This window comes from Quercus lobata, chromosome 1 (assembly GCF_001633185.2).
Source record: "Quercus lobata isolate SW786 chromosome 1, ValleyOak3.0 Primary Assembly, whole genome shotgun sequence".
Taxonomy (NCBI): domain Eukaryota; kingdom Viridiplantae; phylum Streptophyta; class Magnoliopsida; order Fagales; family Fagaceae; genus Quercus; species Quercus lobata.
Genome location: NC_044904.1, coordinates 27,216,249 through 27,360,427, shown reverse-complemented (window position 1 = coordinate 27,360,427; position 144,179 = coordinate 27,216,249). Strand labels below are relative to the sequence as shown.

The 144,179-nt window shown below is 38.0% G+C and overlaps 7 protein-coding genes and 1 long non-coding RNA gene across 11 annotated transcripts in view; 3 read left to right on the top strand and 5 right to left on the bottom strand.

Annotated features, from left to right (window-relative positions):
* The window catches only part of LOC115985410 (zinc finger CCCH domain-containing protein 49-like), a 5,169-nt gene extending 2,364 nt beyond the window's left edge, over positions 1–2,805 (top strand). Inside the window, exons 3-4 of the mRNA XM_031108353.1 lie at positions 486–709; positions 1,611–2,805. Coding sequence (XP_030964213.1) covers positions 486–709; positions 1,611–2,547 — 1,161 coding nt within the window. The 3' untranslated portion in view covers positions 2,548–2,805. The remainder of the gene's footprint in view (positions 1–485; positions 710–1,610) is intronic.
* Positions 2,806–8,753: 5,948 nt separating this feature from the next.
* On the top strand, positions 8,754–16,504 carry LOC115985406. Its single transcript, XR_004090572.1, has 4 exons — positions 8,754–9,056; positions 9,372–9,401; positions 15,742–15,833; positions 15,937–16,504. It is a non-coding gene; the product is annotated as an uncharacterized LOC115985406 (long non-coding RNA).
* Positions 16,505–36,135: 19,631 nt separating this feature from the next.
* On the top strand, positions 36,136–40,207 carry LOC115985395 (serine/arginine-rich splicing factor SR45a). Of its 3 annotated transcripts, none has more exons than XR_004090571.1 (7): positions 36,136–36,235; positions 38,004–38,026; positions 38,128–38,211; positions 38,343–38,460; positions 38,581–38,730; positions 38,905–39,242; positions 39,347–39,600. XR_004090571.1 is itself a non-coding variant. In XM_031108340.1 (7 exons), the coding sequence occupies exons 1-7, from the start codon at positions 36,233–36,235 to the stop codon at positions 40,039–40,041; spliced, it is 1,137 nt and encodes a 378-aa protein (XP_030964200.1). In that variant the 5' UTR covers positions 36,137–36,232; the 3' UTR covers positions 40,042–40,207. The 3 variants fall into 3 exon arrangements, 2 of the variants coding, with proteins under 2 accessions (XP_030964201.1, XP_030964200.1); XM_031108340.1 differs by having other exon boundaries at positions 36,137–36,235; positions 39,179–39,242; positions 39,347–40,207; XM_031108341.1 differs by lacking the exon at positions 39,347–39,600 and having other exon boundaries at positions 38,890–38,951.
* A 20,787-nt stretch (positions 40,208–60,994) lies between these two features.
* On the bottom strand, positions 60,995–66,854 carry LOC115951768 (alpha-glucan phosphorylase, H isozyme-like). The gene is made up of 8 exons (XM_031068918.1): positions 66,747–66,854; positions 66,148–66,326; positions 65,886–66,009; positions 65,687–65,815; positions 65,202–65,420; positions 64,773–64,976; positions 64,513–64,671; positions 60,995–61,332 (listed from the first exon to the last, which is right to left on the bottom strand). The coding sequence occupies exons 1-8, from the start codon at positions 66,852–66,854 to the stop codon at positions 61,138–61,140; spliced, it is 1,317 nt and encodes a 438-aa protein (XP_030924778.1). The 3' UTR covers positions 60,995–61,137.
* A 21,474-nt stretch (positions 66,855–88,328) lies between these two features.
* Positions 88,329–92,822, bottom strand: LOC115985386 (auxin efflux carrier component 2-like). Its single transcript, XM_031108330.1, has 6 exons — positions 91,790–92,822; positions 91,170–91,323; positions 90,126–90,211; positions 89,847–90,004; positions 88,585–88,661; positions 88,329–88,422 (listed from the first exon to the last, which is right to left on the bottom strand). Exons 1-6 carry the CDS (start codon positions 92,820–92,822, stop codon positions 88,356–88,358), a joined length of 1,575 nt encoding a protein of 524 aa, XP_030964190.1. The 3' UTR covers positions 88,329–88,355.
* Positions 92,823–101,700: 8,878 nt separating this feature from the next.
* Positions 101,701–110,201, bottom strand: LOC115985375 (alpha-glucan phosphorylase, H isozyme). The gene is made up of 16 exons (XM_031108320.1): positions 109,953–110,201; positions 109,559–109,799; positions 108,527–108,706; positions 107,844–108,020; positions 107,681–107,766; positions 107,158–107,347; positions 106,687–106,779; positions 106,020–106,204; positions 105,764–105,881; positions 105,521–105,649; positions 104,931–105,149; positions 104,566–104,769; positions 104,304–104,462; positions 103,198–103,461; positions 102,608–102,798; positions 101,701–101,839 (listed from the first exon to the last, which is right to left on the bottom strand). Exons 2-16 carry the CDS (start codon positions 109,766–109,768, stop codon positions 101,713–101,715), a joined length of 2,532 nt encoding a protein of 843 aa, XP_030964180.1. The 5' UTR covers positions 109,769–109,799; positions 109,953–110,201; the 3' UTR covers positions 101,701–101,712.
* A 1,357-nt stretch (positions 110,202–111,558) lies between these two features.
* LOC115985366 (calmodulin-binding receptor-like cytoplasmic kinase 1) lies at positions 111,559–118,310 on the bottom strand. The gene is made up of 6 exons (XM_031108312.1): positions 117,947–118,310; positions 117,175–117,404; positions 116,806–116,974; positions 116,148–116,237; positions 115,505–115,803; positions 111,559–112,002 (listed from the first exon to the last, which is right to left on the bottom strand). The coding sequence occupies exons 1-6, from the start codon at positions 118,203–118,205 to the stop codon at positions 111,685–111,687; spliced, it is 1,365 nt and encodes a 454-aa protein (XP_030964172.1). The 5' UTR covers positions 118,206–118,310; the 3' UTR covers positions 111,559–111,684.
* Positions 118,311–121,013: 2,703 nt separating this feature from the next.
* Positions 121,014–126,476, bottom strand: LOC115985356 (probable anion transporter 4, chloroplastic). 2 transcript variants are annotated; one of them, XM_031108307.1, is made up of 9 exons: positions 125,922–126,476; positions 124,936–125,162; positions 124,387–124,753; positions 123,906–123,950; positions 123,661–123,807; positions 122,878–123,015; positions 122,753–122,786; positions 121,778–121,957; positions 121,014–121,392 (listed from the first exon to the last, which is right to left on the bottom strand). In XM_031108307.1, the coding sequence occupies exons 1-9, from the start codon at positions 126,366–126,368 to the stop codon at positions 121,385–121,387; spliced, it is 1,593 nt and encodes a 530-aa protein (XP_030964167.1). In that variant the 5' UTR covers positions 126,369–126,476; the 3' UTR covers positions 121,014–121,384. The 2 variants fall into 2 exon arrangements, with proteins under 2 accessions (XP_030964167.1, XP_030964163.1); XM_031108303.1 differs by lacking the exon at positions 121,014–121,392 and having other exon boundaries at positions 121,521–121,957.
* Positions 126,477–144,179: the final 17,703 nt, after the last annotated feature.

Sequence of the window (144,179 nt, the reverse complement as noted above, 5' to 3'; positions counted from 1 at the left end):
TTCCAGTATTCTTCTCACAGCTCTTTGGTCCCTGAATTCTGATTTATCTGCCTCTGGCTCATTATTTCCTCTACGGCAGTCATGAAAAAAACCTCTCTTCAGCAATCATTAATATATAACTAATCTGGTAAGAAATCATAAGTAACTGCTGAAAGAAAATTTAGGTTTGAAAAACATTATACCTGTTGTAGGACTGCAATATTCTGGAGTTGAATAATTGTTTATTATAAAAAAGTTAAGGTTTAGCCTTTTGTTTCTTTTGACAAGGCCCAAGACTAAGTGTAAGGTTACTACTCTCTCTCCTCTTTGCGTTTTTGATTGAATGCAAGAGCTTTGGTAAATTCTAGTTCTCATGAGAGATGCATAAGTGATGGTTTAGTTTTGCTGTTTAATTTGCATTTTTTAGTTTTTGGCTTAGATGGCAAGGTTACATCTTCTCCATTCTGTCATTCTTTTGTGCTTATTTAAGTCTTTACTTTATGCAGGCTAGAGCTGGTTTAGATTATGAATCATCATATGGAAAGGTTCGCGCAAATGACACCATTATGAAGCTTCAAAGAACAACACCGTATTACAAAAGAAATAGAGCGCATGTCTGCAGTTTCTACATAAGGGGTGAATGCACAAGAGGTGCTGAGTGCCCTTACAGACATGAGATGCCCATAACTGGGGAGTTGTCACAGCAGAATATTAAAGATCGTTACTACGGGTATGTCCAGTGGTTGATGATTTCTTCATTTTTGAGTAAAATGAGGCATATTTAAGCTGATATCTCTCCCTCTGGCTTGCTTGCTCTGTATGGTTTGATTTTAAAATGTCATGGGTGTGAATGCTAAGCTTTTATTAAATGTAATGGAGATTAGCAGTTATGCCCATTCATTTTGGGATCATGTGGGTAAACTCATACACTTGCATTAGTTGGTCAATTGTCATTATTCTAATATTCTTTGCATGGAAGTTCTAGATAATGGCATAGTCATGTATCCATGACATATATTGTTTGCAGTTTGTCTCTCCTACCATAGGCTAGGAGTTTATTTGCTGAAAACTCTACCTTCTGTCAGTTAGAATGAAAGAGCTTGGTCTTACTTGATTTTGCCATGTCCCGCTAAGGGGGCTGGATGGTGTTACTACTAGACCAAAGGCCATTCTTGACTTAAAGAGATAGCTCATATTGGGATTGGTAGGGGTGACTAGTTGCTTAGTTTCTTTGAATTAGAGGGTTAAAATAGTCTTTACAAGGCAATGTTAAAAGTCTCCCCCTGCCCCTTCTCTTGTGTGTGTGTGTTTGTATTTTGCCAAGTGTGTTTGATCATCCATGTTTTTGTTTGGTAATAGTCTTTACATCTCTGAGCATGTTTTGATTTTCAATGACTCAAATCAACCTTTGTGCTTTGTACTCTATTCCCTGTTCTTCCCATTGCCAAAAACCTGCAACAAATCACTTGCATGGTTGCACAAATGCCTGCACTTGCATGCTTACAGATATGTGCATCTGTGCACCTGAGCATGTGATGCATAACTTTAAGAGATTTTGATATTTGCCTTTGATTTAATATTCTAAAATATATGCATTCTAACTTAAATAAATAAAATTCTAAAATATGCAGAGTGAACGATCCGGTTGCAATGAAGCTACTCAACAAGGCAGGAGAGATGCCTTCTCTGGAACCTCCTGAGGATGAGAGCATCAGAACCCTCTACGTTGGTGGGCTTAATGAAAGGGTCACAGAGCAGGACCTGAGGGATAACTTCTATGCCCATGGTGAAATTGAATCCATAAGGATGGTGCCCCTACGAGCTTGTGCTTTTGTAACCTACACAACCAGAGAAGGTGCAGAGAAGGCTGCAGAAGAGCTCTCCAACAAACTGGTCATAAAGGGTCTGAGGCTGAAGCTGATGTGGGGTAGACCTCAAGCACCAAAACCAGAGTCAGAGGGCTCAGATGAAGCAAGGCAGCAACCTGCAGTGGCTCATAGCGGGATGTTGCCTCGGGCAGTTATATCCCAGCAGCAGAGCCAATTACAGCCACCTGGCACTCTGGACCAAAACCAACCTATGCATTATTTCAATATTCCACCTCCTCCTCAGCAGGAGAGAGCTTTTTATCCGTCAATGGATCCTCAAAGAATGGGTGCTGTTATTCCATCACATGAGGGGGCTTCCACTGGGCCCACAGGGTCAGGTGAGAACAAATCTGGTCCTGAGAAGCAGCAACAAGGCCATCATTATCCCTATCAAGGTATGCCACCACCACATGGGCAATATCATCAGCAGTTCTATCCTCCATATGGATATATGCCGCCAATGCCACCTTATCAGCAATACCCTCCACCATATCATTCAGCAATACCCACTCCACAGCCTCCACCAATGAACCAGCCTTATCAGCATTCTGCACCACCAGGGTCTGGTACACACCCAGGATCTGCACCATCAGGATCTGCTACTCACCCAGGGTCTACATCAGGATCTGCACCTCCAGTGTCCAACCAAGCAGGGTCTGGACCATCAGGATCCTCAACTCCCGGGTCATCTCAGCAGTGAAACATTTTTCCCCTTGTATTTTCTTTTTAACTTTTGGTTATAAGTAATGCACTTCTCATGAAGTTGACTAAACTGGCTCGCATCTTGGATTCAAAGATGCTTCTACTTTCAAGTATTCTAGAGTTGTATTTTATATCTCATGATATGTGCATTATAACTATTGGCTCCTTTTTGGGCTTTTTTTTTGCCTTAAATCTTGTTTAGGATATATGGTGTCCTAGTGACCTTGATCCAAAGCAGTTAGATTTCATTTATTTATTTTTCATCCAATTACAATTTTGGTCTCTTGTTTGGTTTGTTCTTATCAAACTTCTGTACGAGTATGTTTGTGGCAATTGATATTTTTACTTTTTGAGTACATGTTAACCACCAAACTCTTCACTAAAATTAAGTAATTAATTCATTTATACTTCAATAATATAACAAATTTTAAAATAATAAATGTACATGTAATTCATTTTGATAAAATGGGTGAGGTAAAGTTTAGCTACAAAATTAGTTGTTGTCCTACAACTTCACTTAATGTGCGTTTGGATAATGCTTATTGTTCACCAAAAAGTTATTGTTCATATGTCTGATTGCATTGTTCTGTGACATGAACAGTGCAGCAGACATTGGACTTAAAAAAAAGAAAAAAAAAAAAGCCCAGAAAGGAGCCAATAGTTATAATGCACATATCATGAGATATAACAGACGCAGATGCATTACCCAAACAAACTCTTAATATCTTTTTATTAAAAGTGAATTTTGACAAATTCACTATTAAATTACATAATCTTCTTATATTATTAATACTTGCAAAATTTATAGAAGATCAAAGATTAAGATGGTACTCCAACCCCCCGACTCCCCTTGCTCTGAGGAAGTCTAGTGGATGGTATCTCTGAACATGGCTCTCACTCTCAACGAAATTTGCTTTTTAAGGAACCAGGGATTCCACTTGGACAACCAGATTGACATCCTTGACTCGGTAAGGCATATCTATCTAAAGCTAGCTGAATTCTTTGCCATATTTGACCTCGAGAAGCCTCGTGCACCTCCACCACCACAGCTCACCTAGTCACCTCCACCCTCTGATTGGATCAAGATAAACTCGGATGCAGCCATCTCAGAAACTACCCTTGCATTTTTAGCTCGTGATCACAAAGGCGATGTCCTCAAAAAGCAGAAGTTGATGCTATCCTTTGGGCTGTTCAACTCGCTTTATCTGAAGGTTGGGACATAATCATCTTTGGGGGAGACTCTCAAATTTTCTTTGACCTGCCTATCATCCCTTGGCTCCCTCTCCGCCTGGTCCATTAGTAGTATTATTACAAATATTTTATGTATAGTAGAATCCTTTAGTAGCTGCTCTTTCCAATGGGCTAAGAGAGATTGTAAGTTGTAACCACGCTTCTCACATAGCTGCGAAACTCTCTCTAACATCTCGTACTCCTCCATGTTTCAATGATCATAGTTTGCCTGTGCTTTAGTTAATGTTTGTAAGGTAGACTGTTGTTCTTAGTCTCTCTTGAATAAAATTGAAGTTTTATAAAATAAAAAAAAAAATAAAAAAAATGTCATCAATCAATTGTTTAAAATGCAAGTTTTTGTAGTCTAAAATTTAGTATAAAAAATAAGTTTATGGGTCATATACTAAATAGCATTCAATTTACACAAAATTTGACATATATGTTTTAAGAGTATAAAGAACATGCAATTTAATTTAATGGCCCTTAGATAAAAGAAAGGTAGGCTTAATGCCTCTAGACAAGACAAAAGTGGGCTTGTCTCTAGAGAAAACAAGGATGGGCCTAAGGCCGAATACAAGACAAGAATGAGTCTAGGCTCAAAATAAAACAAGGATGGGCCTAAGGCTCAAGACGACACAAGGAAGGGCTTAATGCCCCTAGGCAAGACAAAAGTGGGCTTAATGCTCCTAGACAAAACAAGGATGGGCCTAAGGTCCAAGACAAGACAAAGAGAAGACAAGATGTGGATGGGTCTATGCGCAAGACACAACAAAGGAAAGACTCAAAAAATGCGTTGTTATATTTTCAAAGTATGTAGAAACATTAATTTTTTCAAAAATTAATTTGTAACTTTAGGCTACAACCAAGTTTGTAGACGAACTTTGTCTAAGTGAGAGAAAGGGATTGGAATTTACACTGTTTGAAAGTTTGGAGGGAGATGAGAGTAGAGGTCTAGAGGGTAAGGAGGGGAAAAAGAGGAGAGTAAATGAGAATGGTTACCCATTCACTTTGTATGAATGTTCTAAAATCTAATAGGAAAAAGGGGATTAGATATCCTCCCATTTGTTTGTAAATTTTAAAAATCAAGTAGAGAGGAGAGGTGAGGGAAGGTGAATTTCATATAAATTGAAAATTATGATATTTAAAAAAGAAAAGAAAAAGTAAGATGAAACATTTCATAAACACAACATTTATAATAATAAGCTATTATTAGTCCTCTTTATTTTTCAAGAACAAAGTTTGGCTTAAAACATGTTTGAAGTTATCTTGCTCCAACCCGTGATGTGACGATTAGACTTTTTTTAAATAATACAGATAAATGTTCTTATAAATTGCCACGTCAAAAAAGATAATTTTAAACATATTTAGTAAGAAAATTCGCTATTTTGAAATGGACAATGTGATTGAACATTTTGCTAGTTGATATATTCATAATATTTTTACAGCAAATCTTAGTGGCATATTGTTACTAATTCTAGTATGAGTCTTTTCCAATCATTAACGAGTAAGTTTTATAATTTCTCTATTGCTAAAAAAGTAGGGTTTCCTCTTCTCTTAGACAGTAGAATTATTTGTCCCTTTTGTTAAAGGGGATTTTGTTCTCTTAAAGCAACAGGATTGCCTTTCGAGCTTGTGGATTTTTTCTTTCGGGGTTGGGGAAACAGTTTTTTATTCTTTCTCTTTTATTCTTCACGATACTATGGAGGATTTAGCAAACATCTAGAGTAATCTTTCTCTTACTGAGAAGGAAAACACTGGTTTCAAATTATAACAAGACTAGTGATCAAGAGAGTTCATCATTGTAGCAAAGTTCCTAACAACCCGTTTTTTGAACATGGAAGCTATGGCAAGGACTTTCAAACAACTTTGGCGTTCAACAAATGGGTTTGAGATCCATAACCAAGGTGACCATCAAGTCCTTTTTGTCTTTGACCATTCCAATGTCATAGATAGAATTCTTCAAAACCAGCCATGAAGTTCTGACAAACATTTGGTAGTGCTGTAAAGGTATGAGAATGATCATCCAATATGCAGTTTAGTTTTTAATAAAACTCCCTATTGAGTACAAGTCCATGCTATTCCTATTAGATATATAAGTAGGAAGGTGGTTGAGGAGATATATGATGTAATATGAGAAAGTGCACAAGTTGACTGGTGCAATCTGGAATGCACGGACGCGGCTCTAGAAGAGCCGCACCTGCGTCCGACTCGGCGGGACGCGATGACGTGGGAGGGACGCCGCTGACCACGCATCCGTGCAGCGTCGGGCTGTGTCCTGCCACATGGATTCCCCGACTTGCGTCGACGTGGCTCAAATCCGGCCGACTCGGGCCGTATTGGCCGAATATCGGTGTGTTTCGACCGGAAAAAGGAAATCGGCCTGTAAGAAGAAAAAAAAAAATTTAAAACCGAAAACACCGGTGGATTTGATACGTCGACTTCACCGGCTTAACCCCTTTCTTCTTCTTCTTCTTCTTCTTCTTTTTTGCTTCTTCGTCTTCTTCTTCCTTTTTTTTCGCAGCGTTACCGTTCTGTTTTGTTGCCGATTCAGGCCGAAATTTAAAGACTTCTCCAGGCCGTATCGGTCTGTAACTCACTGTTCTTCATCTTCTTCTTCTTTGCTTCTTTGTCTTCTTCTTCACCAGCCTTAACCCCTTTCTTCTTCTTCTTCTTCTTCTTTGCTTCATAACTCATTGTTCTGTTTCTTTTTTTCTTTTCTTTTTTGAAGAGCTCTGTTTCTTATGACTGTCCTAGGAGATAAAAAAGCTTTATTTTTTCTTTGTGGCTCTCACGCCTCTCTGACCAAACATGTGAGAGCCAGATCTACCCCCTTTTTTATTTCTTTTTTAATAGGGAGCTACACCTATTTTAATACTTACTACATATATCATTTATTTTATTTTTGAGTTAAGTCACATCTTTTTATTTATTTATTATTTATGAGAAGTTTCATCTATTTTAATACCTCTGCCAATAATTCAAGTGTCAAAAACTTTATTATTATTATTATATAAAAAAGTATGCTTAGTAATATATTAAAAATATAAATAAAAATATTTTTAATAGTTGAGTCCCGCCACACCCGCACCCACCTTTTTCAAAAATTGCTGAGTCCTACACCCGCACCCGAGTCCCGAAATGCACCCGTGCTTCATACGGTCCAATGGATGAAGAGGGTGGAAATTTTATCAAGGTAAGAGTTACAGTCAATATTTCATTACTACTATATCGAGGTAAAGTTATAATGATGGAGAATGGAGGAAAGAATTGGGTTTCTTTTAGATAAGAGAGGTTGCTTAATCTTTGTTATTGGTGTGGCCGATTGAAACACGATGACAAAAATTGCATGATATGGATTGAAAGTGAGGGGACTATGTCAACTGAGAAACAACAATTTGGTTCTTACTTGAGGGCTTCCCCTTACTCCTCAACTGGTAAGAATGTTATTTTTGTCCTTGGATACTACGAGAATTTTCGGTTTTGTTTCAAGGAGAGAGCAGTGGATACGGCAGCTCCTCCAGGGTAGGTGATGGTTAGAACTAAAGGCATCCAAGTAGGTATTTTTCAGCCAAATATGGAAATTGAGGTTTTTGGGGGATAAATTGAAATTGAAGAATTTTCAAATTCTTAAAATCCTGCTGCTACTTCTGATGAGGAGACAATCATGGACATACCTTTAAAAGCATCCAAGTCAACTTTGAATTCTCCCCCATTTATTTATGGTAAGGCTTTTAATGATGAATTATTCCTTTCCAAACTATCCGATATTGACCAAGATATCAAGAAATTTGATAAGGAACCTTACGTGAAATAAGGGATATCCATAGGACCATAGCGTTACAATCCACCGATCCAGCTGTGGATTCTAATCCGGACTTATCGAACCTAGCAAGTCGGATTTTGAAAATCCCCCACATGTTGAAGAGGATGCAGGTATCCTCAGTTACGTAACAAATTAGAAGTTTAGAACTGCTCCATCTCCCCTACAAGGGAATTAGAAGCACTGCGTAAGGAAAGAAAACATGGAAAATAAGGGAGTGATTGCAATCTCACTAAGCTCAAGCAAGAGAGCAAAATAACACTACAAAACATGGGGGCCTTGGGCCGCATTTTTTTAGGCCGCGGCTATAAAAAATGCGGCCCAAGATAGACTAAAGCTGCGTTTTATAAAAACATGGCTTAAAGAAAAACTTAAAGTCGCGTTTTAAACGCGGGGCCATAGAAGGGTTTTGAAGTTGCATTTTTTTGAGCTATAGCCGCATTTTTGGGGCTGTGGCCGTGTTTAAAGAACAAGGCCTAAGGACCTCCGTATTTAATTTTTTTGGCAAACTCTTTTTTTTTTTTTTCCTTAACTGTAGCCGCATTTTTAAAATGTGGCTATAGCCTACCTAAAGCCGCGTTTTATAGACACGGCTTTAAATTTGGTCTGAAGCGACGTGTTTAAAATGCGGATTCAAATTTGGTCTAAAGTCGCATTTTAAACACGCGACTTTAGTTTTGGATGGGTCGCATTTCTTAAAAGTGACCTCAGATTTTGCCTATAGCCGTATGTTAAAAACGCGGCTTTAGGCTTTGTTTATATACTATTGCTTCAGATAGTTTCAACCCAGGCCTCTCAAGAGCCCGATCTCAATCCTCACTCTCCAAGCCTCGATCTCCGATCTCAAGCCTCACCCTTACCCTCCATCTCTCCGATCTCAACCCTTACCCTCCATCTTTGATCTCACCCTCACCCTCCATCTCTTCGATCTTAAGCCCTTACCCTCCATCTTCGATCTCACCCTCACCCTCCATCTCCGAACTCAAGCCCTCACCCTCACCCTCACCCTCCATCTCCGATCTCAACCATCACCCTCCATCTCTCCAATCTCAAGCCCTCACCCTCACCCTCCATCTTCGAACTTAAGCCCTCACCCTCACCCTCACCCTCCATCTCAGATCTCAACCCTCACCCTCCATCTCTCCGATCTTAAGCCCTCACCCTCACCCTCCATCTCCGATCTCAAGCCCTCACACCCCGCCGTCATCGCACAGACAAAGTCCGTGTCTCGTGTCTCTCTCTCTCTGTGAAATCAGAAAAAGCTGAGAGAGACTCAAATCTGATTCTACAAGGTACGATCTTCTATGGCTTTTCATTTTGATAGCATTTTTTTCCTATAATATACCCATGGCTGAGCTCATCTCCCTTGCTTGCATGTGGGTCTCTTATGATGTGAATCTCTTGGGTCACAAGGATCGCTAAGGATTGACTTTGAGTTTTGGAAGACTTTGTTCCCGGTGAGTTTGAAAAAAGTTTAAAATTGGGTCTCTGATTTTGATTAAGTTTTGGAAGACTTACAACATGCAACAAAAAAATTTGCAATTAAATATGAATCTATTTAATGAATAAATAAATAAATAAGTAAATCTATTATACTTAGCTATGAACAATTTATACTTGCTATTGATTATTGATCAAAAAGACAATGTTTAAAATCAAGATTAGCAAAGATGTAGCAAAGATGCAGTAAACTTTAAAATTTCTCTTCTTTTCCTCTCTTATTTTTTATTTTTTATTTTTTTTTATACTCAACCAGTATATTGTTTATGTAGGTGTTCTCTCGTCAACTATTAATTTTTCCTGTAAGTTCTCTTTTCTTATGCAGTTGTCATCCTTCATATTTCTTTAAATGATTTTGCATGATTAACGTTTAGAGAATATTTATCTATTAGTTAGCTTGAGCAAGGACTAATGAAATCTAATATTGCTTATAGTTATATTCCAGAAATTTAGATCATAAATTATAAGCTACAAAATTTAAGTTCTCTGTTTTTTCTCTCTAAAAATCAATAAACTTTTCCCTATTGAACATTTAAAATATAGCTAATAAAATCCATAATTTTAGATTTTAAAATATTTCTTCATGTGAATAGAGCTTCAAATTTTGGTAACCAATGTGGACTGAGTTTATTGTTAATTTTTAGTTGTTCTTTCTCATTTTCATTTCGATATGCATGCATAAACGTTTTGGTGACTTCCAATTGATTTTCCCAAAAAATTGCTTATTAATCATGACCACATACCTTAGTTGCCGTAAGCTCTCCTAAATTTTTCATATTGTCGATGGATGATGTGTTTTGTATTTTTCCTTAAACTTAAAACCATTCAGAGCCATTGCTGTTGTAGTATAAGGCCTTGGTACGTTAATTAAGTAGTGCTAAACATCTTTTTAGTTGTTTTGAAATTTAAATAAGTCATTATTGATCTTGAATGTCTTTGCTAATATATTCATTGTCATTAAGTTATAAATTGTTCGTTAAAATATAAGTCCCTCCGTATTTAATGAATGACTTTCAGTGCTAGTATTATTGATTAGTTCGTGATGAACAATTTATACTTGCTATTAATGACATATTTTTTGGTTTTGATGTTGTGCTTGGAAATGTTGGATGCTGCAACAATTTAGGAACAAAAGTTTTGACTCATTTTGAAAGTTTGGTTTTTGAGGTTGATGTGTTTTTGGGTTTTACGTTTTGTGGATAGGATTTTGGAGGGTATTAATGTTGCTTTTGGGCTTTGATCTGTTTTTGGGTTTTGCTTTTTATGATGCATTTTGCTGGGGATTCAGTATTGTGCTTGGAAGTTTTAACTACTGCTTCTATCAAAGACCAAAACTTTGACTTGCAGTGATGTTTTGGTTTTTGGGGTTGATCTGTTTTAGGGGTTTTCTTTCTGTGATTCGGGTTTGTACTGGTTCAAACAGAAATAAAGTTGAGCTACAAGGATCCTTGAATGACAAGAAACCGTTTGTCTGGTTGCTGAGTTTCTGAGAACATTGACTGTAAGAAAATGGAAACCAAGTGTTGATTTTGCTTTATTTTCTCTTGGTTGTTGAAACTAGATCAACTGAGGTTATTAGTGTATTAATGCTTAGTTGAGTGGCAGCTTGTTTAATTGGTTCTAGTCTATGAGCAATGGAAAAATTGGCTAATGCAATCTGTTTAAAATGATTATTTGGTGGCAGCATTTTTTTTTTTTTTTTTGGCATGAGACACCAAAAAAGCCAAGCAAACTCATGGAAAATGGGGTCCACTTTAGGTGACAGATATAGTTCAAAGTTTGACTGTCATTTTCTATTTTAACTGTTATTATTTTTGTAATATTGTTGTGCGTAGTTAATTAATTTTAGCTTAAATTATCAGATCATTTTCATTTTTATTTATTATTATTTTATACAGTTTTAATTTACATGCATATTTCTCATATAAAATAACAGTTGCACACATATATGATCAATTTTAGACATATACCATATTATCTTACATCCAACCCACTTTTAATGCTATAAAGTTTTTTTTTTTTTGGATCATACCCCAAAAAGAGATTCTACATTTAACTGCATCTTATATATTTGTAATAAACATTTGTAATCTGAATGGAAAATTCTTTTCTTTTACTTCTTTATAATCTGTATATATTAAGATGATTCAAAATGTTAGTTATTGCTTTTTTTCCTATCAAAAATACTCCTAAATTAATTAACCAACAACTTAAAAATGAGGTTAAAATAGTAAATTGGTAGAAGAAAGTTATTTATTACTTTTTTTACTGTCAAAAATACCCCTACAAGATTTAGGTAATCCTTTTGTTAAATACTTATTGCATTTGTCCACTTATTTAGATAGATTCACTAGTTTACCAAAAAAAAAAAAAAAAAAAAGATAGATTCACTAACCGTTGCATCCAACGTAAGATTACAAAACCGTTTCTAAATTAACATTGGTGCCTTTACATGTTGTTGGCTATAAAGAATTGTAGTATTCAAGTTTAGCAAATTATAAGATAGCTGAAATTTTGCATGATATAGGATTTTTTTTTTTTTTTTTTTTTTAAGAAATAAATTTTAGATAAGTTAAAATCTAAGATTTTTAAGTTCTTACTTATCTAAAATTTTAAAAGGAGTAACTGAGTAAGAACCATGGATTCCGGGTGACTTTCTAATTTTTTTTTTTTTTAAAAAAAAAGTGATAACTGATTATCCTAACCAACTTTTATTAAGCCTTCAACGAGTAGGTGTAAGGATTTTTTTTTTTTTTTTTTTTCTAATATGTGTTTATGAACCGTTAAAACTCTTAAATTTTAGATAAGTTTTATTATTATTATTATTATTATTATTATTTTTTTTTTTTTAAGAAAGAAATTTTATATAAGCTAAAACTTAAGATTTTTAAGTTGTTACTTATCTAAAATTTTAAAATTAAGTTAAGGAGTAACCGAGTAAGAGAAATTTCTAAACAATTTTAAAAGTTTTATTTTATTAAAAAACTTAAAAAATAAAAATAAAAGATAAGATAAGGATTAGAAGTTAAGACTAAGAGTACATCTTGAATTGCCTGATTCAAATGGGAGAACGTGTGTATGGTGGTGGAAGTTTGTATTTGTGTAGAAGTTGAGTGTAGGGGCACAATTTTTATGGTCCAATCCCTGTTGATCAAGTCTTGCCCCAAGAAGCCCCACACAATGAATTTCTTGTAGAGAATGGGTTAAAGAACTTAGTTTCAGTGAACTTAGACGGTTTGCTGCATGGACAATAGAATTACAGAAACAAGAACATAGAAATGGACATGAAGATAAACTTTATTCCTGGGCATAGATGCGTACAGCAGGATTTTGCTCCTTGTTGAGGTCTAAAAAAGGGTCATAATAAAATAAGCCCAAAACAGAAGAACAAGTCAAGCCCAAAAGGAAAATTCAGGCTAAGCCCAAAGCAATAGATACGGAAGACCCATGGGGGAATAAAAGAAAGGTTCAGAGGATCCTGAAACCCAGAAAAGAAAGAAGCATCCAAAAAAGAGACCACGGCAAAGTATAAAGAAGCAAGGATCCTCAGGAACAATCAATAGGCATGGATCCCTTCAGGCACAAAGAAAAAGGAAGACTGGGACAGATCGATAGAAAGAAGACAGAAGAAGAAAACAAGAAATAAAAGCAAAAAACGCGAGCGACCTCTCATGGCACAGACAGAAAAGGCCTCGGGGAACCAGGACAGGGAAGAAGAATGATAACAAACGACTTTCAAAAATGGCAGAACAGGATTCCGCCCAAATAGGAAAGAAAGGGAAAAGAGGAAGAACGCCAGAAATGGGGATGCCGAGAAGGGCATACCTAAGCACGTCCCGAAGAGGATGGCTAACCAGAAACTTTCGAAAGAATCAGAACCAAGAGAAGGAAAGAATGAGAGAAAACGGAAAAGGGACTTACCGAGACGATGGGGACAGGATATGCTCTGTTTGCAAAAGAACAAAACAGGGGAACCAACGATTCCCCGGGAAGCCCAGAAAACTCCATTATAAAAGGGGGGGATGGGTTGTGAAGAAGGCAGCGAGAAAAAAAGAAAGAAACACAAGAAAGAAGAAATTCTCTAGGAAAAACTATCAGAAAAATCTGTGCAGAAAGAAAAATACTAAGGGAAAAACAAATATTGCTTCCCGGTATCCTGTAAAGGCCACTATTGCACATACTCGGATTCAACGAGAATCAAACTTTGCAAGTTTTGAAGGCTGAAATAGCCATTCAAGACTGCAATTTTTGAGCTTGATTGGACCTTGTATCACGTCCTAGTGAGTTTTCTGTAATCAAACAGATAATATATTAATGAAACACTGTTTCATAATTCCCAGGATCCCCACAACACTATTTCTCTTTATCGTTTTGCTAGTCTTGCTTTCTTTCCTTCTGAACTTACGTTGTTAATTTTTGGCACTCTTCGATATCCTTGTTTGTCATTTTTCTTTATATTGTCAGGAGTATTCTCTGCATTCACTTGATTCTTAAACAGCTCGTTAGCTGCGGTGAGTCAAGGCCCGGTCCACCAAATCCTTCCTTTTTCATTCAGGCCCGGGATCCTTGGGCCTGAGTGTCACGAAAAAGGCACTTTCACACTCCTGTATTCCTTCTTTTCTATTTTTCCGTCCTCTTCTCTTGGGGGACTCTTCTATGTTATATAGGCCTTCTCCTATCATCTGGACTTTATACTTGTTGATCATTCAGACCCCTATTTGAGCACCTGTCCTATCAGACACCCTTATCATTTCTTTGTGAGTTGTAGTAGCCAAGGTAGCACTGTTCAGAGGTCTTTTCCTCATTAATGCGGTTAGGAGAGTAGTTGTGATACATTTAATGTGGTGGTGGCGGCAGCCTTTTATGAGATATTTCAGGTTCCCTTCTTTTTTACGTGTTTGGAGGATGAATTGTAGTGGCTGGGGCGCGCCTTTGATCCAGATTTCGCAATGTCCGAGGAGGAATTACTCCTCGGACACATTTTCTTTGCCCCATTGGGCCTAAATAAAGATTGTTTGGGCCACGATTTCTCCTCGGACGGGCCCAGGGCCCAGCCAGCCTATTATTTTGGGCCGGTCCCCACATTGAGTATTTTAAATTTTAAATAGTTAATGGATGTCTTTCCTTTGTGCAAAATAAAAAACAAACTAAATTTCATGTTTATCTTAATCTATAAAAAAAAAAAAAAAAAAAAAATTAAAACTTAGTGTTTGCTATTTATTCATAGAATATTTAAAGTCCATCTATTACTTCTTCTTTTTTTTCAAATTGTTGCAAATCCATATAATATGTCACTTTTGTTGTCTTTTAATTCACTAATGGGAAGCATTGATTTTAATTTTTAATCAAATTTGTATTAACTAGATATGAGTTCTGGAAATAATTTTTCATCACACCCCTAGGTTTTTTATTTTATTTTATTTTATTTTTATTGAAAAATATAGTAATCCCAAATTATAATAAATGTTCTAAATTAACCCTTATCCAAAAAATAGAAGAGCCTTGAGCACGCGCTATGTCTAGTATAAATTATTGTGTTTGGTGATTGGAAAACGATCTTCTAGAATATAGAAAAAGTAACTAGTGTTTCCGTTGTGGTCACCTAGCTACCTAGGATAGAAAAATAAAAAGTATTCTAAATTTTGTACTGCATGTAACGGAAACAGTACTAGATATCACCGCCCTAAGATGTCCCATGCAACATGTTGTGCTACTTATTTGCTCCTACACGTCACTAATTAAGTCTTACACCATTAATCAACTAATAATTCTTTATCGTTAATTTATTATTATTGTGCATTTCCTGCACATTGTCCTTTTCCTTGTCCTTGTTTTTATATTTTATTCTAAAGATAGATATTGTTACATGCTAGTGTACATTTATCTAGCAACTTACAATAGTCAAGTTTTATTTAGTTTAACTGGTAAAGATTTTTGTAGTCAAATAAATAATCTAACGTGTAAACTTTCCTAATGCTAAAAATTAATTAGTATATTAGTGTGATAATAAATATTAATTATCATAGAGTGGACACGAGTTAAAATTGTATTATATCTATAATAATTAATAATAATAGATTTAAAAAAAAAAAACGCATATTACTAGGGTCAATTTATGCCCTTTGTTTGAGATATGAGTGATCATATCTAGTTTAGAAAATCTATGATCTTTGCCCATTATGGATCTTTCTCTCCCTCCACCAATTTTGCCTTTCGGTCTTCCCAAAATCACTAGAGCTTCTCTCAACTATATTGTTTTCTATTTTTTAGTTGAATTAAAATCTGTTGCTTTTTAGCTGCAAAGTAAACCCCACTCAACAAAGTCTTGGCATATTGTTATAACAATTGAATTATTATAATAAAAATATTCTTACCATGACATCTATTATTTTCAAAGTTCATCTTTTGGTTAAGAGCTTAAGATACAACAGAATAGTTATCCTTGCCCACATTCTCTTTCCAAAATTTGTGCCATGTATTAAATTACTTTGAGTGTGGTCATAAGGATAAGTTGTTGCTGCAAAGGCATTCTTGCAATCCAAGATAGAAAATTTCTTATCTAATTTCTATTCAAAGATCAATATTTGGTTTAGTGGGGAAATAATCCCAACAAGACACTAATGTCTTTCTTCATTTATGTAGGTGTCTGCCAACATGATAATATAACTGAACGAGATAAGCCAATTATCAAGCAAACCCTCTTTTCTTGATACAACACCTTGTTGGCTCCAAAGGTAAAAGCTGCAAACAGTAGTTATGTCTCATTTCTTTTACTCTTTAAAACTATATACATTGAATTATGTCGCAATTCCTTAACTACCAATTATTTTATACCAGACTTGTAGCTCTCAGCCACACATTTGAATCTTATTCAAGCACACGAAGTTTCTCATCAATTGCCTTAGCCCTGTGGGAAAAGCTCAGGAATAGTGATGCAGTTGGGACTATAAAAAGGGATGTCATAGAGAGGAACATGCATTAGGGTGAAATTAAGCTGTGTGAAGATCTAAAGAAAAAAAAAACAGTGCTTTGTTAAGAGTGGAGATCTTGTTGCGATCTTGGCTTCACTGGGTTTCTAGAGAGGTATTATTGGATTTTTCAAATTAATTGTGAACTTCAGTTTTGGACATAAACTTACGCATTGCATTCTCTATTTAGAGGGTTTTCAATTGTGCATGATTAATTTTCTTGCTGCTATTGTGGGGTTTTTTTGAGCCAATATATGGTGCTGTATGTTGTTACTCATATGAAAATGTTGATAAGGATAGGATTGCATGATTACTGACAACTTCGTTGGCTGTTTAAGTTGTAGCTTTTTAGACCACGTCTTCCAAGTGTTAGATTATTGTGTAAATAGGTACATTAGCACAGTTAAGAGGATCAAGCACTAACTTTTGCAAAATAATTATTGTATTGTGCTTACTTAAAGGGACAATATGATTAATGTGTTGTGTTTATTTACGCTCTGTTTGTTTCAATGTAAAATATTTTTAAATGTAAAATATTTTACTTTAAAAATATTTTCTGTAAAATATTTTTATTTTACGGTGTTTTGTAGCCTACATGAAAATGTTCAGGAAATCACTTTGTAAAAATTTTCCAATCTCACAACCCACCAGATCACTGCAAAGTCTAACTAGATCAGAGCAAATCCAACCAAATCAAAGCAAAATTTTGTCTAGTTGGAGCCATTGAAGCATCACCGGTAAATCCAAAGTCACAACTCAGGAAAAACATAGCAACGATCGTCAGATCCACCCCACCAAGCTACACATGAAACCCATCAAACAATCCAAGTCATCTGTGAATCCACCGTCAACCCACCACCATGAGAAACAAAACCCATACCTGAAATCCATCAAATGCGCACGCTGTCCACCAAGCCACCATCACCTCGCCTCTGCCACCGTCGACAAATGCAAACCATACCCAAAATCCATCAACACAAAAATCATCCACTCACCATATCCACAGCAATCCGACCCACCAAAAGCAGCTCCGCCACAATCTGACCTCCAGAAACTCAACTTGAAAATCTTAGAGCAAGTGGAGATTGGAGAACTATTTGATGAATGATTCTAATCTCTTCAATCTTGGTCTTGAAGGGTGATTTCAAAGCTGAAGAACCATATCAGATTTGGCAGGGAGTGTCGCGCCACCGGTGGTCAGTTGCTGGTGGGTGTTGTCTCTAGAGGGTGTTGTTGCTGGTCTCACCAGTTTGGCTTGGTAGAGTTTGAGAGAGGGAGAGAAGAAGTGTGAGAGAGGGAGAGAGGAACTAAAAAGAAAAGGGAGAAAGCGTCGGGAGAGAGGGAGTGAGAATTTTGTAAAATGTTTTACCGTTGATTTTTTGGTAAAATATTTTACAAGTTTCGAGGCACAAACTTTGGTCAAATTGAAAAATTTTTTATTGCTTTGACTATATTTTACATCCAAACAAACACTTGAAAATAAGAAAATATTTTACGAAAAATATTTTACTTCGAAACAAACGGAGCTTTAGATACACTACTTTGATTAATCTCTCTTTGTGAAAGCTGGTAAATAAATTCGCAATTTAAAACAACACATGCCTCATACAAAGAAAATAGTAGAGCTCCCCACTTTAAGGAACCCACCAAAGGAATATAGAGAATTAGAAGAAAAAAAAAACTCAACATCTATCCTAATCCATTTAAATATAGGAGTTAAACAACACATGCCTCATTTTTAAAGCCAAATGCTAATTTAAATTTAAAATATACTATCAATTCATACAAAAGTAGGGTTATATTTCCACTTTATATAGAGAAAATGGTAGAACTGCTCACTACTCCTAGTAAACTATCAAAAGATGCAAAAGCAAGAGGCTTACCACGATGAAATTTCTTCGAAGGATAAAAGTTAAACAGTAAATCTGTAAAGGTCTCCTTTTAATAGACCAAATGCTTATTCAAATTCAAAATAACAATTCATACATAACCTAGGACTTCAATAGGATCAATTTGAAACAAAACTCCAAGTAATAATTACTTACTTTCTCAAGAAAAAAAAAATCAAATCAAATACTTGACCAAATATTTAAAAAACAATGACCAAGACCCATGCAAGACTTAGGAACTGGGAAAGAGACTTTAAAAATCAAATAAGCATAATTAGAAGAAGAGAATTCATAATCTGTTAATTTTTTAAATGCTTTCTACCGGTCCAGGAAGTTTGTAGTAAAATTACCATAACTATTTGTAAAAAAAGCCCAAATTGCTAGTTTTTTTATGCATTAGAAACTAGAGACACAGAGCTATTCAATGATTTTTTGCTCAGAGGCTAATTATTTTAGAATTAACCCATATTTGATTTTGACTCTACCCAAAAATTTGGTTGAAATTCTGTAAGGATTTCACCAGATTAATGTTTGAATTTTGCAATGTTATTTCATTTTTCAAGGGACACTTTGGTATCTCTCTTTCCTAAGCAAAGACCAGTTTTTGAGTTGGGAATGCAGTCTTATTTCATAAGGGACCATCTGTTACTTGAATTCCACAATTAGTTGGACAAAGAATTCTACATTACCTACATCAATTAGTTGGGATCATGATAAGTTGAATTTACTTGAATTCCACAATTAATGTAAGACTTTGGTTCACTATTTCCAGGAATCATGACATTTGTGGCTCTATACTATAAGCAGGAGTACAACTCACCAGTATGGGATAAGAATAATAATCAATGACTCTTTAAAGTGGTCCAAGACCGACCACAATTGAAAATTTGAACCTGAGTCATGTTGTTGGCTCAAAAGATGGGAAATATATTTAAAATCGGAGCATATTGACTATAAAGAGTAGTTGTTGGTATCAGCAGAAAATCCAATTTCATATCCAAGACAGGGATCATTAAGTTTCATAAAAATATAATAGCATGCAACAGTTGTCCAATGTGTAAATCTGTCTGTTTCCTTAAGAAGTTGCTTCTTTTATGCACCGCACATGCATAGCCATATATAATTTACACTAGCACATTCGCCCAAATCCTTCCTTTCAAACAAAATAAATATTTGTGGAAGTGGTACGGGTTTTCTAAATGACAATGGCAATTGCAGGTTTGGTAGGTCAACATATTGTAAATTTTATATATATGATTGGAATATAATTTTTTCTTTTGGTTAAATTTTCTATACTCCAAAAATATTCCTAACATGGTATATCAAGGGTAGCTTTGGGACACAAAATTTTGAGACTAAAGAAGGATCACATAGTGTATTTATCCATGAAAAACCTTTTCTATTAAACCATTTAGAGTGTTGTAAATTTATCAAATATATTATATAACTAACCCTATTGTTCAGTAGTCTCACCAAGACTTGTCTAGCTGTCATAAAGAGTACGTAAGACAGTATTTAAGCAAGTCGAACTTATTCTTTAGGCAAGGCAATATACAGAAGGTTCTATTCTAATTCAATAATTAATGACTTTAACTCTCTAAAAGAGTGTAGGTTACAATTTTGAATAAAAATACTTAACTTTTATATTATTGTTTGTTTTTTAGTATAGATACCAAATATTTTTGTCAGTCTTGTCTCATGATCATTTGCATTTCATAAATACACCTTTTGTACTACATATTGAGTTATAAAATACTTAACTTGTATATTTCTTTTGAGAAGAACTTAACTTGTATATTGAATTGTGTTGAATTTACAATGCTAATTTACAATATTGTACATAGCATGGATATAATTAATAGACAGAGGAAAAAAATATAATTATCTCATATCTTTTATTCACCCTCCCAATAGATAAATTTATGACTCTACCACTCCTCACACTTGTCAAGTGCATAGGATGTTGATCAAATGTAAACCTATTACATGCTAGCCCATAAGAGGTTCACTGAGGCTGGAGATAACATGCCAAGCCTCTTTCATCAATCTTGAACTGCTAGAGCTTACTAAAGATTGATAAGCTTAGCTTACAAATTTGTGGTTTTGTTATGCTTTTTCTTTGGAAAAGTCATGTGCAGATGAGAGAAATAGCAAGTTTTAGGTTCTTCTGGAGTTTCAGCCAGAGCTCCTCCAAGCTTTAGTCAAAACTCTAATACAAATAGGGCTGCTTTTTTGCTTTCACAATGTGTTGAAAAGTTATGGTAAAAAAAAAAAAAAAAAAAAAAAAAAAAAACCAAAACAAAACAGCAAGAGACTTCTTCCATGAAGTAGCAGCTAGAGACTTGTTAGTGAAAAATCGGTTATTTATATCCTTTTTTTAATCCTATAGTGTAACGGATTTTAATTTTAATCTTTTATTGCTGAATAAAAAAAATGGTCTCTGGCGTGGATTCATCAACTCCACGCCATGTCATAGTAAGGGTAATACTAAGTCTATCACCAGAGCTTTGATAAGTTATTGTTTGTTTGGTTAGCTTTTATAGTCTGGTTGGTTGGAATCGCTGGATGACTGGAAAAATGGGAGAATAGAAAATGGAGAGAGAATAGAAAAGTGTCAGGATAAAAAAGATTTAGTTTTTCTCATATGTGTTTGGTTGGTTAGGAGGGTAGAACAGTGGAAGGATGAAAATCTCTTTTGTTTGATTGAAAAAAAAAATTGTTAGGATAGAAAATAGAGTTTGTATAAATTAACCATTATTAAAAAAGAAAAGACGAGTATGCTTAGTTACATATTTTGATCGTAGCATAATATTCGAAATAGCTGACTGCTGCATTTGTATTTTTGCAGTGTCTTATGGACATAAACTGTGGTCTACCTGTAAATCAAGGGTACAAAACCGATGCCCCACTTAGGCCACATTTTAAATGTGGTTCAAGGTTCTGGTCTTAGGCCGCGTTTTAAATGTGGCCTAAGGTTAAAGCTATAGCCGCGTTCAAAATGCGGCCTAAGACCAGAACTTTAGGCCGTGTTTTAAACGTGGCTACAACTTTCACCTTAGGCCACGTTTTAAGCGAGGCTATAGGTCTTGGTCTTGGGCCATGTTTGAAAAAGTGCGGCCATAGGCCCATCAATCCTATAGTCATAGGTTTTAGGCCACATTAAAAAACGTGGCCTAAAAAAATTGCGACTATAAGCCAAATCGTGCTATAGTCACGTTTTTCTGACCTATAGCCATGTTTTAAAAACGTGGCCATAGAACTTTTTTTTTATAGTGTAAAGTTATGTGATCTCACCTGCGTTACCTAAGAAAAAGAGTAAGGTTTCAAAGGGGGATGGATCATATGCAAATACATTGGCGGATGTTGGTTCCCTACCATACCAAGCAAAATGAGTATCCTAGTGTGGAACTGTTGTAGGCTTGGGAACCTACGTACAAAGAGAGAGCTTAGATTTGTCTTGTTTATACTTGAGACCTGGACAAATGAAGCAAGGCTAGATCATACTCTTAGCAACATAAATTTTGATCACAAATGGGAAGTACCAAGAGTAAGTCGAGGTGGGGGGTTTGGTTCTCTTTTGGAAAGCTTCAGTCAATCTTTTGGTTGAGGATTCACACAGGTATTTTATTGATGCTTCAATTAATAAAAATACAGAAGCGGAGTGGAGGTTCACAGGATTTTATGGGGAGCTCGATACCTCTAAGAGGTAGGATGCTTGGCAACAGTTAAGAATTTTGAACAATTGTCCCAATATTTCATGGCTATGTGCTGTGGACTTCAATGAGATCACGAAGCAAGGGGAAAAAGTGGGAGGGGCTCAAGGAGTCATGTACAATGCAACTCTTCAAAGATGTAATTGACGAATGTAGATTCATGGATTTGGATATGTAGACGACAAATTTACTTGGAGTAAACAATTTGAAATTGGGTATTCAATATGGGAAAGATTGGATAGGGGCTTAGCCACTAGCAGCTAGTTCCTAAAGTTCCCAGGTACAAGGGTAATACATCTATCTTGCACTTCTTCCGACCATGTACCTTTGCTGTTTAATCTTTCAGGTCTTGAAAATCGTCCCCGCAAGAAAGTGTTTAGGTTTGAAGAGATGTGGTTGTCTGACAACTGACGTGGAGAAACTGTGGAAGCATCGTGGTTAGCAGGAGGAATTTCGGGTTCAAGCAATGATGTACTGATGAAGGTGGACAAGTGTAGCAAGGAATTAACATGGTGGACTAAAAATTGTTTTGAAAATGTTTGAAAAGGTTGGAAGAGAAGCTCACTCTCAAGATAGTTGAACATGAAGCCATGAGGATTAGTTGTAATAATCTAGTTAGAGAACTTAAAACCGAGATAAATGTTCTCATTAACAGAGAAACGAGAATGTGGTGCTAAAGATCAAGAGTAGTGTGGTTAAAGCATGGTGACAGTAACTCCACTTATTTCCATAGTAAAGCCACTAAGTGACACAGGAGAAACTCCATCAGGGGGATTGGAGATAGTTTGGCATAGTGGCAGGTGCAACTCGAGGAAGTGGAGAAGGTGCTGATAGAGTTTTATTTAAAATTGTACACTAGCTCCAAGTCGGGTAGTTATCTAGAGACCTCAGCTCTTGTGGCATACTCGGTTACAGTAGAGATGAATGAAAGTTTGGTGGGAGAGTTCATGGAATGGGAAGTCAGTGCAGCTTTAAAACAAATGGCACCACTAAAGGCCCCTATTCCAGGTGGAATGCCTCCACTATTTTTTCAACACTTTTGGCAGGTGATTGATCATGATATTACCCAATCAATCTTGACCTGGTTGAATACAGGTACCTTGCCTCACCCGATGAATCATACTTTCATTACTCTTATTCCCAAAACTAAGAATCTTGAATTAGTCTCTGAGTATAGACCTATTAGCCTGTGTAATGTACTATGCAAGATTTTATCTAAGGTATTAGCTAATAGGCTAAAAAAATTCCTTCCCCACCTTATCATTGAGCACCAATTGACATTTGCAAAAAATTGCCTTATCACAGCCAAGATTCTTGTTACTTTTGAAACCTTACACTATATGAAGAAACATGTTTCAGGGAAGAATGAGTTTATGACTATTAAGTTAGATACGAGCAAGACATACGATAGGGTGGAATGGATTTTTCTTGAAAATATTATGAGACAAATGGGGTTCTATAAAAGATGGATTGATTTGATTATGTTATGTGTGAAAACTGTTTCATACTCAATACTTGTTAATGGAGAGCCAAAGGGTTTGATTTATCCTACAAGAGGTATAAGGCAAGGGGGCCTACTCTCCCATTTCCTTTTCCTTCTCTACATTGAAGGACTACATATCTTAATAAAAAGAGCAGCAAATAATGGTGATATCAGAGGTTTTTCCCCGTGCAAATGGGGGCCAAAGTTAATCCACTTGTTTTTTGCAGATGATAGTTTGCTCTTCTGTAGAGCAAATACAAAGGGGTGTGGCAATGTATTAGAACTTCTAGCTCAATATGAAGCATGCTCAGGGCAAAAAATAAATAAAGATAAAACTACATTCTTTTTCAATAAATCAACTCAGGAGGGGAATAGACAAGCTATTAAGAGAATGTTGGGGGTGCAAGAAATCCAACATTATGAAAAGTACCTAGGGCTTCCTTCTTTGGTGGGGCGGGGGAAAAAAGCGAGCTTTAGCTACATAAATGAGAGAATTTGGAAGAAACCACAAGGTTGGGAGGGGAAGCTGCTATCTCAAGTTGGAAGAGAAGTACTAAATAAGGCGGTTATTCAAGCAATCACAACTTTTGCTATGGGATGCTTCAAACTACTCGTGGGTCTTTGCAATGAGATAAAAGCTCTAATTAGAAAATTCTTTTGGGGGCAGAGGGGTGACAAAAGAAAAATACATTAGGTTCCATGGGATGAGTTAACAAAACTTAAAGCAATTGGTGGAATGGGTATTAGGGATCTTGCTCTTTTTAATGAATCTTTGCTGGCAAAGTAGGCTTGAAGATTATTGCATGACACAGATTCTCTTTTCTGTCGAGTGTTCAAGGCTTGTTTTTTTCCACAATGCTCAATCATGGAAGCAAAAGAGTTGGTCTTTGGATCATATGCTTGGAAGAGTATTCTGTGTGGAAGGGATGTGATTCAACGAGGTTCTTGTTGGAGGGTAGGTGATAGGAGGTCAATAAATATTTGGCAGCATCATTGGTTACCAATAAAACACCCAACCAAAATATCCTCCCCAATTGTTGAGACAATGGATGAAGCCACAGTTGATTGCTTGCTAATGCTGAGAAGAGACGTTGGATAGATGAGATAGTTGATGGACTGTTTGTAGAGGAGGAGTCAAGGCTAATTAAAAAAAATTCCATTAGCAAGGGTGACTACTCAAGACTCCCTTTATTGGCCCCTTTCACAAGATGGCCGATACTCTTGCAAAACTAGGTATAGATTTGAAAGAGGAAGTTGATCTAAATTTCCATGAAGACCACGGTGAGCATGACAAGAAACTGTGGAAATGCATTTGTGCACTAAATTCTCCAAATAAGATTAAACACTTCATCTGGAGAGCTTGTAGAAATGGATTGCCAACCAAAGAGAACTTGGTTCGTCGAACAATAATCAATGACCCCATATGTGATTGCTACACAGTAACTTCAGAGACAGTTTTGCATTCATTGTGGTCATGCTTTAATCTAGATATTGTGTGGGAGAATTCAGAATTTAGGGACTTGAGATAGAGTTCACATTTCCTAGACTTCAAGGATCTCATGGCATGGCTGATTACAAATGATCAATCTCTAGATTTTTTAATGATGATAGCATGGTTAATCTGGACATAGAGGAACTAGATCAGATTAAACCAACCCAATAGCAACACTGATCAAATTTACTAGATAGCTAAGTGCAGATTTGAGGAGCATAATGCCATTAGACCTTGACCATGCCCATAACAACAATAACCTCGTATTGCCTGCAGGGGTGGAGGTACATGGGTTGGTCCCCCCCTCCTAAATTTTTTTAGAAACCCTCTAATAGTTGGTAAATTTAGATTTCACCCCATCTATATATATCTAAAAGCTGAAGCGTAGCATTTATTTTTGTTATGCTTTAATTGAGCCACATCATTGCCATGTCACAAAGTTTTTTTTTTCCTTTTTTTTTTTTTTTTTTTAGGTTTCCACTTCACACATTCTCTTTAATCAATCCCATTTTCTCTCTCTCAACTCATCATTTTCCCATCAAACAAATGGCTAAAGTTTATACTATTAATGACTTTCCCATTGAATCCAAATTGCTTTCAATTCAGCAATCAATCATTCTCTCTCTCTCTCTCTCTTTGACTTATCATCTCCTTATCAAAAAAACGACTTTTCTCCCCATCAAAACATTCAATTACCTTCCCTTGGATTTAAAACCCACCGATTTAGTTTTTTATATATAGATTTTGAAAGTCTATTTGAGGTCAGTTTTTCTTTTTCTTTTCTCCTTTGAACTTCTTTGCTTTGCTGCTGCAATTTTTATGGTTTGTAGTTTGTATTGCTTTTTTTTTTTCCTTTTTTTTTTTTTGGGTTTCCACTTCACACATTCTCTTTAATCAATCCCATTTTCTCTCTCTCAACTCATCATCTTCCCATCAAACATACGGCTAAAGTTTATACTATTAATGAGTTTCCCATTGAATCCAAATTTCTTTCAATTCAGCAATCAATCCTTCTCTCTCTCTCTCTCTCTCCTTATAAAAAAAACGGCTTTTCTCCCCATCAAAACATTCAATTGCCTTCCCTTGGATTTAAAACCCACTAATTTAGTTTTTCATATATAGATTTTGAAAGTCTATTTGGGGTCACCAAATTACAACTAGAATTGGAAAGTCTATTTGAGGTCATTTTTTTTTCCCCTTGAACTTCTTTGCTTTTTTGTTGCAATTTTTATGGTTTGTAGTTTTATTGCTTTCTTTTCACCAGTCACCAAATTACAACTAGAATTGGAAGGTCTATTTGAGGTAAGTTTTTCTTTTTCTTCCCTTCAACTTCTTTGCTTTTTAGTTGCAATTTTTATGGTTTGTAGTTTGTATTGGATATTGTATTCTGGGGTTGTAAATACCATACATTTTTTTTTCCTTTTTTCAATTTTCAATTGAAAGTCTATTTCTTTGTATTCATGTTCGCAATTTTTCTTTACATAATCACGTTTTACCCATTAAATTTTTTTTGTATCTAAAGAATTGGAATGCATTTTTTGTTTTTGTTTTAGTACATGACCATTTTCCTCCCATTTGTTTATTTTATTTTCTGAATGGCTTTGTAATTTTTTAAAATTAAATACTACATAAATTCTTTCTAATTTTCTTTTAATCTCATCTAAATTTATGCTAATTTTTAACTTCTTAGAATAACTTGGAAGAGGAAACAAAATATTATGATTGATAGGTATGGACCATATGATCCTCTTTTTCTTTGTATTTTGGATTATAACTTAGCTTTATATGGTTTTTTTCATTATTTTTTTGAAAAATTATGATGTAAAGGTTTGTACTAGATTTTATTTTCCAGGGTTGTAAATATCATGTTTCTTTCTCTCTTTTTTTTTTTTTTGAATTTTCAATTGATAGTCTATTTCTTTGTATTCATGTTTACAATTTTTCTTTACATAATTGTGTTTTACCCATTAAAATTGTTTGTGTCTAAATAATTGGAATGCGTTTTATTGATTTGGTACATGATCATTTGCCTCCCATTTGTTTATTTTATTTTCCAAATGGCTTTGTAATTCTTAAATTAAATACTACATACATTCTTGCTAATGTTCTTTTAATCTCATCTAAATCTATGCTAATTTCTAACTTCTTAGTTCTTAGGATAATTTGGAAGAGGGAACAAAATATTATGATCGATAGGTATGGACCATATGGTGTTCCTCTTTTTCTTTGTATTTGGGATTATAACTTAGTGTAAGGACTCAATTTGTAATGACCCCAAATTGGTTTATTGGGTTTGAACGTTAAGGGCCCAAACAATAGATTTGTAGAGAGTGGGCTAAAAGGCTAGACCTTGGTCACCGGACAGTGGTTAGTCATGGTATTCATGGCGGTCTCACAAAAATGAACTGAGTTTGTTCAAGAAGACTTTCTCTCTGGCACGGCTTGAGTGGATCCGGTCATTGGACCTCGTCCGAGGAGCTTAATGTTCTTATTATTCTTTTTATTTTCAGGTTTCATGGCCCTGGAGACCATCTGCCCCCCCTTTTTTTGGCTGTTTCCTCCTCCTTTTATACTAGCTTTTCCCCTCTCTCATGCGTCCACGTGTAGGTTCTGCTTTTTAGGGTTGATACTTGTCTTTTCAGCCCATACCCAAAGTGGTTGGGGGTGGTTGTAAAAGCTGAAAAGCATGGCCCTGTCAGGCACAGAGTACTTAATTGCAGTATTGACAGCCTTTCACTTGAACCATTCCTACATTGTACTCGCCCTTTCTTCTAGGAGCGCTCTGGGGGCCGCCTTTGATGGCGTGCCATTCTTTCCTTATAAGTTTTGGGATGCTAAGGACAGGATCGTCCTCAGCTACACCTCTAGGCCATTTGGACTTTCGTTGCACGTCCTCGGCAACGTCTCTCCTGGGCTCGGGCCTTGGGCTTTAATGTAAATTGGGTCGAGATCACAAATTCTCTGGCCCCACAATAGCCCCTTAAATTTCTGCTGTCTGGTCCCTCGGACGGAGAGGAGGGTTTTGGTGACATCGGGCCTATGTCATGGCTTGCCAAGTCTTATCCTTCATCAATGCCGAAGCCTCTTCGTTTGGCTGGGACATGCTCCTAGTTATGAGACATTCTTTTAGTTTTACCCATGTAGTGTTCCTGCCGTTTCGATGCACGAGGCGCGTCTTTAATAAGGTCTCTTTACGAGGCGACACAAATCCAACGGCTGAAGACGGCTTTGGAAATTGAGCGGGACCTATCTCGTTTGTAATTTTTCTTGGAGACTTATACAGATTAAATGCCACCAGGCTTGCCCTCCATATAAGAAGCACGGTGGGAGGTTATTTCCTTTACGTACAGACCCCTCAAGCTTTTCAAATCCCTAACCCTCCAGCTGTGCTCAAAGTCCCCATTACCAGTGTGATTAAGTCCTAGGGAGTGATATGGTCACATCCAGGATGAGGGCAAAGGGACCGCACCCTCTCCAGAAGCATTGAATTTCCCCGAGATTCAAGATGGCTCGGTCAGGGCAAGGGAGACAAAGACTCAAGAAACTTCTTCCCCCTTGATAAGGAAAGAAAGGAGCCTTTTCTTCCTTCAGCCAAAATCCGAAGCAGGTGGAGGTCGCATCAGACTTTTGGTGCGACAGCAATAAGGTTTCTCATCGTCAGTACCATTCGCTCTCTCTCAAGCGCTGCTAATATGATACTTGCTCGATTGCAGTCAGAGCTGGTACGGGAATTCGGCATCCCTGCTTCTTCCTCTCTTCCGTCACTGGTGTCATCTAGGTGCCTCTGCTTCTTCTTCTCTTCCATCACTGGTGCCACTTAGGTGACTCCGCTTCTTCTTCTCTTCCATCACTGGTGCCATCCAGACGTGCTCAATGGCTGCTAGAGTAAAATCGAAAGATGTATCTTTCCCATGTTTTTTTATTTTTTATATTTTCCTTTTTGCTTCTGTAATTAGCTTCTAGTGTAGGCTTGTTTAAGCCCTTTATTATACGCTGTACTATTTCTTTGTCTAATAAAAGATGTCTTTATCCCATTTTGCGTGTTTTTTCTTTTCTGCAATAATTATTTTGTGAATGGGTGTGTTGGTGCCCCTTTTCTTTCGAACAATACTTAGGGCCGATGCCGTTGTTAATAAAGTATTATCACTTTAAACTTATTAAAACTGACCGGCACAATAATGCCAACTTCAAGTGGGTTAACTACATGAGATTAATCGGGATAATAACTGGATGTTCTGCATCATATATGGGATGATCGCCCAAGGACGTGTAATCTAAAATGAACTGTCCGAGGGGGTCACCAGGCACTGGGGTACTTTGCCATGTTTCAAACGATATTTATAGTCTTAAGTTGTTTTGGGCATCTGGTCCGAGGACCGAGGTATAATTATACCAAATTTAAACACTTGGTTGCGTTAGTTTCCTTAAAACTGGGGGTCCGAGGACCGTATAGGATTTCCATTCTGTCTAGGATTTAAGCCATTTTTTAGCGGCTAGTTTCCCCATAGGTTTGAGTCCGAGGACCATACAACACCTTGATTCTGTCCAAAAATTAGATTTTCTTTAAGTAGTTAGTTTTTCCATAGGTTTAAGTTCAAGGACCATACAAGACCTTGATTCTGTCCAAAACTTATATTTTTGAAGTAGTTGGTTTCCCCATAGGTTTGAGTCTGAGGACTATACAGGACCTTGGTTCTGTCCAAAACTTAGATTTTTTGAAGTAGTTGGTTTCCCTATAGGTTTGAGTTCGAGGATCATACAAGACCTTAGTTCTGTCAAAAACTTATATTTTTGAAGTAGTTGGTTTCCCCATAGGTTTGAGTTCGGGGACTATACAAGACCTTGGTTTTGTCCAAAACTTAGATTTTTTGAAGTAGTTGGTTTCCCCATAGGTTTGAGTCCGAGGACCATATAAGACCTTGGCTCTGTCCAAAACTTAGATTTTTTAAAGTAGTTGGTTTCCCCATAGGTTTGAATCCGAGGACCATACAAGACCTTGATTTTGTCCAAAACATAGATTTTTTGAAGTAGTTGGTTTCCTCATAGGTTTGAGTCCGAGGACCATAGAAGACCTTGGTTCTGTCCAAAACTTATATTTTTGAAGTAGTTGGTTTCCCCATAAGTTTGAGTCCGAGGACCTTACAAGACCTTGGTTTTGTCCAAAACTTAGATTTTTTGAAGTAGTTGGTTTTCCTATAGGTTTGAGTCTAAGGAGCATATAAGACCTTGGTTCTGTCCAAAACTTATAGGAATTCAGTGAATCGGGCTACTGGACCCGCGAGGATTAGCCCCTTGACAAAGGTGTGTGGGTCATAAACTTGATGTTGGAAGCCCCTAGAGCAACCCGCGCCACTGGCACTTCGAAGTGTAGCCTTGAGTGGGAGCTGAGTTAGGACGACAACCCTGTGCTGCTGGAAATGGAGGAGCTTTCGCAGACTCTTGTTTGACAGGAGCTTGATCCTACGATGACTAACCGCTGCCTGTGCCAATGCACAGGCCTCCCCACAGGCGGCGCCAATTGTAAGGACTCAATTTATAATGACCCCAAATTGGTTTATTGGGTTCAAACGTTAAGGGCCCAAACAATAGATTTGTAGAGAGTGGGCTAAAAGGCTAAGCCTTGGTCACCGGACAGTGGTTAGTCATGGTATTCATGGCGGTCGCACAGAAATGAACTGAGTTTGTCCAAGAAGACTTTCTCTCTGGCACGGCTTGAGTGGATCCGGTCATTGGACCTCGTCCGAGGAGCTTAATGTTCTTGTTATTCTTTTTACTTTCAGGTTTCATGGCCCTGGAAACCATCTGCCCCCCCCTTTTTTTGGCTGTTTCCTCCTCCTCTTATACTAGCTTTTCCCCTCTCTCATGCGTCCATGTGTAGGTTCCGCTTTTTAGGGCTGATACTTGTCTTTTCAGCCCATACCTAAAGTGGTTGGGGGTGGTTGTAAAAGCTGAAGAATATGGCCCTGTTAGACGCAGAGTACTTAATTGCAGTATTAGCAGCCTTTCACTTGAACCACTCCTACACTATACTCGCCATTTCTTCTGGGAGCACTCTGAGGGCCACCTTTGATGGCGTGCCATTCTTTCCTTCTAAGTTTTGGAATGCCGAGGACAGGATCGTCCTCGGCTACAGCTCTAGGCCATTTGGACTTTCGTTGCACGTCCTTGGCAACGTCTCTCCTCGGCTTGGGCCTTGGGCCTTAATGTAAAGTGGGCTGGGATCACAAATTCTCTGGCCCCACACTTAGCTTTATATAGTTATTTTCATATATTTTTTGACAAATTATGATGTAAATTACATTATCATAAGTCAGACATACAAAAGTTTTTTTTAATTATTTTTTTATATAAATAAGATCTAATCTCTAATTCTTACCATTTATCTTTAAAAAAAAAAAAAAAAACTTACAATTTAAAATTTTTAAGGAAACAACTTTTGGACGCTTACAATGTTTAACTATTGCATCCATTTTATGACTGTGGACATGCATACAGTATTAATTTATGTTTTCCATGGTAATACTAATGTTCATTACTTTGGAATTAAAAAATTCTCTCAATTGAAGCATATACCTCAGTGTGATCTCATTCTTAAGAAATCCTGCAACTTAATTCAATCATGCTAACCAATATATATAAACAAATAGAATGATTTTGTACAGTCCAACACGAATTAAATCATATTATACCTTAGTTAGCTTAATTAAACTTATCTAATTCTTGAGAGGGAAAAAAAAAAAAACCTAAACTTATTTCTTATATCTTATTCTGAGTTCAATTTGGCTATGATATGTTGCACTTCAATCTATCATACTCCTTAATTATACATAAATATGATAGAAATAATACTTAGATAAATACAATAGGAAATCAACTAGGAATTTCTTTTGTACTTAAAAAAAAAAAAATTCTTAAATGCATGCATACTATACAAATTCCACTATTATAATAATTCTTAAATAGTATTGTAAGGCCTCAATTTGGGTCCCTAGCCCAAATGGTGGATGAACTTAGGCCTAAAAAGCTCACTACAATAAATTTGTAGAGAGTGGCTTGGAAAATTGGGCTTTAATGAGTTGAACAACAAGTAAAATGGATTCAGATGACAAAAAAAGGAAGATAGACTGATTTGAACTAAACAAAATCGTCCTTGGCAAAGTCTGAGGAGATCAGCTCATATATATCTCTCAAGTTTGATTATAAATTTAGTTTTTGATTGCTACAGTGTTTTTCTTTTAATTTCTCTATTTCCTTCTCTTATTGCCTCCTTCTTCTTTTATACTATCTTCCCCTTTCATCTCTACCCTCCACGTGTAGGTTAGATGGTTGGTGTTGATACTTGTCCTATCAGCACCTTTTTGAAATCTTTGTGTAGTAGCTATAAGGCTGAAAACCACTGTTCAGGTATCACTTCCACATTAATGCGGCTAGAGGGTTAGCTACAGAGCATTCAATGTGATGGTAGCAGCTTTCTCCTTAGATATTTTAGAATTCCCCCATGTCCTATGTTTCTGTAATGCTTATTTGTATCTACAGAATTTCCTAGAACGTTCCCCTGGACGGCAGACCTCCCCTTCGGACCTCGACTTTGGTTAGCCGATGAGGCATTTATCCTTGGGCCACCCTCATGGGCTTTTATGACCAAAACTAACTTTTTCATTTACCAACACAGACTCCCTCGATAATATTTACTCCTTCTTGGATGACTTCACGCCCTCGGATTGGGCCTCAGGCCTAATATATACATAGATAATGAGCTCCTGTGCACAATACCCCTACAAGTATGTACTTAAATATTCACTATTAACTCTCTTAGCTACGTAGTCAATTTCCCCCCCCCCCCCTAAAATGGGTATAATTTTCCTCTTAAATTATTCCTAAGAGGCATATATATAATATAATATATATATATTTTTTTTTTAGTAACTAAAAAGTCTTTTTTTTTTTTTTTTTAAAAAAAAAGGGGAGGGGGGTGGAAGTAACCTAAAAGGCAAGAGTTAAAACAATTAATTTCTATGTACAATTTCCCTTCGGGTATAATTGGGGGAAAAAGTCGTTCCCTACCTATATATTTTTTCTATCTAATTGAAAAAAAAAAACATAAAATTCTCATTTATAATTTTTCATAAACTTATATGGTAGCCCAAAAGTCCTTCATTCAGACTTATTATTATGTTACCACATTGGATTTGATGATATATATATATATATATATATATTTATTTATATATATAAATCATCACATTAACTATGCAATTGACCATTTATAAATACATTTTTCAATTACCAAAACATACAAAGTCTCTTCCACTTCCCTAACCTTCTCCTCCCTCAACACTTATGTATTGTGTATACCTTTTCCCCTTCCCATACATAATTTTTATATTTATATATGTTCTCTTTTAATCTCCCTTAAAACCAATAAGCATAGTATTTGTGATGGAAATTTTTTTAATTTCACTACATGTTTGTTTTTGATATCTACTATCAAAGGTACCTCTCTCTCTCTCATTTCGATTTCTCTATAATCTTGATCTTCTATTTGTTAAAATTTAGAAATTGTGTTTGACTTTATCTTGCTAGGTTCTTTTTCATGATCATTGGTTTATATGTTGTGAGTTAGCCTAAAGCTGAGGACTTGGGAGAAATCAAACAAGATATAGTTGCTACATGAAAATTATAGAAATCAAGACTATTAATATATACGAAAACAAATATGGATATTTATAAACAATTATACCATGAATATGTTTGCTTTCCCCTACCCCTTTTATGTTATTTATTGATTGACTAAGGTCAACTACACATTTAACTTCCTTAGTTTTTCACATTTTTTAAATTGTATGGAAATGAAAAATAGAAATCAGTATATGTTTTGGGGAGAAATTTTTTTGTAATAGTTGATTCTCATATATGAGCTTAGTGATTATGAAAATATAATTTATTATAACTTTTTTTAATAGTTCTTATGTGATAAAATGGAAACAAAGTTTCAATAAATTGTTTATTAACTTCTCAAAAAATGCAAAATAATGTTAGCTTTCATATGAAATCTTCAAGATTCATTTTTATGCTCTAATAAAAATTATACATTTTCTATTTTTAATTGTGTTTTGTTTTGATGCATATCTCACTATATTATAACATATTACAAATATTGTCATAAATAATAATTGAAAGTAAAATGCAACATGTTTTCTTGCCAAAAAAAATATATATTTAAACAAAAAATCAAGATATAAACTTCTTTACTTGCATTAAATATTATATATATATATATATATATTACAATGTAATCACATTATTGTGTGATGAGTTTGGGACTATTACTTATAATTCTCAACTACTATTCTCATTCTTTGCTTGGCAAAAAAGAATATGACGTCAAATTTTCCCGCACATTGCGTGGGTCTGCGACAAGTTTTTTTAATAGTTGGCCCTTACAAGAATAAAGCTCCCCCCCCCCCCCCCCCCTTCAACACATCAACCAAATTTGGATCCCCAAAATCCTAATTTTTCACCATTTGTCTTTTTTCACTCCTTCTCTCAACACCTTAGCCATTTCTCATATACTTTTATTTACTTCTTCTAACTTTTAGTTTTAGTTCCATTTAGAAGATTCATTCAATTTTTTTTTTCCTAAAAAGATAAAACTTACATACGGTATATTAAATTCCCTAATTAAACTCAACTATATTTTTGTTCTCCCCTCTCCCCGCGTGTGTGTGTTAAAAATACTTAGTATTCTCAAAAGAAAAAACAATGGGTTAATCCCACATTAGAAAATGAGTGTGAGTTAAAGAGGTTTAAAGCCTGTGCTGTGTATCCAAGAGTTAAGCCCTTTTGAATATATACCACTATCAGTTTCTTTAAAAAACCTTATTCTCTCTCCCCATGTGTGTGTTAAAAATATTTAGTATTCTTAAATATATATATATATACATATATTAAACACAATTGTTCTTAAAAATGAAAATAATGTTTGTGTTTTATTGGTCATGGTAAATAAGTGGTTGAGTTTCATTAGGAAACATAATGTACTACACTTAAAAATGTACTGTATTTAAGTTTTTCTCTTCTCCCAAAACTCTACAATATGCCTTTCTATTTTTGAGAGATAGTTTCAACTTATGATATTTGCTCTTGATTATTCCTCTTTATCATCAAACCAAAAAACCAATTGGTTTTTGTTGTTGTTGTTGTGTGTGTGTGTGTGTGTGCGAGGATCAAATCTCAGATTTTTTCACTTGGTCGTTTAGCTTGTTCGTATTTTAAGTATTTATAAGAATTACACTAATAAAAAAAATAATGCATGAAGACATATATGTATGTTGTAGTTTGATTTTTCTTGAATTATAAATTAATATGATAGTTTTACCTCCGCTTCCCTAAACATAGATTCTTGATTTCGGCCTTAATTGCTTGGATTCCACCTCCGCAAGACTTGTTCAAGGTAAACTATGGTGGGGCCAACCATTGCACACCCTTGATGCTATGGTCACTTTATAAGTATAAGTGCTTGTGGGATATGGGGGGTAATGGTCAGAGTTCAAGTCTCTAGAGGAAGTTTCACACACATATACACTTAGATTAGGTTAGAGTAGAAAATCTATCTTGTAAAAAAAAAAAAAAAAAAAAAAAAAAACTATGATGGAGCCATATTTGCTGAAGGCAACAAATCTGGTATCAGTGTTGTTATTTGTGACAACAACAACAATGGGCTAGTAATCGCTTCTCTAATTCAGTAGCTACCGTTAGCATATCAAGCAGTGGAGATTGAGGCACTTGCAGCAACTTGGGCCCTTGAATTTGCCCTGGAGGTTGGTGTCAACCATGCTATTATTAAAGGGGATTTAGAGGTAGTGGTAAAGGCCCTGGCTACAGAAGAATTCAGTTTGGCTTCTCATGGTTTGTTACTTAAAGACTCAGTTTATTTTCCTAGTCAGTATTCTAAATTACTCTACTATCATACGAAGAGGGAGGGTAACAAAGTTGCTCACAAATTGGCGAGATTAGCTGCCAATACTGTTAACTGTGCAATGTGAATGAAAGATGTTCCACAATGCATCTACCCTCTAATTTAGGCTGATATACTCGTTGTGTATTAATAAAGCTTCGATGTCCTTTCTCTCCCAAAAAAAAAAAAAAAAATCTAGTATGATCTGGCTTCTAAAATTACATTTTTCACTTTATTATCCCAACACGTGGTGAACGGCTATCGGAATTAGATGCCCACACGTAAAAAAATTAAAATGTGGTTGATAAGTGATAACGTCCCTCTATAAGACGTGTCGCGCGTTGGCTGGTCTCAACATCACGAACCGGATCCGCATAGACCCAAACCGGCTTTGGCTACTATTCTCAAATCTCAGATAACCACGGAACTGGACGCGCCACGTTAAATTTAACTGGAATTAAATCTACTTTGGCGTCCGCTTCTCCAGAACCTTCCACTGGGTCCCTCCCTATATATAAACCAACTTTCCTCGCTTTCGCCCCTTACTCTAATCCAAACACAAATTCCAATTCCCTGTGAGATCAAATTACAATCTCTGCGATTTCTCTCAGTCTCTGTTCCATCTGATCCTATGGTAAGCCCCTCCACATTTCTATGCAGATTTGATTTTCAGAACCTTTGTGTTGCTTTCACTTCTGATATATATATATATATATATATATATATATATATATTTTGAAATTCTCGATATATAGGTTTTTCTTCTTTCAGTTTGTATTTTTTGATTTAGGAGTTTTATTTTGTGTCAGATTAATTAAGAGAACAATTTGTTGATTTTTTGTGTGTGTATAATTTATAGAAGTGTGTGTCCGATAATATTGATTAATAGAGCGATTGTTGAATTTTTGATATTAGATAACGATAAATCATTTCCTTGATTGTTGATTTAGCTCATGTTCTTGATATAAGATTGTTTATATTTGTTTATTTAGAAATTTGTGTTAAGAGATTTAGGCTCGAATATTAGAAGAGCCATTTTCAAACATAATAATGTGTTAATGAGAAAGCTTGTGAGTATGAGGCTCGGTTTAATTATATTTAATTTTATATGTGTATATGTATACGCGTATACAAATATAATAATTATATAGATTTGATATTGGATTGTGTAAGTTTGTAATCAAATCTTTAAAATATCGGATTATTATTTGTAATTTCTTGATTATATAAATGGTTCACTTTTATATGATTTTTAACACTATAAGGTTGGTGAATCTAATTTTTATGTTTTCATAAAATAAATCATTCTATCTAATTAGCTAAAATAATATAATTCTAACTATAATTAGTTTTATTTTTTAGTATAGATTTGTGAGGGGTAAAAATATTTAGTCAAAAAGAATAAGTTAACTTTAACCAAGTAGCTCAACTTTGTTCAAAATAAAATTAATTGAAAAGTTTGGAACTTTTAATACTTGGCTCGTTTACAGCCCTAAATTGATGTCATGAAAAATAGAATTCTTTGAGAAAAAAGTTAAATGATTACTCTTTCTGTAAAATATTTTTTCTTTTTTAGAAAGAGAATGGAATTGATACTCTTCCATTTCAGATTACTCTCTTTTTGAAAAAAAAAAAAAAAAGGGAGAGAAGAGTCTCTCTTTTGCTCAAGAAGATAATGCACTGTAGAAGTTTAAGATTTTTAAGTAATTGTTCTCTTTAAGTCATTGACAATTTGTCATGAAATTTTGAATTCATACGGCTTTGTTTATTTTAAGCTTTTCTATCCCGGATTGACCGCTGCCTTTTGAGTGGCAGATGGATCAATCGGATATCTGGACAGTGGACACCAAAATGGTTTGTTAAAAACCACCGGCTACCATCATCCACCACCATAGAACTGCTCTACCGATAAACCAACACAAATCCACTACAGGACCAAATAACTGTACATCACCACAACACCATCCCAAACACAACCCACATGTCCATTCTTGACAGAGTAGGAGGATAAAAGGAGGCGATAGGATCTTTAATAGTGTAGGGCTTTGGGGATGAAAAATGAGAGTCAGCCTAAGGGGGGAGGGAATTCTGGGTAAAATGAAAAATGTGAGATAGAGAGAGGATAATTATGGATAATTCATTGGGAATGTGTCAACATCAGGTGGAATAACAGGGGAAAAGATATCACTGTAAATATGAGGGGAAAATACTTTTTTTTTTTGGAAACAAACCTTTATAGGAATTATCTGGACTTATTTTTGCTGAATTTGATATTTAGGAGGGTTATATTCATTTGTTTTGGATGCATGTGTTTTTAATTTCTATTCTTTTCTTTGGTAGTATATTTTGTTCATATTGTCCTCTTAGAACTAATCTTTGTGTTCTATTTGATGGTTTCACAGATGTCGTACTCCAGAAGGTCAAGGTATGTTTTGTTCTAACATGTGATTGTGGTTTTATTGATATGGTTGTGTTACTGTCTCGGTTTCTAATTGCTGTGTATTTTACTTGTAACAAAATTTCTAGGTATTCTCGCTCTCCTTCACCATACAGGCGATACAGGTCTGTCTCAAGGTCACTGTCAAGGTCAAGGTCAAGGAGCCGGTCAAGGTAGTGCCATAAGCACCCATTATCTTTGCTTGTGGATCCCATTGTGTTGCTCTTTTATTTTATTTTTTTGGTTATTGTTTCATATGATCTTGATCTAGCTGATGGGACTCCTATTTTATTTTTTGGGCTAGGTATGGCAGGAGTCCTTCAAGGGATGTGGAAAATCCTGGCAACAATCTGTATGTGACAGGATTGTCACCTCGGGTCACAAAGAGAGAACTTGAAAAGCACTTTGCAATTGAGGGAACGGTATGATCGAAGCTAAATCTATTAAGAAATTGTTATGTTTTTGTACCCGGTCCTATTTTGTTGGGTATAGAATGTTGTGAATAATATGTGGGATCTCACTTCTATGAGTGGCTATTTTAGGTTGTGGATGTTCATCTTGTAGTTGATCCCTGGACCAGAGAATCCCGTGGCTTTGGGTTTGTTACAATGGCCACCTTAGAGGAGGCTGATCGCTGCATTAAGCATTTGAACAATTCTGTTATTGAAGGCCGTGTGATTACGGTGGAGAAGGTAATAGTTCTTTACATTTACTTTTGACTGTTGACCACTTGTTGCTTCACTAATTCTTGGTCAAAGTACTCCATTCAACATTGTATGAGATTATTCAATATTAGATGGTTTCTACTGGTTCTTTGAGTTTGAAAGTTGTTTGCTTCTTTCCACTTGAAGTTTTTGTGGCAGCAGGTTAGCTGTGTGTAGCAGCTCTTCACCAAACTCAAACTACAACTAAACAAACAAATCAAACACTTCAACAAGTATCAGACATGGGGTTGTATGCCCTGCATTTCTCTCTTTTCTAGCAATTAAATCTTGCTGTGTTTCAATTTCTTTACTATTTTCTTATATCATCTCTTTCTGTCCACCGCATTTTTTTTTAGATACTATCTTGCTGTGTGCCTATATCTTGATTTGTCTTGTAATTCGCTGATGTAATGCTTTGATTTTTCATTTGTTGCAGGCTAGGAGGCGGAGAGGACGCACTCCTACTCCGGGGAGGTATCTTGGACTCAGAACAATCCGAGGTAAGAATCTTCTTACTCTGAATAAGTTTCTTTATGGATCTTTTTTGTCTTGTTTTGTGGTCTTTCTTGGTCTTATTTTTCTCCTGTGACTTGTCTTGGCATAGTGCGCCGTCGAACACCTAGCTACTCTCCTCGGCGATCTCCCAGTTACTCTCCTTACCGAAGGGGTCGAAGTCGCTCTCCACGTTACTCGTCTGAACGTAGTAGGAGCAGATCATTCTCTCCTTATTATGTCAGGCAGAGGTCGTACTCTCCTTACTACAGCCGGCGGTCATACTCTCCTGACTACAGCAGGCGGTCATACTCAAGGCGCAGAACCAGATCTCCTTACTACAGCCGACGCAGGTCCTACTCTCGGTCTGCCTCTCCTTACAGTCTGTCACCTGTTAGTCAGCGTGATCAGTCTTACTCTCCTTACGATTCAAGGTACCGCTACCGTGATCAGTCTTACTCTCCTTACGATTCAAGGTACCACTACCGTTCTGTCTCTCGAAGCATGTCACCTAGGCCAAGAAGGTCAAGGCGGAGCTACTCACACGGTGTCTCACCCAGGCCTAGGAGGAGCTCTAGGAGGAGCTACTCACGCAGTGTTTCCCCAAAAGGAAGGACTTCCAGGAGTTATTTGAGAAGCGTTTCACCGAAACCAAGGAGCACAAAGAGTCGATCGCATGGTGGTTCGTCCAGGCATGGATATTCTAGAAGCTACTCTAGGAGTCCAAGTGGGAGTGTGAGTCCGAGTTCTAGTTCGATTTCAAGGTCAAGGTCTGCGTCTGCTAGTTCTAGGTCTCCTTCCAGGTGAAGAGTGAAATGTCTTGCATATCTAGCATGCTAGGAGTGACCCAGTGAAATGTTGGCGTGGACAAACTAAGTTACTGTATATTGGGTAGTTTATGGTTTGTCTGTTGACTTACGAGTTAATAGTACTCTTTTTCTAAAAATAATCAGCAGCTTTTAGTTTTGCGAATGATCTTTGTCCAAATGGATGTGAAGTCCAGTGATACAAAACTTAATGCGACACCTTTGTCCAAGGGAAATTCTATAGCTCAGGTGATATAGATTAAATCTCACGATTCCCTTCTCCACTGATACAATTAATAATGTGCAGAGTCCCTCATATGGTGCTTGGGTGTATTATAGGCAGTGGCGGCGCCACGTTTAGGCCAGGGTGTTCCCAGGAACACCCTGACCTGAAAAAAAAAAAAAAAAAAAAATTATATATAATATTTAAAAAAAATTTATTTGTTTACCCTTAAAAAAAATTAGGAATACCCTCAACCAAAATTAGGAACACCCTCAACCAATGTTATTGATTCAGTCCGTTCCAGCCGAGATGTGGATTTTGGCCGGAACTGGTTTTGTATCTGATTATCTCTCCTCTCTCATTTGATCTCTCTCTTCCTCTGCCTTCTTAATCCTTTTATCTTCTCTTAAATCCAACAACAAATCATAAAATTCTTCAAACTTGATCTAAATCAAGATCCCAAATTCATCAAACCCTCTCCTAAAAAAAAAAATCATCAAACCCATATAAATAATCAAACCGAAATTGCAAAAGAACAAGAAGAAAATGCAGAAAAAAGCTTACCCACCAAGAGTTTTCTCTCTTTAGCTTCTTGTTTCAGCATTAGCAAAAGAAGAAGAAAGACGAAGACGCTGAAGAAGAAAAAATGGAGAAGAAGAAAGAAGGAGAAGGAAAAGAAAACAAGAAGAAAGTGAAAAAGAAAAAGAAAGAGATAGAGTTCAGATATGGCTTGTGTGTTAAAGTTGGTGGGGCCAGGGTAGTTGTGAATACTAAAAAAATATGAGAAAAATATTATTTAAATAAAAAAAAAGTGTAGAAGGGAGCAATTAATATAGGTGTTTTGTAAAAATAAATGTGTAAAATAAAAAAGATAAGTTTCTTTTACAAAACAAAAGGAAAATTTGCATTTACACTTATGTGAATGCTCTTAGAAGATATGAATCTTAAAAAAAAAAAAAAATCATAAGATCAATAAATCAGCAAACGTATTACTAAGTCCAGATAGTTTCAAGTTTTACCAAAAAAAAAAAAAAAGTTAATCAAGTTTAATGTATTGGTTTCTAGCTGTACCTAGAGTAGAATGCTAAAGGCTGTTTTTTTATTATTTAAAAAAAAAATAGTGAGTGGTTGATAAGATGTTGGTAACTTAACCATTCTTATCCAAGAGTAATATTTCTACCGTTTCTAGAATTTATATATATATATATATATATATATATATGAAGTAAAAGATTTTTTTTGTACATACAAGAGGTGCTTTGACTTTCATATTTATTGTACATTTGTACTGTTTACAACTATCCAAAATGTGAATTTTATTTATAAAAAAATTATAAATAAATATTTTAATCCAATTTTATTTAAATATTAAATTTAATTCATTATTTTATATAATAGTGTGGGGCCCAATAATCTATGGGCCAGGCCCATTTGCTTGTGAAGAGTTCGAAGGCCCAAGCCGAGGAGAGCTATGGCCCAAGCCCGATAACATAGAGCACAAGACTGTTTTGGAATACAGCCGAGGACAGTTCAGTCCTCGGCAGATCCAAAATCCCACCGGAATAAAGGGGTAAAACTGGTATAGGACTAAACTTGAAAAGAGACCTAAAATATCTTGGGAAAGTTACCCTTATGACCCTTCCCAGATAAAACTCTGCACCTAGCAGAGCCGTATTCTTCAGCCTTATCAATCATCCCCAACAATTCTGGGATTAGACTGATGGGACAAATATCAGTCTTGTAAAGGTTGACCCTACACGTGGACGAAGGACAGTTAACGTAGACGAGTATAAAAGAAGAAAGTAAGTAAATCTAAGGGGAGGCCCCATTCTACCTCCAAAAACAAACTCCATGGGGGAAAATATCAGGAGAACACCTGCACATCACAGAAAAACCCACTGTCGGGTAACCGGGGTAAGACCTTAATGACCCTCAGATCAAGTCCGAGGAGTCCAACCCCATAGGATGCGACCCTGCAGAGCTTAAATATTCAAACCCAACTCCTCTTGCTATATGAATTCCTCTAAAATCAAGACTGGAGTATCGCCCCGTGACCAACGGCTAGTTTTTCAAGTCCACTCTCTACAAATCATATTGTGAGGGATCTTTCATGCGCGAGCCCAATATCCTTATTGGGCCGCCAAAGAATCGTGTCCTTACAATTGGCGCCGTCTATGGGAAGCTTGCGCGTTGGCGCGGGTGGCGTTGGAGTCAACTCTCTAGCAAGCAGAAATTCCTGGGGTTTCCTCCGTCTCCGGCGACATACAGTTACTGCTCCAGCATAAACTTCTCCTAGGGGCTACGCCTTGCAGTGAATAGGGCGTGGGCATCTCTAGGGGCTTCCGGCCTCAAGTCAACTTTCCCCGCCCTGGTATAGGGGCTTATGGTCAAAAAAATAAACCAAGTAAAAAAGAATCTCACAAGTTTTGGACAGAACCAAGACCTTGCATGGTCCTCGGACTCAAGCCTATGGGGAAACCAAGTACAAAAAAGAAAGCTCATAAGTTTTGGACAGAACCAAGACCTTGCATGGTCCTCGGACTCAAGCCTATGGGGAAACCAAGTACAAAAAAGAAAGCTCATAAGTTTTGGACAGAACCAAGGCCTTGCATGGTCCTCGGACTCAAGCCTATGGGGAAACCAAGTACAAAATCATAAGTTTTGGACAGAACCAAGGCCTTGCATGGTCCTCGGACTCAAGCCTATGGGGAAACCAAGTACAAAAAAGAATCTCACAAGTTTTGGACAGAACCAAGGCCTTGCATGGTCCTCGGACTCAAGCCTATGGGGAAACCAAGTACAAAAAAAAAGCTCATAAGTTTTGGACAGAACCAAGGTCTTGCATGGTCCTCGGACTCAAGCCTATGGGGAAACCAAGTACAAAAAAGAAAGCTCATAAGTTTTGGACAGAACCAAGGCCTTGCATGGTCCTCGGACTCAAGCCTATGGGGAAACCAAGTACATAAAAAAATCATAAGTTTTGGACAGAACCAAGGCCTTGCATGGTCCTCGGACTCAAGCCTATGGGGAAACCAAGTACAAAAAAAAAATCTCACAAGTTTTGGACAGAACCAAGGCCTTGCATGGTCCTCGGACTCAAGCCTATGGGGAAACCAAGTAAAAAAGAATCTCACAAGTTTTGGACAGAACCAAGGCCTTGCATGGTCCTCGGACTTAAGCCTATGGGGAAACCAAGTACAAAAAAGAAAGCTCATAAGTTTTGGACAGAACCAAGGCCTTGCATGGTCTTCGGACTCAAGCCTATGGGGAAACCAAGTACATATAAAAAATCATAAGTTCTGGACAGAACCAAGGCGTTGCATGGTCCTCGGACTCAAGCCTATGGGGAAACCAAGTACATAAAAAAAAAAAATCAATCAAATCGCAAGTTTTGGACAGAACCAAGGCCTTGCATGGTCCTCGGACTCAAGCCTTTGGAGAAAACAACTACTTTTCCTAAATAGCGAGGATTCTCAAGTCTGCCTTTGGATCTGCAGCGCCAAAGGGACTGACGCGATACGGTGCAATATATTACCCTAAAGCACAATCAAAGTCCCTCGCTACTCGGCTACCCTCTCGGACATTGGTCTAGCATGCATCGCGCAGCACTCAGCGACTATCCCGGTTAGTTCCAAGAGTTTAATTTATTGAGGATTACCATTGTTATACTTGATAATATTTGTGAGTTTAAACCAGTAGGAATCGGTGTTAAGGCATTTTTCTGCCCGAAATATCATTAAGGGCAAGCTTACATTTAATATTCATGCTCAAAGTAGTTGTTACGGAGAAGAAAAGTATGTATAAAGAAATAGACACATATTTTATTAAGACAAAGGAACAGTACAGTGTACAATGAGAAGCTGAAACAAGCTTACATTGAAGCTAACTACGTAAGTAAAGAAAAATACAAGAGAGTGAAGATAAAGCCGAGGAGGTAGCACAAAGGAGAAGTTGGCTACTGCCACGAGACCTTATTCCTCCTCAATGCTTTTGCACGCCCATAACTCAGGCAGCAAAAGAACCCGACTTAAGCCTCACACCGCTGAGGGAAAGATGCAAGGAGCCGGAAGCTGAGGAGCCTTCACCAAAAATTTTCCTGCGACAAGGTAGAGGCGCTGGGGGCGGAGAATCTTTCTTCTGACACACCAAAATTCTGGCATGAACAGAACCTGCTTCGGATTTTGACTAAAAGAGGGAGAAACACCCTTTCCCCTCTGTCAAACTAGAATATTCTCTTGAATTTATGTCTCCTTTGCCTGTACCTCACTATCTGGAGTCTCAGGAGGACACGGCGCCTTTGTGGCGGAGAGAGTTCCTTTGCCCCAACCCTCGCCTCAAACATGATGTATTAGGAGAGGAGACTGAAGGATTTGTGCGAAAGTAAAGCAACTTTCTCTCCTATTTATTTAAAAGATAAGGTGGTGGCATTTAATTCACGCAGCGTCCCAAGGAACGCTACAGACAAAACGTCTCCGGCTCGATTTCCAATGCCGTCTGCAACCCTGAGATTAAAGGAGTCTCGTGAAGGCGCACCTCGAACACTGGGACGCCAAAAAGTACCGCGTGACCTAAGACTACGGAAATGCCCCCTAATTTGTGGGCCCAGTAAATTCACGGCCCAGGTCCGTTCAGCATAGGGGCCCAAGGACAGAACTAAGGCCTTGCATGGTCCTCGGACTCAAGCCTATGGGGAAACCAAGTACAAAAAATAAAAATTATAAGTTTTGGACAGAACCAAGGCCTTGCATGGTCCTTGGACTCAAGCCTTTGGGGAAACCAAGTACAAAAAATAAATCTTACAAGTTTTGGACAGAACCAAGGCCTTGCATGGTCCTCGGACTCAAGCCTATGGGGAAACCAAGTACAAAAAATAAAAATTATAAGTTTTGGACAGAACCAAGGCCTTGCATGGTCCTCGGACTCAAGCCTATGGGGAAACCAAGTACAAAAAATAAACCTTACAAGTTTTGGACAGAACCAAGGCCTTGCATGGTCCTCGGACTCAAGCCTATGGGGAAACCAAGTACAAAAAATAAACCTTACAAGGGACAGAACCAAAGCCTTGCATGGTCCTCGGACTCAAGCCTATGAGGAAACCAAGTACAAAAAATAAACCTTACAAGTTTTGGACAGAACCAAGGCCTTGCATGGTCTTGGACTCAAGCCTATGAGGAAACCAAGTACAAAAAAAACCTTACAAGTTTTGGACAGAACCAAGGCCTTGCATGGTCCTCGACTCAAGCCTATGGGGGAAACCAAGTAAAAAAAAAAAAAAAAAAAAAAGAGAAAAATTACAAGTGTTGGACAGTACCAAGGCCTTGCATGGTCCTCGGACTCAAGCCTATGGGGAAACCAACTGCTCGGATAGGGAAAGTCCTCGGCCCAAATACTGTAAAATGTTAAGGCCAATAAGAGTGTTAGGATAATGGCGGGACGCTCCGCTATTCGACAGCCTAAGGGGGCTGTTCATTTTTGCGGATGATATGCCTTCGAATAATTACTTCCTACACCACGAAGAACATCCAGTTCTAATCTCGGCTTTGTTTCGAGCAAGTATCGCTATTTACAGGTACACATTGCTATGTCAAACAATTCTATTAAAGTTATGGTGACATCTTTTTATTAGCCAGTATTTTGGCTTTAGTTATTATTGATTCAAATGCTATATTATTGTGCCGAGCAGCGTTTGCAAATTTATAAAAAAAAAAAAAAGCATAGAGACAGAACATGCGAAATAAAATAACAACAATTTTTATTAATACGAAAAATTATTACAACGTACAAAGAGGGGCTCAAACAAGCCTATACAAAATGTGAACTGCCTAAGCAACGATAACATCCGCAGTACGGATAAGTAAACAGTCAGGCGTCTTTTAAATTCGTCTTCAAAGTCTCTCCAATATCTGCCTCAATACTGCTCATATTACGATAAGAACCTTCTTTGGAAAAAGATGAAAGAGAAGGAAATAGTAAGGAAGAAATCAATGAAGAAGAAGGAGGAGAAGAAGAGAGAAGAGATGAAAAGAAAGAAAAGGAGCAAAAGAGGGAGAAGAGAAAGCACCAGAATGGATCTGGTGCTGGGAAGACTAAGAAAGGGAGGCGGAGAGGGCCACCAGTGAACGAAGAGAGGAAGAAGCAGAGACACTTAGTCCCTACCTTGGTCCTGACTCCTAACACGCTGGGGCCATATTAGGTGAGCTCATAAGAGAGCGGTTGGTTATGATGATGGGAGTTCTCGACTCAGTCAATCCGAAAGTTGGACGTGATGAGTCCCTGCTTCGGATTTTGGCTGAAGGGAAGGTGGGACGAATCTTAAGTCTCCGCCACCCTTGCCCTGACCGAGCCATTTCGAGCTTTATTAGAACACGGTGCTTTGAGGAGGGGTATGGTTCCTTCATCACTCGTTATGGTAAACGTATTCTGATTGGGTGTATAACAATTGGGTTAAGTGAACGCTAAGGAAGGATGAGAGTTTCAGATCTCAGAAAGATGGAGGGGTGTCTGCACAAAAGTGATGGCTTCCTACTTGCCTTCTTATAGGAAGGGCAAAACGGAAGGTATTAAATTCATTCAGGTTTCCAAAAGAATCTGAAGAATAAAGATGTGTCCGTTCCACTTCCCCACCTCATCAGATGAGCCGTCGAACGTAAATAAGTCTCGTAAAGGGAATGTCATTAAAGGCGCGTCTTGGACAGCCAAACGGCAGGAGCGAGTCATGAGCAAATTAAAGGGAGCGCCTTGTAAGCCGATATATCTTCTGGGCAGGTGGAGAAACCGTCAGCATTAATGGAGGGCTATATTAAAGGAGCAGTAATAAAGGCTCGGCATTGCCAAAACCCCCCTTTCCAACCGGGAGGTTGGACAGCCGGGTTTTGAGGGGCTATTGTGGGGCCCAATAATCTATGGGCCAGGCCCATTTGCTCGTGGAGAGTCCGAAGGTCCAAGCCGAGGAGAGCTATGGCCCAAGCCGAGGAGAGCTATGGCCTAAGCCCGATAACATAGAGCACAAGACTGTTTTGGAATACAGCCGAGGACAGTTTAGTCCTCGGTAGATCCAAAATCCCACCGGAATAAAGGGGTAAAACTGGTATAGGACTAAACTTGAAAAGAGACCTAAAATATCTTGGGAAAGTTACCCTTATGACCCTTCCCAGATAAGACTCTGCACCTAGCAGAGCCGTATTCTTCAGCCTTATCAATCATCCCCAACAATTCTGGGATTAGACTGATGGGACAAATATCAGTCTTGTAAAGGTTGACCCTACACGTGGACGAAGGACAGTTAACGCAGACGAGTATAAAAGAAGAAAGTAAGTAAATCTAAGGGGAGGCCCCATTCCACCTCCAAAAAACAAAGACTCCATGGGGGAAAACATCAGGAGAACACCTGCACATCACAGAAAAACCCACTGTCGGGTAACCGGGGTAAGACCTTAATGACCCTCAGATCAAGTCCGAGGAGTCCAACCCCATAGGATGCGACCCTGCAGAGCTTAAATATTCAAACCCAACTCCTCTTGCTATATGAATTCCTCTAAAATCAAGACCGGAGCATCGCCCCGTGACCAACGGCTAGTTTTTCAAGTCCACTCTCTACAAATCATATTGTGAGGGATCTTTCATGCGCGAGCCCAACATCCTTATTGGGCCGCCAAAGAATCGTGTCCTTACAATTGTCTTTACAAATAATTTTATAATTAATGAAACAACAATATAACAAATTATAATTTATAAAAGACAAACAAATTAATGAAACAACTAAATAACAATAATTAATATTTGATAGTTTTTTGTATATTTTTTATTGTTTTACTAGAATTGTAGGGGTAAAATTCCCAAAGTCAACAATGGGCCTAGGGCCCCGCACGGAGCCCAACCATGACCCAAAGGGAAAAGGGGGACCAAAAGACTTCTGGCCCAATCCTGTTGAGCCCAGTTTGTTTTAAAAGACGTCCGAGAAGGAATGTCTCCTCGTACACACAAATATGGACCCAATGTGCACCCCCTCCACAGTAAAGAACCATCCCAGACAAACGTGGATAGTAGGATGAGCTTCACACAGCAGGAAAGAGGAAAATGTAAGACATCCAGGGAGAAGCCACAACTGCCGCATTAAAATATTAAATGCAAGGAAACTACTTTTTCAGCCGCATTAATGTGCAGAAGACAGGCGAACAGTGTTACATTGGCCAGTGCAACTCACAGAAAGATAAGGTGGATGTCTGATGAGACAGGCACTCAAGTGAAGGTCCAGATGGTTAATAAGTGTAAGGTCCTTATCAATTTAAGGAGGCTATATAAGAGAAGGAGATCCCCATGAAGAGGGGATCGGGGAATTTAGAGAAAAAGAGAAAGAGGTTAAAGAATTATGTAGTCTTTAACCAGAGCAAGAGGTGCACTTATACGTCTCCTCGGACCGGTATCCTGCAAACTTAAATGGGATATTCTCACGTTCAGACTGATGCATGGCATACAACTAACTAACATTCACTCTGTCCAGCCCTAGTTCTGTAACACCATCTCTACAAATTCATTGTCTAGGGACTTTTAGGCCAGAACCACTTACTTGTTGGGCCTGGGCCCCAAAAACCGCCCCTACAAGAATTATGGACAAATATTTGATAAGAAAACCACATAGAAGGCAATTGTAAACTTTATGTATTTGCATGTTTTTTTTTATCGTTGTTTTTGTTAATATAGAAAATTTTCTTTTTATTAGATTGTGTAATTTATGCTTATTAAGGAACACCCTAAATAAAATTCCTAGAGTCGCCACTGATTATAGGTGCATTTTTAGTTTCAATGACTACACAGGCATGCGATTTCCAGGTAGGGTTCGGGCTTTTGGCTCGGCTCATGCTTAACTCTTGAGCTTTGCTTGATTAGGCTGGTGAGGGGGCTGTCTAAGCATCCTAGTCTGAGCGGTTCACCATTATTTTTACTGTTAAGCAAAATTATTATAAGAAAAAAACCTTTCTGTCATGAAATAATGTGCAATTCCTGTGGTAATTATCTGTTTATGGAACTCAGCCTATTATAAGTTTGGCTTTACCTAACCAATAGTAACGCATTGCTTGAATCTATATCAATTAGGCTTTGGCAAGTCCTTCAGCCAGCATTAGCATCAGAAAATGTTACTCTATCTTATTTTGTTATTTCAAAAAGTTACTTTATCAATTATATTATTCTTGTACGGCACCAAGACCTTAGGCCCATACAGACCCCGGGCCCTGCCCCAATTGTACAGTGCGGTGATCCCAGGCCCATACAGGCCCTGGGCCTTGTCCCGTACTGGTTTTGGCCACAGGCCCAGCCGAAAGGTCCAGTCGTCCTACGCCATTCCCGGGGATTCATAAATAACAAACAGGTGTAGGGTATTAAGTTCCAAGGTGGGCTCGGTCAAACGTTTCCGGCCATGTACATGAGTCATTCCCGGGAAAATGTGGTATGCACGGGAGACGGTGCTGCCGAGCATTATCGGTCCAGATGGAATCAAGTTCCAAGATCATAAATGCAGCACCGCCCTCTCACCTAAACATCCACTTAAATCAAATGATATTGGACCTTCAATGGCACAAACGGTGGCTGTAATCATGATCTTCCCACTAACCTTGGCTATAAATAGAAGAAAGATGGGAGAAGAATGGGATTTTTTTTTGGGGGAGAAAAGAGTGAAAGAAGGAACATCAAACTGGGCGTTGCTTTGAGTCTCTGCCGAGAACGACCCATAGTAGGAAATCTTCAAGCCCACTACAAATAGATTGTGAGCCCATAATAATCCAAGGCCCATAGGCCTCGTACTTGGTTCTCACAATTGGCGCCCACCGTGGGGCCCTCCTACAAAGCTGTAGTTCGACTGGGACTCAAACGACGAGGATGTCTGAGGAGCGTGCACCAAGCGGCTCCATGGGATCTTCTCGGGGGTCAACATGGAGGGAGAGAAGGCAAAAAAGGCGGGAAGATAGGGAGCACTCAAGAAGGGAGGAAGGGTCCGGACAAGGAGAAGGATCGGCTCAGACACACTGGACGGTTTCGGACGTCTCGGCGCATCGGCGGCATGACGAAAGGGACCGAGAGCTGGAACGGTTACGCAGACTGGTAATGGACCTAGAGCTGGAAGCAAGGGTTCGGCGAGATGAAAGGAATCGCAACTCCCAGCAAAGGAGAAACCAGGGTGAGGCCTCCAGCCGGTCTAATACGCATCGGTCCCGAGACCGGTCGCGCTCCCAAGAGTCGCACCGGCAATCACGGGAACCACGCAATCGACGGAACCGCTCACGGTCGCACGGTTATGATCACCAAGGATCAGAATCACCGGAAGAACGTCTACACCACAATGCCTCCATGGACGCAATGAGCCGGGCTCTACGGATGGCTGCCCGGTCACCGTTTTCCGATGAAATTGAACGGGCCCCTATGCCGAGCAGATTCACACGACCACCATTCAATTCGTATGAGGGAAGGACAGACCCTGTGGAGCATGTTAGCCATTACATCCACATGATGTCTTTGCATGCGCACAACGATGCATTAATGTGTAAGGTTTTTCCCTCTAGTCTCGGTTCCACGGCACTAAGATGGTTCAATGGTTTGCGGAAGGGCTCCATACACAGCTTTGCCGAGCTGATTCAGGAATTCGGCAGCAGGTTCGTGACATGTAGCTGGGTGCAACAGCCGGTTGACGCACTACTTTCCATGAAGATGAGGGTTGGGGAAACCCTTCGGAGTTATGCCAGCCGATACTGGGAACTCTATAACGAGATTGGTGGAGGAAATGAGAAAATTGCGGCAAGCACCTTCAGAATGGGGCTCCCTGAGGATTCTGAATTACGGGAGTCACTGACGAGAAGACCCCCCGAGGACATGAGGCAACTGATGAGACGCATAGAGGAGTACAAACGCCTGGAAGATGACCGGTTGCAAAGCAGGGGGAAAGCTCCGTTAGTGGGGAGATCTCGGCAAAACGTTTTGCCGGCAAAACCGAAACGAGACTTCAGAATGCAGGGACCAGAGGGGCAGATCGACGGGGTCAATGTGGTGTTTAAAGAGCCAGTTCACAAGATCCTGGAACGGATCAAAGACGAGCCATTCTTCAGGTGGCCGAACAAAATGGGGGGCGACCCATCTCGGAGGAACCAAAACTTATACTGCACCTATCACAGAGACAAGGGGCACACGACTGAACAGTGCCGGGTATTAAAAGATCATCTCGGACAGCTAGCAAGGGCCGGGTACTTAAAAGAGTTTGTAACAGATTCCGTTAACCGAGAAACCGGGCAGGGATCCCAACAGAAAAGGAATCCCCTTCCACCACCCCTGGGGGTAATCGAAGTCATCCATGCCGCACCAAGAAGGGCAGCAGCGGCTAAAAGGATACTGACAGTAGCCTGCGCGGAAGGAGAATCATCCAAAAAGAAGAAAAAAGGTGGACGGCCGACCATCTCGTTCGGAGAAGATGATTTCGAGGGGACGGTCCAACCCCACGACGATGCTTTGGTGGTGACAGCCCGGATAGGCGGATTCCTGGTAAAGAGGGTGATGATTGATCAAGGAAGCGGAGCCGACGTCATGTACCCGGATCTCTTTGAAGGGCTAGGGTTAAAGACCCAGGATTTGGCGAAGTATGACACGCCGTTGGTCTCGTTTGATGGGAGGGTTGTAATTCCCGAGGGGCAGATCTCTCTCCCAGTGAACATGGAAGGCAAGACAGTTATAGTTACATTTATAGTGGTCCGATCATTCGCACCATACACCGCAATCCTGGGAAGGCCGTGGATTCACGCAATGGGGGCTGTCCCGTCCACCCTTCACGTAAAAGTGAAATTTCCTACCGAGAATGGAGTTGCCGTGGTAAGGGGGAATCAGCAGGTGGCGAGGCAGTGCCTCGTCGCCGCGGTCCGGTGGGAGAACGAACAGCTCGGTCGAACTGAGGAGAACGAGAAAGAAAATTCATAGCAATTACAGAAACCCCAGGGGGAAGCTGGGGCGGACGTGGCCGAGGAGGTGCTGAAGGTAAGGATTCTCCCAGATGCTGACAAGTATTTCCAGATAGGTACAAGCATGAACGACCGGGAAAGGGTAGATATGTTGCTGTTCTTATTGCAAAACGTGGACGTTTTTGCGTGGAGCCCGTATGAAGTGCCCGGCGTAGATCCCGAGTTCATTGTCCACAGACTCAATGTGGATCCGTTATTCCCCCCCAAAGAAGCAGAAACCGAGAAGAGCGTCGAGGGAACACGTCGAGGCAGTAAACCTGGAGGTACAGCGGCTGAAGGATGCCGGAGCCATAAAGGAGATATTCTTCCCGAAGTGGTTGGCAAACACTGTCGTGGTAAAGAAGAAGAACGGGAAATGGAGAGTTTGTGTGGATTTCACAGACTTGAACAAGGCATGTCCCAAGGACCCATTCCCGCTGCCCAAGATTGACCAGCTAGTAGATGCAACGTACGGGCATCCGAGGATGAGCTTCCTGGATGCCTTCCAGGGCTACCACCAAATTGCCTTGGCGCCCGAAGACCGAGAAAAGACTGCATTTATCTCCCCGAATGCGAATTATCACTACGAGGTCATGCCGTTCGGACTAAAGAACGCCGGGGCTACGTATCAGAGAATGATGACGAGAATGTTCCGAGAAAAAATTGGATGCACGGTTGAAGTTTATATCGATGATATGGTGGTGAAAAGCAGAATTGAGTCGCAGCACACCGAAGATCTCCGGGGAGTGTTTGAGATACTACGTCGGTATAAATTGCGCTTGAATGCCGAAAAGTGCACTTTCGGAGTGGGGGCTGGTAAGTTCCTGGGGTATCTGATCTCTACTCGGGGTATAGAAGCCAACCCCGACCAGATAGAAGCCGTGAACCGCCTCAAACCACCAAGCAATCCCAAAGAGGTGCAAGTGCTCACTGGAATGCTAGCGGCCCTGAACAGATTCATCTCCAAGTCTGCCGACCGTTGCCGGCCCTTTTATCAGCTTCTGAAAAAGTGGAAGGGGTTTCTATGGGACGAGAGCTGCGATGAAGCCTTTCGAGAGCTAAAGGAATATTTGGCAAAGGCGCCGAGGTTGACGGCCCCGGATCCCGGAGAGGATCTGTTTATGTATCTCGCTGTCACCGACCATGCGGTAAGTGCTGTGTTGCTAAGGGACCGGGGAGTGCAGATGCCGGTGTATTACGTGAGCAAAACCTTGGTCGATGCCAAGACAAGGTACCTGCCTCTCGAGAAGTTAGTTTTGGCTCTGGTGCACGCCACGAGAAAGTTGCCACATTACTTCCAGGCACACACAGTGTTCGTCCTCACCGAGTATCCATTGCAGTCACTATTGAAGAGATCAGACTTCACAGGGCGGATTGCCAAGTGGGGGACTCGGTTGGGATCGTTTGACATAAGATACCGGCCTAGAAGCTCGGTGAAGGGACAGGTTCTGGCCGACTTCATCGCAGAGTTTACACCCAAGGATGAAGGCAAAATAATCTGTAGTACGGAGATTCGCCCATGGAGGTTATTTGTGGACGGTGCATCGAATGCTATGGGGGCCGGGGCCGGTATTGTCATTGTCACCCCGGAGGGTATACGACTGGAACACTCCCTCAGACTGGGGTTCAAAGCCTCGAACAACGAAGCCGAATACGAAGCCATGTTGGCCGGATTGAGGGCAGTATTACATCTGGGCGCAAAGGACATAGAGATCTACTCTGATTCTCGACTGGTGGTTTATCAGATCACTGGGGACTTCGAAGCTCGGGACCCCAGAATGAAAGCTTATCTCGGCGCGGCAAAGCAGATTATCAGTCAGTTTGGAACGGTAAAGATATCCCAGGTAGCCCGGTCACAAAACAAGCACGCTGACTCTCTTGCCACGTTAGCCTCATCGGCTACCGAGGATACGCCAAGGCTCATCACGGTAGAACTTGTAAAGGAGCCAAGCATCCTGGTGAAGAATGTTCCCAACCAAGCCGGAGTAGAGATTGCGCAGGTGGCAGTAGCTGGTCCAAGTTGGATGAGCCCGATCATAGACTTCCTTGCCGAGGATAAAGTTCCGGAGAATGAGGCCGAGGCCAACAAGATTCGGCGAATGGCTCCCAGATACTGGCTGTCTTCAGACCGAAAATTGTACCGAAGATCCTTTGCAGGCCCTTACCTCTTATGCCTACATCCAGACAGGGTCAAAGAGCTCCTGACCGAGCTGCATGAGGGAGTGTGCGGCGGGCATGCCGGGGGACGATCTTTGGCACACCGAGCAATGACACAGGGGTTTTGGTGGCCACAGATGCAGAAGGATGCCGCCGAATACGTACGAAGTTGAGAACAATGTCAAAAGCACGCCCCAATGATCCATCAACCTGCAGGACAGCTAAATCCTGTCAGCAGCCCGTGGCCATTTGCACAATGGGGGCTTGACATCCTTGGGCCTTTCCCCCGGGCAACGGGGAACCGCCGTTTTGTATTGGTGGCAGTAGATTACTTCACAAAGTGGGCTGAAGCAGAGGCCTTGGCTAATATCCGGGATTCCGACGTGAAAAAATTTGTATGGAAAAACATAGTTACACGGTTTGGGGTGCCGAATTCGCTGGTATCAGACAATGGGCTGCAGTTCGACAGCAATGCTTTCCGGAGCTTTTGTAGTAAGCTTGGCATCAAAAACAAGTATTCAACCCCGGCATACCCACAAAGCAACGGCCAAGCTGAAGCGGTAAACAAGACTATCTTGAACGGGCTCAAAAGAAGGTTGGACGGAGCAAAGGGAAGATGGGCGGAAGAGCTACCCAGTGTATTATGGGCGTACCGCACGACCCCTAGGAGATCCACGGGTGAAACCCCGTTCTCCCTGACATACGGCTCGGAAGCAGTCATACCAACCGAGGTGAGCTTATGCAGTGCACGGGTCGCCGGGTTTGACCCCGTACAGAACGCCGACCTGATGATGGAGCGTTTGGATTGGCTAGAAGAATGCAGGGAGGCTGCGACCATACGTCTTGCCGAGTATCAACAGAAGCTGGCCCAAAGGTACAACCGAAATGTAAAGAGCAGGGAGTTCATTGCCGGGGAACTAGTATTAAGAAGGGTAGTGGGAAACATGCGGGACTTGACTGCAGGGAAGCTCGCTCAGAGTTGGGAAGGACCATACAGAGTCACAGCTATTGCGGGTGCAGGGGCCTACTACTTGGAAGACCTTGACGAGAGGCCACTCCCTCGACCATGGAACGCCAACAACTTGAAGAAGTTCTACGCATAATCATCGGTGTAAGCCATTATTTGTATCCCATTGAAATTAAGAGCATGATGAATCCTTTTGTATAAGCTATTTTTCATTCCTTAGCCGTACGCCGGAAGAATCACCATCAAATCTCAAAGGACAGAAGCCTGACTCTCGGTTCGATCACTATCGCCGAGCAGGCGGAAACCTACAAATAATAATCTAAGGACAGAAACCTGATCCTCGGCTCGATCACTATCGCCGAGCAGGTGGAAACCTACAGATAAGTCTCTAAGGACAGAAGCCTGACCCTCGGTTCGATCACTGTCGCCGAGCAGGCGGAAACCTACAAATAATAATCTAAGGACAGAAACCTGATCCTCGGCTCGGTCACTATCGCCGAGCAGGTGGAAACCTACAGATAAGTCTCTAAGGACAGAAGCCTGACCCTCGGTTCGATCACTATCGCCGAGCAGGCGGAAACCTACAAATAATAATCTAAGGATAGAAACCTGATCCTCGGCTCGATCACTATCGCCGAGCAGGTGGAAACCTACAAATAATTCTCTAAGTACGAAAACCTGACCCTCGGCTCGATTCCCGGTTCAGCCAAAGCCTAACCCGACCCTTTTTCAAATACTAAGTCAAAAAGCGCTCTCAAAATACACTAAGCGCCGCGTAAATGGTTCTCGGGGGTACTATTACATTAAGCCGCCATAGCACTGGCGTGGTTCAAGCAAAACACGAACAGAGATAATTTCATTCGACAAATTCAAACGGAAAAAGAAAACGGACTTCTAATTAAAGTAGAGCAATTGTTCGGTCACCACATCCCGGTGACATAGGCAAATAAAACCAACAAAATAAAACAAATGTTCGGTCACCGCATCCCGGTGACGTGATCAAGTAAAACTAATAAAATGAAAGTGAGCAAGCAAGATAAAAGCAAAATTAGCGGGGAGGTTGGTTCGGTGGTATCACTTCCTGCTGGCCGGCCAAAGAAAAAGGCGGGGCCTCACCGAGAAGCTCCTGCACAGTCGGGATACTGGTGACTTCCATTTCCTCAGGCTCGGCGTGAGCATCGATTTGCTCAACCAGCTCCCTCATACTGGCTGTCTCTTCCTCGTCAATCGCCACCGGGGTACCCTGAGCAGCAGGGGCGGGGCTCGGGAATGGGATTTGGCCGGGGTCTCTCAGATGCGAATCCTCAGGAACGCCCATTGCCTGAAGGGCGGCAAACCACCCGGCCTCAAAGCCCATATTCCTAGCCCGAGCAACCACCGGCTCTACAGAGTTTTCGGCATCAGCAAAGCCGACATCATACCATTTCTGCTCCGCGGCTGCCAAGCCTGCCCTAAGGTCAGCTATCTCCTCGGCATTGGAGGTGTTAAGGCTGATAGCTTGGGCTAGCTTAAGCTCCGTCTCATTCTGCTGGGTTAGGAGCTCCGCACACCTTTTCTCGGCAAGGGACCGGTTCTTCTCGGCAATTGCTGCCTTTTTCTCAGCAGACTCGGCGGCCTTCAGTTTTTCCTTAGCCGTTTTCACCGCCGCCTCGCGCGCCTCCTTCTCGCGCTCGCTCTCCTCAGCAAGCTCCCTTGCCCGAGCAGCCACAATGTGGGCCATTTGAGCAGCCTAGCAAGGACAAAAGTTAGAAAAAAGACAAAAGGAAACCTGTATGAAGAACTAGATAGACAAAAAAATTACCGCAATGGCGTGCCACTCTAACCGGCGCCCTACGGACTCCTCGGATCCATCCTCGAAAGCATGCACATCCTCCGGAAGTTGGAGAGCTTCGGCCAAAGATTGGGCAATACGGCCGCCCTCGCCTTTATCCCACATCCGAATGCAGGCGGTTGACGGCAATGGTTTGCCGTCCAGAAGGATCTTCGGCTCCCACGCAGGAGCCACTTGGGAGGAGGACGCGCCCCCCGTGCCGGCTTCAGTCGGCGGCTCACGGATAACAATACCACCTGTTGGACGGGGAGGAGTCTGGGCAGCGACCTCGCCCGGGCAAGTGGAAGGTTGATCAGTGACCTTTTGCTTCTTCCGGGCACGTCCGGCCTGCGGTGGGGGTGAAGGCTGCGGCACTTGACCCCGGCCCTCTGGAGGAGGGGGCTGATTGGATTGTCGGGCACCGGGCACAAACCGTTCTACCGACAGCACTTTTCTAGATACCATCTTTCCCTTAGGCCGGGCAGCTCTAGCTAAAAGGGCGGCCGCTTCTATCACTTGTTGTTGGTTCACGGCGGCCGGATTCTCGGGGATTGGCTGCTCTTGCGCTTGGCCTTGCTGCACGGCTTCGTGGGCTAACTCCCTGATGCGCCGGGATGCTTTTTCCGCGGATTCGTCTCTCAAAGGGGCTAGCTCGTCTGCGCAAGTAACCCGCCGGCCAAATTCCCTCGCTTCCCCGGTTGTAAGACTCGGCGGTAAAAAGTTCACGTACCGAACGTCTATATACGACAGCAGGGGGCTGTCAACTATCAGGGCCTGCTTGAACGGCTGCCAAGTAGAATAAACCGGCTCCACACCGAGGATCAAATGCGAAGCCCGGAGTTGCCCGTCCCAATGCACGTATATCTCAGAGCGGAGGACGAAGTTTAAGTCTTTGGCGTGGACGACTCTGAGGTCCTGCACAAACACTTTGCCGTCTGCAAAAGATCAAATGACGCATTAGTCTCTAATCATAAAAATTCTTTTTACCGAGAGGAAGAAAAAGAGAGGCGAAAGAAAGCAGTTATATGAAGGGGATGGAACGAACCCACTTCACGCGGCGTAAGGGGGCAAGGAAACTCCCCGGCAAACCAATTGCCGCTCACCCTAACGAACTCATTGGCGGAATTCCTGTTCGAATCAGGTAGGCATGATATCAGCCGTACCCGTGCATCCCTTGTCTTTAGGTAATAACCGGTGGCTTTGCTCCCACAGAGCCTATACATTTGGTTAATGTCATGGTGGTCTAACTGTAAGTTAAAGGTGTGGTTCAACTTACTGACGCAACTAACTACCCGGTAAAAGTTGGGGGGAAGTTGGTCCGGGCACAGCCCGTAGTAAGTGAGTGTGTTTATTAAGAGGGGATCCACGGGGAACCTGACCCCACCTTCTAGAATGGACATCAAAGGAAAGAAGGCTATACCATGCCCTCGGTGGAGTTCAATATCGCTCTCATGGCAGTAGGCCACATCCACGTCATTGGGAATGTTAAATTTACTCCTAAAGGTGGCCAAAGCAGCCGGGGACTCTAGGAGGTAAGAGTAACCCATCTATAACGCCTAAAAATACGAAAGTAAACTCAAAGAAATGAAAGTTGAAAGGAAAAGGAAGGGGAAGAAAAACTTACTTTGGGTTCTAAGGAGGAAAAGAACACTGGGTAAGCAAGCGCACAGAAATGTGGTCGGCAGAGAAAAAGAGCTCTAAAGATTGGCAGAGGAAAAATGGGATGCTGTTCAGAGGGAGGTTATTTATAGAGGAAAGAAAAGTGAATGGAGGAAGAAGAAGCGTCTGAATCAAGCATTAAATGGGCGCGGTCTACGAGCAGTCCAACGAACGCCAAGCATAACCAATCCGCACGTCGCTTCGGTCCTCGAACCGTCAAGCAATAATGACGACTGCGCCTGGCGCCGCGAAACGGCGCGTCTTTTGAGATGAATATTAAATGAGAAATGACGGTCAGAAGTCCCAGGCTAAAAGACTCCCGAGGTCAAAAGGTCCCATGCTGCTCCTTGATTCTTCTCGATGACCGAGTATGAATCAAGGGGGGGCTATTGTACGGCACCGAGACCTTAGGCCCAAACAGACCCCGGGCCCTGCCCCAATTGTACAGTGCGGTGATCCCAGGCCCATACAGGCCCTGGGCCTTGTCTCGTACTGGCTTTGGCCACAGGCCCAGCCGAAAGGTCCAGTCGTCCTACGCCATTCCCGGGGATTCATAAATAACAAACAGGTGTAGGGTATTAAGTTCCAAGGTGGGCTCGGTCAAACGTTCCCGGTCATGTACATGAGTCATTCCCGGGAAAATGTGGTATGCACGGGAGACGGTGCTGCCGAGCATTATCGGTCCAGATGGAATCAAGTTCCAAGATCATAAATGCAGCACCGCCCTCTCACCTAAACATCCACTTAAATCAAATGATATTGGACCTTCAATGGCACAAACGGTGGCTGTAATCATGATCTTCCCACTAACCTTGGCTATAAATAGAAGAAAGATGGGAGAAGAATGGGATTTTTTTTTGGGGGAGAAAAGAGTGAAAGAAGGAACATCAAACTGGGCGTTGCTTTGAGTCTCTGCCGAGAACGACCCATAGTAGGAAATCTTCAAGCCCACTACAAATAGATTGTGAGCCCATAATAATCCAAGGCCCATAGGCCTCGTACTTGGTTCTCACAATTCTATTTTATAACACACCTAACATCTCAAAATTCTATTTTACCATATTGCACGTTAAAATAATATATGTACATAATAAAATATACTTTTTTTTTTTTTTTTTCAATTTTTCTCCTCCACCTTCCCTCAACCTCTATCACCGTGCCTATACTGCCCAGTCACCACCCCCGCGCCTCTACCATGTCCACCACACCACCACTATCTATTGCCCACCAAAATTCCACCGGAACAAAAACCCATAATAATTAAAAAAAAAAAAAACCCATCGAAAAGGCAGAACCTAGAAGAACCAGCCAACCATACAGTGACCCATGGCGATCTCCACCAAATCCATCATCGTGACCCACGCTGATCTTGCCATGACCTTGTCGAACCCAAACATTGGCGATCTCCGACGACCAACAACCCACTTCAGCCACAACCCAACCACAACCTAAACACCGGACCCAACCATGACCAACAACCCAAACACCGAACCCAACCATGACCCATAACCCACTTCAGCCATACCCATCTCTTCCTTTAAGCACTAGTCACAACAAAAAAAAAAAAAAAAAAAAAAAAAAAAAAAAAAAACCACAACCACCATAGTGACCCACGCCAAAGACCAAAACCACCACAGTGACCCACGCTGTCACCCATGCCAAAAAAAAAAAAAAAAAAAAAAAAAAAAAAAAAAAAAAAAAAAAAAACGCAACCACAAAACCCACCAGATTGTAACCTACTAGAAAAAATGAGCCACTGTGATGTGTGATGTTGATGTTGGGAGGGGGATGGTGTTTGGGTCTGAAGAGAGGAGAGAGCATATAAGAAAGAGAGAAGGAAGAGAGAAGAGAACAGAGAAAATGAGAGAGAGGAGAGAGAAAGTTCGCATCAGGTGAGAATTAAAAAAAAAAAAAATATATATATATATATATATATATATATATATTTACAATATTGCTATAGTGCAATTCTACCTTTAGAATTGCATGTAGTAGTATTGCAAAAAAAATTGCAATACTTGAGTTTAGCATTCCCTGATGCAGAGCATTTTGGGGTTTAAAATGTCAAATTCTTCTTACATTTGGCATTAGCATTCCCCAGTGCTGAAGCTACTCTGAAGCACTAATGCCATTTCTCTAATAGGATAAGATATAAAAATTTGTGTGACAACTTGCCTTTTTTAAGATAAAACCCTTTTTTTTTAAACTAAATTTAAAGAAATTGCAAACTTTGTACCCTTTCCATTCTCTCTTTCCTTGCGCAGCCTAGGGACTTCATCTGCTATTTCACCAAAGAGGAAAAAGTTCTACTCCCCATTTTCCTCCCTGATTTCTACATTAGCCCCATCCAGTGTACCTGTAACGAGGCAACCATTGAGTGCAAATTTCATGTTGCTTGTGCCGCTTGCCTCCATGCCTGCAGTGCTAATATGCTGCGACAGCTCACTTCCTGGAATAAGTATTTCTGCTACAGATACATCGCAATTCGGTACAAAAACTACCTGGAAAATGTTGCCAGTTATGAGCAGATTAGTTTAGAATAGACCTTGATAGCAATGTGTATGTATAAATAAACGCCCATACAACATGCAGAACATAATAAGAAAGATTATAATATTAAATTAAGCGACATATGGCATGCCAAAAATTTTGACAGCAACATAGGTCTTAAAATGTCTGATATTGCTTTACAAGGAATGCTCATTTATAGTTCAATTTTCACGTTAATCGACTTTCGCTGAGTTCTAAAATTCCAATGGAGAAGGTATTTGCTAATTTTCCAAAAGGAAAAAAAAGAAGAAGAAAAAAAAAAAAAAAGGTGAGGACGAAGTGTACTGCATGATGCTTCTATGCCAAGGAGAAAGAATATTAAGGGTTGTGAAAATCTGAGAGGATACTTGCTTGCTCACTCCCAAGTGTAGGAGATCGTAGCAATATAATTCTTGAATTACCGAGGTCGAACCACAAGGAGCAGGGTAAATTCAAAGACAATATAATTAAATAACAATTTGGGTGAAGAAGAAAAATACTTTTGTTTGGTGATTATTAACAAGAATAATAATAAAAACTGATTTAAATCAATAATGTAAATACTAGGGAATCGGGATGTTTCTCTATATCGATATGAAATTCTTTGTGATCTAAGAAAATATCTATTTCATAATTGATTGTTCTTATACAATTAAAAACTTATGATTCGGTTAAACTGAGATAATTCAAAAACGCATGATAATCTCGATTAATAATGCGGTTAGAAAAGTTTTCAAAAAAACCCATTCACTTTAAAACCTGATTTCTATTTGAAACTATTAGAAATTCATCTAAACAATAAGAAAAACATGATTAAACTTATTGAAAGCATGAAAGAACTAATACATCAAAAGAAATCTAATTAAACAATTAAATATGTTGTTGATAAAATCCTAGAAAGAATCACATTGAATATTCATACCGTATAGAAGAAACATAACCTCTAGCCCTAGCAAAGAGTTTAGGCTGCCATTAGAGAAAGAAAAATACAAGGTTTTCTCTACCAAAATTCGTTCTACTCAGCCTCCCTTCAAAACCCTAATGTAAAAAGTGTCCAAAGAAAATAAAACTTTTTTTATTTCAATTTTCGTCCAAGTTTACAGCAATAACTTGTGAGTTAATTTCGGCCTTCAAAAATTGAGAATTTCTAAAAACTCAAAACTGGAAATTTGTAGATATTTAAGTTATGGTTCCAACCCATCTGGCCTTGTGTCAATTAGATTTTTGAGGAGAGAGATACACCCAAAATACTAATCAGTGCTCAAATTAGATTTTTCCTTTCTAGATTCTGCCTCTTTGATTTCTTTCTTTATTTGAAACTTCCAATCATGTAGATGATCCAAACACTCCAGCTGCACCTCCTTTGACATTTAAGCATGGTCTTTTAGCTCCACTTTAATTCTAGTTTGGCCTCCATTCTCTCACAAATTCCTGTAAACTCATCTTTCTCACATGATTTCCTGAAAGTAAAAAATTACACACAATGAATAGCATCTTATTCAAGAAATTATGTAAAAATAAATAATAGGGACTAATGCAAATCATGACTTAATTATACAAATTAAGCATAGTAATAAGGAGATAACGTCCACATAAATATATAACAAGTATACATTTTAAGGCGTTATCAATACTACACTTATTCATATTTTGTAGATCCTGTACTCTACTTTCCAAATAAACCATTTGATCAAAAACATTCACAAGTATAAGTGCTTGTGGGGTGTAGTGGGTAAAGACCGGGTTCAAATCTCAAAGAGGGAGCTTCACACACATATACTTTTTATTTTTTATTTTTTTGATAAGCTGCAATTCTATTAAATTAAGATGGAAAAGCAGGACAATCTGCATTACAAGCTAATTATAGGGGAGGGGGCAGATTGTCATAACTGAAACAAAAAGAACAAGAAGAAGATAAAGCTAGCTTAGCAGCAATATGTGCTGGAACGTTACAAAGTCTCTTAACCCAAACAAAGGAACAACTAGGAAAGGATGGTGCGAGATTATGGATATTAACAATGGAAGTGCTGATGGTCCAGTCTAGAGCGATGGCATTGGATAAGGCGTCAAAGCAGCATCTAGCATCACCTTCAACTATGATGTGGGTCCATGCTTCATCCTTAGCTAAATGGACAGCCCAGAGAATGGCTGTAGCTTCTGCTTGTATAGGTGAGCACAGATTGATGATTTTTGCCCGTACTTTGATGGCAATACCTTCATGATTGCGAGCTACAACTGCTATGGATGCTTTTGTGTTGGATATGGCAGCGTCAGCATTGAGTTTTAGGCAGTCAACCGGGGGGGGGGGGGGGGGATTCAACTAGAGAGATGACTTGGAGCTTTGGCGAGGGAGACAGGGGCAGCAAGTCTAGCGAATTCTGCTCTTCTAAAGTGAATTTGTTTTACGGTAGCTAGAATGTCTGCTGGCCCACCATGGAAGAGCACATGATTTCGAAGGTTCTAAATGCAGTCCATAGTGATGATCATATTTAGAGAGACAATCCATGATTCGCTATTTGGGCATTGATGTTCCGGGGGGTTAATTACAAGTTTGATGATGTCTTCAGTAGAGTGGATGATGGCTTCCTCAGCTTTGAAGCCCCAGCAAGCCGAATGCCAGATAGCTCTGGCAACCGGGCATTTGAAGAAGATGTGTAGGGCTGTTTTAATATCAGACCCATAAAGCACACAAGAAGAGTCGGTAATGTTTAGCCTTTTCATCAAATTTTTACACTTTGATTAAGTTAGAGTAGAATTTCTATTTTGTATTAAAAAAAAAAAACACCCTATGCCTTGCATTGATATCAATGATCATCTTGACTGAATAAGAAGCATCATAAGCATACCTTTAAGCAGGTTCATAACAAATCTCACTCTCTCTCTCTCTCTCTCTCACACACACACACACACAAATGGAAACAAGAAAAAAAAAGAAAAAAGCATGGCAGACCATCCCCTTCCAAAACATCTAAGCAGTAAATTCTCTTTCTGGAGCCATAGAAATGCTTATACATAGCAATCCCATCAACAGAAGGATCAAACACTTTTGCCTAGACAATGCTAGGAACGAGTATAATCTGTATATTTTAACCATCCTTGTCAACAGTGCGGGAATGAAGATTTATATGAAAATCAAATTTAAATAAAATTACCTTCAAGTAGCTATTGACCTCAGGATCATTGGTGACAACAGCACCAACATCATTCACCAGCTTGACTATTCTTTTAGCATTTGTATATGTTACAAATGCCTCTCCACCAATCATGATGGTGCGTGAAGTAGTCTTTTTCCGCTCTTCAGGGCTCATCTCCTATCATATTCAGTTTCAAGAAAGTTCTCAAAGATAGTACAAGAATTATGCTAAATTAAGAATGATAAACATTCTATTTAATCATGAGATGTCTTTTATACCTTTGAGTTCTTGTTTATATAAATTGCTCCCAGAATATTCAGCAACTGTCTCTTATATTCATGGATCCTCTTGACTTGTATGTCAAATAGACTATTTGGGTCAATGCTCACCCCTGTGGCCCGTTCTATGTACTCTGCCAAATGCTGCTTATTAGCCATCTTGGCGGAGGCCCATTCAGCTTGGAGTTCCACATTGTCGGCAAACTATTGGAGAAAGCATTAGTAATGAATGTGAAATTTTTGTGATTGGTAAATAGCACCTGCACCAAGGGTTCTTGAACCCAGGACCTCACTCTCTATTGCATTATTGTGGGAGTGGGTAGTGCCATTTGTGCTAGAGCTCATTGGTTATGAAATTTTTACAATACACGAAGCAGGAAGAAAATAAAAATATTTCAAACATTTCTAAAATATATATTTTAAACATACCTGTCGAAGACCTGTGAGGAGGTCAAGGTTGGTAATCCATTCTTCAGTTTTTAACCATTTGGTTATTATGCTACTGAGCTCAGGACTGCAGAATCGAAGACATCGGTGAGGAGTAATGCCATTAGATTTATTTTGGAACTTTGTTGGCCATAGAGAAACATTGTCTGCAAATAACTCAGACTTCAAGATCTCACTACGTAACTGGGCCACACCATTTACCTACAGAGAGATAGACAACAAAAGGTTACTAAGATTCAAATAAATTCAATGCTTAAATAAATAGAAGCAGATGGGGTCTCCACAAAAAAAAAGGGAAAGAAATAGAGAAAATAAAATCAAAAGATAAAGCATCTGAGTAACATTAACCAATAAAAAATATCTCCAAATGTGATCAATACCAACAGTTCTGTAGAAAACTAAAAGAATGCCAAGTAAGCTACATGAGATGCTCTCTATGCAGATTTTCCAAAGAATAGACCTCTTACCGTATGTACAGACACCACACATAAATTTGCCATCCGCACAACTGGCTTTTGGGGATTGTTATCCAAAATGCGCATGCTAGGAAGCTTACTTTCAAGGTCAGGTCGTGCCTTATGTATCCTTGCAATGAACTGCATGACGCATACAATTTCATACTAAAAACTCAAATACTTATACAGTAGAAATGGGTAAGGAATATACTCTCTTGTCTATTTCTTCTATAATCTCCATATGGCGAGGGAGAAGCTTCCACATCACAGCTTGTGACCATTTCTCAAGTGCATCAGGAAGCACTGTGTGATTAGTGTAGGCAACTGTCCTGGTTCAATCATTAACGTATGAATTGAGCTACTAAAAACTGCACAGCTAAAACATGCCGAAAGACCAATAAAGCAAGAATGTTCTGCTGCAACACCCTCAGTGAAAATGCTCTAACAAACATAAAACACAATGCACCTTCTTTGTGATATCCCAAGCTTCATCCCATCCAAGCCCCTCCTCATCCATTAGTAATCGCATCAGCTTTGGGATTGCAAGTGTAGGATGAGTATCATTCATTTGTACTGCAACCTTGCTAGGAAACTCAGACCATTGCCATGATCCCTTCCCTAGTTTCCTCTCCTTAGATCTGAATATAATGTCCTGTAATTTGTCCCATGATAAGAGCCAAAGATGGCAAGAATTGCATAATGGAAAAACAACTGTACATGGCTTTTTATCAGTGAATGAAAGGAAAATTATAATGCAAGACAACTGTACATTATTTTAATAGATCCCCTGGAAGCATAATTTCAGTGTGATGACCTCCATTGGTTCTTATATTTAAGAGAGTTAAGGATACTACATTATGCATCCTCATGCACTGACCTTCATAGGATTGGTTTGCAATTTTCCCTTACATTAAATGGTTTTTTTGTGCTTCCAGATTACATCACTGGAAGAAGTATTCTATGATATATGAGAATGTAGTACCATATGAGCATATTCTAAGTGAGAAAGTCATACTGAAAGAAGGAATGAAAAATAAAGGGCAAAAAGAAAAAAGATAAGGAATTAGACAACCTGAAGTGATGCACTACATAGAAAGAATTGTTGTTTCAGCCGTAAGAGCTTACCATTTTCCTTAGCATCCCCAGGATATAGAACTCCACAAATCTGCAAATGCACCATTTTTTTCAGTTTTTTTCAGGAAGAAATGAACACGAATACGTGAACATATGTAATTGTATAAAAGTAAGTTCACCAGAATATTAACTAGTTAGATATCCAGCAATAGGCATAAATTTAATAAATAGAAAAACAAAATTTTTAGCAAGATGAGAAAGTTAATTATGAAATTTATTTTTCATAAACTGAATGGTGCCTATTCTTTGATTCAAGGGGTAGGACCACAAATGCTTGGCAGACTACTCTTTTCATTAAAAAGAATAACCATTAATCAATTCTCCTGATCACTATAGTATGTTTGTGCAATTACCTCTTTCTTGCTTCAAACCAAAAAGAGAATTGATAATGAATGAAGGATGAAGAGCCCAAAGGTGATGAATACATTGTTGGCCTATGTTTGAGACAAATGGTTGAAAATCTATAAGCACATTCTAATGAAAGCCTATGGGTGTAAGTTGAGAGCATTTTTGTAAATGGACCAAGCCCTATGAAACAAGGGCAAGGCTCATGAGAGGGAAGGAAGTGACTTTGTATTTGGGCCTTCATTAAAATGGACATAAAGATTCTCTAAGAACATCTAAATAAAAGAAGCTTCTAATTTGGGACATGGAATTAACAAATGAGACTTTTTTTCAGGCACCATTGCACCACCGAGACTAAGTAAGCACATCCCTACCTCAACTTGGGTTCGACAAAGTGATGGAAGGCGTTTGACTAAGGTTGATATCATACCTCAAGAAGAGATGACTACTCCAAGTGATGCTGCACTAGCGGAAAATATATACAAGATGATAGAAGATCAAGGCAAGGTACTTGAAAAGATGGGAACTCGTCTCACTAAGTTGGAAGAAAGTAAGTTCAAGAATCCCCTTGTGGTAGATGTGAATAAGGAAGAGGATAAGGAAGAGTGGGATGAGAAGGATAAGACCGATTATGAGAGGAACAAGCAATTTGAGAAGCTTACCGCCGAAAACTTGGCCATGAAAGAGAAAATGGAGAAGATGCAACTAGCCTTTCGCAAGGCTCAAGGGATTGATGGTTGTCTCTACAACATGGGTGGCCTAGGTTCCAAAACTCCTATTCCATTGCTTCCTAAGTTCAAGATTTCTGATGCAGAAAAGTTTGATGGAACTGGGGATACTAAGCAACATGTTAGGAGATATATAAGCATAGTTGAGATGAAGGGCTTGGATGAGAAGCAAAATTTGCATGCATTTCCTTTCTCATTAACGGGAGATGGATTGAGATGGTACTATAGTTTGTATCCAAGTAAGACCAAGGTATGGAATGAGCTAGTGGAGTTGTTCGTAGACCAATTCATTTTCAACACCATGATTGATGTGGCTTTAAGAGACTTGTATACTACCAAGTAAGGTGTTGGAGAGACTTTTTCCAAATACATGAAAAGGTGGAAGGGGAAGGCTTCCAAGATTGTCAATAGGCCAAATGAGAAAGACCAAATCAACATGATCATCAAGAATTTTCTTCTGGCGTACAATATTAGGCTTCTGTCATTGCCTATTAGTTCTTTTGGAGAATTGTGTGATTGCGGAACTAGGATCGAAAATGCCATTAACAATGTACAATTGGAGAAAGGAGAGAGCAAGCCTTTAGTCAAGAAGAAATATGGGGGAGGATCATCTAATACCAAATCACCCAACCCCGTAAATGTGAGTTCCATCATACCCTAACAACCCTTAGCCTACCAAAACTTCAAAAAGAAAGCCCGCCGAGAATTTTCTAACCTAGGAATGACCCTTGCCCAAGCATATGAAAACTTGACCTCCAAAGGATTTCTCAAGCCTTTAGATCCTATAGCTATGCCTAATCCCTTACATCTTGCTTGGAACCTCAATGAGTATTGTCACTTCTATTAGAAATCTGGTCATAAGACTGACAATTGCTTCTGCCTTAAGCATGAGATACAAAACTTGATAGACAATGGAACTCTCCTAAATCCAAATATCATCACCAAGCCTAACATTAGGAAGAAACTCCTACCTGATTATCACCTAGCTCCTCCGCCCATATCAGAATTGTGTCAAGGTCGAAGGGATTGATTGGGATTGTTCTAAGTTGATAAAAGTTGTGGAGATTAACATGGTTGAAATACAAGGAATTTGGGTTGAAGATGATGAAAAGTTGAAAAGTGCCATAGCTGTTTGGGGAATTGCCCCTAAAGGGATGTCTAAATTGAAGAAAAGAATCCAAGAGGATGATGTGGCCAATGTCAATAGGAGTGGAAAACATTACAAGCTATCCTTTTTGGAGAAAGATCACCCTAGTAGAAACTTGGGAGAGGGGTTGAGGCCCGTTGGCATCAATGGGAATGACCAGAAAGAGGAGGCTAGGGTCTAAGCCCAACTAAAGAAGACTCAAGCACATGTGTTCGTATGAGGTTTGCTAATGGCCTCTTATAAGCACCGAAATGCAGTCTTAGAATATGCCTCAAGAGGTTTTGTCCATCATGGGAGTAGAGGTCCTATCTCACCCATTTTCTTACCTTTTCTGATGAAGAACTTCCTCCCGAAGGAGTTACTCATACTAGGCCTTTACAAATCACCATCAAATGCATGGGTGCTAAGGTTTCAATGGACTCGCTTTGAATGTATGCCCATTTGAAATCGCTCTAAAGGTCATTCTAGACTTGGAGACCATCATCCCTTCTCCTTTGACTGTTAGAGCTTACGACAACACCTCTAAGAAAGTTATGAGAACTTTCAAGGCTCCTTGCAAAATTGATCTTTTGACAACTGTGGAATTTCATGTGATGAATATCACCCCTAGCTACAATCTCCTCTTAGGAAGAGCATGACTTCACCCTATTGGAGCTATCCCCTCCACTTTGTACCAAAAGATGAAGATCCCATGGAAGGAAGGAGTTGTCGTGGTACTTGGGGATAGAGAAATCTTGGCTCCCTTTTGTGTACTTGAAGGTGAGGATAACGAGCTTCAAATGAGTGGCTTTGAGTTAATGAACATGACTGATTATGGGTTGAAGGATGAGAAGTATACTACAAATTTGCTTTGTTATTGTAGACACAAGGTGATCGCAATGATGAAGAAAATGGGGTACATGCCCGATATAGATCTTGGAAAGGAAGGAAAAGGGGTTGCTGAATTACCCGATTTCAAGACTTAATTGACTAGGGAAGGTGTAGGATTCTTTGAAGGTTGTGATAGAATCAAGAAAAATCTTGGTACTTTCAATGAGAACTTTGTAAGGGAAGGAGGAGACTTTCCTTTTTGTGGCTTTCCCGAGCTATGGGTAGGCAAGGATGGAAAGTATATCCTAGTTGGGAGATCTTTTTTGAGGAAAAGCTCACCTTCAAGGAGGAACCTACTGTTGTGAGTGAAGAAGTTCAAAAGGAAGTTGACTGGGTGGACTACATGGATGCTGAAGTAACTAGTAAGTTGTCGCGATGCACGGATAATTTTGTAATATTTTATATAAGACGGTTTTGTATAGTGTTGTATATATATTATAAAGAAAAAGTAAACTAAATTAGAGTAAAGAAACATATACATTTTGAGATATTAAAAATTACTTTAGTAGTTTCACTACATATTTATGGCCTTCTCAAGGTAAGATTAATTTTTTTTTTTTAAAGATCATGAAACCAAAAATAAATGCAAAAAAGTAACGGAATCATGAAAATCAACTAATTTGTGTTGTGTTCACATATTTCATAATGTGAAATGAAAGTATGTCTAACTCTCTCACTGTCTTCCTCCTATCGATGGTGCGACATTAAGACATGGTGTGGGCAAATGTATATGCATTTGTCTTATAGATGATTTAAAATCATGGTAGAATATGGCTTTATATTGCGTACCAAATATTTTCTCTACTTCTATACCCAAAACAAAAACTATCCAATCAAATTACCCAAACCTAAATCATATTTAAGCCCCTAATTAAAAAAAAAAAAAAAAAAAACCTGTAGGGGTTTCAACGTATTGATGGTGGTGGGATGCCAATACGAGGGAGGCAACGGCCCCTCAAATTTCTCTTTCTCTCTCTTTCAAATGTTTTGTCAGTTTTAGGTCTTTTATTTTGGTAATATGTAGTGAAATAATGCATTTTATTTAACAATCCAGAATTTATTTGTGTCTCTTTATCTCTCTCTAAGGCCTTATCTGGTTAGTTATTACTATTAGTCCTTAATTATTATTTTATTGCTTTTTAATAATATTAAAATGGCGGGTATGCTAAAAGACATTAAGAAGAGAGAAAGGTGTGGTGTAAGCTTAGGCAATTAATAAGAGACTAATGAGATAACAGTAAAATAAGTCAATGTAAACTTTTGGATAACAGTAAAAAAAAAAAAAAAAAAACTTAATGAAAGAGGTAGAAAAAGGCCAAATGCAAAATTAGAGTGCCACTTGGCAAGACCTCATGCACTCCTACATGAGGTCTCTGCTTATATATATATATATATATATATATTGATCGGAGCAATGTTGAAAGTTGAGGGGGACATGTTTGCCATCACCTTTGAAGAGCCAAGTGATCCTTTTACATTCATCATGCCTACTGATGGGCACCTTAGCATTTGGACTTGGCGGTTTTTCTAAAGTCTTAGGGAAAAATGTCCTATAACGCAAGTTTTGATGTACTTTTCAACATTTCTAATAAGATGAATTCTGATTTGGCTTAATTTGATGCGTCCCATAATATTGAAATTTTGCACTTAAATGATTCCAATGAATTTGAAAACGAAATAATAAACAATTGGAAAAGAAGATTGAACTTATGGAACCAATTCTTGAAACTCTTAATTTGGACAATGATGAGAATCCACGCTTAATTAAAATTGGCTTTACTTTAGATGAACAAGAAAAGAAGGATCTCAAAGAACTTCTCACTAAATTCCAAGAAGTATTTGCATGGTCTTACGAAGATATGTCAGACATTGATCCAGAGATAGCACAACACCATATTGATACTCACTCTCACATAGTGCAAGCAGAAATTAAGGCACATGAGAACTGAATGGCTTCTTAAGATCAAAGAAGAGGTGACCAAATAGTTGAAGGTAGGGTTCATCAAACCTGTCCAATAAGCCAAGTGGATAGCTAATGTTATGCTTGTACCCAAGAAGGATGGAAAGGTAAGAATGGGTGTGGACTTTAGAGACTTGAACAAGGCTTGTCCCAAGGATGATTTCCCTTTACCCCACATAGATATCTTGGTAGAGAACATTGCCAGTAGTGGATTGATGTCTGTTGAGGGCCAAAATTTCAAAAGAAAGCCCATTCCATGAAAAGTAAGGAACGACCATGGGCCTTAACAAAAGAAGGTCCAATTCATGAAGTTAAGAAGGACCATGAAGGCCCAAAGTCCCAAGAAGGAAAAATAAAGAAATAATAAAGAAAAAAAGAAGAGGATCTCGGTCAGAGGACATGCAGTAAGGATCTTGGGCAAGACTAGAGGACATGCAGCAAGGATCTCGGCCAGGCCAAAGGATATGCAGCAAGAAGAATCAACATCAAGGCCCTATGTATGTTCAGATTTCCAGCAAAAAGGCCATTAAAAATCCAGCAAAATCTAGTGAAAGAACTGGGCTGGGATACCCAGAGGCTGCTAGAGGCTCGGAATCCTCGGGATGTGCAGCAAAGCTAAAGTGGAATTGAGATAGCTCAAAAAGGGTACCATGAAATACAAGAAACGAAGAACATACATGTCCTTCTCAAGCATCCAATGGTGCAGCAAAGAACCAGAAAACTTGGAGAGTGACAATTCATGAACAAAAGGCCGGTACCTCGGGGAACTCAAAATGAAGAACTATAAGGGGAAGTGGCTGGGAAAACCTTCAACCCAATAGAAATGGTTTCCGCTCACTTGGGAAAAATGACAGCAAGGAAAGACAACCAAAAGCTGAGTCTAAAAAGTAAGAAACCTTGAAAGAAGAGAGATTGAAGGTTAGCTGCCCAAGGACGCCCCGGAATGGAAAGTCAGCAAGTGACTTTTAGAGAAACAGCACTAAAAGATGAAAACTGATAGGCCATAAACTGAATGACCCCTTGTGATAGAAATTAATTAATTAATTAGCCAAGTTATTAATTAATCAATTTATCATGCAAACACGTGGTAGTACAAACAAATCACCAATAAACTAAATATGCAGTAGAAAATAAATAACACGGTGATTTGTTTACGAATGGGGAAAACCTAATGGCAAAAACTCCACCGGGTGATTTTCAGGTTACCACTCCCGAAACTCCACTATTATCACAACAAGCGGTTACAAGTAAAGGAATCCAAGTACCTTACCAACCTACAGTTGAACCCTTACCCCAATACCCAATTGGACTTGTTCTGTAGTGACAGTTCCCTTTTCAAATGCACGACTCCCAGTATGTGACTAACCAATTGCGTGGATCCTAGTACGTGACTTCAATCACCAATTAAGAAGGTTTTTGGTTGCAAAATTCTTCAGTTCATCCACACGATGAAGATCAAGAAGATGCTTGGTCACAAAACCCTACGGTGCACATACACAGCAACTTCTTCAAGAGAAAGAGATGAACTAGGGCAATAACTTCATCTCCGGTCACAATTTGCTTGAGCAGAGTTTGCTCAAAGCTTATGCAACTTATGAACATTTTGACGGTCCTTAAACTGATCCTTTTATATGTCTAGGTTTAGGAGAAAAGAAGGCCCAAAGACACATTCACGGATCCCAAAAAAATTAGATTGAAATTCTGAAAATCTTAAACCTCGACAGATAGCAGGTGTCGAGTAGCTGTCGATCAGGTATCGAGCACATCGAATGAAGAACAGCTTCCTTAAACTCGATAGATGTAGCTGACGAACCAACTGTTGAGCTTTAATAATTTTGCACTCTGAACTTGTTTTCTTGAACAGACTTGAAAGTTTTAATACTTGATCTTGAAATAAGATTTCTTGAAGTATTTAAAACATCCTAAATCTATCCAAATACAAGTAAAGTGCATTTTGTCAAAGGATAAGTCAATTACATAAAATGATGACATATGTTCTTAACAAGTGAAACACATATGTCCTAACAATCTCCCCCTTTGGCAATCTGTGACAAAATCACAACAAACAAATGAACATATGAGAGAAGTCATAAATCACTCAACTCATATTCACTTGTTGAATACAATAAAATCTATCCTAATACAAACTCTTGAAAATTTTTGCAAGAAGAGAGTTTATGGCAAGTAGACTTTGATAACCTGTATTTCTGAAACACTTTTAAACAAAACTCATCAAGGCATCTTTGTGTGAAACGGAAATAATAGATTGCATACAAGTATAAGAAACATGTGTATAAAGAGAGAAAAGAAACAACACATGAAGGGGTTAGGTGAAAGAAAAACATACATCAATATAAATAAAGAGATAAGTACAATGTATGTCTAGAAATGGTCACAAGACCTCATGTACAAGAGTAATGTATCTAAAAAGAAAGAAAAGAAAAGATACATACTATCCTCACTACATCCCTAAAAAATGTATCAACACTCCCCCTAACAAAATGATCCTATACTAACTCTCCCCTTAAGATAGACTATTCTCATACCAAAACTACTCCCTCTTTTTGTCACGAATGACAAAGGATAAGAGTGTCAAGTAGACATCTCATCGGCAGAGTTAACATCTCCATCATCATCATCATCATCACCATCATCATCATCCTCATCCTCAGAAGCAGAAGTCACGGGAGAAGGTGGTGAAGGAGTAGCCTCAGGAGTAAAGCCACCCATAGACACCAGTCGCCATGCAATACGACCGACACGAACGTTCACCTGATACAACTCCATAGAGAGTGTATCGAGGCGAGCATCCATGCGCTGCAGCTGCGCCATGATATCTCTTAGAGACACATCACCCGAAGAAGAAGGAGGAGCCGATGTGGATGGAGCCGAATAGGATGGAGTGGAATGGGACGAAGGAGCTGCTGAATTCGACTGCCGTGACCGAAGCTGGGCCTCGCTACGTTTAACGGTAGCGTAATCTATGGCACACATGACGGTAAAATGGTCGGATGAGGGAAAAGGAACAGAAAAATGGTGTAGAATCCTTGTGATAGCGGAAGGAAAGATGAGCTTATCACGGGTCGTCGAATCTAGATGAACATCTATAATAGACAGAATGAAATGAGAAGGGAAGTCTATGGTAAGATGCTCAAAAAGAGACAACAAAAACCAAGCATGAGGTTCTGTGATGGAGTTATAGTGAGAGAGGGGATGCAAAACAAAAGTCATCACTATGTTCATGAATCTAGGACCTTTAACAAAAGGTCGACATGGTGTAAAAAGACGCTCACTCCAAGAAGTAGGGCGCTCACAGAAAGCAGACATGAGCTCATCCCTAGACATAGTTCTCAGACGCTCACAATCAGGATAGTCAGGAAACTCTATCCTAGGAACCCAAAGCACATCTGCAACTAACTGCGGTGTGATAGGAATGTGCGTACCCTGAACGCGAGTGAAAAAAAGAGGTACTGACCGATCAATCCTGTGCATGTTGGAGTAGAACTCCTAGATAAGCATGAGAGGACAGGTGACCAGGGCGTCACACATTGACTCCCATCCCCTACTGTGAATGATAGAGGGAAGGTCGGTGTCTGCAAAATCTATCAAGATGACTTGGCATTTCGAATAAATGCCTCATCTAGAAAAGTTCTTCAAAAATGCCTTAAAGGCATCATCATCACGGAACTGGATATGAGATAAAGTAGGATTAGACGAAGAAGAAGCACCGGAATGAAGAGGGTTCCGGGCTGGAGTGGATTTACGCTTAGGTACCATAGACACGACAAACGTAAACAGCAGAGAGGGAGAGAAAGAAAGACAATCAGAAAAGTCCTAAACATTTTCAAATATATCAAATATATTGAAAAGAAGTACGTATGCATGGGAAATACATGAACATGTGACATGCAAAAGAAATTGCGTCATGGGCTTAACTCAATCCAAACCTATCAGCACACAAATATATAGCACACATCTAAATGCATGGCAAGACTATTATAATGCTAATGTGATGCAATGTATGAGGTTTTAAACACATTTAAGTGAAAACCCAATCCAAAATTTCAATGAAATCTCATCAATTTTGAAAAACCCCAAACATTTCCAAAAACCCATACCTAGGTTTTAAAACATGAAATGCATGAATGAGAAAGGATTAGAAGTTTGCCAAGTGAAGAAAAACTTGAAAAACCTTGGAAAATCCTTGAGAACCAAGATAGGAGTAAGATTGGAGTGTTTTTGGGAGAGAAACAGAGAAGTATCGAGAGAGAGATTGATGGAAATGAGATCTAGATCGCGTAGGGGCTTTATATAGGAAAGTCGGTAAATCTCGACAGATGTAGGTATTGACAGGTATTGAGGGATCTGTCGAGGAGGTGTCGAGAAAATACTCTTCGACAGTTGAGGTGTCGAGAAGGTATCGAGGATCGTCACACCAGAATTTAGAACAGAAGCTCGATCGATCCACCAGGTATCGAGAAGTTATCGAGCATACAAACCCAATCTCGATAGATCCACCAGGTATCGAGGTGCAGGCGAGATTGCGATAAGAAAAAGCTTAAGGAAGCTCGACAGATAGCTAGCTATCGAGGAGGTATCGAGGAGGTGTTTTTTTTTTTTTTTTTTTTTTTTTTTTAAGTTTTTCAAGATGTGAAAAACACAAACATGAATGCAATCCAACATGCAACTCAACCAACGATCCAATCAACATATTAAGCTCTTAAAATCATCTCTCAAATGAAAATTTAAGCACATGGATCTTCACAAACACATACACACACACTAAACAAGTCTAACCAATTTTATATTTAAAAAAACAAGTCTAGACAGTTTAGTGAGCATACATTAATACATATAAAACCTTGTGATGGCCAAATCACATTGTAACTGCACATGTATCAAGAATAGCAAAGAATATTGCGTTTTGTGTGTGAAAAATATCGCAAGATTGCATAAGTGTATGCATGTTATGATGATTTGAGATATGAGAAAATCACTTTAACTCACACACAATCATAACTGCTTGATGGGGACTATCACCGTTGAGGTACATCCTATAACTCCCACATCTCCTAGAATACATGCTTGCAATCATTTTTAAAGCATTTTTGATTTTTTTCTTTTGAATTTTCTTTGCATATTTTTCTTTTAAGCATATCATGCATGGGCTTATTAGAGAGAGAAAAGAAATACCCAATGATATTTGACATTCAAATTTTGCTATGCCTAAGCATATATATGTCATTGACACTGCACTTTTGCTATGCCAAAGCATACAGGTGTCTTATTATGATTGACGGGCAACAGTGGTGAGATGGTTATTTATGCCTTTCTCTTAGAATTTTTTAGTCATTCTCGTCAAAAAGAGTAATATGAGTGTTAAGTTTAAAAGACAACTTAATCGTACTCATCACAAACACGAGCCACAAAGCTCACTTGCTTAGTTGTGCATAGAGATTCTCATCTAAACTACAAAAGATACAAAGTTTAGAAGACTTTATTTCAATGGCCATCTAAGGTACACAAGTACCAATATACACAAAACATACACTGTTTTTGTATTTTTTTTTTTTTCTGATTTTTCAATTTTTATTTTTATTTTTATAATGAAAAAAAAAACAAAGCAAAAACTTGAAAAATAACCAAATAAAAACATGTTAAACAAACAAAGCATAAAAACTAGACTGACTCAAAACATGAAATCAAAACACATAAGTAATGCACACACAAAAACAAGAAGAGAGAGAGAAAAGTGACAGAATCACTTGAAGCCATTTTCCTTCCACACCTTGGAAAAACCTTTCCGTCTAGCAAACCCTTGAATCGGCGGTGAAGGGGAAGAATTAAAACCGTTCAAGTTCGAAAGGAACATGAGGGCTTTGAGAAGATCACCAAGGGGAGTAAGAGAGGATTGAAGTTGATTCTGGTTCCCAGGTGCTATCAAGTCGTTGCTCTATTAAGTGGCAAGCCACTTGTAGCAATTTGGTCGAGTGTGACTGGCAGCTCCACAATGATGATAGAGATGCTGCTTCTTTTGTTTAGGCTTTTGAGAGTTAGCCTTCTTAACCCTAGGGTTTTTAACATCTTTCTTCTCAAGTTTAGGGGGTTCTCCTAAGATAGATTTACCCTTATCTAAGTTCTTACTAGCTAATTCAGTTTTAATCTCATTGTTCTCAGTTTTAACATTATTAGCAGGAGGAACAAAAATAGTAGTACTAGAAGAAGCAGTGTTAGAGGAAGAAAGACCATACCCTAAGCCTGTTCGATCTGAAGCAGATTTCTGAATGCTTAGCATCTCATCTAGCTTTGTGCTTGAAGTCCTCTCCAATTGAGCTCTGACTTGAAACAGCTCCGCTTCAAGCTTCTTGGTCTTCTCAGCCAAGAAATTGTTCTTGAATCTCAGTGCTCCAATCGTCTGATTGGCCTCATCAAATTTTGTGGAAAGCTTCTCACGGTCAAGTTCCACATCACTGAGCTTCTTGGTGGTTAGCCTATATAATTTCTCATGCTTCTCAGAAAGCTTATACAGCTTCTCATAGGCTGTATGGATGTCATCTTAATCCATCTTCTCAAACTTAGATTCCACCAGTTCCTCTTTTTCAACCACATCTTCAACAATCCCATCAGTAGGATTGACCGTGATCGTGAAGGCATTTAAGATTCTGTCATCCTCATTGTCGGAATCATCCTCAGGCTCAGTGTCGCTCAAGGTAATAGCAAATGCCTTGCTCTTCCCAATGCTCTTGAGGTATGTAGGACACTCATGCTTCATGTGACCGAACCCTTGACACCCAAAGCACTTAGGTCTAGAGGGAACAGTGTACTAACCACCTTCCTTAACATCCTTCTTCCCTTTGTCTTGGCCTTTAAACTGAGAAGAAATGGATTGCCTGCGGTCCTTGTCGAAACCCTTTCCATTGGCATTCTTCATGAACTTCTTGAACTACCTAGTGATGTAGGACTTCATCTTGGAATCTTCATCATCAGAAGATTCATCTGTTTGACTGCTCTTGGCCTTCAGTGCCATACTCTTGCTTTTACCCGACTTGCCTATTCTTGTCAACCTTAGCTCGTAGGTCTGCAAGTTTCCAACCAGCTCAATCAGAGGAATCTTGTCAATATCCTTTGATTCCTCTATTGCCGTAATCTTGGCATGAAATCTCTCGGGCAGAGATCTAAGCACTTTCCTCATAATCTTGGGTTCAAGAATGGTTTCCCTAAGATTAAAGGCTGAGTTCACTATGTCCTTTAGCTTGTCATAGAACTCATCGAAAGACTCATCCTCCTCCATCTTTATCTCTTCAAAGCTTGTAGTGAGCCTCTGAAGCTTTGAGTCCTTGACAGCCTTTGTACCCTCATAGGTTGTCTGGAGAATGATCCAAGCCTCCTTGGCAGTTTCAGTGGAGGATATTTTCTTGAACTCCTCATTGGTGACAGCACTGAACAATTCATTCAAAGTTCTGCTGTTGAAGTTTGCGGCCTTAATCTTGGCATCATCCCAGTCGGCTGGCGCTTCTGTAGGCTTAGTCCAGCCTATCTCTACAGCTTGTCACACTTTTTCATCTAAAGACTGCAAGAAAGTTCTCATGCGTACTTTCCAGTATGCATAGTTAGTGCCATCAAATAAAGGAGGTATGATTAATGACTGTCCTCTATCCATGACAAATAGGGATCAATGGATCAACACAGCAAAGATTAAACCCTAATCAGAGTGTGTCTGCTCTGATACCACTTGATAGGCTACAAACTGAATGACCCCTTATGATAGAAATTAATTAATTAATTATCCAAATTATTAATTAATCAATTTATCATGCAAATGCGTGGTAGCACAAACAAATCACCAATAAACTAAATATGCAGCGAAAAATAAATAATACGGTGATTTTTTTACGAATGGGGAAAACCTGACGGCAAAAACCCCACCGGGTGATTTTCAGGTCACCACTCCCAAAACTCCACTATTATCACAACAAGCGGTTACAAGTAAAGGAATCCAAGTACCTTACCAACCTACAGTTGAACCCTTACCCCAATACCCAATTGGACTTGTTTTGTAGTGACAGTTCCCTTTTTAGATACACGACTCTCAGTACGTGACTAACCAATTGCGCGGATCTCAGGACGCGACTTCAATCACCAACTAAAAAAGTTGTTGGTTGCAAAGTTCTTTAGTTCATCCACACGATGAAGATTAAGAAGAAACTTGGTCATAAAACCCTACGGTACACATACACAGCAACTTCTTCAAGAGAAAGAGATGAACTAGGGCAAGAATTTCGACTCCGGTCACAATTTTCTTGAGTAGAGTTTGCTCAAAACTTGTGCAACTTGTGAACACTTTGACGGCCCTTAAACTGATCCTTTTATATGTCTAGGTTTAGGAGAAAAGAAGGCCCAAAGACACATTCACGGATCCCAAGAAAATCATATTAAAATTCTGAAAATCTTAAACCTCGACAGATAACAGGTGTCGAGCAGCTGTCGATCAGATGTCGAGCACACTGAATGAAGAACAGCTTCCTTAAGCTCGATAGATGCAGCTGTCGAGCTTTAATGATTTTGCACTCTGAACTTGTTTTCTTGAACAGACTTGAAAGTTTCAATACTTGATTTTGAAACAATGTTTCTTGAAGTATTTAAAACATCCTAAATCTACCCAAATACAAGTAAATTGTGTTTTGTCAAAGGATAAGCCAATTATATAAAATCATGACATATGTTCTTAACAAGCGAAACACATATGTCCTAACGATAACTATGAGAAACAGAGAAAGAACCAGCCATTAAAGTGACTAACATAATAGGGGCTCTGGTACTCAGGGAGCCAAGGGGGGAGAATCAATGGTATCTGAACCCTAGAATGACACTATAAAAGAGGGGAAGCAGCCAATGTTAAGGGGCATGTGAACGGTGCAAAACTGCAAGTGTACAATATCGTAGTTTTATAGTAAAGTGATGAGAAGAGTATCGTCCTCAGGGATTGGTAACTTACTTTTGACAAATACCAAAATTATTCTAATCTTGATTTTATCTAGAAAAGTCACTAAGGTTTTAGTAATTGGAATTCAAAATAAAATCAATTTAAATAAAAGATACGCAGAGGAAAAGAAAGATGTTGTTTGAAAATCAACTTAATGAGAGAGAAACTTCTAGGAAATCGATTTCACCTAATCCCTCACTATGCTTTACTCATCTAGCTAATTGAATTTAATTCTCTCTGTTTGTTAGCAATCTCCAAACTCTTCCAAAAGCCTCTTTCAACAGTCAATTGGAAGCATTCTTGTTCATCAATTTACACAAGAGTATGCAATTTAATAAAGTAAGAAAGTATTAAGACCAACGATTTTAATACTACATAGGTTCATACAAGTCTTTCGATCTTTATATTTACCTATGCTGAAATATTTAAGATCTATCCTATAATTCCCTCTTTCGACAGCAAATCACAAGATTAAAATCATCTAATTAATGACCAGTTAATTAGAAGCAATAAGCTTAGAATAAATCAGACAAACATGAAAAGAAATTGTTCAAATTAACATAGAAAAGCAAGCATAATTCGGAACTAGATTACATCGTTTTCCTAGAATAAAGAAAATTTAGTTCATGCTAAAAATTAAATCCAACACAAACGAGTTCACCATAATTTTTTTTGAGAAGATTGGAAAGAAAATAAATGCTGAAAAATTCTTTGTTCCAGCCCTCTCTTTCTTTCTGCTTCAGCACCTTTCTTCCTTTTTCTGCTTCAGCGGCTGCCTTTCTTTTTTCTCTGTTTCGGCTGCCCTTTTTTTTCTTCAGCGTTCCTTTTTCCTTTTTCTTTTAGCCCTACATTTTTAAAGTCCAGCCCTTTACTTGTTGCAGCCTAACACAGCCCAAAAAGCCCAAACGTTTTTCAGCTTTTCAGCCCAAATGTTTTTGCTTCAGTTCAGCCACTCTTTCTTCTTGTTTTTTTCTGCTTTATTCTTTTCTGGTTCAGCCCAAAAATGTTACATTCAGCCCAAAAATGTTACATTCAGCCCAAAACGTTTTTTTTTTCTTTTCTTTAGGTTGCCCTTTAATTTTCAGCCCAAATGTTCAGCTCAAAACCTTTTTCAGCTGCTTCATGTCTCTTTATTTGAGTAAATCTTCATTTTCTTCAAATCTGAAATAAAATTTAAATAACAATAATGAAGTCTAAAATCAACAAAAAATAAATAAAATTAGACTAAAGTTTAAAGTTGAGAAGTAATAAATTACACTTAATTATACAAGTCATCAGCATGATTTAGTAGGAGGAAATCATAACAGAATCATTGAGAAAACACGGTCTAAAACTCAAAGAAAGTAGAAAACAGCGCCCGGTATCCCAGAACAGCCACTATAGAATGTACTTGGATTCAAAGGGATTCAAACTTTGCAAGTCTTAGAGGCTTAGATAGCCATCTAAGTCTGTAATTTTTGAGCTTATTTAGGCCTTGTAACACATCTTAGTGGGCACATTGTAATTCACAATTAAGAAAAAGAATGAAATATCTCATATTGATTTGAGGATCTCTAACAATTATTTCGCGTATTTCTTTATTACATTGTCTTCCTTTACTGTTTCTTGCTACTCAATACATATATTCTTGCTTGTTAGTTTTCCTTTTACTCAGCCAAAAGCTGAGTCTTTTTACTGAGGTCCTCACTTCAACTTGGGCCTTGGACACACTTAGCCTCTAAAGAAATATATGCCAAAACATGCACACATCAGATATCACTCTCTCCCACAAAAATCCTTCTCACCTAACTATCTTGGAAGGCAATGCCCAAGCAAAGCCACTTGGACTTGAGTTCCAAATCCCACAAGTCTTGTGTAAAAGCACTAAGTCTGTGAGAATTGGGGCTAGGATCCTCGTGATTGAATCATTCTCATGAAATTCATTTACATATATGTATATGTATTAAAATGTATATCCTAATCTAAGAAACTAACAATTATTTGAAGATATGTGTATTGTACAGTGTGTTCTTATGTAAGACCTATAGAGGTAAGGGAAAGAGCAAAACTTCATTGCATAATAAGCATGGAGAAAGATTGTGTAGTTTAGAGAATTAGCATTCTAGGTTTTTACAGGCCTAGTACCCCTGGGAATTATGATAGTACATCTGAGGTACCAAGTGAAGGAACTTTTTTAAATGTTTACACAATAAAAGTTAGGAAGAATTGCATTTTGCCTTGAAGAGCTTTATGTGACTTATGCATAACTTGGTTCGTAATCAGCCCCCATTTGGCTGCCATGAACCAAGCCCAGTCCATCAAAACAACAAGTAAAGGGCCCAAGATCCTTGTTAAAGGGCCTAGGATCCTTGTTTCTACTTGGGACTAGGTATTGTCCAAAAAAGGACCCTCACAATGTCTTTCATGGATGGTTTCTCTAGGTACAACCAAATCAAGATGGCTCTTAAGGACATGACCAAGACCACTTTCACCATAGAATGGGGAATCTATTGCTATACAATGATGCTGTTTGGGCTTAAGAATGTAGGAGCGACTTATCAAAGAATGGCCACAACTTTATTACATGATATGATCCACAGTGAAGTAGAGGTATATTTTGATGACATGATAGTGAAATCCAAAGATAGAGAGGGCCACATAACCAACTTGAGGAAATTCTTCAAAAAAATTAAGGAATACAAGTTTAGGTTGAACCTACAAAAGTACATATTTGGAGTGACTGTCGGAAAATTACTAGGTTTCCTAGTGAATGATAGGGTGATAGAAGTTGACCTATCAAAGATCAAAGCCATCCTGGACATGCCTCCACCCAAGAGTGAAAAAAAGATAAGAGGGTTCCTAGGGTTCCTAGGTCGATTACAATACATTAGCCAATTCATTGCTAAGCTCACCTCCACTTGTGAACCTATCTTCAAATTTCTGAGGAAGAACGAACCCCATACATGGAACGAGGAGTGTCAGAAAGCTTTTGGACTGTTAAGGAGTACCTTCTCAACCTACCTGTCTTGATACCTCCAGAGACTGGAAAACCTTTACTCCTTTACCTTTCAATCATAGAGGATGTCGTAGGAAGTGTGTTGGCTCAAGAGGATGATGATAAGAGTGAGAGAGTCGTGTACTATTTGAGTAAGAGGTTGCATGATTATGAGAAGTATGGAAAGTTGCCAGAATGGATCTTTTGAAGTAATTATTCGAGAAACCCGCTTTAAGTGGAAGATTGTCAAGATGGTTAATCTTATTTGCTGAGTTTGATTTGAAATACATGTCTAGGAAGAGCATTAAAGGGGTGCCATATTAGACTTTTGTGCCGAGAACCCCGTAGAGGTAGAGGGTAGTAAAGAAGATTTTCCCGATGAGAACATATTGAATATAGAACTTGGAGCATGGAAGATGTATTTCGATGGAGTGGTGAACCAATATGGAAATGGGATAGGAGTATTATTGATTACCCTTGACAAATCCCACATACCTATGGCTGCCAAGTTAAACTTTGGTCATAGCATAAGTACAAAAGTTGTGGAAGGTGAAAGAGGAACACCTAAAGTCTTACCAACAATACTTGGAGGAGTTGACAAGGACCTTTGATAGGATTGAATACACTGTCATCCTTAGAGCTCAGAATCAATTTGCAGATGCGTTGGCTACTTTGGCCTCCATGGTTGAGAAACCTGAAAGCGTACGGACACGACATTTGGAGTTTGAACAGAAATACCAAATAGTGCACAAGGAGAAAGAAGGCCATCTTGGCCAAAGAAGAGTAAGGAGTCCTTTGGTATTACAACATCTTAAAGTTCCTAGAGTTGGGAATCTATCCTGATAATGTTGGCAAGAAAGAATACTGTTCAGTGAGGATGATGGCAATGCAATACATTTTGTGTGGAGGTCAGCTCTATAGGAGTTCGTATGGTGGAGTACACCTTCGTTATTTGAAGAAAGAGGAAGCTGAAAGGATCATGGAAGAAGTTCACTAAGGAATTTGTGGCCCTCATATGAATGGAAAGATGCTAGCGAAGAAGATTTTGATGATGAGATACTACTGGACTACAATGGAGACTGATTGCATAAACTTTGTGAAGTGTTGTCATGACTGCCAGACACATACCAATCTAAACCATGTACCGCCTAGTGAGCTACCTTTTTCCATGTGGGTGCATAGATGTGATTGGAAGAATAGCTCCTAAAACCTCGAATGGACGCGAGTACTTTTTGGTTGCCATCATTTGCTTCACTAAATGGGTGGAGGCAACCTCTTATTTTGTGTCGAAAGCCAAGCATGTGGCCCGATTTATAGAGAAAAACATTATTTGTCGATTTGGAGTGCCACAAGAGATCATCTCTAACAATGGGTCTCACTTTGAAGGGGAAGTCCAAAGGATCATGGAATTATACAAGATCGAACATCACAAGTCGTCGCCATACTGACCGCAGACTGATGAAGTTGTAGAAGTAGCCAACAAGAATGTCAAGAATATCCTAGCCAAAATGGTGGTAACATACAAGGATTGGGCCGAAAAGCTCCCATTTGCTTTATGGGGGTACAGGATATCCATTCGAGCATCAACTGGGGCAACCCCCTACTCTTTGGTGTATGGGAATGAGGCAGTACATTCCATTGAAATCAAAATACAATCTTTGAGAGTATTGCTGGAGACTAAAGCCTAAGAAGGGGATTGGATGAGAGAGAGATATGAACAATTATCTTTGATAGATGTTTGCAGAAGTTAAGATGCTTCAAGAGTTCAATGAGTGCAGTAGGTTCCATCTCATTCATCTCAAGCTTGCGATACGATAATGCTTCGGTTGCTACCAATTGAATGGAACGAGGGAGAAAAAAGAGAGCATGAGTGTTGAGTGGAAAAAGAAAAAAAAAAAAAAAAAGGGAAAAAGGAGAGATATATAAAGACGATATAAGGAGCATCGATGGGTTGAAAACTGAAAGGTAATCCATGCAAAAATTAGAGGAATCCCGTTAGGTTAGGAAAACCTAAGCAAAAAATTTGGGATCATACCTGAAGAAGAAGAAGACTCCCCGCAAAGAAAGTTGCTTCCTCCTTATGGATGACATCCAAACCATTAAGAGTTTCAGCCAAGATGATGGCTACTGGGTTTTTGCTTCCCAAGTTTTTAACCACATGAAGAATTCTAGGATCCACGTGAGGTGTCTCATGCACAAAGAAAAACCTTGCAAGAATGCAAAGACAAAAGGCGTTGAGATGATGAGAATGCCCTATTCTAGTCAAAGGAACATCTTTCTTGGAAAATTACTTGAAAACCCATAGAAACATTCAACTTGTTGGACTTACACCACCTCTTGGCCATAGATAGATGGACTCCCAAAAGTTGGTGAGCTAATTTAGAAAGATCCTCCTCAAGAGTAGGAAGGATGATGGCACCAAAATCATACTCACCCATGATTGTACCAAATTCTTCAATAGTAGGGCACAACTCTACGCCATTGAATTGAAAGACATGTTGAGTAGGGACCCAAAACTTAGGCGCAGCACGCAGAAGAGGCTCATCCACTTTGGTTTGATGGACGTGAGAAGTGTAAGAGGGGAATGAGAGCATCCTTGAAATTGAGATTGAGCTTGTTGATCCACAAAGAGACCTCAAAAGGAGTGAATTCTGCCATTGGAAACCTTGTAGAAGGCTTTTGTAGGCTTAAAACACGTTTTATGAAGGTTTAGGAGCTCTTACAGCTGTTTTATAGTGAAAAAAGTCGGCTAGGGATTTCTACTTACGAGTATGCGTGCGCATAGTCGAAGTACGTGTGTGTACAGTCCAAGTATGCATATGCATGGTCACTAGGGTTTTCAAATTCCTTTTCCTTTTTTGAGTGTGTTTCCTGCATCAAGTCTCTTTTTTTAATGTTTCCTATGGTCTAAAGGATTGTCCAAGACAGATTCGGACTCAGAATTTCATCCAAGAGTACAAAGAGAGAAAGAGCAAAAATGAAAGAGAAGAGAAGGGAAACTATAGCATGCATACGTGGCGCATGAACAGCATGTGTGCAAAACAGAGGGTAAGCTAAAGAGCTTCCGATGCTTGTGTACTTTGTGTTTGTGTCTAGATGAGCATATAACAGAGAAAAGGAAACAATCCATTGTAGAGAGTAGAATCACAAAGATTTTTCCAGAGACAGTCAGGTCTTCCTTGTTAGACTGATCCTTATTAGTGTAAGACCAGCCTTGACTTATAAGTAGTGCAGTTTCCGCACAAAATTTGGGGCAACAAAATGCAAAATCACATTCTTTATCCAACAACTCTCACTACAATTGAGATATTAGATAAAGAAGGGGTAATTGTTGATATTGTATTCTGTCTGCCTTCAATTCCTCGGAAATTCCAAAATAATCATTTTGTCACTAGAGAACTGCGGGAATATCTAGATTATCATGGTTTAACCCGTTTGGGCATGGGAGAGTACTCAAAGTGCCATTTTAGGTTAAAAAGACCAAAATGCCCCTAGTCAACCCATAGTTGACCGAATGTCAAAATTGGTCAAAACTCTACCAAAATGAAATTTTCCATGTTTTCACATCAAATCCGAGGCTATCGGAGATTTTTTATCAACTTTGACCAAATTTGACCTAATGTTGATTCCTAGTGACAACCAAAAATGAAATTTTGATCCGATCGTTGAATTGGTATAAAAGCAACACCATTACAAAGAATATTATTAGAATTAGTTTTTGTTGTCTGGAAGTAGTAGTAGTAGTAAGTTGTTTTTGTATGACTTTGTGTGTTATTTCCTGTGTCTACGAGATTATGTGTATAACTATGTGGTCATTGTGTGATAAGTTGTTATGATATATAGCTTTTTGTTATTTGGCAGCTCCAAAACAATTTTTTTTTTTCTTAATTTAAAAAACTAATTATTTTTAGTTAAAATAATATTGAACTTATAATGAAATAATCAATGTCTTTTATTTGATTGGTAGACTATGAGAAAGCCAACTACAATATGTGACTTTTTAAAAAGAAATATACAAAATATTTCAGAAGCCAATACTAGTGATACAGTATTACAAATCTGTAATGGCGATATTCCAATTTTTGAAAATCCTCAAAAAAAATTTCATAAATAACTCTTTGGTTATGAAAGATGATTTTCTATCAGGTTCTTTAATTCATGGAAAGGGAAAGATGGTTGCTAAATTTAGTACATGATAAATCATAAATAAGTTTTACAAGTTAAAAGATTATCAATTTCCATTTTGATAGATGATTTAGTTCAAATGTATTAGAAAAAAATGTTTACTGTTTCCATTTTTTGATTTAGTTCAAATGTTTTGCTAACTAGTTTGGATTCTCATTAAAAAAAAAAAAAAAAAAAAAAAAAATCACTTTTGGCACCCGAAATTTAAATCTGGGTTCTGTCCCTGATGTTGCACATTTGGTCCAAAAGTATTTACTCTTATAAATTTCATTGTTCATCACTCAAAGCCTGACTTTTTTTTAAACAAGTTTGCCTTGCCAGATTCCTTCCTCTCCCTGAAGTTAAAACCTCACAGTCACAGGCCGAGAAGCACATAGTAGAGAATTGCTATGGGCAAGGCAACCACCATTCCAAAGGTAACCCTGAGAAAATTGAAAGATGAGAAATAAATATAAGTTTTTTTTTTTAAATTTTTTTTTTATTTTTAATTATAAAAAATCAATTTCATCTGTCATTTCATAATTTTCTATTTAAATTTTGTGATGATTAATCTTTCTTAAAAGGGAAGAGGCCAATAAACTTACGAAGTGCTAAGTATGTCTGCATGGACATTGTACTCCTTGGCAAATACAAAGGAAACGATTGCTTGTGGAAGGGCAGCCTGCATACAAGAAAATATGAATAAATAATTATAGTGTATAAATGGAAAACTATAAAAGCACAAAGTTAATATATGTTTACCACAAAAAAAAAATTTAAAACTTTTTTTTAAATATTATTCTTCATATAGTTATAATATGCTGCTAATCTTGCCGCTTAAACTTTTTCACCCTAAACCTCCAGACACTTTATACATAGAAAAGTGTCAATTAAATTACAGGTCTCTTGATTAATAAAACTAATATATGTGCTATAAATATTTTTTGTTTGATGGGTATATATGTGCTATAGATTAGCTACCAGTTAACTAGCACCTTTTTAGATTCTTTTATGAACTAATGGCAAAACTTTCAATGATAAAATGTTACTTGAGAAGTAACGCATATTAAGATGCACGAATACAAATCATTTGTCCCATTTTTTATGTACCACTTCATACTTCACTAATTATGGTTTGTTATATATTTCAATTTTTTTTCCATTTTAAATTTTGGTTACTTTATAAGAAAAGTGAAATAAATACTTTTTTTTTTTTTTTGAGAAAGAAGTGAAATAAATACATGACAAATTGTGATTAGTAAAAAATAAAGTGTTACATAAAAAATGGCACATAGGATTTGTATTCCTAATGCACGCTTATATATTGGGGAAAAAAAAATATTTGCATGCAAACCTAACAAGTGCAGAAATTAAAATAAATAAATAAAACTCAAAGGATTTGTTAGTGGTTTTTAAGCCCTTATGATATCCACGAGATCTTGGATTTAAAACTTCTTGCCAACATCTTAGGGCCACTCCCAAAAATTTATTCCTTGTAATAACCTGGTGTGTGGAATGAGAGGACATCATATACTAAATAGAATTGTTAGATATTCGAAGGGTCTAAATACATTCATTTTTAATTTATATATATATATATATATATATATATATATAAATATAAGAAAAACGTTAAAGTTACAACCAATTCTACTATAAAACATTACATATTAACATGACTTGTAATGTGATTGGTATCATATCAATAACATTATAAAAAAAATATTAAATTAATGCACTTAATTTTGTTTTGATACATTTGTTTGCAATGCTTATGTATGTTGTTAAATTTGTATCTCCATTGTTAATCCTAAACAAAATAAATAAAAAAATAAAATCATTTAAGATGAGATTTGGGATGGTCTACCTGAATGATTGCAACTTGCAATAGAACTCCACGAAGACCAACGGCTATAGAGGTTAAAGCAATCACTGCTGGGCCTACCAGGAACCGAACAGCCATTGAGAATACTGCCAAAGATTTCCCACAAGCAATGATCTTTGGCTGTAAAGCCATGAATAAACCTACCAATCATGTACAAAGGTTCCGTAAATTATTAATTAGCTTGCAAGAAATTAGTGTCTCATGTTGTAGAGTACGAATTACATATTGATGATTATATTAGTTTTTGAGAGAAATATATACCTAGAGCAAACATAGACATCCCCAGACCAGTATCAGATATTATCCAAATGGATCCACTAATAATAGACGGCATTTTGATGTGAAACCTAATAGAAAATAAAAGATGAAATATTTGATTAGTCAATAGTAGTGGAATTAGCAACTATTTGAATTATGTGACTATTAATGTACAAAAGAATGAAAAGAAAGTAATGATAGTTTCACAATACTTATTATACACTTTTTGTACACATGGTACAACATATCCAAAGAGAAAACTAAAATTTTATCTGAAATTATATATGGCATTGTCACATAGCCAATTATAAGTGATGATGTAAAATAGAAAGTGTGTAATAAGATTTTCTATGAAAAAGAATTGAAATTTTCTGGACTAGCATGGTAACCGGTAAATTATTTTATTTTTTTTATATAAAAAACATGGCAACAATTGAATTCAGGGACGAAATCAACAAATTAATTTTAGGTAAAAGAATATTCTTCCAAACTAGGTGAGAAGCATACGCTTCTTACCTAGTTTGGAAGAATATTCTTACCTAGTTTTCAAAATCGCTAGAAAAAAACGTTGGTGTACGTCAGACGAGTTTTTTTTTTTTTTTTTTGAGAGTGTCAGACGAGTTTTTTGTAGTGCATTTTAATCATATAATCAATACTTAGACTTCATAGTTTTTTTTTTTTTGATAGACAGACTTTATAGTTAAACATAATAATAATAATAATAATATTCAAACATTATCATGATATGAGGAGTAATTATTGAGTACTTCCAGAGTACTATAAATATGTGCTCCTTCTTCTTACATAACTGTGGGTCTCATTAATTAAATTTATGATGAGATCCACAATTCATGTGAGAGAAAGATTTATGATACTCCCAAAATATTCAATAATTTTCCTGAAATTAAAACATAACAACAAACTTAAAAAGGTAGTAATAATTACAAAAGTAATTTCTTTGGAGACTTTAGTGAGCTTCATTTGAGAAGAAAATTCTTTGAGAAGTGTAAAGGGCACATGCTTATAGAATAGAGACTCTTGGAGTACCTGGGAGATATGAGAGACCATGCAATGCCTAAAACACTTGAATAGGTGTTAGGGTTTCTAATGAGCTTCCTCCAAACCATGATGAATATGAGCTTTGTCATGACACTTGCGGGAGGCATTTGGTGGTTCTTTTCGCCATTTACTTCATCCATACCTTTTTCTCCACATTTAATGATAAATAATTCAGAAATACAAGCAATTACTTAAGAATACCTTACCAAGAGGATCAATGAGAACATTGGTACACATGAACAAATTTCTACTTATTATATTTTTGCAAGGAATAATTAATGTTAGGGACACAACATTTTACATATTTTATGTTTATAACGGTTAACGTGATCTTTTGCCATTGGAGTAACATTATTTTCACTTATGTTTGAAATTGACACTACTTTTGTTTTGCACTAATCATAATAGATCATTTTCATAGTTTTGTAAAAAATGTTATGTAACTAAAATTATTGTTTTACTAAAGACAGTTAAATTGAAGGTAGTATATGTAATTTAACATATAAATACCTTAATCTCGACAGTAAGGTGACTACCTTCAGTTTCAAATGCAAATTAAATTAATTAGTAGAAGACAAATATGGTGAAGGGTTGGACTGTGAATGCACCTATTGAAGGAGTTTTTCCCTGTTCAATTTCAGCCTCTGAGTTCTCGATTATGAACCCAAAGTCTGTGGAGCTGGCAGTTCCGTAGTTGATAGGAGATGATGCAGTTGGGCTCCATGCAAACATGTGAAGCTGATCCTTATAATGCTCTGAACTCTCTCTCCTTATCTTCCCAGTTTTCAACATCTCATCCTCAAAATTCAAAGAAGTTCTTGGTGTGCCTCTTGAAGATGGCAAGGAAAAAATATCATCAAGAGGTCCAACTTGAGAACCATTTGCATATCCACGGGAGGAAAAATCTGCTTGGTTAAAGCTTGGAGCCCTTGTTGATTGTTCTCGGAATGATTGTAGTGAATATATCTCGACACCAGATAGGTTAGAGGCTCTTGGAGGCATAGAAGATGCAGATGATTTCCTCACCACTACATGAAACTTACCATCCTCACGGATCTCAGCATCAGCTTGTAGTGGTTCAAGACCATCTAATGAAACAACATCAGAGTCAACTTGGAAGGAAGCAATGGACCCTGCAGTCTTGGGGAACTTCTCAGTGATGAGAATCTTTGCTCCTCTGTATTCAAACATAACGAGCAAGAGAGTATTCCACACTACACCCTGAAATACTACAATTTGGATCATTAGAGAGGCTGAGAAATCTCCATACATGGCCTTCAGGAGGGGGATGCCCATGACTAGAGTGTTTGGAAGAGTAGAGAGAGAAAAGAGAGTAATCGTCCACTCAAGGCTACTTTTCTTGCTAACGATATTCCACAGAAAGAGGATAACAAGAATTACTACTTTTTGTAGAGAGTCAGCCGCGATGAATTGATAGTGCATTTTGTAAGGGTTATTGGAAGCAATGAGTTTGAAGGAAAGAAATGGAATAGCAAAGACAGCAACAAACCTGTTAATGCCCGCGCACTGTTCCGGTGTGAAGAGTTTCCACCACCTTACAGAGGCGTAGGCTAATGTCATAGCAACATACAATGGCACAAGTGCCGCAAGAACTTCATAAACATCCTTGCCGGTGATCATTGGCACTAGATTAGTTGCTAATGATCAAAGATACAATGTGTGGATGTCTCACTGTGTGTTTGTTAATATCTTAAACTGGAAGAGGAGGAGGCAAAGTTGAAGAGATACTCTTTGTCCTCTGAAAACGAGAACAATGTGACGAGTGCAATGATTTCATTGTCCTCTAACAGATGGGTTCATTGAATTCAATCAACACTGAGAAAATGCTTCATTTAATTTGATAGTTCTTATATCTTGCCACATGTAGTTGGATGCATGAAAACTAATCCTTTCAAAATTTTTAACGTGTCAGTAGAAAGCGTTGATATACAGATATAGTTCACAGTCCTTACCTCATCAATTCAACACCGCTGACCGGTTGACCTCTGATCTGACTTAAATCATATCATAGTCACACAGACTCACACCACTCCCATTGTTACAAAAAACGAAAAAACAATGGCTTTATTTATTTATTTATTTATTTTTTTCTCTTGGGTTATGTTAAAGCCATGGTTTTAAAAATTGATATAATCAAAAAATCAAAAAAAAGACTGGTTATCAATTTTTTAGTTTAATTGGGGTTTGAATTGATGGTTTAATAGGTGATGTCATAAATATTTATTTTATAATTTTAAAAATACTTAAAAATGAATATTAAGTTTATAATTGATAATATCTATTGAAAAATAGCTATTTAAAAAAATATATTAATGTAAAATTGAGCGAAAGAATTAAAGAAAACTAAAGTGTTTTAATTACCTTTATTTTAATTGTATGAAAGTTTTGTTTTCAATAATTAGTTCGCCAGGTTGCAGGAAATATATATATATATATATATATATATATATTTTTTTTTTTACATCAGGAAATACATATATTGGACAAGCTTAAATTGTTATTATTGTTATTACTTTACTCATTAAGCACTTGAACAGTTGAGCTTCACTTAAAAAATAAATAAAAATAAAAAGTTATAATCGGCACTGTTAACCACACCTATCACTCTCTTCTCTTGTCTCACAGAGCCACCGCCTGTTGATTTTATTTTTTAATATAATAGGGATAAATACACTTTACCCACTCGTGGTTTGCCTCTAATTTGATTTGCGTATCCGTGGTTTCATTTTTGACACTTCACCCACCTGTGATTCCCTCCGTTACTTCTCTATTACCCACCTCTGTTAAAAAAGAAGGGTAAATAAGTCTTTTTACATCCATTTTATATCTCTCTCCTCCCAAAACAAGAAAAACCAAAAAAAAAAAAAAAAAAAACAAAAGAAAAACAAGATTAAAATATGATATTAGTTTCTCACTATTCACAAACATGAAGATCATACACAAACATGAAGAACGTACACCTAGAAAACTAATACAAATCAAACCAAGCAATACCATCAAAATAAAAACCACATATCTATCAAAACACAACCCCAAAATATAGCACAACATTTGAACCCACGTTTTATACCAGATTGGCTTCAAAATTAAGCCCACAAAAAAGAGTCACAAATTAATAGCAACACATTGAAAAAAAAAACTTTGAGACACTGATATGTAATTATAAATTTAAGTCACTAATATGAGACACTAATATGATTATAAATTTAAGCAGGCATATATTTGAAACCCCAATTTCAAATCCAGACATATATTTCAAGACTTCTCAAACCCAGAAAAATTAAACTCAAATCAATCACTCCACAAATCTCAATCCCAAGACCCACGGCGAGCTGCTACCCACAGCCCCACGAACTCAGGTCCACCCACAGCATCACAACCCCACGTTGATGTCCATCGTGACAACCCAAAACCTCAGATCAACCACCACCAAAACCCAAATCGTAATCTACATGTCACGCTCCTTAAAACCCAGACCCAAATCAGTCATGCTCCTCCTTCGCAAATCAAAACCCAAACCCATAGATTGGCTTTGCCGGCGATGGATCAGATATGTTGGAGGTGGGTATGGCTTCGCCGGCGTGAGGAATATTTTTGCCTTGGTGGATCAGGTACATGCAGAGCTCGAAGTGGGTGAAGGTGAGAGAAGAGAAGAAAAGGGAGAAAACTCATCGGATTGGCATCGGAGTGTGGGTGGACGTCGGACCTTGGACAAAGTGTGGGGTGGAGTTGCGTCTCTTTGTTGTCAGTGCGTGGGGGTGGAGTTGAGGTGAGCTTAAGGATGAGTTTCGAGGTGTGTGAGGAGTGTGTGAGAGAAATGTGTGAGGAGTGACCAATCCGGAAATCTATTGAAGGTAAAATGGAAAGGGAAATTCATTTACGGCAAGGGAATTAGGAAGCTTATTTTACAGTCAAACTGATTTCTATTTTCAGTTTGACTGTATTTTCAGATTTTAGTTTACATGCGTGTAAAACATTTTATTTTATTTTTCAGTTTGACCAATCGAAGTGTAAAACATTTTCAGATTTTAGTTTACATGTGAAACAAACGCAACTTTAATGATGATTCTTGGACTAATCAATCAAGTGGGTGCCATTGTAGTATCTAAAATCTTAGGTGGGTGAGCAAGCATGGGAGAGGAGTGTTTGATCTGATTTCTTGTGTGATTTTTTTATGAAACTTGTTAGAGTAACGAAAAAATTAAAGGTGGATTACGAAGCAGTAACGGAGGGAATCACAGGTGGGTAAAGTGTAAAAAATAAAACCACGGGTAGGCAAATCAAATTAGAGGCAAACCACAGGTGAGTAAAGTGTAATTATCCCTTAATAATAAATAAAACACAACCCATTGTTTTGACATTTGTGTCATTAATGTTCTTGTCTTACACTCTCACCTACCCCCACTAACTCTCATTACTCCATGTAGGGGTGTCCAAACTAACCTGGACCCGATCAAAACCGATCGGACCGACTGGACCCAGTCAGATATGGGTCAACTCCAAATAAATTTCAGTTGACTATAGGTGTAAACATTTAAATCCAACAAAACTCGGTTCAGATATCGGTTTTGTATAATGGCAACCTGTTATAACCGAACTGACCAACTCTCATGAGATAAGTAACTCTTTCTATATGTATAACACGTGTCTCTACTTGGTTGGCCTTTAAAATTTTACCTCTTTATTTGCATGACTGATACTTACTAAGCCTTATCTCTTTCGTTCCCTTATTCTATGCAAACTTATCTCTTACATTTTAAAACTTATCTTTTATCTTTACCAAACATTACCTCTAATCTGAAGCTATAACTCTTGGGATTTCTCTTTGAAACCAAAAGCTAAAAACCAAATTCATCTCATTTGCAAGCGTGAGTACTGAGTTCCTTTGCCATCGTTCTCTTTGAAATAAAACACAACTCATCCCTTTCTACTTTCACTTACTCTTGCTTATCACTTCTGCAATCTTTTGATATTGTAAGTGCAACAATTGGACATGGGTAATATGAATCTGGTGTAGTGGCTATGGAGGTGGCTATGGTGTGATTTGATGTTGTGCATTGTACTGTGATTTGGGGTTTTTTGTTTGTGGTTGTAGATCTAAAGCCAATCGCTAGCCTGACCGAATTCGACCGTAAACCCGAAGGCAAATAGCGGTCAGACACTTGATGATTGTCAGTCAACGGTAGGTGACATACTTCAACACCCGATGAGATTGGGTCGAGTCAAGGGTTGATCCTCAACCCGAGTCCGACCAACCTGTGGACACCCCTAACTCCATCAGAACATATAGGCTAATTTACGATCACCATTCTTCCACACGTCTCACTCTGCCAAATACCATTCTCTCTCTCTCTCAGAAAATCTATTTGATCTCGCTCTAGCTTCAACACCGTGCAAAGCCTTTAATCTTTTTCTCACTAAAAAATTCTTAATGCAACTAACAAATATGTTGTACTCACCCATTCAACCTAGCAGATCTGGGAAAAAAAAGTAGGGTTTTGCTAAAAACAAAGTACCATTTTTGATCTTTTTCTTTCATTTAGCAAAATTGGTTAAACTGGTCCAATTTCCAGTTAACATGGTTAATTAAAACGGACGGTCCCAGTTAAACTTACTTTTTAAGCTATTTTCTGTTTTTAGGCATAACTGGATCGAATTAGTGTCCAATTCCTGGTTGAACCAGTCAAACAGGCCAATCCGGTCCAACTTTTAAAACCATGGTTAAAGCAATCATAGCATGGTACTCAAAATAACATTTAGCCAAATATATAGCTAAACTCACCAAAAAGTATTGTGCGCCAAGCTTAATATTTTAATGTGTAAACCTAATAAATGAATAGTACATCAATACATTTAGTTTGATATTTGCTAGGTTATAAATAGATTAACCCTTGATAATTATTTCAATTACCCAAGTTGATCAATTATCCAAATTACATGCAATATTGTGGAAGCATGAATAAATCACCAATCTAAACTAGATTGCAGCAGAAATTAAATTGACACAGTAATTTGTTGACTAATGAGGAAAACCTTCACAAGGCAAAAACCCCCCATCAGATGAGTTTTAGGTTGAAAACTCGATATTCTAAATGCTAGAGCTTGTTTAGACCCCCAATTCTTAATTACGACTTGATTAAATTTATGCTTAACACACTTAATGCGGAATATACATGATTAGCAAATTAATCAATCAAAACATTCAACAATTGCATGGATGAACATATAAGTGCAAGGCAAATATGTAAAGGGCAGTAGGGAAAGGAGACTCAAACCTAAGATAACATGACGGTGTGTTATCGAAGAGGAAAACCAAAGAACTAGGCGTAAAAACCTCTCTGCGGCCCTCCAAGCCGAAATGATCCATTAGTGAATAAGTTGGAGTACAAAGATACCAAAAAAACCCTCCAAGCCTAATCTACCCAAAGTACTTGTACCCTCCAAGCTCTAGCTATTAATAGATTTCTCAAAGTCTTGTCTTTATTAGCTTCCTTGATCCTGCAATACTGCCCGATTGCATTATCAAGCCTCACTGGCTTATTTTGGCAAAGACCCAATACTTCCCAAGCTCCAAAACACTCTCTACACTCTGAATAGGTGTGGATTGTGTTTGGGTACAAATCTAAAGATTAAAATCCCCAAAAACATAATCTAAGGCTAATTGTGGATTGTGTTTGCACTTTTCAACCCTCATTTGAGAAAATCCCAACTATGAACACAACAAAAAAACATAATCTAAGGATTAAAATCAATGAAAAGTGTTAAAGATTATCTTAGAGATGTTAATGGAATGTAAAAAAATTGAAATTGGTTGGGTTTTGATGTAGAAGTATTGAAAAAGAGGGTTTGGAGAAGATGGAGTCATAATAGAGTCATATGAGGAGTTTTGGACAAAAAACTCACGTAATACCCATGTAAACACTGATCTAGGCATTTTGCGAGTTGGCAACTTGCGAGTTACTTGCGAAACCTACTGCTTGATGACCAAAAATTGCCAAAAATGCATTTTTCAGCTTAGAGACTCACGGCCAAGTAATGAATGACTCAAGAAAGACTTGGACCCCTATTTTGCAACACTAAAATAAGCTTGAAACAATGAAAAACAAAGAAAGTATAAAAATTAAAAACAATGAGTGATAAAAATCACTTCCAAATACAAATAAAATGATAAAGAATCTTTTTGTTTCAATCATGATAGACTTAAGCATATACACATCATATTCAAACACTTACAATCACACAAATGAAATAGATATTCATTGAACATTAGACTTGTATGTTATGTGTGATTATCAAGTATGAATTAGTCCATAGTCTTGTAGACACAGCATTTTATACCTCTTATGACTCGAGCCCCCGTTCTCCAATGATGTTGAAATTCTAAAGCCTAAGGTTGGTTTAGGGTTCGATCAAACTTAAATTGACTTAAGGAAGTTTTTTTTAATGGAAAGTATAACTCTTTTATAAACAAAATAAAGACCATGAAAACCCTAGGGTATGCGTACGCATACACGCGTATGCATACTTAGCCCTACATACGCATACTAGGGTTCTAGAAGCTATGAAAGGCACAAAAGAGTAAAAGAAGAGTTTGAAAATAAAAAAGAAGGATAAGGTGTAGTAATAGTAGAAAGATTAATTTCTTGGATCCATTGTACTAGAGCGATCCTAGAAGAATGATTAGGATCATATTCTATCCTTTCCTACAAGTCTGAGCGTAGTAGGAGTAGATCATACTCTCCTTATTATGTCAACCAGAGGTCATACTCTCCTTACTACAGCTGGCGGTCATACTTTCCTTACTACAACAGGTGGTCATACTCAAGGCGCAGAACCAGATCTCCTTACTACAGTCGATGCAGGTCCTACTCTCGGTCTGCCTATCCTCATAGTCAATCACCTATTAGCCAGCGTGATCAGTCTTACTCTCCTTATGATTCAAGGTACCACTACAGTTCTATCTCTCGAAGCATGTCACCTAGGCCAAGAAGGTCAAGGGGGAGCTACTCATGCAGTGTCTCACCTAGTCCTAAGAGGAGCTCTGGGAGGAGCTACTAACGCAGTGTTTCCCTAAAAGGAGGGACCTCCAAGAGTTATTCTAGAAGCATTTCACCTAAACCAAGGAGCACAAAGATTTGATCGTAGGGTGGTTCGTCCAGGCATGGATACTCTAGAAGCTACTCTAGGAGTCCAAGTGGGAGTGGGAGTGTGAGTCCAAGTTCTAGATCGATTTCAAGGTCAAGGTCTGCGTCTGCTAGTTCTAAGTCTCCTTCGGAGTGAAGAGTGAAATGTCCTACATATCTAGCATGCTAGGAGTGACCTATTGAAATGTTGGCGTGGACAAACTAAGTTAACTGTATATTGGGTAGTTTATGGTTTCTGTTAACTTATGAGGTATATGACTCATTTTCTAAAAATTATCAGCAGCTTTTAGTTTTGCGAATGATCTATGTCCAAATCATTTGTTTGTGTCAAACGAAGTAACTTTCCATTACTTAGGTAGTGTTGGGTACATATCAAAGGAATATTTAACTGGGTTTTCCAATTATGGAACCAGTTAGATTTAATTTGGGACATCAACCTTCTCAGTGTCATCCATATTCTACGATACCTATCCACACCAGACCAACCGAACCAGCTCATTTAGATCCCCCATCCACACATCAGACCAACCGAACCAGCTTAGACCAACCAAACAAGCTCATTTGGACCCCCCATCACCGAGGAAAATCCATTGTCTGAAGAGGAGTGGAAACACATTTGGAAACTTAAGATACTACATGAGAGGTTCAAAAAGCTCCTTTGGAAAATAGCCTTGGAATTGGATGCCCTTCATAGTAAAAAATGCCCTAAACAAGAGATGGCCTCAAGATATCTTAAGTTCTTAACTGTGCTTTGCACCCAACCCACAGAAACACTTGCTTGAGCATCTTATCATGCAATGCCCGTACTCTATCACTACTATGTCTCTGACGGTTCGGTCTCTCAATGGGCCAATGAATGCTAGTGACATTCTAAAAATCTTGATGAATCCCTCCAAAATTCTTAAAATTCCGGATGATGATGGGTCTCAAATTCACACTTTTTGCCTATCCTTATTGACATATATGGAGGATTCGAAATCTTTTTTTTTTCTTGCAAGCACCAACACACAGCCCAGAATTGCAGCACAGAACATAACAAATCCTATGAAGAGCACCTTGAAGCTTAGTCAGCCCTAGAGTCTCCACTAGCATCCACTTGGCAACCACCCCCTCTAGGATGGATGAAGATAAATTGACATAGCCATTAATTAGGCCAGATTTTTCAATGGCAGCAGCAATTGGTAGAAATTATATTGGTGATGGTAATCTTTGCCCAATCATCTCTACTACCTCTTTTGGCCCTAAAACTAGCGGTGCATCATCAACTTTCTTTCGTTATGTTTGAAGGAGACTCCAAATATGTTACTGAATCTCTTCATCAACCTTCCCCTAGCAATCTTGATTTCCTAATGCCATGTTTTGACTTCTTTAGATACCTTGAGGGTTTGGATTTTTGTGTCCTAAACTAAATATATTAATTTCTTGGCTCACAATATTGAATGCTGGCTAATATATTAATTTCTTGGCTCACAATATTGAATGTTGACTTGCTCATTGCAAGTAGGATGAGCCCCTAAATATCTATTCTCTCCGCAACTAGGTCTCCTCCCTGTGCACAAGAGATGAATCTCGACCCACTCTCTCTCTTTCTTTTTTATTTATAATATAGATTTTACTAACGTGTGCCAAACTTTTGGTACTTTACAGTACACATTCTCATCCACCATCACCCATTAGGTGGGCTTTGGAAAAAAAAAAGCCTAAAAACTTCGTCATCTCCTTTTTTTTACGTCACTTAGCAAAAGAGAGAAAAAAGATCCATATATTCACTTTTGGTTGTATGTCAAATAACATTATGTATTATAACTAGCATGAAAATAACATTCTGTATTACAAACATGAAAGTGATACCACATCAATCACTTAATAACCAAATTGTCATCACAACCCTCAATTTATTTTTTCATTAGTGTTAAAAGAAAAAAAAATGCGATTCCTCTTTAATTAAAATTTTTTTTTTTTAATTCTAAAGCCCGAAAAAAAAAATTATATTATTTACAAAAAACTAACAATCCAACCAAACAGAGCTGACTTTGAAGTCTCTGGGTCTGATAGGGGGGCGGGAGGAGCAGTGGAGAAGGGGAGGAGCAGTGGAGAAGGAAATTATAACTCATCATTCAAAAGAAAATTACTGACCTCTTACCATATTTATTAAATAATAACATGATAAAGCAATTCGTAAAACAAATGTTTTTTTTTTAAAAGTAAAACAACAATATGGTGTATTTAATTGGCAAGCACCGGGTGACTTATGTCTCTTATTGGTTCCTTCCTGTACTTATTTCTTATGCACATCATTACATATTCTTATTCCTTATGCACATTAGATTATATGTGGACAGGAACCAACAGAACTGCTGTTGCAATTATGGTACACGGCATTCCTCTATGTTCCAGATTTCTTTGGCATACTGAGCAATTGTCCGGTCACTGCTGAATTTGCCACTCCCGGCGGTGCTTAGTATAGACATCTTTAGCCATCTTTTCCTATCCCTGCAGGCAAATATGTATTGTAACATATATTATGACCCACCACACTATGGAAGAGCTAACTTTGAAGCTTATCTAGAACCAGAATCAGCTTAATTTGTTAAATAAGGATCAAACTTATAGTTAACGTGATGGATCCACAACACTATGCTTTGGCCGTGTTCTATATTCTCAGTTCTATCATTAGCATATCATTTTAAGAGACTCAGTTGAAAAATGAATGCAAATAATCAATCGTTGTATGCAATATTATATCCAGGGGAAAATCTATAGCTCAGGTGATATAGATTAAATCTCACGATTCCCTCATCTACAGATACAATTAATAATGTGCAGAGTCCCTGATATGGTACTTGGGTGTATTATAGGTGCATTGTTAGTTCCAATGACTACACAGGCATGCGATTTCCAGGAAGGGTTCGTGCTTTTGGCTCGGCTCATGCTCAACTCTTGAGCTTTGCTTGATTAGGCTGGTGAGGGGGCTGTCTAAGCATCCTAGTTTGAGTAGTTCATCATTATTTTTACCGTTCAGCAAATTGGATGAAGTTCACATATTTTATCTAAACCAACAAATGGTAGCTTCTTAGTTTAACAACCCAGACAAAGGTTGTAGTTCTAGACTACAGATGAGCTTGACTTATTTAGGCTGGTGCCTGGTGGAGCTGTCTAACTACGAAGCTTAAGCTGACATGTTAACAAGTCTAAGTTACAGTCTAGTAGGTCTAGTAGCATGCAGAGTGATGATAAAATTTAGGGGTGCTGATATCTTACTTGTAAGCTTCATCTACTCTAGCCTGAGCATCCATGTAGCTTGGAAAGTCTTGACCGACAAGAAAATAATCACCACGACCATAACCAGAGTTCCCCTCTAGAGAGTCAAGGAGTGGGTTGAAATCATAGCTTCCAAATGCTCCGCTTCTAATAAACTCCTTAGCCTCCTCAAACCGAGGGTCTGGTTTGAACTGTGTGATTCATAATAAAAGCCAATTTAGATCAAGAAAATATCACAGCTCACTATTAAACCAAAATATTCAAATAGAAACAGGAAGATAAATAGTAGAATTGTAGGAAAATTATTATAAGAAAAAACCATTCTGTCATGAAATAATGTGCAATTCCTGTGGTAATTATCTGATTATGGAACTCAGCCTATCATAAGTTTGGCTTTACTTAACCATAGTAACGCTTTGCTTGAATCTATATCAATTAGGCTTTGGCAAGTCTTTCAGCCACTCTAAGCTCTGAAGCACTAATGCCATTTCTCTAATAGTATGAGATATAAAAATTTGTGTGACAACTTGCCTTTTTAAAGATAAAACCCTTTTTTTAAACCAAATTTAAAGAAATTGCAAACTTTGTACCTTTCCATTCTCTCTTTCCTTGCGCAGCCTAGGGACTTCATCTGCTGTTGCACCAAATAGGAAAAAGTTCTCCTCCCCAATTTCCTCCCTGATTTCTACATTAGCCCCATCCAGTGTACCTATAATGAGGCAACCATTGAGTGCAAATTTCATGTTGCTTGTGCCGCTTGCCTCCATGCCTGCAGTGCTAATATGCTGTGACAGCTCACTTCCTGGAATAAGTATTTCTGCTACAGATACATTGTAATTTGGTACAAAAACTACCTGGAAAATGTTGCCAGTTATGAGCAGATTAGTTTAGAATAGACCTTGATAGCAATGTGTATGTATAAATAGACACCTATACAACATGCAGAACATAATAAGAAAGATTATAATATTAAATTAAGTGACATATGGCATGCCAAAATTTTTGACAGCAACATAGGTCTTAAAATGTCTGATATTGCTTTACAAGGAATGCTCATTTATAGTTAAATTTTCACGTTAATTGACTTTCGCTGAGTTCTAAAATCCCAATGGAGAAGGTATTTGCTAATTTTCCAAAAGGAAAATAAAGAAGAAGAAGAAAAAAAAAGGCGAGAATGAAGTGTACTGCATGCTGCTTCTATGCCATACACAGGTAAGGAGAAAGAATATTAAGGGTTGTGAAAATCTGAGAGCATACTACACTTATTAGTATTATATAGATTCTATACTCTACTTTCCAAATAAACCATTTGATCAAAAACATTCAACGAGGATCTTAACACCCCATGCCTTGCATTGATATCAATGATCATTTTGACTATGAATGAGTAAGAAGCATCATAAGCATACCTTTAAGCAGGTTCATAACAAATCTCTCTCTCTTTCTCTCTCACACACACAAATGGAAAAATGAAAAAAAAAAAAAAAATGCATGGCAGACCAACCCCTTCCAAAACATCTAAGCAGTAATTTTGGAGCCATAGAAATGCTTATACATAGCAATCCCATCAACAGAAGGACCAAACCCTTTTTCCTAGACAATGCTAGGAATGAGCATAATCTGTATGTTTTAACCATCCTTGTCAACAGTGCGGGAATGATGATTTTATATGGAAATCAAATTTAAATAAAATTACCTTCAAGTAGCTATTGACCTCAGGATCATTGTTGACAACAGCACCAACATCATTCACCAGCTTGACTATTCTTTTAGCATTTGTATATGTTGCAAATGCCTTTCCACCAATCATGATGGTGCGTGAAGTTGTCTTTTTCCGCTCTTCAGCGCTCATCTCCTATCATATTCAGTTTCAAGAAAGTTCTCAAAGATGGTACAAGAATTATGCTAAATCAAGGATGATAACTACATTCTAATTAATCATGAGATGTCTTTTATACCTTTAAGTTCTTGTATCTATAAATTGCTCCCAGAATATTCAGCAACTGTCTCTTATATTCATGGATCCTCTTGACTTGTATGTCAAATAGACTATTTGGGTCAATGCTAACCCCTGTGACCCGTTCTATGTACTCTGCCAAACGCTGCTTATTAGCCATCTTGGCAGAGGCCCATTCAGCTTGGAGGTCCGCATTGTTGGCAAACTATTGGAGAAAGCATTAGTAATAAGTATGAAATCTTTGTGATTGGTAAATAGCACCCGCACCCAGTGGTTCTTTAACCCATGACCTCACTCTCTATCGCATTATTGTGGGAGTGGGTAGTGCCATTTCAAACATTTCTAAAATATATATTTTAAACATACCTGTCGAAGACCTGTGAGGAGGTCAAGGTTGATAATCCATTCTTCAGTTTTTAACCATTTGGTTATTATGCTACTGAGCTCAGGACTGCAGAATCGGAGCCATCGGCGAGGAGTAATGCCATTAGTTTTATTTTGGAACTTTGTTGGCCATAGAGAAACATAGTCTGCAAATAACTCAGACTTCAAGATATCACTATGTAACTGGGCCACACCATTTACCTACAAAGAGACAGACAACAAAAGATTACTAAAATTCAAATAAATTCAATGCTTAAATAAATAGAAGCAGATGGGGTTTCCACAAAAAAGGGGAAAGAAATAGAGAAAATAAAATCAAAAGATAAAGCATCTGAGTAATATTAACCAATAAAAAGTGTCTCCAAATGTGATAAAAACAAGACTTATTTGGACAATCTCAAGGGTGCAAAGACATTGCAGCTTTTGGCAGTACTATCATACATGGATGACACTTAGACAAGATGTATGAATAATCCTAAATACCAATAGTTCTGTAGAAAACTAAAAGACTCTGCCAAGTAAGCTACATGAGATGCTCTCTATGCAGATTTTCCCAAGAATAGACCTCTTACCGTATGTGCAGACACCACACATAAATTTGCCATCCGCACAACTGGCTTTTGGGGATCGTTATCCAAAATGCACATGCTAGGAAGCTTACTTTCAAGGTCAGGTCGTGCCTTATGTATCATTGCAATGAACTGCATGACATATACAATTTGATACTTAAAACTCAAATACTATATACATGAAACATCATAGATATATATATAGGGGGGGAAGATAGGGGAAGAAGAAATGGGTAAGGAATATACTCTCTTGTCTATTTCTCCTATAATCTCCATATGGCGAGGAAGAAGCTTCCACATCACAGCTTGTGACCATTTCTCAAGTGCTTCAGGAAGCACTGTGTGATTAGTGTAGGCAACAGTCCTGGTTCAATCATTAATGTATGAAATTGAGCTACTAAAAAATGCACAGCTAAAACATGCCGAGAGACCAATAAAGAAAGAATGTTCTTCTGCAACACCCTCAGTGAAAATGCTCTAACAAACATAAAACACAATGCACCTTGTTGTGATATCCCAAGCTTCATCCCATCCAAGTCCTTCCTCATCCATTAGTAATCGCATCAGCTCTGGGATTGCAAGTGTAGGATGAGTATCATTCATTTGTACTGCAACCTTGCTAGGAAACTCAGACCATTGCCGTGATCCCTTCCCTAGTTTCCTCTCCTTAAATCTGAATATAATGTCCTGCAATTGGTCCCATGATTAGAGCCAAAGATGGTAAAAATTGCATAGTGGAAAAACAACTGTACATGGCTTTTTATCAGTGAATGAAAGGAAAATTAACTTGAAATAATTACAATAACCAACAAACAAAGTGTTAAGTACTCGAATTAGGGCATCCATAATGCAAGACGACTGTACATTATTTCAATAGATCCCATAGAAGCATAATTTCAGTGTGATGACCTCCCTTGGTTCTTATATTTAAGAGAGTTAAGGATACTGCATTATGCATCCTCATGCACTGACCTTCATACGATTGGTTTGCAATTTTCCCTTACATTAAATGGTTTTTTTTGTGCTTCTAGATTACATCACTGGAAGAAGTATTCTATGATATATGAGAATTTAGTACCACATCAGCATATTCTAAGTGAGAAAGTCATACTGAAAGAAAGAATGAAAAAAAAAAGGGCAAAAATAAAAAAGATAAGGAATTAGACAACCTGAAGTGATGCACTACATAGAAAGAATTGTTGTTTCAGCCGTAAGAGCTTTCCATTTTCTTTAGTATCCCCAGGATATAGAACTGCACAAATCTGCAAATGCACCATTTTGTTCAATTTTTTTCAGGAAAAAATCAACATGAATACGCAAACATATGTAATTGTATAAAAGTGAGTTCACCAGAATATTATCTAGTTAGATATCCGGTAATAGGCATAAATTTAATAAATAGAAAACCAAAATTTTTAGCAAGATGAGAAAGTTAATTATGAAATTTATTTTTTCATAAACTGAATGGTGCCTATTCTTTGATTCAAGGGGTAGGTCCACAAATGCTTGGCAGACTACTCTTTTCATTAAAAAGAATAACCATTAATCAATTCTCCTGATCACTATAGTATGTTTGTGCAACTACCTCTTCCTTGGCTGAGTAACCATATCTTTCATGGTTACAGTAATTGATAACCAACCTGTTGAGCATGAGAATGAAGTTCTGCAGCAGATTCATATTGTGAATCATTAAATTGGAATAGGTCAAAATCCTCAGCGCAAGCTTTTGCTTCCCAGAGGCGAAGACTAATGGTGTTCTTAGTTTTGTATCCTGGAATTGGCACATCATAAGCCAAAGCTTGCACCACCTCTCCACCAACCCAATTTCGGCTGTAATACACAGGGAAGCATTATCAGTGGTCTTGGTTTGAAATGGCACATTATTAATGAGAAGGTAAAAATATATTGATCCTCCTAAAAATTCCTTTATATTGTTACGACTAAGTTCTTTGTTCGCTTTTTGGAAAAAAAAAGAAAACAGAAAAAATAAAAAGAAGAGTACTATAAAAAATTGAAGTAAGAACTTCCACCTTTAGATCGTGCACATGTATTTTGGTATGTCCCAAAAAAGAAGCAAGAAATTTAAATTGGGATGACAGGGAATATTAAGTACCACATAGTGAATATATAAAACTAAATGACAGATCTTCAATTGGCACTTACGATCCATTGGGATTAACCTCAACAGAACCAAAGAATCTGACAGGATATATTATGTCATGCCTAACAACTTCCCAAGGACTAAACTTCTGCATAATTTCCACAAACATCATTAGTGTTCCATAAATAACACAGTATTTGACAGACATTTTGGGTGAAATCAAACCTCAAGCCAATCCTCGGCAATTTCTTCTTGGCCTTCCTTGGTGATCCGCTGCTTGAATAGCCCATATTTGTATCTCAAACCATACCCCCATGCAGGCAAACTTAATGTTGCCATTGAGTCTAGAAAACATGAAGCAAGCCTTCCCAGACCACCATTTCCTAGAGCAGCATCTTTCTCCTACAACAAGAAACTGAATAAAACCACTGTCGAGATCCATTTGAAAGTGAAACAAACAAAAATCCAATAAAGTAAAGATAATTAGTTCTTATCAAGAGAATAACAGAATGAGATAGTGGAATCAGATTTATGTTTTTGAATGAGGCACAATGATTATTGACAGCTCATGTCCACTGGGTAGTAGTGCCAGTTTATATACATGGAAAGTGGAATCCATTTTTTTCATGAGGAAAAATATGGACTCAATCTTCATAAGAAAAGTATCAGACAGGGACTTCATTTTTTACACCTAAAAAATTATACATAACTTGACAAGACCAATTGCACATCATTTAACTAACTAGAATTATCATAATTGAACACTTGCGTTAGATTTTGCACAAGTGAAAAGTGTAAAATCCTCCATTTCGTTGATTAGGATATATGGACAAAGGCTCCACAAAACAAGTCTTAAATGACCTTTTTAGACCATGAAAGTTTAGTTACTGGAGAAAAAGGAGGGCTACCTGCTCAGTAATTTCCTCAAGTTCATGTCCCAACTTTTTCAAAGCATCACCGTATGCATCTTGAATGTTAAGATTCCCAATTGCATTGGTTAAAGCTCGTCCTTGAAGAAACTCCATTGACATGTAGTATGTTTGTTTGGGATCAACATTGTGAAAATGACGGTAGGTCTCGTTCCATTGCTGCGACCAACAATGAACAGTAAAAACATTAGTCTAGCTCCGTGAACAATGAAATACAAGTATTCTAATATTTAACTGCTGAGAATGGCACAATCATTATAATAATTCAAAACCATGCACCAACTTGCTTCATTGCTACTTCCCGTGTTTCTTTCATTGAAATTTTGACAGTCTTATTCTGCTAAAAATTCAGACCATCCCTTAATCAAAAGCAGTCGGTCCACATACTAATAGCACTGCAGTTTAATACTCAATGCGCCTATAATTGTACAGACCGCTATTCCTAAAACCATTACAAACTGAACTTAAGATCACCAAGTCATGTATAAATATCTGTAAATAAAAAAAAAAATTCCGTTCATTTTATTTTGTGAATGATCACAACATGTATCCATATTGGTAATAACCTATTAAGCACATTTGTCGCCTATATTGGCATAAGAGAAACAACAAAAAATGCGCATGGATCGAATTGGAGACGAGAATTTCACACTACAATTTTACCAATATTTACGCATAAGGAAGCAAATTAGGTTGTAATTAGCAAGAAATTAAAACTAAATTTAACTTCAATGGTCAAATTAGTTCTTAAGATTCACATTTTGTCAGTTTAGTCCCTCAGTTTGGCAAAATGAATCAATCTGGTCCTTCCGTCCAAATTTGCTGGCAAATGAAGCTGTTTAAACTTTATCTATTAAATTACAAATATTTAAGCAACAGTCGTCTGTTAACAGATGTGGACAGAAGGACTAGATAGACTCATTTTCACTAAGCGAGGGACTAAATTGGGAAAAAGCAAAACCTTAAAGGACTAGTTTGAGTAAATTGAATTGTAGTGATGAGAAATGGTACTTCGATGAGACGATCGCGAACGCTCTCAGCGGTGGCGTAGTAGGCTTGCTCAGGCTCGAACTTGAAAGGCGAGAAATGAGGGCTGAATTGTGCGTGGTAACTGATGTTCGAGGCAATCTCCGATGGCTTCTCCGCCAGTGGATGCGCCACCGCCGGAACTTTATGAGCAGCAGAAATGCCACCGCCATTCTTGTTAGCTTCTTCTGCCATCTCTCAAATAACAATCAACAATCAATCTGTTCTGTATATAAAACAAAGAATCAAACTACTGTACATATAATAATAATGATATAAATACAGTGAAGCGAAGTGAAGTGACGTGAAGTGAGGCTAGTAGAGAAATAAAGAGAGAAGATATTTTTAAAGAGAAATCAGAAAGTAGAAGCAATCTTACGTAAAATCCAAGAGAGAAAGTGAAGGGGAGGAATATGCGAGAGGATACTAATTATATTTAAGGGAAAATGGACAAAGAGAGACGAAAATATCTGAGATTGAAGGAGAAGATGGGTTATGAAGGGAAGGGAAGGGATTGATTTGATTTTGAATGTGAGGATCACAATGATGTTCACATGGAAATTGGAAATTGGACTGGAAGCAAGCGAAGCCAAAAGCCAAAAAGTGTGTGACTGTGTGACTGTGGACTGAGACTGATTGTGGATTTTTTGTATATTTAAAAAAGGAGCGGTGGAGGACACGTGGTCGCTTTCAAGTTTCAACCTGTAGCGCGAACCACGAGAGTGAATCTGAGCCTGAGCCTTAGCTGACGGTTGTTATTTATTGTATATAACTATATATAAAGTGTGTTCGACTTCACGGATACAACTGACTCAGCTGAGATTGAGAGATTCATCTGTAACTGGATGGAACGCGCGATTCATCGAAAACAAACGGTTCTGATCATGGGCCGGACCAGCCTACAGATCTCAATAAAGATTATTAGTACAGGCCAGAATACACGAATTGGGCCTGGCTCTTAACCTCGAGCCCAGCTTTGGCAACAAGGATCTGGACTACGGACTACCCATAAGCCTGGTTAAAACTTAAAATGCTAATTTTTGTTGCATACTGTGAGTTACACTTCTGTACATATTCCAGCTCAAAATACGATTTCAATTATAATTGTGATGTAGTGAAATTGTGTTTTCAGCTATGTGTCCTGCACACACATTGTAATTATTGCTGCTCAAACTTAAAATTCAACATATTAAAAGCCAAATGACTTGTAGCACACCCCTTTGCATCTTCTTTTTTCATATGGGTAAATCTTGGCTACTGTAACTAAAATTTGTGGCCATTTTGTAAAAAGTAGAGTGCCAACTTATATCAAAAAATAAAAACTATTTTATAAAGTTATGGAAAACTATGTACTCCATTATAATCTACAATTATGTACTTGTTCTATCTTCCTTATTAGTTTATATTTGTCTTTATTTACTACTCATAAAAAGAGAACAACTCTTTCTGTAAGAACCAATGTAAGATAACTCTTCTCTACAAAACCTAAGGTTTCTCTTTCTTTGTCACCACCCAACAATCCATTGGGTTTTTTTTAACCCTTTAATTGAAAGTTTGGATTCAATAATTTAGTACTAGCATTGCATGTCTTTCATGTGAAGTGGAGAGTATCCATTTAGTAATGGAGATTTAGTTTTTCATGGATCTGATAATATACATTATGCCACGTCATTTAAAATCTCAACATAATCCCTCTCCTCCCATTCTCCAAAAACAAAGGGGGGAGGGGAACCATGAGATCATCATTCTAAGCTATGATACCATATATGATTTGCAAGAAATCTCAATGAACAAATCTAACTTCTTCAGATCAAACTTTCAAATAGTCCACATTGTACATATGTCTCACTTTCTATTATAATCAAACGGAGGTTGTCTTCTTCCTCATGCTATATCATTAGAAGTAAAAACAATTTGGCATATACATTACATATCCTCTTAGACTCAAAAAGAATGAACAGTCTCTTTGAACTAATAACATTTGATTTTTTTTTTTTTTTTTTTTTTTAAAGCTTGCTTTGCCCCAAGCTAACCTCTAGGTTTATACACAAGAAAAAATTGCAAAGATGCAGGATAACATTGTTTATCTTAAATTCACACTTGCCACTCGATCAGGCAGAATCAAATTTGATGTTCTCACCATCTTCAATACTAAAAGATCCCTGGGCATCTCTCTCAGGAAAGTTTGCAGAACGATGAGAAATAAGAGGAGGAGTAGAAGGAGGAACAAATCTTTCTTTAAAATCTTTTCGTATTTCCCATAATTCCTCAGCACATTCTTTCATGGAAGGTCTTGATTTTCTCAAAGGTGCAAGGCATGTTTGAGCTAATTTGAGTACCTTCTCCACTGTCATGTTTGATGCCGGGCACCTATTCAGCCTTGGATCCATGGCAAGTACAACCTCTCCATCTTTCAATTTCTGAATAGCCTGCAAACATGAATTTGTTTATCTCATTAGGAGCTTCTTTGACATGTCATATATCATAATATTAAGCGAGTCTTTGACATTATAAGAATTTCCATTACTAATTCAGTTATTGTAATAATAAATGTTCGAAGATACAGTGCAACGCTATGCAAGTTTATTCTCCTCATTGACTAACATGGTAAGGCCCTTTTATCCTTCAAAACAAAATGCGTATATATTTTCTGTTGTTTTCATAACTAATGCCATTTGATGTTGTTCATAATAGGAGCTGAAAAAGTATCACTTCCTAACCAACATAAGCTAATAGGTTTAATATTTGAGTTTAAAATGATTATAAAGTAAAACTTAAGTTGTTTGTCAGCGTAAATAGTGAAGAAGCTGCATTAAATGGCTCTCAGTTGATGGCAGAGGATTGGTTGCACCCTTGAGCCAAAAAGATATAGAGAGTATTGAATTTTTTTTTTTTTTTTTTGGAGGTAAGGCTCTGAAGCTTTAGCACAAAACAAATAGAGAGCAGAGACATAATGCTGTGCATTTGAGAAAAAGCTCAGCCATTGTTATTCGAGCATAGAGGGGGTTGATTTTTTGCTTCAGCTATTATTTGAAGCAAACAACAGAGAAGTTTGGGCTGAGGTTGAGCTCTTAAGCTCTGTAACCAAATTTGTGAAGAAAACCAAAAGTGAGATTTTGCTAGTTTATCCCACTTCTCTCTCAATTTGGTTCTTGATCTCATGCATTTGTTCTTGCATCCCCATGATATACCCAATATCCTAAAAGAATCATGCCTAGTGCTTCAGAGAAATACCCATTTTATTAGAACAATCATATTTCATTCCTATGGAGAGTGCTTGAGAAATTGAAATCATAGAGCCAAATATCTAGTGAGGTTCACTGCAGTCAAATCTTCAGGGAGGTTTCTTGGAGTGCCAGAGGTTTTGGCTTGGAGGAATTCAATATATAAGGATTCCAGAGGTTCTGGGACCATCAAAGTAGAAAAGCAAGCGGAGTGTTGGCAGAGGTTGCATAGAATTTAGGCTACAAAGAATTTGTTAATCACTGACTATTGTAACTGTTTCTTATATAGTGGATTTTCTTTGAGAATGTTTGTGTTGCCGTAGTGGTTTTTCCATTGGAAATGTTTTCCTTTCATTTTTCACTTGTAAGTAAATCAGGTATATATATTGTGATACCTGATGATTGTCTCTAAGACACAGGAGCAGGACATATGAAGGGGTAGATCATAGATGAGACTGGTCATGGCAACTATAATGAGTTCATGTGATGAATGTTTCATATGCAATACTAGAAAAAGGTGGATGACAGCAGAGGTTGAATGATGCGACTCCAGTTTTATCTAGGAAGTTCCATGTGACAGATGTCTTCAAAAAGTGACAGGAAAAGTTTGATCTTTTCATCTTGATGATATAATAGTTTAATACGTCAAATGTATTATTATTTTCTTCCGGTAACCAAGACTGTGTCAAACAGATAACCTAGAATTGATCTGGTCATCCTTGAGTTTAGATTTTGTTAAGAGAAGTTTTTTAAACTTGAAAGAAGTCAAAAGTGAAAATTTATAAATAATTCATCATCATGAAGATGAATGCAACTGACAAGCCAGTTTATAATTGCATGAGCAATGGATTGTGACTTACGGGGCATATCCAACCTAACCTAGAATTGATCTGGTCATCCTTGAGTTTAGATTTTGTTAAGAGAAGTTTTTTAAACTTGAAAGAAGTCAAAAGTGAAAATTTATAAATAATTCATCATCATGAAGATGAATGCAACTGACAAGCCAGTTTATAATTGCATGAGCAATGGATTGTGACTTACGGGGCATATCCAACCTAACCTAGAATTGATCTGGTCATCCTTGAGTTTAGATTTTGTTAAGAGAAGTTTTTTAAACTTGAAAGAAGTCAAAAGTGAAAATTTATAAATAATTCATCATCATGAAGATGAATGCAACTGACAAGCCAGTTTATAATTGCATGTGCAATGGATTGTGACTTACGGGGCATATCCAACCTTTGGGCATTATGAATTTAGGCCTTATTTTCAACTTGTAAAAAGTAAAAACAGGATCAAGACTGTAATATGCATTTTCCTGCTTCTAGATTGGTTTCTACCCTCTCTTGCTTTTCCATCTAGGCATCGCTAAACAAACTTCCTATATTTTGTTCTGAATAGAATGCTTTCTTACGATATTTTAGTATTTCCATCAATTCTCTGATTAACCAAGGTACATGTGCAATATATGAAGCAGCAGTTAACACAAAAAACACAAACTACTAGTACTGCATATTGATTATACAAAGTGAAATCATATATTATATCATAAAAAGTGTGTCCAGTTATACATGCATGCATGTATAAACCAAGGTGTGTCTTACATGCTGTGATTGCACCAAATGGATGCCCTCTCTCTTTTTCTTTATATTTTTTTTTTTCATTTTTTTTTATCCTTTCAATTATGTGCCACACTATGAGTATATTAAAATTATTAACAAAGTTTGTTCTTGTTAAATTACCGATTATCCCAAAAGTTTAAACTGTTAGGAAATGGTGAATTAGGTAGAGTAAAACCAAGGATCAAACTTAGGATCTCCTGCTCTGATACCATGTTAAATTATTGATTATTCCAAAAACTTAAACTGTTAGGAAATGGTGAATTTAATCACTTAACCATAAGTCTAATAGTTCTAAATGAAACTCTATAGTTAATGTTTAAGGAAGTGAAAAGATATTACTTCCATTAGAATTATATTACCAAAAGTTTCTAAAAATTAAAAGAGTTTTCATTATTTATTTAATAATCTACCAGGTGTCTCAATGAAAGAAATACATGTCATATGATGTGCATTTGCTATATAGTGCACTATAAGTAAAAATTAATTATTAAATAATTTCTCTAAGTAAAACACTACTACAAAACTTTCAAGAAATTTAAGATATACTTCATTTAAAACTTAATTATCAAAAGTTTTGAGAAATTTAAAAAATTCCAGTATTTTTTTGGAAGTTATTTAATAGTTTTATTATAATTTTTGGTTTTGACAAAAACTCAGTCTTACACATTGTGCTTTACAGTGTAATTTAAGGCAATATTTTTTGTTTCATTTTTATTATCCATTTTATTGTTCAATTTAAATTTTGTTATTGAATTATTTTATTAAATTTACATATAGTTTTTATTATGCATGGTACAAAATCAGTAGTATCAACTATCATATCTACTTATATGTGACTTTAAACATTATATGGTCCTAATTAAATTATTTTCAACTCTTAAAATCAAATGACTAGGCATGGCTTTGGATTTTGTACTTAAATAAAGAAAAATAAAAAAGGCATGGCTTGCATTGTGTTCAAAGCAATAGTTATGCTGTAACTAATTCATTAGATACTTGGAAATTTGGCACATCTTGATGCAAATAAGGCTACTTCAGAAAATTACTAGGTAGTATTTGTAGTATTTCTGGGATGACAGAATACTTACCCATCTTATTGTTACTCGCTCAAGCGATGGTCTCTTTGATTCAATGGGTTGTCTTCCAGTCATCATTTCTACAAGCAATACACCAAAGGAGTAAACATCACTCTTGTCAGTGAGTTGATTTGTCCTGAGGTAGTCAGGATCCAAGTAGCCTACTGTTCCTTTGATTTGAGTTGAAACATGACTTGTATCAGGATCTTTTGCAGCCAATTTTGCAAACCCGAAGTCTGCCACTTTGGCACGCAGTTTCTCTGTTATGAGGATGTTTGACGCTTTAATATCTCTGTGGATTATTGGATGATCTGTTAATTACATGAAAGAAGTTCAGATCTTCATGTGCTGTCACCAAAAAAGAAAAGAAAAAAGGTCTCGCAAAGAGTTTTGTTGTTGACTAAGGAGTACACTTCTCAAAAGGCCTACATTTTACTTTTAAATGATTCTTTATTTTTCAAAATGTAACAAGTGGAAAATTCCCAAGGATTTAATTGTTTGGATCTGTATATTATAAGTCCATAAACTGGTATCAGATGGAGAGTAAAATTACTAAACTCTTAGACATCTTTGCACTATTTCATGAGTATGAAGTTGCTTAATGTTAATTTTTGGAGCTTAAGTGGCCCAAGTTTCAACTAAGTTCTATGCATACCTGTGTACATGTGAAGGTAGGTAATTGCATGGGCTATATCTATTGCAATCTCCAGCCGCTCTGCTGTTTCAAGTCCGTTTCCCAGTTTACCTGCATAAAAAGATGATTAATCTTTTCATTTTCTTTTCCTAGTTAACATTTCAGCTGTTAATTGAGCAACTGCACTTTCTGCTCATAGGTAAACAGTTCAAGTAATTGTTACAAAAAAAAAAAAAAAAAAAAAGCTTCCTCAATGAAGACGGTCTCTGATTTCTAACCTAACCATCATAAGATCCAACCAAATACTCAAGTATCTGATTCTAAATTTGCAGTTGGAAGTGAATTGGAGTTTCGGCATTGAGAGTGAAGCCAAAACTTTATCACATGATTCTCTTCTTACAGGAAACAAAGATTTTCCAGTCAATACGAATGAAAGAAAGAGCTAGTTCTTTAGTCTAGAATCATACTCTTAGAATGAATTTTCTTTCATTTCTTATCCTCATTTGATTTATACTGTTCATCTGCTTCATGGAATTGGACAAAAGCTCAACAGGAATTAGTTGTGAACTATTTAGTTTTTCACATACAGCACACATGTATACTTGACTTCTGCTTATGTTTTCCTTGATTTTACTCACAATTATCCTTCAGAGTTATAAATAGTTGTTGCTTGACTTACCATCTAAATGTTCCCGAAGTGTTCCGTTGCTGATGTATTCAACCAGAATCATCTGCTCATCTCCATGCTCCAGATATCCATATAACCTTACCAAATTTAGATGCTCAATCATTGACAAGGTAAGTATTTCATTCTTGAACTCCAATGATAAACGCTTGTCATACTTGTTCTGCACATATTTTCAAGTTGTTATGCACACCAATGGCAAATGACCTATATTTATACTTCTAATACATTTTTGTCCCTTAATCACATCAAATCATTAGCTTTAAACATGACAATTCAAGTGATATTTTATAGTTAGTTTTTACATTGTATCTAGTATTACAACATTATCAATCAAAGGCACCACTATTAATCTTAGTATACCTGTTTCATGCGCTTTATTGCAACTAGTCTTCCATCTTTGAGCCTCCCCTTGTACACTGTTCCAAACGCACCTTCCCCAATTTTATTAGCTGGAGAGAAATTTTCAGTTGCCTTAAAAATCTCTTCCAAGGAGAAATTTCCAACCTGGCCATTGGAAAAAACAGACGAACAATTTGAAGTAGAGGATGCGTATGTTGATGAACTTATAAGGCTGCTTTCTGAAGAGAAATCTGTTGAAACAGCAGAGCATAGGAAATACGAGTGAATTGGTGCCCATTTACAAGAGTTATTATTAGTTAAGAAATTCTGGCTTCTTTAATAATGGTAATGCTTTCATTCTAGTTTCATGAATTGACAAGACTGTTATAACAATGATTAAATAATTAAATATACTATTTTCCAACCGTTTAAGCTTTGGGACAAATAGAAATATATCATATTAAGATCCTCTCGACTTGAAATTGATCCATTTTTTTATTCTAATTATATATTTGAACAAATCTAAAGGTGCATCCAGTACTGCTTCATTAAACTTTCAAATAACGTGACACTTTGTACACGGTCAGATCCAACAAATAAATTCATCATGGTATAAGAGTAGGTAATCTGAGTTCGAACTTGACTCTATAAAATACTGGTGCTGAAGTTGTAACTTGTATATAAAGCTGTACAGGAGGTGTTGTTTTTACCAATGTAGATGACTATGTGTATGAGATGTTTCCCTGAAGATCCTATACCATAATTTAGAACAAAATGAAATCAGAAAACTCACAGGAAGTCCCTCTTACTGGAGCTGTATTTCTGCCGGAATCAGGTTTAAGAATCTCTTCTGGGTGGTTTTGCTTTCTCCTCCTGAAAAGAAGTTTGGTGAAAACTCCAGCTACTTTTTTGGCTGCACCTTTGACATAATCCAAGACAGAGCTGTGAGTTGTATGATTGTGCTTGTTTGTGTAACCATGTTGCAGGTTCAAGTTTTGCCTTCTTTGGTTTGAGGGTGAGGGAAAGTTAAGGTGGCTTGGAGTTCTCTTCATCTGTAGAGAAAATGGACTTTTGGATCTTTGTGAGTTGTGAGTTTGATCAAATCATTTCCCCAAGATTTGAGCTGGAATGGTCTCTCTTGCTGTCTTGGTTGGTTGCTCATATTTAATGTGAGTGAGACTGGTTCAAGCAACTCATGACATGGTGGTTATTTACTCGTTCATAATTTTACAGTAACGTTGAAATGTAAACTATGACATGGCCGCACGACAGAATTCTAAATTATTAAATTTTGAATTAATCAATGAAGTTAAACTTCTGAATTCGTCCTGGTTTCTGTAGTTGAAGGTTCCAATTTTGGCGGGCTGACTTTGATGACACTAAAGAGAATGTCAAAGTTGGTGGATTGGGATGCATTTGCGCTATGGGCTGGGCTGGTTTGTACGACTGTACATTATAAGCCCATTGTAATAAACATTAAACAATATATGTGGATAACTAGATCAACGCGGGAAAGACAATGTCATCACATGTGCAAATGGGTTTTTATTTTGCTTTTGCACTTTTGCTTACAAGAGTCAAGAAGCGGGTGAGGAATTTGATTCCAGGTTGTCCCTTGTCCCCCATGAGGGGCACCCGAATATCACTGAGTTATGAATTCTTAGCATACACTAGAATAAATAACTAAATGAAACTTTGTTGTTGAGTGACATAATTAAAATTATTTAACTATCTTTAAATAGACAACATTGTTTGTGTTTTATTGGTCAATGTAACAAGATATTTGAATTTAATTAACTAACCTAATATACTGCACCTAAAGTATTGAATCTAATTTTTTTTTAATTGTTATGAACATGAATATAATAATAACTTATTTTAATTGTTATGAACATGAATGAATATAATAGTTAACTTATTACCTCTCAAAGAATTAATGCTTTGAGGGACCTAGACGGTAAAAAAGATGTAAACGCTTCTTTAGGTGAATCAAGCACTTCAACCTAAAACGCTTCTTTAGGGTTTTTTTTCTTTTGTTTTGGAAAGCTTCTTTAGATTAGGTGAATTAAGCATTTCAATCTGAAGAGCTGTAAACGAGCTGTAAACGCTTAGGTTAGGTGAGTTGAGCAATAGCCTAACTTCGAATCCATCCAGAATCCAGTGATTTCAAGCCATGGAAGTTTCAAGCAATGGGAAACAGGCACAAGTTTGCGTTGAACCAATTTCACACTGTCGGGACAATGAGGGTTTGAATTCAAGACCTATTATTCCACACCAAAACCCCACCCGTGAGGCTGAGTGGTTGTGCATGTGCTTATTTATTAATTCTTACTTTTAATCTAATAGCCTGACTAAGTCCTTCCTTCATATATCGTAGATCATATGAAGTAAATCATAGCTCGGTGTGTGATATCATGGCGTTGAGCATTGAGCCCCAAAACCTTTAATTCTCTGTTCTTTTCGGTCATTGCTTATGCTTAAAGCCTATACGAAACTTCATTTTCATTCTCCACGAACCTCTTCCCCCTCTTGACAATTTTTAGGAAGAGGGGACTGAAGCCTGTTCTCATCTCATCTTCCCATTTTATGGTTGATCCATGATACCTGACGAAATTAATTTTCCAGAACCAGCCAAGAATTTCGTGGGAGTAAGATGCTTAATAAAATTTTAACCATTATTACTTATTAGCTAAGTGAATCAGGAATAAAATTCTCAATCTCACCAACTCTTGTTGCTTGTCTTTTGGGTTCATCACCTTAAAAGATCGTGAAACACTTTTAAACAAAAATTTCTACGCCTCTTCTGAGAAAGCTGGTTGCAGAGGCGTAGCCAGGATTTTTAACTTGGGGGGGCCGAGTTATAGTATTTATACAATAATCATAATTCATAAATATATTGAATACAAAGTTATCAACTCTAATATATCCATAAATTGTCTAATTCACTATAGACATACATAATATCCAAAAAAAAAAAAAAAAATTGTATGACAATAATCTTTCATAGAGTAAAATTAATCTATTATCATCAAATTATGAATTCTAAATGTTGCTACAGGCATCTTAAATTCTGCCACCATCATCAAATCATTAAAGAACATTTTGCATTTTTAAAAAAAGCATTTGTTGCTACAAGTGTCCTATATTTTAAATTACTAATATCTTTAATATGACACAAGAATTAACTTAAAAGGAACCTTAATTTTTTTTTTTCTCAATTATATAGATGTTACTCACATTAAAGAAAAACAAATTCCACTATTATTTTAAGCAAAATCCACTTTATCATTCATATTATTTATTTTAAAAATATTTTAATGAATTATCCCCCAACATAAACCCACATCCTCACACACTTCCAAGTTCACTACTCTACTATAACAGCAATGAGATGGAAAAAAAAAGGGCTAGATCTGTTTTTACTAGCTGTGAGGGTTTTCAGTTTTGTGTGACTGTGTTGAGATGAGTTTTGTTTTGTTAATATTAACTAAACAGTGAGGCTGGCAGCAATATTGAGGAGAAAAATGCAAAAGGCACGTAGCTTGAGAATGAGAATAAAGAGGAAAATGTAAAAGCTTTGTTTTGAAATGGGCTAACATCTATTCTATTTGTAGAGAGTAGTTCATTGTCCACAAGATTAATTACAAGTCTTTAGATAATTGGGGAGCTCAACAATTCTTTTATTTGATGAGAAGTTTTACTTATTAGACAAAGTTTAAGTCTTCTGAACAAATGGGGGGGCCGGTTATAATTTTTTGAGGGGGCCTATATATTTTTGCCATATATGCTATTGGGAAAATTTAAAATTTTGGGGGGGCCATGGCCCCCCCAAGGAGCAACATGGCTCCGCCCCTGGCTGGTTGAGATGGAGGAAGATCTGACTTCTCCAAATAAATTGAGAAACCTTTATTTGAATATGGGGACAAGCAAGGAAAAATAACTGTGGATGATCCCAGTACAATACCTCCTTGGAAGATCTACATTTGGTAGAATTAAGGGGAAAAAAAGAAGTAAAGAAATTAAGAAAGAAAAAACCCAGATGCACCTGAAACACAGACCCTTGCTACATGACGAGTAAAATCCATCCACTATACATCACTTTGAACCTGCACGCTGCACGCTGCACTCGCCTCCTGCTTGGAGAAAGGGGGATGGGAGGAGGAAAAATCCCACTTTTCAACATTTTTAACCATCCTTCAGGTCCAATCCTTACAGTTGACCATACAAACCATCAACCACCTATGGGGTGTAGCAAGAGTCTTAGGATCTTATCATCTCACAATAGAAACTGTTTAGCAATAATATAATGTAGAGTCCACTAGGAACATAAAAAAACGTGAGTGAGAATTCTTAACTACGCATAAGAAAACTAGAACATAGTGGTAACACATTCTGTTAATGCTGCATTAGTTTTTACATAGAATGTACTTACATATGAGAATATCATGGAATTAAAGTTCTTTCATATATCATCTGAATGCTTTGCCAGTGAAACTATTAATAGTGTCCATAAGATATTATGTTTAAGTAACACTATCCGGAACTAACCAAAACATAAATTTAGAACTCCAGAGGGAAAAATAAGCAAGTTCAAAGAATTGACATAACTAGGTATGAAACAGACCTGTTTCATCAAAATTAACTCTCTCTCCAGTAGAAAACAGGATGTAGAAAAGGGCAGAAAGAAAATATAAGATTGATGTGAGCAACAGAAATCCTTGGAAAGAACCCACCAGCTCAACAAAGAAACCAGTTCCAACTGTCCCAAGAATAGCAGCCAATGTTCCAGCTGTATTCGAAATTCCTAAAACCACAATGAAGTTGTTATCATATATCACACCCTTATAATGCTCAGAGACACTCAATACTTGATTTCTAGTCAGGTTCATATTTTTTGAATATTTAGTCCATCTCTCTATATCTTATATCGAAAGCTCATGCATCAAGGAGGGGAACCTGAGATATTGTCAGTGGAAAAAGCCAAGCAGTACACTTCACTCATGCACAGCATGTAGAAGCTACTCTTTAGTATACGGAATTGAGTTCAAAACAGGGGTGACTCCAGTATAATACCACAACTACAAAGTCTTAAGTCCCATACTTAGATGTGCCTATAGATTCTCAACAGATTAATCAGGGTTGGGCCATATGTATTCTTTTCTGCATACTATCCTATCCAAAATTATACTCTCCATCACATTCTTAATTAACATGACTTTTTTTTACTGTGTTTTTGGAAGCTTTTATTTTGCTGCCAGCTCATTTGCCTAAAGGTCACATAAAAAGTAACTTTAAGCAAATAAGTTGGCTTAGTTGCTTAAAGTCACTTTTGTCTCACCACATATTTTGTTCTCTCTACTTGAATCAAGTCACTTTTTCTTACAATGCATTCAGCCATTTTTATACAATGTTTTTGTACTTCTTCCACAGAGTGGAATTTTTAGAATATGTAATTTTACACTATCAAGAAGTTTTCAAAGGAAGTGTGATTCTGTAACAAAGCCTTTCAAAAGAATAGATTAGATCACATGTGAAGAACAGAAAAAGAATACATTAGATCAAACAAATTAGATATTGATGAGGTATAAGATAAAAGTACCATGCAGTACACCAGAATATTGTGGAGCGATCTCCTGATAAAAAATAGTCATAGTGGAAGGTTAGAGGGAAGTGAAACATCCATTCTAGCTTAAAATTAAAATTAAGAGTATTCACTGCATCAACCTGAAGATTCACAAGAAAGCCAGAATGACTGAAAGATTTTAGTCCAACAGCTAAAGTAAGCCAAGCAGAAGCGATTGATGGACTTTTTGCTGAAATTAAACCAATAAGAGCGATCCCAGGACCAACAAAACCTATTGACTGCAGAGAAGAAGCAGATTTAATATAATTTAACACAAAGTAAGGAAAAAATGGGCACTGGTTAATATACACAAAAGATAAAATAGAAAGATGAAATATGCCATCAACAACCAATTTTCCATCTTCAGTATCACTAGAAACGAAAAAAAGAAAAAGAAAGGCAACCATAACCAAGAAAGATATTGATGTTGCAACATGCCCATTTGTCCATTTCATTAGCCGTGACCAGAAATTTAATTCATTAGCCGTGACTAGAAATTTAATTCATGTTGAAGAAAATAAGTATTCAGGAAAGTTCCCTTCTAAAAGAAGTTCTAGTTTCACAGACTCGCTTCCATTATATAGTAACTTGATTTTGATCAATATAAACTTTGGATCACAAAAGTTTTCCACATCACGAGCTTAATTTACCATGCAACTCATATATATATATATATATATATATAAGATCTTACGAGAGAAATTAATTACTTTTTGATATTAGCTTCTTCATTTTGATCTAATTTTCAAAGAAATACCAGTAGATATTACTTACTCCCTTGATTTCTTAATCAGATTAAAAGCAAGAACCTTTCAAATTAAGCATAAGAGTGAAAACTGACCCTGGATTGCAAATTAAAGTAAGGATACAGAAAAATGCTGCACCTGAAAGATCTTGCGAGTTAAAGTGACACTTGTACCACTTTGTATCAACATATCTGACCACATACCACCAAAGTATCCCATGATAGCCATCACACTCCATGGAACAGCACTAAACCATGCTGCTTGCCTGAGGTCAACGTGATATATCTGCAGATGAAATTGTAGTACATAGTAGGTAACATTCAAATAGGCATTGACCACCCTTAATAAAGAACCATAAATCATAGCCAATTATTTGGACTTACTGAGTTAAAATAAATGGGCATCCAGGAAAGAATAACAAAAAAACCCTGCAGAAAAAAAGAAGAAAGATGAAACTTTGCATAAACACGCATAATCTACAAATAACAGTAATGAGATTGCATAGACATAGGGTGCATAAGAGATAGATGTATGCACAACACAAACACACCCACACACACTCAGCGCTTCCCTCTGCACCTGCTTAAACTAGTACTTCTGGGATTTATTCTACAGATGTTGGGGGAAGAAGTGGAAACAAAGTTGGGACACACCTAAATGAACTTCTTCGCCTTTCTTTGGGCACGTACAATGGGCAGCAATATTAGGAAAAGGCTACTTTTAGGGCTGAGGAGACTCTTATCCAGGGTGGAGAACAATAGCTTCCAGACAATACAATCATACCAAACGACTTATTTAGCATATATTAACAACATTCACAACATGATCCTTAGCAGAAACTAGTGCAAGATATGAATGCATTACCCAGCTATGCATGGCATTTGCAACAATTAGGGACCATGTTGGCAGTTTAGAAAGCAAGCGCCTGAAAGGAGGGATCACTTTTGTTGTCTTAGTTTTATTCTCCGTTGGAAAAGATTTCTGCCCCTTGCCCAATATGTACTCCAATTCATATTTTGATATCTGAGGGTTTCGTTCAGGAGTACTTGATGTTGCAGATAACCATACCAAAACCCACAGAAATCCAGATAATCCAAAAATCACAAACGGTCCAAATATTCCACCTTGTGACATGAGGATCGGAGAAAGTGTGAGTCCTATAGCACTTCCAAGCTGAAAACCAGCCATTGCAAGTCCAACAGCCCTGGCTCGTTCTGTTTTAGGGAACCATCTAAAAGACAAAGTTTAAACTTTTTCAACATTTTAGCTTGACCAACTTCTTAAAACTACCAAAATGGTCTGTTCAGGAACATATTATTTTTTTCTTTTTTATTTTTATTTTTAATAAGTAAATAAACATTGTCAATATATTGTTAATCATTGTGAATAATTCAGTTTGTCAACTATCTATACCTTGAGACCATGTTGTTCATGCAAGGAAGAGCCACTCCTTCAGCGATGCCAAGCAGAGCTCGCATAGCAAGCAGGGCCCACAAAGAAGTCTCAGCGGCCCAGGGAGTTAGAAAAGTTGCTAGCGACCACAAAGCCACACCCCATGCCATGACTACCTTACCTCCGTAATAATCCACAAGAGTTCCTCCAGCTATTGGTGAAATCAGGTAACCCCACAAGAAAGACGACTGCCATAAATGTTTATCAATGAGTCAGGGGCAATTAAAATTTAAAAGAAGAAAAAATGTAATGGAAAAAAATATATATATATATAATAATAATAACTATTCACTTTCAGAACCCATCAGCCAAGTTTGGACATTTAGTTCAATTACTTCATTTTGGAGTTTAATCGGCATGGTAAACTAAAAATTATCTGTTGCAAATTTCATCAACACACATGCTACTTAGTTTTTTTAACCTATCATTGGCATATCATTCATCATAATAATTATAATTCAAGTCCAACGTTAAGCCGCCAACAGCACTGTAGCTCAACTGGCAACTCCTAGTTTTCCAACGGAAATGTTCAAAACCCCCCATTGTAACTATCAACTTTGTTCCCCCCCAAAAAAAACCTAACACTGAAGCCAAGAAACAGAATAAATAAAAATACACACACACAAAAACTAATGTTTCATAATTTGTAGTTACCAATCCAAAATTTTCAATTATTATCTAGATTTTGCGAATTTGAACTTATAGCATCCGCTCGAGGATGATTGCTCTTTATCATTATGCTAAGACGCTTAGGATTCGAACCCAAATCCATTGCTGGACGAGCTAACTAGAACCCACAATAACCAATTCAGTTAATCAGTTCCAACTTATTCTAAACTATTATAGAGACTATATAAAAAAGTTTACACATTTAACATGCAAAAATATAATCGAAATTTCCAATAACGAACGAAATATTAGTTTCTCAGCAACCAAACAGAAACCACCTGAACAATACCAGAGAAGGATCGGCTCCATCCACGAGAGAGCGATAACGGTACAATCGCCACAGACATGACAACTCGGTCGGCATTGCAAAGCGCCAGAGCCAAGCCAAGCATCGCCACCACTTTCACTCTCTCCGAAGTGATGAACTCGGCGAAGCTCGACGGAGGCGGAGTTCCCTCCTCCTCCTCCGGCGACGAATTGAGCCTGGCGGCATCGTCGGAAGAAACCCTAACTCGGGACGAGCGAGGTTGAATTCTGAGCCGAGACGAAGAAGAAATAGTAGGAGGAAGAGGAGTAGTTAAAGAAACGTTTCTGAGGCATGCATGTGAGTTTGGTAATTCGGCGAAACGCGAAGAGTGTTGGAATTTCGGAAACTCGGGTTTGGTTGTTTCATTGAGATGAGTGTTTGAGAAAGCTGTGCGATGAAGAGGTATTGCAATGTTCATGGCGAGTTTTTGGTCTTGAGCCCTCTCTGGGAGAGAGGAACAGAGAAATGCTTTATGTTAGTGCAGGGAAAATTTTAGAACCTTCCTCTCTCACATTTATGACATGGCCCCAATATAAATTTAATGAAAATGATAGTAAATTAGTAATGAAAGAGAGCGATAAACGTGTAATAGATAAGAAGGAGACAGCATAAAGGAAAAATATACTTATTTTTTAGATTAAAAATAGGTATAAAATGTTAATGAGCGCATTTTTTTAACTGTTAGATTTACTTAAATCTAATGGTTGAACCTATCTCATTTAATTGAGTTGTAAATTTATTCAATTTAAGTAATTTGTCGGTAAAAAAATTTGTGGTTAAGTATGTAAATAACTAATTAAAAAAATTCTCACATAAAATATTTATAAATTTTTTTATGTTAAAATTTTTTTTACTAGCAATTTTTTATTAAAAAAATTAGACAAAATACTTGAATTGAAAATTTTGAAATTTATAAGACTCAATTAAAGTAAAGTTAGAGAATTGAAATGAACTTCCGTCAAACTTAGTATGCAATTTGCATTTTATCCTTAATTTTTTTTTTATTTTTTTATAGAGTTTCAACCTATGATGTCCGCTCATAATAATAGTTTTTTATCATCAAACAAAAACCACTAATCAGTTTTTAGTGTAGGCTAGAATTGAACCCCAGATCTCTTATACAATTATTAGAGATTTTAACAGTTGAGCTAACTGGAACCCACTATTCCTTAAAATAATTATGAAGGTTTATTCAAATTTTTTTATTATAAATAATTTGATAATTTTGGGTGGAGGATTTAAAGTTGTTTCTATTAGAAACACTATATATATCGTATACAATATAATAAAAGTTGAGTTTAGATTTCGTGGTTACGCCAAGTAGTTTTACCATATTACCAAAAAAAAAAAAATTAGATTTTAAAAAGAAAACATTTATATATTTTTTTAAAAAAAAATCTAATGCATTTTATATTGCAGTAACGAAGATGTAGTGTAATCTAATTCCTCTTATTTTTTAGTTACTACACTAAAAAAAATGTCTAATGCATCTTAAATAACAGAAATGCATTTTTCATCCCTACATTTTGACCTGATTCTCATTTTGGTCCATAATTTTTATTTTTACCACATTTAGTCCCTATTTTGAAAAATGCCATCCATTTCAATCCATATCGTCAATTCCCTAACAGAAATATTCTACATGACTAAAGGAGTGCACTGTTGGCACTCAGAATGCCTACGTGACCATTAAAATAATAATAATAAATTTTAATTAACATTAAAAAAGTCCATGTCAACTATTAAATAAATAAAAAAACACATTAGAAATTAAAAAAAATTGAAAATTTCTAACATTTTTAAAAATAAAATAAGATAATTAAATCATTTTTTTAAATTCTATTCATTATTTTTTTTTTTTTGGAAGAACATCATCATGTTCAAAACATGACTTATATTCTTAGCAAATTAATCCTTATTTTCTTGTCTTTTTTTTTTTTTTTTTTTTTTTTGCTTTTCATTATTTTATTAAGTATTTTCTTGGCAACCAATCGAATTCTCATTTACAAACCCAAAAAATTCTCACACACTCTAAGGAAAAACTTCAAACCCTAACACTACCTTATCAAACGGGTTCCCCTACCCTTCCAAAACTTTCTTAAACCTTCCTCTTTCTCTCTCTCTTCCAAAACTCTCACAAATATCATTCGAACTCTATGGCCGGCCTCCTTCACTCATCACTGTTGCCACCACCATAATCGGTGCTGGTTCTTTCTTTTCTTTCTTTGACCAACCCTCTTTCTATCTCTCGATTCACTCAAACTCATACCCAAATGGCTCAAACTTAGACCCATGGCTCAAACTTAGACACAAATGGCTCAAGCTCATCCTCTGTAGATTCTATCTTGTAGATCAGTCTCTCTCTCTCTCTCTCTCTCTCTCTCTCTCTCTCTCTCAGATCAGTGTTTTTCTCTCTCAAATTGGTGGGTCTCTGTCATATTGGTGGGTATTTTTCTTTCATCTCTCTATCTCTCAGCTTGGTGGTGGAGATAAATGGTCGTGTATTCTGATGGTGGGTTTGTGGGTTGTGAGTTTTATTGATCTGAGTTTGTGGGTCTGTGATTCTGAAGTCCAGTTCAAGAGAATGTTGGGATTTGGAGGATGGTGGAGATCAGTGGGTTTTCAAGTTGGAGATCAGTGGGTTTATGGGTTCAAATTTCTGGGTATGTAAATCGGTTTTTGGGTTTGATTTTTGGGTTCGATTTTGGTTGGTGTATGTTGATTTCTGGGTTTTGAATTTTGGTGGGTGTATGTTGATTTTTGGATTTTGGTTGGTGTATGGTTATAAAGAAAGTACTAGAAAGACAAAGAAAAGAAAAGAAAATAAGGATTAATTTACTAAAGACGTGAAGAACATGAACATGAACAATCATGGGAAGAACACAAAGAACATAAACACAAACGTGATCTTCCAACAAAATAATGAAAAGAAAAAAAAAGAAAAGAAAGTTTTATGTTAATTATTATTTAAATAATTAAATAATAACTAAAATTTTATTTTATTTTAAAATAATTAAAGAAGAGTAAAAAGAATGACGTCACTTTTTTAAATATTAAAATGCTAATGTGGCATTATTTAAATGATAAATTAAAATTTATTATTATTATTATTTTAATGGCCATGTAGGCGTTTTGAGCAATGTTATGAATACCGTTTCGGACTCCGTTTCGATTTATCTAGTGGAACGGAATATTTCAGTATAGGTCTATTTCGGCGTACCGTTTTAAGGTGTTTTGGGTTTTCTAAAAAAATTAAAAATAATATATATTTATATTTTCTTATACAACATAAAATTATTGATCCAAATAAGTAAATCTCAAATAACACAAATCATTTAGTTATTACATAACAAATACTGTTTTAGAATATTAAAACATAAATATGTAATTAAATAATGAAAAATAACAACTAAAAACAGTACAATAAGTATATATATATATATATATATATCTCAGGTTGGGAATAGGTAAAACACAATAAATATATGTTTGAAATCAAACTCTTTTATCAGCTTTTTTGAGTTTTGTCATTTCCAAAACTTTGTCATGTGGGTGGGGTCAGCAAACTAAAAGTCTACCAGGCAAACACAAATATGAAACAAAGCAAAAACTTGATAAAGCAAAAACTAAAGTAAAAAACGAAAGAAGAGCAAACTGGTAGAGTCTGAGACGGAGCAAAGAAGAAGAAGAAGGGGCGACCTCTGGGATGACTCGGTTTTTTTTTTTTTTAGGCGATCGGCGCTAGGTAATGACATGCTGTGGTAAGTAACGAGTTTGTCAGTTTAGGGATTTTTCTTTTTTCTTTTTTCTTTTTTTTTCTTCTAAAAAATGGTACTAGCCGAAATGTAAAAATTTGCCGGAATGATCCAAAACTGACCAGAATTGGACCCGAGGTGGAACGAGTGGTATTATCGTTCCGGATTGCATCCCGGTACGAGAAATTCTGGCCGGAATGGAATGGATTTAATAACAATGGTTTTGAGTGCCAATAGTGCACTTCATTGGCCACGTAGGATATTTCCGTTAGGGAACTGACAGTAGAGACTGAAACGGATGACGTTTTTCAAAATAAGGACTAAACGTGGTAAAAGTAAAAAGTAGGGACCAAGATGGAAATCGGGTCAAAATATAGGGATAGAAAATGCATTTTCGCTCATCTTAAATTGCAGCAATGTATACTACACTAAAAAAAGGAGGCCTAATGCATCTTGAATTGCAGCAACGTAGACATAGTGTAATCTAATTCTTAAAATAGTGACTTTTTTTAGTGTAGTATTTGGTGGATTTAAGAAAGCATTTATTAAAAAAAAAAAAAAAAAAGAGTCTAATGGTGTAATCTAATTCTTAAAGTAGTGACTTTTTCTTTTAGTGTAGTATTCAGTGGATTTAATAAAACATTTATATATATATATAATATATATATATATATATATATATATATTATATAAAAGAGTCTAATGTTGTAATTTTTTTTTTTTTTTTTTTTTTTAGAATCGTCCAATGGTGTAATCTAATTCTTAAAGTAGTGACTTTTTTTTAGTGTAGTATTCTCCATTCGGTGGATTTAAGAAAACATTTATAAAAAAAAGTCTAATGCATCTGCACCATCTCTCTATATCTTAAAATCCTATATCAAATATCACCGCACACCCTTGGTGCAATGATCACTTCATTATACTTGTGGAGTGTGGGGGACAAGGGCTAGGGTTCGAGTCTTCAGGAGGGAGTTTCACACACATATACACTTAGATTAGGCTAGAATAGAAATTTTATCTTGTATTAAAAAAAAAAAAAAAAATCTATATCAATTTCTTTTGTTAGTTACTACTCTTTCTATAATAGGACTCTTTCTATATATGATTCTACTTCAACAAACCAAGTATGATAGGACTCTTTATTTATTTTTAAAACTTAGTTGTTGTTACCTTTTGTTTTTTCCTTCAATCTTTTTGATAACATTGCATATATATCAGACTTCATTCTCTCAATTTCTTCTTCGTAACTGATTTTTTTTTTTTTTTTTGGTAATAGGATTTGAACGCATGTTCTTGAGGCATCAAACGAACCAACTAGATTTGCTAAAGATGAAAATGATGTACACATATGGCTAGAGGATGTTTCCCCAATAATTTGAAACTAGGTTCTTGAATTAACATTTTTTTTTTTGTAGTTAATTTTCTTGTTCTTTGTAAGACATTGATTTTATTGCATGTGTTTTTTTTGATAAAGTTTATGATTGCAAATTTTTTTTTTGAGGGTTTGATATGGTATTTTACTGTGATTAGCAATATGTATTTTAAGAGCATTAATTGGTAACATATATTCTTCCATGAATATAAATTAAAGAGAAATTTTTGAGAAAATAAAATAGTAAAATTGAAGAACCAAGCTCGTTGACTATTTGAAGCCCACCTTGAAGAAGTAAAATTAGTAACTATTTTTGTTGAGTTAAGATAATTAAACATTTTTATTAATTTTAAAAAACAATTTTGAAATTATATATAAAAATAAATATCATATATGTGTGTGTCTGTCTTTGTGTGTGTGTGTGTGTGTGTGTGTGTGGGGGTGGGGGGGGGGGGGCATAAGAATTTAAATAAGGTACTTGTGCCACATGTCATACCCATGGCTGAGGAGTTTATTATTGATCCGAGGAGGCCACACGCTTGAACAATAAGGCCACGTCAATGGCACGTTACCAGATGAGGTCATACTATAGAGAAAAAGCTTCGGGGAGGGGGTTAACCTTAACATAACTGGAGAGATGGTGACTACCACCACATTTAATGCATCCCACCTAACCTCATGACTGCATTTATGTGGAGAAAACCCCTGAATAGTGCTGTTTTGGCTGCCCCAACTCACAAGGGTCTTGGGAAGGTGTTTGATGGGACAAGCACTCAAGTAGTGGCCTGGACGATCAACAGATGGAGGGCCAAGATCATCTAAAGGGAGTTATATAATGTAAGAGACCCTCTAAGGAGAAGAGTCGGAGCATTTTGCAGAGAATACACTGTAGCATCAAGAACAAAAATTGTATCCAAGTCTAAAGGAACTAAATTCAAGAATCATTCTCCTTGGATTTTGCCGAGGAAGGATTTCCTTACTTCAAACTTGTCTTTCTTTGCTGTCTTAATATCTCTGATTCATTATGCGCGTTGCCTGATTCATTGAGACCTAGCTTTTAAGCACACCCTCTACAAATTCATTGTGTGGGGCTCTTTAGGCCTTAACCCATTCATCATTTGGGCTTGGGAGCCAAAAACTTATCCCTACAATTGGCACAGTTTGTGGGGACCTTGAGCTTCAATAAGGCCAATGTCTAACCATGGTAGGATTAGGGCAAGAATGGGAGGAGTCCATTGGTCCCAACGTTAAGACCAGTTCCTCAACCTTGAGCGAAGGAGGGACCATGAAGTTAGTGTGCACACCACGCATACTAGCAGGAGCCAGTCTTGAGGCGGAAGTTATAGCTCTCATTAGGAAAATACCAGAAGCATGCAGTTCAAGATTGATCGACTTCGTAGGAAGCTACACTACGAGCAGGGGAGAAAGACTCCTTCAAACTTTGACCCTTCCTCTAATGATGATGGAGATGGTAGCTATAGGCCCAAGTCCAAGACTCCCCCCAGTGAGTCTCTTTTGTATGATGAGTACCGTCGTTACAAGCGGAGGAGCAAAAGTCCATCTCGCAAAGGTACGGGCAATGATGCTATGAGCAGTGCTTTTAACCAGATCTCTAAATCACCATTTACGTTTAGAATGGAAGGGGGAAAGCTTCCTCGGTGATTCACTCAGCCAGCATTCACCATGTATAATGGTAAAATGGACCCTATGGAGCACGTCAGCCACTTCAACCAGAGAATGGCCATCCACTCTAGGAATGAAGCCTTGATGTGTAAAGTATTCCCATCTAGTTTGAGGCCCGTGGCGATGATATGGTTCGACAGCCTGAAAGAGGGTTTTATTAGCTCCTTCAAGGAGTTTACGAGGGCCTTTTGGGGCTTGTTTCGTAACTTGCAATAGGGTTTCTCGACCCTTGGGCTCTTTGCTGTCCATGGCAATGTGGGAGGGGGAGTCCTCAATCCTTTGTCTAGCCCCTGGCCTTTTACTCAATGGCGCTTGGATATTGTAGGGCCCTTTCCTAGAGCAGCAGGAAATATAAGGTGGCTTTTGGTCAACACTAACTACTTTACCAAGTAGGTTGAAGTTGAGCCACTGGCGAACATTAGGGACGTGGATGCCAAAAGGTTTGTGTGGAAGAACATCGTCACTCCGTTTGGGATTCCTCATACCCTCATCTTGAACAACGGACTTCAATATGATAGCAAGGCTTTCAGAAGATATTGTTGTGAGTTGGGTATCACGAATAGGTATTCCATTCCAATTAGGTATCATAGCTTATCCCCAGAGGAATGGGTAGGTCGATGCTGTCAATAAAGTTATAGTGAATGGACTCAAGAAGAGGTTGGATAATGAAAAAGGCAAATGGGTGGAGGAGCTTCTATACGTCCTTTAGACATATCGGACTACCCCTCGTAGGTCAACGGGGGAGACACCCTTTTCAATGACTTATGGGGTTGAGACTATGATTCCTTTGGAGATTGGATTCCCAACGCTGAGGACTAACTTATTCACTCCAAACAGCAATGACCACCTACTAGAAAGGAGCTTGGATCTAGTGGAAGAATGGAGAGACAATGTCATGGTTCAATTAGCATACTATCAACAGAAGCTCAAACAAAGGTATGATTCAAGTGTAAAGTTAAGACTATTGGCCCCTAGGGACTTGGTATTGAGAAAGGTTGTGAGAACTGCAAAAAACCCAACATGGGGAAAGTTAGGACCCAATTGGGAAGAGTCATACCGTATCACCTCGGTAGTAGGCATAGGGGCATACTTCCTAGAGGATCTAAATGAAAAAGTTGTACCACGACCTTAGAATGTAAATAACTTGCGAAAGTAATATTATTAATGAAAGGCAGCTTTGCAAAATTTTCATTTATAACCTTATGTGTTACTTTAACTACTTATGTGAATATTAAACTGAACTTTAGTCATGTCTGGCTCCTCAGACCACATACCTTAGGTAAATTAATATTTCATATTATTTCTCTAAGTATTAAACAGAACCTTAACCATGTCTGACTCCTCGGATCACATGCCTTGGGTAAATTAATACTTCACATTATTTCTCTAAGTATTAAACAGAACCTTAGTCATGCCTGACTCCTCGGATCACATGCCTTAGGTAAATTAATACTTCACATTATTTCTCTAAGTATTAAACAAAACCTTAGTCATGCCTGACTCCTTGGATCACATGCCTTGGGTAAATTAATATTTCACATTATTTCGCTAAGTATTAAACAGAACATTGGTCATTCCTGACTCTTCGGACCACATGCCTTGGGTAAATTAATACTTCACATTATTTCTCTAAGTGTTAAGCAGAACCTTGGTTATGACTGGCTCCTCAGACCACAGGCCTTGGGTAAATTAACACTCTCCATTATTTGTTTGAGTGTTAAACAAAATCTTGGTTATGCCAGGCTCCTCAAACCACATGCCTTGGGTAAATTAATACTCTTCATTATTTGTTTAAGTGTTAAACGGAGCCTTGGTTATGTCTGGCTCTTTGGACATATGCCTTGAGATGGGACCCCAGCCTATGCATCATCACATGAAAACAGGGACTCATCTTGGGTCTCGGTTAAAGGGTCCTAAGGACACATTTGTAAGGTACTCTTGAAAGGAGAGACCTAGGACACCCTTTTTTCTTACTAAGTGTTTTGTTTCTCTTCAAAGACTTAGACCTCCCTGTTGATTACACAGTTTTCAATACCAACACATAGTCTTTTTTTTCTTTTCTCTCACTGTTTATATGGGAGCAATTCATTTAAGTTAACAACCATTCATTACCATTAAGCTTTTGTTGAAGTATGGGAGTTCACCCTTAGAAGCATCATCAATTTGAAATCTCAGCAAAAGGTAAAACAGTAACTACAGCCAACCAAAGACAAATATTACAAGAAAAACAAAGGTCCATAAGAGCAAAAGTTAATGTCTTTTCATTCAACAAAAGAAGAAATACATCTTGAACATGGCAAACTGCCATAACGAAGGAAAATGACATTAAAATATATATATATATATACACACACACACACACACACACACACACACATAAGCATAAGCAAAAGAAAAAGATCCTAAACTATGCCTTAGCTGGAAGGGGGTCAACCTTGTTGCCTGTCTGAGAGACAGGAAGGTTGGTGGCCTTAGGATCAGCTTCCTTGGGTTTGGGATCAGTCTCCTTGGCCTTGAGAATGGCATCCTTGACCTTAAGGGTAGCCTTTGGACCTTGGCCTCTAGCAAGAACTTGACCTCCTTGACCTCCTTGCCTTTATCCTCTGGCCAAGAGCCACCCTAGCCAACCCCTTTACCCTTAGCCACCTCAACCTTCTAGCCTTGGTCATCAGCCTTGCCAGGCCCTTTAGAGACCTCAACAGGAGGAAGAAGGGCCTGGGTGGTAGAAGGTTGCTCAGAGGAGGTTGGGGCTAGAGCAGTACGAGGAAGGAGTGCAACTGGAACTTCATAGATATTTGTAGGGTAGAAGATGTTCTCAGCCTTCCTTCACTCAGAAGTAGCAGGGTCTCCTGCCCAGTTGAGCGCCTTTGCCTACACTTCCTAGCAGTAGTCCCTGTAGACTTCAGCTAGCTCGTCTGCCAGACGAATCTCAGTCTCCTGCACCCCGAGGTATTAGGATGCCTACTCCGCAGCCTCTGGAGTCTCCTTGGCCATCCGAGCAGCCTCCTTGGCCTTTTCTAAATCTACCTTCAGCTCCAAGACCTGCTGTCTGGAAGTGGCCAACTCTATTTCAACGTATTGAAGCTTTTTGCGTTGCTCCTTAGCTTGGTTTTGGGCATTCTTCAGGTCGGCCTCAGCGCTCTTTTGCTCCCTCTCCTTCGCTGTCAACTTCACCGTGAGCTCCTTGTTCTTTTGCTCAGCGGTGCCTAAGGCCTTGCTAGTCTCGGCGCGAAGGTTGGCCTCAACCCTAGCTTTATTTCGGGCATCCTTCACCCATTTCTCGGCTGCAAACACCTCCTGGATGGCTTGCACAGAAATGACAAACGAGCATGTTATTAAAAAAGGGAAGGATAACCTAACATGACGTCAGTAAGGCATGCCGTGGAACTTACTAGGGCTAGATCCCTCTTTAGGAACAAAAAGAGGTTTGGCTACCTCATGTTCTTCAATACAGCCATATCCTTCGATAAAAAGAAGGGCTGCTTCAAGGCCTTGGCCAGATAGTGGGCATGCCCTTTTTGGAACTCCCTGATGGTGGAGTTCCGTGGAATGGCCGCCCCATCCACCTCCAACCGAGGGTCCCACGCAGGGTTTTGGTGGCACACCTCGGCCACATTCTGGTCCTCCCAGCTCTCAACCAAGAAGGTTCGCCCTTGGTCCTTGGCTACCTCCTTCCCCTTCCTTTTCTTCTTCAAGTTGGGCATGGGGAGCAGGTTTACTATAGGAGGAGGAGGGGAAGAGCAAGAAGAGGTTGGCACCCTGAGGTGTCTTTCTACGCTAACCCCTTAGCCCTATTTGCAAGAAGCTCCTTCAAGCCTTTCTTTCTGTTCAGGGCCATCTCTTCTTCTTCCTCCTCAGAGCTATTGTCTATGCGTGCGAGGACAAGGTCGGAGGTGTGAACACTTGAGTATCTATCGAGCTTTCCTTTTAAGTTCGAGACTTTAATAACGGGTTCTCCCTATTCCTCTTCCTCCTCCTCGAGATGGAACTGGTCTATCTCAGCCTCGACCGATAGGCGCGAAGAGGCTGTCTCTTCCCTTAGAACCGTCGCTTCGTGGGGAAAGCGATAAGCAGGCAAGTCAACTTGCACAATGTCTTTTTGGGCGAGGAACTTAGGCGCCAAGGCATCAATCTGAGCCAACCGCAGGTCACCAGCTTTGATCGCATGGCCCATGTCATGGAACTTGTCGGACAGGGGTTGGAAGTCAAGGATGAGGTGGACGACTCTTAGTTGTCTATCATCACTCACGAACACCTCAAACCTTAGCACCTTGTTAAGATCGCAAACATTGACGAAGTTTATGTTGGGCACTACGTACGTTTTACTGCAAAACAACCGAGAAGCAAAACCATGGTTAGAATAATGAAGTCCTTCGTTAGAAAGAAACAAAATATTAAAGGAAACGAGAAAGCAGCAAACTACAGAACTAATGCCCATGGTAAAAGACCTAAACCTAAGGTATCCCACTTGGCTCTCCCTTCCTGACCGGGCAGTGAAGACTGTCGTGCCATTCACCTGAGACAATTAGAAAGTCGTCTTTCATGCCCTTATTGGATTTGAGGAGGCACGAGACGAGCCTCACAACAGAAGACCTAGACTTGAGGTAATACCTCGAGTTTGCGAAGAGATGACACTCGTACATCCAAACGACATCGTGCCAGGTGAGGTTTAACCCTATTTGCTCATTGAAAGCGTCTACATTACCCAAGACTCTAAATAGGTTGGGTGCGCACTGGTGAGGGCAGATCCTATAGTTTATTAAGTAATCCCTAGTCACCCTATCCATGGGAAGCCTTATCCCCCCTTCTTTGAAGCCGATCATGGGGATGGCAAACTCCCTTTCCTCTCGGTGGGTAAGCCACCCATCTGGACGGCAATACCGTAAGGAAACGCCTTGGGGAATGTGGTATATGGCCCAAAACCCCTCCATACCAGTAGGAGAGTCTACTAGGTGAGCGAATCTACCCATCTAGGCAAGCTAAGGTGAGGTGAAAGAAAGTTTTGAGGGAAAGAGATAGAGAATAGAAGGCCTAGGAGAAAAGAGCCTAAGGACGAAAAAACTTACGAAAATAAGGACAAGGGTCACTTTAGAAGCTTCTCGAGATCTTGAAGATTTAGGAAGTCTTGAGAGTTTGGAGATCTAGGAAGTCTTGAGAGCACGAAGATTGGTAAAATAAGAGGAATGAACCTCCCAGACGCCTTATATAGGAGGCAGAATTGGGTGGGAGTTATCCCATCCAAAATTTGAGGAGAAATGTCAGCCGTAGGATCTCCATCTCACCATAGGACGTGGGAAACAAAACGCCGCCTGGAGCATTTAATGAGATGTTGTGGACTCTGAAGCGCCAGAACGGTTGTGAGACACGCGAAGTGACACTTTCCCGTGTGGAAATCAAAGAAACGTGTAGAATAAATTATCCAAAGTCAAAACCCCCATTTTTCTCCTCGGATAAGAGGAAAAAATTGGAGTTTTGAGGGGTTATTGTGGGGTACAAGAATTTAAATAAGGTACTTATGCCATGTGTCATACCTATGGCTGAGAAGTTTATTATCGTGCTGAGGAGGCCACACGCTCGGACAGTAAGGCCACGTCAATGACACGTTACCAGAGGAAGTCATACTATAAAGAAAGAGTTTTGGGGAGGGGGTTAACCCTGATATGACTGGAGAAATGGTGGCTACCACGACATTTAGTGCATCCCACCTAACCTCTTGACTGCATTTATGTGAAAAAGACCTTTGAATAGTGTTGTCTTGGCTACCCTAACTCACAAGAGGTTAGGAAGGTGTCTGATGAGATAAACACTCAAGTAGTAGCCTGGACAATCAACAGAAGGAGGGCCAAGATCATCTAAAGGGAGCTATATAATGTAAGAGACCCTTTAGGGAGAAGGGTCGGAAAAATCTACAGAGAATACATTGTAGTATCAAGAACAAAAATTGTATCCAAGTCCAAAGGAACAAATTCAAGAATCATTCTCCTCGGATTTTGTCGAAGAAGGATTTCCTTGCTTCAAACTTGTCTTTCTTTGTTGTCTTAATATCTTTGATCCATTGTACGCATTGCCTGATTCATTGAGGCCTAGCTTTTAAATCCACTCTCTATAAATTCATTGTGTGAGGCTCTTTAGACCTTAACCCATTCATCATTTGGGCTTAGGAGCCAAAAACCTGTCCCCACAATATATATACACACACAAGTAATAACTTATTAAAAGAGTGCAATAAATATGTTTGTTTGTAGAATGCATAAGATGATTTATTCTCTTTTTTTTTTTTTTGTATATTATTTTTTGCCAATATCATGAAACAAAATTTGTAAGCTTTGCTTCAAACTTACGTTGATTTGAATTTGTCATTAATTTTTGGGTAAATTGCAAATTACGCCTCTAAAATTTGAAGGTGTTTGGGTTTTGCCACTTGTGTTTGGATTTTGCGAAATTTGTCATTATTTTAATTTTTTTTTAATAATTTAGATTGTTCTTATTATTGAATTGAGGTTTCCACTTAAATATGATTTCAAATATGATTTTGGATAGTTTTTAATTATTAAATTCAAGGTTTTTCTATTTAAATATATGTTGGTGATTAATTGAGCCTTAAAGCTATATATATTGTAAGGACACGATTCGTATCAAACCACAATAGGGTTGGATTCGCACGTAAAAAGGCCCATACAATATCATTTGTAGAGCGTGGGTTTGAAAGGTTAGGCCCTGGTCACCAGGCGGTGGGTTTTTCGTGGTGTTCATGCATAGTTGAGTTGTCTTCACCCCTAGAATCTTTCTCCTGGAGGTGAGTTGGGAGGCTCTGGCTTTTTTCCATTTTTTCCCCAGCCCCCTGACTTAATGGCTTATTTTTCCTTTTATACCAGCATGCAGCCATTCTCCAGCGCCCACGTGTAGGTTTGACTTTCTAGGGCAGATATTTATCCCATCAGCCCATACTTAAAGTGGTTGGGGGGTGGTTGTAACAGTTGAAGAATACGGCTCTGTCAGGTGCAGAGCATTGAATGGCAGTGAAGACTGCTTTCCCTGGATATTTTGAGATCTTCTTTCAAGATTAGTCTTCTACCGTTTTTGCCCTTCTTTTAGGTAGGATTTTAGTTCTGCCGAGGGCTGAACTGTCCTCGGTTGTATCCCAATTCTATCTTATGCTTGATGTTTATTGAGCTTGTGCCATAACCCTCCTCGGCTTGGGCCTCCGTGCTCCCTACGGGTAAATGGGTCTGGCCCATGAATTATTGGGCCCCACAATAGCCCCTCAAAACCCTGCTATCCGACCTCCCAGTTGGAAAGGAGGGTTTTGGTAATACCGAGCCTTTATTACGGCTCATTTAATTCAGCCTCTCATCAATGTTGGCGTTTCTCCACCTTCCCAGGAGACGCTCCAGTCTACGAGACGTTCCTCTTCATTCATTCAGGACGCGCCCGTACCGTTGGTTATCCAAAGCGCGTCTTTAATAGCTTCCCTTTACGAGATCTTCCAGATTCAACGGTTATTGGTGGCGTGGGGAAACGAATCGGGCGTACTCTTGCCTTCAGATTTCCTTGGAGATCTGAACGTATTAAGTACCCCTGGTTTAGCCCCTCCTATAAAAAGAAAAGGCGAAAATTGTTTCACTCATACCTGAACCATTTTGACTCCCCAAAATCTGAAGCCCCTAGACTCTGCCCAGAATTTTAATTTTACCCCTTGGTTATTCCTTAAGTTATAGTACCTTCACCGTAGCAGTAAGCAATGAAGGAACCGTCCCCCTCTCAAAAACACCATGCTCTAATAAGGCTCGAAATGGCTCAGTCAGGGCAAGGATGGCGGAGACTCAAAACTTGTCTCACTTTCCTTTCAGCCAAAATCCGAAGCAGGGACTCGTCACGCCAATCTTTCGGCGTGATTGAGCCGAGGACACCCATGATCAGTACCAACCGGCTCCTCATGAGCATACCTAACATGGTACCAGTGTGTTAGGAGTCAGGACTGAGGCAGGGACTAAGTGCCTCTGCTTCTTCCTCTCTTTGTTCACTGGTGCCCCCCTTGCCTCTCTTTCTTCCTTTTCATCTCTTCTCTCTTCTTCTCCTTCTTCTTTACTCATGTCCTCCATCTTCTTCATTCATCTCCTCCATCTTCTTCATTCATCTCCTCCATCCTCTTCCTCCATCTCTTCCATCTTCTTCTACAGAAGGTCCCTTTCTCAATATGGGCGCTACTGAAACAAAGTTTGGAAGGACTTCGGAGACGAATTTAACAAGACATCTGGTTGTTTACTTATCTGTATTGTTGAGGTTTTTTTTTTTTTTTTTATTGTTTCGACAGTTTATCTTTTGTATAGGCTTGTTTAAGCCTCTCTTTGTATGTTGTACTACATCTTCATATTAATAAAAATGGCTATTACTTTACTTCGCATGTTCTATCTCTTTATTTCCGAAATGATGACACAATGCGTAGATACACCATTCAGTTAAATACTACCCTGCTCTGTACTTACAAAAATAATCTGGCTTAATAATTCTGACTTAAACAAATAATATCTAAGGTTGAAACTCTCATGAGACAGGAAAAGAGAAGGCATTATGATGAGCTTAATGAGTCGGCCGGGCACGATACCGCCGACCTTAGAGTACAGTACGTGGGGCCCTACCCCCTTATCAAAGAAAAAGGCGTCTTTATGAATTTGCAAGTGCTGTTCGGCACAATAATATAGCCTTTGAATCAATAACAACCATGGCCGAAGTATTCGCTAAGAAAAAGATATCACCATAACTTTAATAGAATTGCTTGGCACAACAAGGCCGACCTGTGAAAAATGATACTTACCCCAAACTAGCCGAGGTGAGAACCAAAGGCTTGATGCCGTGTAAGAAATAACCATCGGAAGACATATCACCCGCCAAATGAACAGCCCCCTTAGGCTACTGAATACTGGGGCGTTTCACCACCTTCCTAACACTCTGGTTGGCCTTAACCTTTTACGGTATTTAAGCCGAGGATTGAGTAGCTTAGCATTTTTATCAAGTAGCCAATCTTACGAAAATCAACCTTTTTCTCATCCAAGTAGTTGGTTTCCCCATAAGCTTGGGTCCGAGGACCATGCAATGCCTTGGTTCTGTCCAAAACCTAGTTTTCCTCATCCAAGTAGTTGGTTTCCCCATAGGCTTGGGTCCAAGGACCATGCAATGCCTTGATTATGTCCAAAACCTAGTTTTCCTCATCCAAATAGTTGGTTTCCCCATAGGCTTGGGTCCGAGGACCATGCAATGCCTTGGTTCTGTCCAAAACCTAGTTTTCCTCGTCCAAGTAGTTGGTTTCCCCATAGGCTTGGGTCCGAGGACTATGCAATGCCTTAGTTCTGTCCAAAACCTAGTTTTCCTCGTCCAAGTAGTTGGTTTCCCCACAGGCTTGGGTCCGAGGACCATGCAATGCCTTGGTTCTGTCCAAAACCTAGTTTTCCTCGTCCAAGTAGTTGGTTTCCCCATAGGCTTGGGTCTGAGGACCATGCAATGCCTTGATTCTGTCCAAAACCTAGTTTTCTCATTACGTGGGACCTTGGCTTTAGGGGAGTTAGCTCCTCAACCGAGCCCCTAGAGTTATCTAAACGATTGACGCTAGTAAACGTAGCCCCTAGTCAAGAATCATAGATCTTAGCGGAACTTTACACTAAAACTCCATAACCAGTTGTTAAAAATGGCAAAGGAACCCTCTCAACCTACCGTCTATGCCAACACACAAGCCTTTCCCACAGACGGCGCCAATTGTAAGGACACGATTCGTATCAAACCACAACAGGGTTGGATTCGCACGTAAAAAGGCCCATACAATATCATTTGTAGAGCGTGGGTTTGAAAGGCTAGGCCCTGGTCACCAGGCGGTGGGTTTTTCGTGGTGTTCATGCATAGTTGAGTTGTCTTCACCCCTGGAGTCTTTCTCCTGGAGGTGGGCTGGGAGGCTCTGGTTTTTGACCCTTTTTTTCCCAGCCTCCTGACTTAATGGCTTATTTTTCCTTTTATACCAGCATGCAGCCATTCTCCAGCGCCCACGCGTAGGTTTGACTTTCTAGGGCAGATATTTATCCCATCAGCCCATACTTAAAGTGGTTGGGGGGTGGTTGTAACAGTTGAAGAATACAGCTCTGTCAGGTGCAGAGCATTGAATGGCAGTGAAGACTGCTTTCCCTGGATATTTTGAGATCTTCTTTCAAGATCAGTCTTCTACCGTTTTTGCCCTTCTTTTAGGTAGGATTTTAGTTTTGCCGAGGGCTGAACTGTCCTCGGCTGTATCCCAATTCTATCTTATGCTTGATGTTTATTGAGCTTGGGCCATAACCCTCCTCGGCTTGGGCCTCCGTGCTCCCCACGGGTAAATGGGCCTGGTCCGTGAATTATTAGGCCCCACATATATATATATATATATATATATATATATATATATATTTATTTATATCAAAGGTTAATCAAAATTCATATGTAATTTACTTAAAATTAGATAATAGAATAGATAATAAAAATAAATGAATATTTTATTTTTAAGTTATATAATGGATGCTATGGGAAGTGAAAGAGTTCCTATCTAGGCCTTAAGCCCAAAAAGTAATTAGGCTGTGGGGAATGAATTGGGCTTGGCCTATGTATTAAAAGGAAGGCCCAGAGGGCAATAAATTATGGAAGAAAGGAAGTTGGATCATCCTAAGTATCACGAAAGAGAAGAGTGACGCGGGAAAGTAGTTCCCGTGGAAAAAGTAAAAAGCTAGCCTACCCAAGGCATGGTGCACAGATGATCCACATATGGCTTCTAGAAAACACCTGTAACCACGAGAAACTTCTAGAACACACAAAAAGTTTGAAAATTTTTACCTTCGCATTAATGAGGGAGTCTCCCCAAACCTCTACCGCATTAAATGCATATAAGATAGCCTAAACAGTACAAACACCCCCCAAAAGTCAGAGCTCCAGGACAAGTGGGGGAGGAAACCGATAAAGTAAAGAAAAAGATCTCTGATAGTTTAGCTAGCAATAGGACAGCTATAAATATAAGAGCAAGAGATGTGCTTATAAAAAGGGGGAGATAGGCAAGAAAAAGGGGATTGGAAAAAGAAGGGAAAAAAGAGAGAGAAGGCAAAGATATGTGCTATCTAATAGAGAGAAAGTGTGTGTAATACCACGGGAATAAGAGAATTCCCTATTGTAATTGTAGGGACACGATTTGTAACGACCCCTAAATGACATTGGGCTCGTATACAAAGGGTTCCAACAATATGATTTGTAGAGAGTCGGCTCGAAAGGCATGACCTTGGGCACAGGTCAGTGGTTTCACCGTGGTTTCTATGGAAGCTCTTATATGGGCGGGCTTGACTTGACTAGTTAAGCCCTCCGTTAGTGCGGGTTGTAGGACTTAAGTCCTCGGACGGTGTCCGAGGAGCCTTGA

What these genes read in the sequence shown, in the direction of transcription:
- LOC115985366 (XM_031108312.1), bottom strand. Translation starts at nt 118,205, where the DNA reads ATGAAGAGAACTCCAAGCCACCTTAACTTTCCCTCACCCTCAAACCAA. An exon ending in ACTTCGGGAACATTTAGATG is followed by an intron (nt 116,238 to 116,805) that starts GTAAGTCAAGCA and finishes CTTTTTATGCAG; the next exon opens with GTAAACTGGGAAACGGACTT. An exon ending in CTACCTTCACATGTACACAG is followed by an intron (nt 115,804 to 116,147) that starts GTATGCATAGAA and finishes TGTAATTAACAG; the next exon opens with ATCATCCAATAATCCACAGA.
- LOC115985395 (XM_031108340.1), top strand. An exon ending in AGGTCAAGGAGCCGGTCAAG is followed by an intron (nt 38,212 to 38,342) that starts GTAGTGCCATAA and finishes TTTTTGGGCTAG; the next exon opens with GTATGGCAGGAGTCCTTCAA. An exon ending in ACTTTGCAATTGAGGGAACG is followed by an intron (nt 38,461 to 38,580) that starts GTATGATCGAAG and finishes TGGCTATTTTAG; the next exon opens with GTTGTGGATGTTCATCTTGT.
- LOC115985386 (XM_031108330.1), bottom strand. Translation starts at nt 92,822, where the DNA reads ATGATCACCGGCAAGGATGTTTATGAAGTTCTTGCGGCACTTGTGCCA. An exon ending in TGGTCTCTCATATCTCCCAG is followed by an intron (nt 90,212 to 91,169) that starts GTACTCCAAGAG and finishes ATTTTCTATTAG; the next exon opens with GTTTCACATCAAAATGCCGT. An exon ending in TGCAAGTTGCAATCATTCAG is followed by an intron (nt 88,662 to 89,846) that starts GTAGACCATCCC and finishes TCTTGTATGCAG; the next exon opens with GCTGCCCTTCCACAAGCAAT.
- LOC115985356 (XM_031108303.1), bottom strand. Translation starts at nt 126,368, where the DNA reads ATGAACATTGCAATACCTCTTCATCGCACAGCTTTCTCAAACACTCAT. An exon ending in ATGAACAACATGGTCTCAAG is followed by an intron (nt 124,754 to 124,935) that starts GTATAGATAGTT and finishes TTTGTCTTTTAG; the next exon opens with ATGGTTCCCTAAAACAGAAC. An exon ending in TAACTCGCAAGATCTTTCAG is followed by an intron (nt 123,016 to 123,660) that starts GTGCAGCATTTT and finishes TCTTCTCTGCAG; the next exon opens with TCAATAGGTTTTGTTGGTCC.
- LOC115951768 (XM_031068918.1), bottom strand. Translation starts at nt 66,854, where the DNA reads ATGGTGCATTTGCAGATTTGTGGAGTTCTATATCCTGGGGATGCTAAG. An exon ending in GATGAAGCTTGGGATATCAC is followed by an intron (nt 66,010 to 66,147) that starts AAAGAAGGTGCA and finishes CGTTAATGATTG; the next exon opens with AACCAGGACAGTTGCCTACA. An exon ending in TCCTCACAGGTCTTCGACAG is followed by an intron (nt 64,977 to 65,201) that starts GTATGTTTAAAA and finishes TTTCTCCAATAG; the next exon opens with TTTGCCGACAATGTGGAACT.
- LOC115985375 (XM_031108320.1), bottom strand. Translation starts at nt 109,768, where the DNA reads ATGGCAGAAGAAGCTAACAAGAATGGCGGTGGCATTTCTGCTGCTCAT. An exon ending in TTGCCGAGGATTGGCTTGAG is followed by an intron (nt 107,767 to 107,843) that starts GTTTGATTTCAC and finishes GAAATTATGCAG; the next exon opens with AAGTTTAGTCCTTGGGAAGT. An exon ending in GTGTGGTGTCTGCACATACG is followed by an intron (nt 105,150 to 105,520) that starts GTAAGAGGTCTA and finishes GTCTCTTTGTAG; the next exon opens with GTAAATGGTGTGGCCCAGTT.